General features: G+C 41.6%; 1 protein-coding gene and 1 long non-coding RNA gene across 3 annotated transcripts; one reads left to right on the plus strand and one right to left on the minus strand.

The window, feature by feature from the left end:
* Nucleotides 1-1,862: 1,862 nt before the first annotated feature.
* HIVEP1 (HIVEP zinc finger 1) lies at nucleotides 1,863-111,999 on the minus strand. 2 transcript variants are annotated; one of them, XM_042870049.1, is made up of 9 exons: nucleotides 111,928-111,999; nucleotides 109,597-109,743; nucleotides 49,286-49,339; nucleotides 26,196-32,128; nucleotides 19,817-19,950; nucleotides 18,344-18,519; nucleotides 15,823-15,927; nucleotides 6,325-6,842; nucleotides 1,863-3,586 (listed from the first exon to the last, which is right to left on the minus strand). In XM_042870049.1, the coding sequence occupies exons 2-9, from the start codon at nucleotides 109,634-109,636 to the stop codon at nucleotides 2,417-2,419; spliced, it is 8,130 nt and encodes a 2,709-aa protein (XP_042725983.1). In that variant the 5' UTR covers nucleotides 109,637-109,743; nucleotides 111,928-111,999; the 3' UTR covers nucleotides 1,863-2,416. The 2 variants fall into 2 exon arrangements, with proteins under 2 accessions (XP_042725983.1, XP_042725982.1); XM_042870048.1 differs by lacking the exon at nucleotides 111,928-111,999 and adding an exon at nucleotides 111,196-111,243.
* A 21,385-nt stretch (nucleotides 112,000-133,384) lies between these two features.
* LOC122179344 lies at nucleotides 133,385-135,108 on the plus strand. Its single transcript, XR_006178658.1, has 3 exons — nucleotides 133,385-133,425; nucleotides 133,616-133,727; nucleotides 134,181-135,108. It is a non-coding gene; the product is annotated as an uncharacterized LOC122179344 (long non-coding RNA).
* The last annotated feature ends 9,071 nt before the right edge of the window (nucleotides 135,109-144,179 follow it).

Raw genomic sequence — 144,179 nt, forward strand, 5'->3', positions numbered from 1 at the left:
ATCAGAACTTCAGGGCATGTGGAACAGCTACTTCTTAATGCTTCCTGATAAAATTCAGAGAAATACTAATCCTTGCAATAGCAATCAAAATGTTGGTGATAGGCTCACATTGCTGTAAACCTGTGTGATCCAGTTATCTTTTTGTCACACTACAGGAAAATAGCCTCGAATTAATCAGCATAGTTCTAGTTTTCTGGTATATGCTCACTTTGAAGAAGTCAAAACTAATGCATAGGGTTGATTAACAACAAGCCTTCCCCTGGTTCCAGTAGCAAGGCTCTCAAATCATATGTAATGCAGCAATGGTTTTCTTTAACTTGGGCTGGTTGAGGTAATTTCACGTTCGGTATAAATGATAATGATGTTAGACACATCGACACCACCACACGCTTATAGAAAGAACATACAAAAGCACAGTGACACTTCACACAGCGGCTGCACACGAGACACTCACAACTTTGGAGTCCAATGCTGCGGAGCGCTGAGAACTCTTAACTCTCATTAACTCAATGTGAGTTGAGAGTTTGGCTTCGTGGTTTGGGTGCTCAGCCCTCAGCGGAGGCTCCACACAACCAGAAATGTCACGACCATTCACGTCTGACCCGACAGCAATTTCTCGTTTCTAGCATGTGCGTTTCTAATCGCTGGATTAGTAAAACTGGCAGATGATCACAGTGATATAAATGATTTTCTGGTCCTGAAGTGCTCTGAAAGTTAATAAAGCTCACTCAACATCGCCTACAGATTCACAACACACCTTAATGGAATAATGTAACGAGTACAACGCAAGTACAGTACGGAAGATGAAGAAGGGATCTTGAATATTGCCGTTCCTGAATACAAGCAGTACAAGGTGTGAATTACTTCTCTGAGCTGGATGCAGGAGTTGGTCTGTGAACTACACAGCTCAGCTCTCATTCAGCTTTGCTCCCGATGCTTTGCTTCCCACCCTTTTCCTCCAGCTGCTTTGTGTGCCCTCATCCTGGTTATTTTCATATAGGCAATCCTGCTTCAAATTGACATCTTAACAGTTTTCGACTGAAATTAGCTTGTTAAAACAGTTTTATAAACTTTTTATCACTGCAAGAATGTGATGGAAGGGCACAGCATAAAAAACAGTGCTTTGAAGATCACAGGTCAGCTTGAAACTTTCACAAGTGCGTTTCCTTAGAGCATGCGAGGCTTCTTTCCTCAAGTAGCTGAACATAGGAAAATTTTCACAGCACCCTTGAACTGTATTCACTGTGTGCAATCACAATTTTTATTCAGTTGCAGGACTCTGGGATCCATCCATGTCTTGTATGCCCACGAGTCTGTCAATGTAAGGGCACATGAATTGCATGTGTAAAACCTATTTCCTTTTCTTTTTTAAATCCTGAATGAATAAGGCAGTCAAATTTAGGGAACAATTAACTTTGTCCCGCTTTATCCACTGCTGGGCAGATTTTGCAATTAAAAACAGACATAGAACTATTCCTTTCTTGTTTAACAATATTTTAATTTCAATAAAAAGTGGCTTTATAGTTCAACATTACAAAAATATGTCACCTTGACCCTCTTCCCTCAGGGAAGCTTTCAAATTTAAGGTATGAAGAGGAAAAAAATTGGGCTGGTGGATGCTTACTGTAAAGAAAAAACTTGAGGGATTCCCTCCCTGCTTCATCATCACCAGATGTTTTGCAGAGGAAGCTTTTTTTCCCAAATGCCTACAGAAGGTACCCTTTCTCTTACAGCAGGTGAAACCATGTGGGCATATGCCATCGCCAAATCCTTTTAAGCTGAAAGCAATGGGAACGACACTAAAATGACTGAGTCGAGCACTTCTCCACCTTTGCATCAAGAAGGTACAACGTAAGCAATGATAAAGTCAGTAAACAAAATTTTACTGTAATATTTCATAACACAGATACTGTATTTCTCTTTGAAGTGTAAAGCTACCGTCTTACACAAGAAAGATGGACAGACCCTTTTCCAAGACTAATATGGATACAATAAATATGGAGTTTTACATACTAGATCTGTACACAGAAACTTTGTCCCACAGCCATAAAAATTTACATTTAACAGTGCAACATATAATTTAATCATTTATTTATCTGACATAAGATGTTTACTTACTAAACACAAGCAACTACCTGGGTTTAATATACATATTTTATATATATATATTTTATATATATATATTCAACAATCTGTACAGGTTTCTAAACATAAAACTCCAAAAAGGCACAATCGTCTATACAACATGTACAAAAATGGCTGGAGCTGACAAGAAACAACAATTATTGGTCAAGAGTTCATGATTGCACAAAGATTAGTAATGGGTTTGTGTCAGAAAAATGTGCTTTAAGGAAAGGAAGGTTTGCAAAGAAACCTGCAAGTGTTATAAAAAAATAAACACAATGGAAAACAAAAACTAGGTTGCTATTATGAGTCTATCCTCATCGTCACTGCTGCCATCACTAAACTGCACCGTGTTTTGCCTCCGGGGCAATGCTGCTGGCCTGTGTACCTGTCTATCCGGAGAGACAGTTCGATGGACCGGGGACTTGGTTAAAACGTCAGAATTCACCTTTGAGCGGGGCTGTACCGGGGAAGCCCTTTTGACCTGAACCGAAGAGACGTCGCACTTTGGCTTACTGTGGTCGGCGAGGTCAGTCTTTTCAGCATCACCTTTCCCCTGCCCATCGAGTCTTTCATAGTCGCTCGCAGGGGCAGGCTCCGCAAGGCTCTTCACGCTGTACCGCTGGCCACCGGCAACCACCTGAGGAGAAGCAGCCCTGGCCGCGTGGCCCACGTTGGGGAAGCTGGCAGGAGCTGGCTCTTGCTGGACGTCACCAGCTTTGCTGCCTGAAGCTGGTGGTTCAGAGGCTCCTTGCCCATCTGCGCTGACCGGGCTGATGGAGGGAATGAGGGTGGGCAAGGCAATGTTCAGTATCTGCAGGCCCGGGATGTGCGCCTGAGGGCTGGGCTTGCCCTGGGGAGTAGCGCTGGCAGTCAGGACCTGGAGGCCCACGGCATTCAGAGTGATTCCAGGCGGGCGCATCTGTGGGGCTATGTTCGTGTTTGTCAGGCCTAAGATGTTCACCGTCTCCATGCCCAGGGGTGGGAGAGGCTGCAAGCTGGGCGTGCTGAGACCCTGGATGCCTGGCACGTTGATCTGGCCAATAGGAATACATGGCACCACGCTGTTCACTTCGGCAACCCCGATGGGATTCGTGGCGGCAGCCGAGGCGGTGCAACCCACCTCGCCGAGGCCGCTCGTAGTTCTGTGGATGACGCCGACAGCGGGAATGGTGAGTTGCACCGGGCCAGCTTGAATGGGCACAAAGGTGGAGTAGGTGGCCAGGCCGGCAGGGACCACTTGAAGCCCCCCTACTGGCACCATGCCATAGGGCGCCTTGGCCTGCTGCTGAGAATGCAGCGGAAGGTGGCTGAAGAGGTGAGTCTGGCTCGGCCTCAGCTCGGCAGAGCGCAGTGGGGCGCCGGGCAGCTTCTCCTCCTGGATTTCGGTGTAGGGCGATGCCGTCGCGGTCCGCAGGCTCTGCTCCGCGGGCGAGGAGGGAGAGGTGGCAGAAGGCGTGCTCTGGGAGAGAACGAGAGGGACGTGTTAACAGGATGGCTGCTGCTGCCCCCAGGTTACATGGAATCTCGAGGCTGCTTGGCGTGCTGCCCACCCCCTCACACTTCGTTTTAGATGAAAACAACAACAGACTGGTTCACGGTAAATGCTGCCCAGCTTGAACAATGAACTGATTTCCTTCCTTTCTTTTTCCAACTCCTTCCTCTCCTACTAATTGAATTTTCCTCTCATGATTATCCTTGCTCGTTTCTCTTCAGCACAGGACTCAAAAACATTGCTGAATATCCTCTGTACGTGGCTGTTTTTTCTAAAGGAGGAAGGCAGCTTTGGAGAGCTGTTTATCGTGAAAATCACCTCAGGCAAAAATGTTAAATAAGCCAGCACTTCTGATACACCAGATTCACTTACCAGAGGCACTGCAGCCTCAGGAAGGCAGGGATAGCATCACAACCCATTTGCCCATTTATTACCCTAGCCCAGAAAATGGGTGACAAGAGAAGGATGATAACTGCAGCACCCACTGAGGCTGAGGTGATGGATGGACACTGGAATGAGGTGTGAGACCCACATCCCACAGCTGCCCCATCTTGCCTTGGTTTGGTGCACAGACCTGGACAAACAATTGTATTGTATACTCTCTTTTCCTCTTATGTAGACTCTTACTGGCCAAGGCTAGCAACTCCTTTCCTAAAAACACCTAAATCAAGAAATCTTAAACTGCAGTTGAAGTCAATTTTTAATGTTAGGCCTGCCTGTAATACAGAAAGAACAGCACAACTTTATTTGGTTTACAGAGTCCTAAACTGTAATTCAGTGGCTTTGACCAAATTCTCAAAAAATCTCTGGAGGAGGCACAAAAACAAATTACCAACAAAAGTCTTTGAAAACAGCTAGTAGGAAACGTACTGGTTAAAGGTGAACAGAATTTATTGACCGTGCAGTGTCATCTATTCTACATGGGAAGACGTGTCAGAAGGAAGTGAAAATCTTTCTCAGGACTAAGTGGTGTCTGACATTTCACTAGAAATCTTCATAAGCTGGTACAGATACTTTTGAAAGAACATACAGCCTTCCTAAACTTTCTCAATCCCTTGTCTCAACAGCAAGAAGTTGGATCCACAAACACGCATGATGGGAGCAGACTGCAGATTAAACATCAGAACCACAGCTACCACTTCCTCTGACTGGGAACAGAGGAGGCAGTCTGGTATGGAATGACTGCCTTTTATCACTTACATGCCTTTTTAATATTAATGTGGAGAATTGTTGGAGTTATATAAATTTAAGAACCTTTCACGATTTTATCTGTGTGAATATTTTCTTGATCCTTCAGTAGTTCTGTCTGATTAAGAGAGTATAATCAGTCAAATGCCTTCTTGGTATCTATGGATAACAACCGGACACACAACACAAATATTATGGTCCTACCTTTTGTGACAGATGTCTGCAGCGACCAGAGACCACTACATCTTATTCCCTGTCATACTACAAAACTGCTCCAACTCATACTTGCCACACGGCACTCACAGTTCTTACAAGCAGGAATGACGATACGTCAAACAATGAAACGCAGCAATAATTTTTACTGGCTTTCCTTGCCAACAGTTCATTATCTAACTCTTTTAAAAAACCAATTCAGCAGTAGAGATTTTCAAAGAACAAGTCACTGAGTACTTGAACTATCATCAAATCTTTACCTGCTGCTTATGATTTTGAACATTTCCTGACGCTTATTTTTCTGTAACTGCATGCATCTATGCTGAAGTCATCACAGACAGGGAGGTAATTACTCCTCTACTTAAAACTTTGCAATATTTTGCATCGTATTTTTCTGGGCATTACCCTGGGAAGCTTTACTGCCCTCGTGGTCACAGTAAGAATTCAAAACTTTCAAAAGATATCATTAGGGTCAATGAAGTATATGATTTATGCTGTCCCCATTAAACTCCATTAGAATACTGCTGAACTGTAAAATGCTTAACACCTGCTGGCCCCCTGTAGCTTTACAAGCACTGGTTGCAAATGTTACTGAATACACCTGCAGTCTTGCTCATCGACTGACTTCACCTTTCCACACGTCTGTCTGCCCAGAATAGTGATGGGCAAAAATGATCCTTTTCCTATCAAAATGCTCCTTCATCTGGAGAAAAACTGGGAGCAGTGGGAACTCAGGTCTCAGATCTGTGCTTCTCTCTCCTTTTGTTTTTCTGCAAAGGCAATCCCTAGATTCCTTGAACATATGGTGCTCATTCTAAATTTACTGTTAAACATATTTGGGGAGAGATAAGCAACTGCCCAATTTTTTGTACAGCAATAAGGCAAAAACCTTTGGGACTAGATTAGTCTTCCCTGGGAGTTACCAATGATTCCACTGTCGTATTTCAGAGTAAAGTGACTTCTGAATTACATCACTTTCCACTGAAAACTTCATGACCCCCACCATACATTCATTCTACATATCTGTAATATCCAATCTCATTTGCAATACATTCTACTAGCTCCAAACTTCATCTGAAATGACCACATTACAATTAATCCTTTCAGAAACGATGCAGACAGAAAAAGTAGTGCCAGTGCCACTACGACACTGCTGTCTCTACAGGCTACACATTTGTGCTTCAGCTATTTTTCAACTCTTTTAAAGCATGAGCCAACAACTCTAAGAATGAAGGGCAAGACCTGTGAAAAATCACCAACATGATCTTTAAATAACACTCTGACCCCCAGAACTGGACTCCTACCTTTGTAAGGATTGTGGTTGCTACCGAGGAGTGGGCCACAGTTGTTTCTGGATCGGGGTAATCCACAGACATATGGCGACCTGGAGAAGCAGGAGCAGAGTCCACCAGTGCAGTACCCGCACTGTGGGGACCAGCTCCTCTCTCCTGGGCTTTGTCCTCGTTTTCTTCCTGGTGGGTAAACTCTGCTGGTGACCTGGAGGTCCTGCTAACTGACTGCGCTGCGCTAAGGACAGTCATCTTGGTGAGCAGTGCTTTTGGGAGACCATCCATGGAGTCTGTGTGAATCCCACCAAAGCAATCTGGCAGTCTGCTGTCCTCATCAGCGCTTGTGGCATCCTGCAGGCCGTGCCGAGAGGGGTGATGCTGGGGGCTGGCCGTCACCGAGGGGGTTGTGGATAGGACTGACTCAGCTTGGCTGTCTTCATCATCATCTTCATTGTCATTTTCATCTTCATCCGCACCATCGGATTCCTCCGCATCAAACCCTGACCGATCACAGCCCAATCTTTGCTTCTCACCTGCAAAAGCAAGCATTGGAAGTTAAGCCAACGAAGGTTCCAGATTGATTAGGAAAGAGGTAGGAGGGAGTGATTAGAAATGCCAAAAAAATGCATGCCATGTGCATCTTTCAACTTCTTCCCACGTCATCAAAACAACAAGGAAGATTTTCACTTTTGTTTTTCAGCACACATATTAAGTTATGCAGTTACATAATCTTTCATCTCCCGTTTCCTGTTGCTTTCCACCTTCTGGGTTTGGTTGTTCTTTTAAGCCATTTATAGCCTTTTGCTCAAAGTCACCCTTCGCTCTTTTGCTGGGGGAGAAGTGAGCAGATTCCTGCTTCATTAAGTTCCTAGTGACGACACGCGAAGCTCGTCTGCCAACCTTCACAGTGGGATACTCTCTAGCTGGTTCTGACTCATAAGTGGGTGTCCTTGTACCCAGTGTGAATCACTGCTGCAAAGGGTTTTGAAAGATACAAACAGAAAGACTGGAGGCTGTTAGTCAGGAATCTGTCTCGTTAGCAGGCAAAAGAGACCAAATTAGACCTTACCAGATTTCTCACTTTGTTCACGTTTTGAAAGAATTATGAGCAAGTCACCCGAGATGTCCTAGGAGACAAGAAAGCCCTAATCCTATAAAAACTTACTTATGCATGAAATTTTACTCCTAAGAAGAAGCCTTCCTGACTTCAACTCTTAAAGTCAAACTGGTACAGACACTTTGTGCTGCCTGTAGGTAAATTTTTCTACGTAACGCAGTTCTACTGCAGCTTTTCTCCTTCTTTTATACCACAACTTGGAAAGAAAAAATCTTCTTTAGTAAAGAGACAAAATCCCATCTGCTGTATCTGATTCCAAGCCAGACTGTCTGGGATCACATTTTATAAAAAGACAAAATGCTTTGGATGCGCTAATATTTCATACTTGATTAAAGGTCTGTCTGCTGAGCTCCCAAAAAAATATCAGCATAAAAATCATTTGGCTCTGCAAAAGGAGGGATGGCTGGTTAGCCAAAAATCTAGAGATTCTGTTCTGGGGAAATCTGCACAGCAACTTACTATCAAAATGAACGACTCTGGAAAAAAAAAGAAACCTTTTCAAGAAGTAGAATGCATTACAAACACATTACGCTGCTAAGTTACCAAAACGAAAATAAGCATCTTGAGCTGTAGGTAAAATAAATGGGTTTAATTGAGCTACCTCTCAACAAGCTACCTACCATTATAAGCCTTTATGGTTTCAAATGAGCAGTGCAATTAGGAACAAGACTAATAGCTTCTTTGAAAAAATCCCTCTGTAATGATTTTGCCCCTCTCTTGCCTACACAGTAATTTGTACATTAACTAAATATGGAAAATATAGATTTTCTACATTTTCTACAGCAGGCATGAAACCAAAATGTTATTAAAAAATACGTTAAACCCTGCAGATCATTGGAATAATGCTAACAAAAATATGGTTTAGGATTTTATCCAGTCTTCATTTATAATTGTCATCTACAAAATCATTCAAAGAAGAAAATACATAATTTGTTCAGCAGCATTTTGTCTTCATTTCTGTCATTTCCATTCCTCATTTCTTGCTGTTTAATACTTCTTGATAATTAATATGCAAAGCAGAACAATCTATGAAGCTAGAATGCTCACATATGTTTGAGTTCTGAATGGAAATAAATTCCCTCAATGCCTCTGTGACAGATGTCACAAATTGCTCTGTGTTTTACATCTAAAGGGTGACCTATGCATTTCTTCCATCTTTTTAAATACTGCACGGGGCATTGCAAAGTCTTGGGTTTCATGCTGTAGTTTTTATTGGATCTCTTTGTAGGTTACTCTTCTCCTTACTAACAACACACATCTATCTCCTCTCAGAAACTGTACTGCTTCTTTTCTTTTTTCTCCTTCTCTCTAAACGAATCACCTTTTCTATCAAGTTGGATGGCCATCACAAATGACTGTTTCCACTGGCAAAAGAAACTACTTGAAGTAATTAGACTGACACCACATTTTTAAAGCAGGCAAAATATATGCCTGAACATGCCCTGATTTAAAGTAAGAAATCTAATTTTCAAATCAGCATTTAGAAACACTACAAGATTTACTATAAAACCCTGCTTATGCAGAGCATTTTCTGCATTCTAGAGGCCTTCTGGAAGGAAAACATGGAAAAGGAGAAGGGGAACTATGCGTGGGACACAGACTCCTTAAATGCAGTGCTCTGTGGGATATAATTTCCCTCTATTGTTTCTCTGTTTACCTCCACCCCTTATGAGTTTGCCAGCTTCTATTTAAAAGTGGTTACCTGGGGCCAGAGCCTGCAATGTAGGCGAGGTGACAGCAGTGAATACAGCTCCCTTACTCCCACACTGCTCTGAAACATCAGATGTGAAAAACAAAGCATTCCTGACTTGCTTGCTCTGGCAATGTGAAAAGGACAGCTTTGCCTTCTACACTTTTGTGTGCATCCACTGAAACAAGAGGTGCCCAAGCTTTTGTAGTCAGTCATCCCTTTAAGCATCACTGTACACCAGTGGAGTTGTTAGTGAGTTGTTAGAGGACCTGAATCTGCAATTTAAGGAGGTGGCAAAACCAGGCATGGTCTACTTGAAAGTGGTATCAAGGCTATGACCACGCACGGTGACAGATTCTTCCTAAGTACCATCTTAGGATAACCTAGGAGTGCTGGCCCAGCTCCATTTTGATGATTCCACTCTGCCTACAAGTTACCTTGTTTTAATTAGGCTTTAATTTTTTTTTTTTTTTTTTTTTTAATTAGGCTTTTAATTTTAAGTTTTTATTAGGAAAAAAAATAATTCTTTGCTTCCTATATGATTATGTAGCTGAAATATACAACTAGAACTCAGTTTCCAAATGGAACTACTGTTCCATTTGTGTTCAACTTTGTACGAGGCTGTGGGATATGTCATGAATTCAAGGGCCACCAGCACGTGAGGAAATGGCTTTTGGTGTGAAAAGTCTCAGATTTTTCTGAAAACAAAACCAAACAGCAATAGCAACAATAATTAAAAACAGGAAAAAAAAAAAATAAAAATGTAGGAAGAACACTTAGTAAGGAAGAATGCTTTTCTTTCCTTCAATGCATGCCTGATCCAAAGCCTCTTCAAGTCATTCTACACATACCCTTCAGCACGGACAAAGTAGTTGCCATCAGCAAAGCACGCTCCCAGTGGGGCTCCCAAAGCACTTTCCTGGCTGTGCTGACTTCTCTCATTCCTATCCTTTACTTTGAGAGCCTGCAAACATTACTGAAAATGCATATCCATGCATATCCTACGTGATCTGAACCTGTAATCCCATGTCTCAAGAACAGCCAAAAGCTGTTATGCTTTCTGAAGGCTACTTCTCTTTCAAATCTTAGCATTTAAACAGAAAAACCATTCAAGACAGCCTCAATCTTTGATAAAGAGTGTTTCTGAAAAAAGAGGGAACGTCTCCCATCCTCAGTCAGCTGCAATCTTTTCTTTTAAACCTTTAGAAAGACTTCTTCTAGGGCTTCACAGGAGAATTTGGAGAGATCTGCAAGAACACTTATATACTGATATTTTACCCCAAAGCAAGAAAGAAAAATGTTGAAGTTCCTTAGCACAATAGCATTAGTTGGAATTATCAGCATCCTAACATGTCCATTAGCAAACTGCTTTTTAAGTCCATGCACTGCTTTTCCTGTGACGCTATTAGGTAACTGATACAGGGATCTCTATACAATTTAAAGTTGTTTTTTTTTCCTACAGGAATCGTTAGTGCACATGCTTTTACCAACAGTCATCTTGTCACTGCTATACCACAAAGGACCAGACCAAAGTATCAGACAGGTCTTCAGAATCTAAACTTACAGCTTGTAATTGTAATAGAGAGAAAGATTCATATATTAGTCCATCACATGACCTGACTCATCAGGCCCTACAGACGAGCCATTTCTGCACTGGTTACAATGACATTAAGTTCAATGGCTTTTAACTTGATCATAATCAGGTAGATTTTCTGAAGAAAAGTAAAATGTGCATTCTAGTTCTTTCACTGCCAGGAAGACCTGGAAACACACGTCCAGATTGCTTAAGTTTTACAAGTATACGAGTAAATGGAAAAATGTATATAGACTAAATGTAGGTATCACTATTAGCTCTGTTTACACAGATTAAAGATATATCTTATTAAGTATCTGTTTGTTTGTCCACTAGCTAGTTCCATAATTGATTATGCTAAATTTGATGGCTTTTAGCACCAGAGTAATTCAAAGCAGGACTTACCAGATCAAACTGTGTAGTTATCTTCAGTTAGGGATTAATACAAAATTGATATACTCTGTGAGCATATACAGTATCTAGTAATGCATGCATTTGTTCTCTTTCTATGTATGTTCTTCATCAGATGTAACTATATATATACACTAGGGCAATGAAGGCAGACATATTTTGAGTATGGCATCATATTATTGTGAACTTGAAAATAAGGTCTGTATGTCATCAACACGCACTCTGTTTTGCTAAAGAAATACAAGCTCAGACTTGCCTTTTGCCTATCGTATTAGTCTGACAGTGGACAGTTTCACAACCATTCCAACAAATTTAAAAAGAAGTGAGGGTAAACAAAGTACTGTTGGGTGAAACAACATTAGCACCCACATCCAAACTCTCCGTCTCCTTGACTTTTCAACTGTGCTCCCTGGTTTTCATTGACTGATTTCAGTCTTGCTTCAGCTACTGTTTGTCCAGTGCTCATCATCACCACGCAGGACTCACAGTGACATCTACTGGGTTAAACTCAGACTGGTAATAGCCACTGCTTCTCAGAGAAGAGGAAAAAAAAAAAAGTGGGCTTTTGACTTTCACCCCTATGAGTGTGGAAAATAACTAGGCAAAACTAAACAAAAAAAATAAGAGCAATCTCTGTTGCTTAAAGAGATTATTTATCCCTGAATCCTCCTGGGTATCCTATATATTGTAAAGCCACCCTAGCATTAGCTAGTCTACTCACAGGCTGTAGGTGTAAGGCTCCAGCATACTTAACGTATATCTAGTTGAAGATAAGGCAGTGCTATTAAAAATTAAAAAAAAAATATATAATTAGTCATGTGAGCTACACAGACCCAGCCTCCCATTCTACTTGCAAAAGGAGAATATCACTGTAAGAATTTCCATTTATTTTTACTTCTTATACGCAGGTGCAGTGAAAACACAGACTGAGTCATGATTAAGCTAATGAACAGCCATGGAAACTAATTTAATATCTGCTGTGATAAGTAAGGTATAGCTAATTAACTTAGAAACACTGTGTCTTTAGAAGGGTCTATTTAATACTGCAGAAAATGAAAGTTTAAATATGTATGTAGTTGTATATATGTAATATATATATGCATACATATATGATACCCATCTGAAACTTAAAATTGGGATTTTTTACAGGTAATGCACTGATCATTTCTAGATAACTTTTTTTTCCACAGAGACCACTTAAACAAATTCTCCACATCTAAAGATTTCCTTGATAAATAACTCTACTATTTACATTTATTCAGGCATACTCTACCATTCACTTATCAACTTACATGTGAAACATAATGGGTTCAAGCTTAATAACTGTTTTAATTCGAAGACAAATTGTTGTTTTTAAGACTGAATAGCAAGACGTCCAGTCACCATGGCAGAAGAGGATATCCCCAGTTGCAGTCCGTCACACTAAATGGTTCACCTCACCTGACAATTTAATTCAGATATTAACATTCCTTACATTGTAACCCTGTATTTTGGTGACAAGAACATTCCACAGAGCAGAAGATGAAAGATAAATGGATGAGGGAATGGTTTTGAATACAAAAACCCAGGCCAGGAAGTATTTACTAATACCCAAATGATGACAAGTCCAAACACAAAGAATGCTATGTTAAAAGCTCTGATCACATATATTGTCAGACAGCTAGAGAGCATCTCTTTATTTTTCCTTCAATGTGACAGCACAACCAAATTTCAGCTTCTCAAGTTACTGAAAAAGCAGGCTCTGTGTTTACATGCCCGTGTTCAGGATCGTGCACTATTCTGCACTCCTTACTCAATATGCTGATGTTATTAATCTGAATTACAATCAGGTCAAAGCTATCTTCTGATGTCAATCTGAAAAATGATATATTCCAATCATGACAGCTTGTGCTTAAAAATCATGTGCAAAATACTTGCAGAATTGCCAAATTCCTTAGTAAACAAAAGGCTGACGGCTTTGTTAAATTTATGGCCAACTCTCCAAAATTAATTCTTTAATTCCATGTCTGATAGAAGAAATACAACTTAGTAATTTGAAGGAAAGTTGTATATACTGCTATTGCCATCAGAGAATAATCAGCATTTGGGTAAAAAAAAAATAGTGACAGACAGACATTCTGTGGGTCAGGAAACCAGACAAACATGCACAGCTTATGGGAAAGATGAAATTTTATTTCTGAGGTCAGAATTATTTCCTACTACATTTTCTGACATTCCTGCACACCATCTCCCGTTGCCTTTCAATGAGGAAAAGCCATCAGATCCAGCTGACTCTGGCTGCCAAGGGCAAGCTCCTTTCCCAAGGCCAGCCCTGCTGCCAGAGTGGGGCTGCCTGGGTAAGGGGACCGAGGGATGGTGCAAGGAGACCACCTACACACCTCAAAAAAGCCCCCCACTCACTTGTGTTCAAATGTGGCCAAAAAATTAGTATTTCAGAGAGCACAGCAGAACCACCTACATTTACAAAGCTCACATGGAAATAATTTACACTTTTTTCCCTCCTCTTTGCCTTAAAGATGGGCCAACAAGCAAGTTTCTGAGTTACCCAGAGAAGCACCCTACAGCATGGCTAGGTGAGGTGAAAGACTCAATCACAGTTTTTAAATGTTGAGCTACTCATTGAATGTCTATGGATAATTGTAAATGCACTGTGCTCTGTGGTAACTGGAAAGGCTGGACTGGTCTAGCTGGGACAGATGTGTTTACCATAGGCTTAATTACCCTGCCTCTTGAATGGGACTTTCAGTGAGTGCCGAGCTTTGTCCTCAACAGCTGGTTTTCCTGTGGGGTTGGACTCGATGATCCCTGGAGGTCCCTACCAACCCCTACAATTCTGTGATTCTGTGGGTATCCGAGTCGGATCATTTAGAGAAGACAGGGACTTTATCACTAAGTTGTTTTTTGTTTCTGAGCTCTCAGTTACAAACAAGAGACAAAAAAGGAAGTGTTACCTGTTTTGCTCTGAAAAAAAATGTACTGCAGCCTTACAATTCAATATCTGGAAGAACTTCGTGGATTTACATGGCAAATCCTAGTGACTGTTTGCCTTGCTCTGTGGCTTTTGTTTATTTCGCTCCAAAAGATTCTAACTTATTAATTACTGAAACAAAAATTATATATCAGGGAATGTAGTTTATTTATAGGATAGTTGCACACACCTGTAATAAACCATTACATTGCATGTAAGGACTCTGTCTTTCAGTTATGTAGTCTTAGAGCCAAAGAAAAGCAGACTTTCAACAACTGCTTGAAATGGCTTATTTCTATAGGGTATTACTGATAATTTGTTAACATTTGGAGTGTTTACCATTATACTAAACTTATGTCAATTGTAAATATCAACGCATCGATCAATAACATGGTTTCATTGCCTAGGAAAAAGATCAAGCTGGTGTTAGTTAAAACCAAACCAAACACAGCTACAGAACGGTGCTTACAGGAGTCGCGACAATTTTTCCGTCATGTGAAGGCTGAAAAGGTTTATGAACACTGTTTGTGTTTGAGGGAAGGATCACAAGCTGCTTACTGTTGCTTATCTTCTGTGTTATTCTTTCTGGTACCTCAATTGCAAAGGAGGACATGTTTTTAGCTTACCAAAAATGAACATATCTAACAATGCTAAAAAAGGAAAAGGCAGATTTCTTGGTACCTAGTGCACTACTGAATCACACTAGTTGAGTCATATTCCCAGAATTATTTAGAATTAGATTCAAGCCAATTCACTTATTCTGCTAGCAGTTGTCATATGGGAGCAAGTGCATTCATCTTTCTTGCCCTTTATTGTTTAAATGAAGATCGCCACAGCTTTCTTTTCTCAAAACCTCATCTGCAATCTAATAAACTATTCCACTTCAAGAAGAAAAACACAACGCAAAGCTCACACTGCTGCTGAAAAGCAGGAGCACGTAGAAAATGCCACTGCTGCACCAAGACATGTCAAGACTCCCAAACAGAGTGTTAGCATGCAGCCCTGTCATACAGCTCACTGCATCTGGTACAGATACACATTTCTTAACATGCTGAGCAGAATCCACGTGAACCCAGTGTGGCCCTCCTCAACTCTCCTCAATCTCACCTCCATTTCAGTAGAGCTGTTCTGGTATGTTGGACATACAGAATTTCAACTACTAGCAAATAATTTTGATAACACTAAGAACATCAATGGAAGAGTAGAATAGATCCAGATGAAAATCTTTTGTTTCTACTCACTGATTTACTCCCATTCATATTTGTGAAGAAGGTCAGCACTCTACATCAGGAGATCATCAGCCTCCCTGAAAAGCCTATGCAAAGCACTCAGCAAATATTTATAGTTCTGGGTGGTGAGTCAGTAATACAATTTACAAAACATGTATTCAAAAATTTGACAATTTTATGCAAAGCTATTTTAAAAAAAATCCTACATTTTACTATTTTTTTCCCAGCCAAACAGCTGTTTTTCTGGTATTTTCAATCTTCTCAGATTTGTCTGTGAAACTGATAAAGTTAAACTGCATAACACTTTGTGAAAAATTCAGCAGCAACATATCTTTAGCATATGCTCATCATTTCTTTTGGTGAAGGTTTTTCCACTATTTCTTGCTCCCTTTCAGTACCTTCTAAGATTTTCCTCCCTGTATCTTTTTCCTGTACATTAATTTAAAAACTTTGGAAAAAAGGGTAATAAAGGGTGACAATAAAATAAATCTAACAATGCAGCAAAGAAAAGATTTAAATTCTTACCAAATTCTTCTTCTCCATCCTGGTCATCTATTAAGCCTACTGAGACTCCCAAATCCATGCACTTCTTGCTATGTGCCTTTGACTTCATATGTTTTGTCAAATTTCCTTAAGAAACAAACAAAAGCAAAAATGAACTGCTCTTTGACTACACAAATGTATGGTGATATTAACACAGCATGTCCATATCTCATTCAGCTACATTTACAACCACATACACAATTTGATTTCACATCTGGCAGAGCCTTGCCCTTCAATGTAAGTTGACAAGGGCTACAGCAGGTTCATCATCCTGAATGCTACCAGCCTCTGGCTCAGCTCTTCACCAAGATAAAATAGAATAAAATGGAAATCATGGAAGATTATGCATTTTGCATATGTGTAAAAAAGTCATTTGTTTCTGGCAAATATGAAAGACTAATTCAGTCTTCATATTAATATTGACAGAAAACGACTATGTGGAACTAAAGTTCATATCTTGCAATTCTTTTCGTATTTTATGGATTCTATTTCAGTGCAATTATTTCCATTGCCAACTTAGACAAATACATTAATTTTATTCAAAATATGAGCCTGAAAATGTTTGCTCTGAATTTCAGACGTGAACGCATAACTCTTGGGAAGCTTCATGTGCTGCCATTCCCTTTAGAAAGGAAGTATGGCAAATATCATCACAGAAGAGTTAAAAGTAGATCACAGTTTTAAATGATGAGTATGTGAAATGTATGAGGGCCACTCCAAACGTAACTCCTCCTTTTTTATTCTGTTGGCCCACAGCATCCCAGACAGATATTGGTAGTATGGCAGTAGAATGTGAACCAGAATTCCCACCGATATCCCATTGCATTTTCCTGCCACGTGACAGATGGCAGCAAAGGGGCAGCCTGACAAAATGACAGCTGACATGGAAGTGCAGGTGAAGCAAAGGTGTGTCAATGAATTCCTCCATGAGGAAGAAATGGCATCCGCTGACATTCTTCAATGCTTGGTGAACCTTTATGGAGATGAAATGGTGATGTGTCTCAGCAGCGGTGACAGAGATTGTTACAAGTGCAAAATGCAGGCTCCTGCTGGTTGCTGGCAAAAATGCATAGCTAATAGTGATGACTGTTGAAAAATAGTGTTTTGTAGCTGAGAATCTTCTCTACCAAATAATGTGGCTGTGCTCTTTGTATCTGTTGTAATTTCCATGGAAATGAATAGGAGGCATTACTTTCAGGGCAATCTATGTATATTATTGTAACTAACAGTCGATTTCAGACTTCACATTATCTTACAAAATCCAGTTTCTTTGAGGTATGCAAATGGAAGAAATTATAGTGGGTGAAATGCTTCCATAGCTGTGGAATATTTAATTCCTACTTTGAAAGAAGACTAGGATTTCACTCCAAATTTTGAAATGATTGTTATGAAGCCATGTGGTATTGCTATAAGCTCACAAATAGCAAAATTCTTGGCCTTACATGCTGTGAAATTACTGCCTACACTGGCTTTTCATGTGGGGTAGTTTAACAAACTTCAGGCATCCAGTCCTAGGCCCAACTTTGCTAGCAGTGGCAACACTCATGGTTAGCAACTGCAGAACATTAAACAAGTACAAGTACCTTTCACAACTGAAGCATAAGAGAATTTTAAATGGGCAGAGCTTAATCAACGGAACTGGGCCAGCAAGCCTACTATGCAAAAATCCTCATCAGTATTTATTGGGTTCACAATCCAGCATTTAATTTTAAAGATGGTGCAACAAAGCAACATGGTGCCCTAAGGTGTAAGGAGGCAGTGTTAGTTCATCACACACCTGAAGACTATCAATCCTATTTTTGCAGTCCTGTGAAGTTTTCCTCCTAATTGCAGAGTAGTCTCAAACCCTCTGCAGGTACAAATGTTCCTGAGGTTACAGTTGGGGAGATTACACCTGAATGATGCTCAAAGCTGGCAACAGTGTGACTGCTTAGAACCTTTCACTAGAAGTCTTTTGACTGTGAACTTACCCTAGCTCTTCTACTTATTACAAGTCCTGGATCTACCATTGTTTAATATACATATTTAAATTTGGATGTGTTTAAATACTGTTGTAAACAGACTTTAAACACCCTCTTTGGGTTACAAGATTAAGGAGAAAAATGAACTCCATTCTTCCAGGGTCTAAGAACCATTTTTGATACAGTTATTTGTTGAGTGCTAACAGCAGCACAAAATATGTCCATGTCATATGTCCAAATAATCAGTGGGGACTTAAAACTGTGTTCCTATCTTTGCTTAGGATGAGACCTAGCTTTCATCATATTCCTATATTTTCCTTTTCCATTTCAGTTTCTAACCTAGATGAGATGCCACAGTTTGTTCATATAAATGCATGATTGTCTGAACAAGCAGACAGAAAGGACTGCAAACACTGGAAAACATTAGACAGTCAAACTCTGCAGCAAGGTAACTTCTTTAGCATATGGCAGCCAGATTTGAGAACTGTGCTTTAATACAGAAGGAAAAGAGGGAAAAAATGTATGCGGAGAAGTGCCTCTACCTTTAGTTTTGAAAGAGAAGTTGCAGTAATTGCAGTGGTAAGGACGGACATCTGTATGTGTGCGAATGTGCTTCTTCAGCATACTGGGTTTCTTGCAACGTATTCCACATTCTTCACAGATATATTTCCCTCTTCCTCTCCCCCGGACATACACATAGTCTTCATTTGATTTGTACCTAGTAGCAGCACCATAAGAATAAGGCAATTGTAGTAGGGGAAAAAAAAAACTAGTTAGAAATCATGATCTATCAAATTTAAAAAAAGCATAAAAAACATAAAAACAACTTGTGCGTTTATTTGTTAAACTTACAGTCATGAACATGCTTAGAATCAATGGTGTATCTTTTAAAATAAAGGTACCATTGGAGACTAACCATTTCAAGACTTCAAATTTCATCTTCACAACACAGGATCATACTTTAAAGAGTCAGCTGTTGGAAGTAAGTTTGAGGACCACCAGAGAGCTCTAAAGGAGCATCTTTGAGGCTTCATGATGGATACAGAGAAGGAACAACAGTTAAGACAGTGGGAAAGTCTTTCAAAAGCTCTGTTAATGTGCTTCATGCTCAGCCTACTGGGACTGCCTCTTGATGGAAAAAGTCCCTGATGCAATCCCAGCATTCATCTCTCTGCTCATGGATGCCAAATGTTTAGCTTTTGCAACTTGCTCCCTGTAACATTTGGGGCTGTGCAGAGGCATATAGCAGTGCTCTACCAGAGTGGCTGGCAATAGCCTACCTGCTGGCCAGGACTGGGCTCAAACTATAAACCTGCAAATGGAAAGCCTACAGACTGTTAACAATTACTAGAACAATAAAATATGCACCATTTGTGCCCAAGCTTTTACAAGTGTTATTGGCAGATTCTTCTACTATAAATCCTGTTTTATAAGACGCTGTACACGGCACAACGATGTGGCTAAAGCTAAAGCAACTGTTATTCAGATCAGGCAACTGATTTAAAACTATTGCAGTGCATGGACTAGGACTCAGTAAATATTTCCATGGCACTTTTCAAATCAGGACTTCTGCAGCCGGCATATACCCCAGCAAACTGCCAGATAGCAACTGAACTGCAGTCTGTTGCTGAGCCCTGGACTGTGTCCTCTCTGGCTACAATTACACTAGCTTACTGTAGAATACACATTATTTATCACAGAAGAGAAATACAGGAAAAGAATTTACATCTATGGCAGTATCTAGCTGCCTTCACTGCTGATTAATGTTTGCCCTTTGGAAAAAAATGAATCACGCTGCCTATTGTTCTCTACTTCATTACTCTCTCCCAACTCTCATGGCTCCGTGCTTCTGATGAATTTCCATTTTTCACAGAAGCATAAACCAACTTTCACAGACCACAGAATGGGAACTGTTGTTTAAAATAAATCTAACAGGAAGCAACATCTCTGCAAGGTCTAAAATCAAGATAAAATATCTTCCCAGCAATATCTAATACATAAAGCACAATACTTGCCCTCCATCAAAGATTTTCACCCTTCTTGGTTCGCTTTTGATAAAGGAATTTTCTTTATCATGCTCAGTGCTCGATTCGGAGCTTTCCTTATTGCTGAATTCAGATGCAGTTATTTTTTTCCTATTTAACGCTCGCTGAAAGAAAATGAGATATTCATACGTTTATCATTAAAATTAGTATCTTTCATAACCATTCAAATATGTAAAGCATTAGGAATAAATGCATGACTCCTTTCACAAATCACCATTATAATAACTGATTATTTTAACATATTTTAAGATACGAGAATCAAAAAATATCTTTAACTAAATTTCTCTTCTACTAATGCTGACTATTAATGGAGTGGCAAATCTATATGGAAGTTCAGCCAGAAAACTGAAATGCTTTGAATCTACAGCAGTTGCCTCTTCCATCCTTTGGGAAGGTACAGGTGACCTTTATTAGCTCACAGCCAATTAGTGATGCTTTCTCTTCAAGGCTCAAGTCCCACGACATCTCAGTAGCACCCTCCCAGCTCCAGCTTCCCAGTGCCTACGAGGGACATGGATAGAGAAGGAAGTCCATCACTGAGAAACTCATTTCTTGTGGCCCAGCAAAGAAGGAAAAGGGAAAAATAATGGCAGGTACTAACTAGTAACATATGCTTTCTAGTATTTTTCACAATATATTCCTGTTGTGGTGTAGGTACTGTCTGTTCTGTTTGGCAAGGTAATAATGGACAACCAGAACCCTTCCAGAGCAGGACTCCATGGCTAATCCTCACTGCCAGGCCAAATTGTAAGAGAAAGTGTAACAGTGGTCTAGCAGAACAAAAACATGTTTCTCAATTACTAATGAACTTTTTCCCCCTCAAATATAAAAAAAAAATTAAAATTGCCAAATAACATCTATTCCTTCCAGAGTCTAGGATATTTATAAAATGGGCAACAATGAAGGAAAGATCCAATTAGCCAGCAATTATTACTGCTGTATTTATAAACTGTTCTACCCACATAGTTGGCATACTCACCACATTTGCTCATATTGATAAGTGAATAAAATGATGGGAGAAAAAAGACTGGCCTTATGTTTTCTACTCATTATAAAATCTAATGCTGCAAGCTTGAGAATTCTTGCCAAGAGGAATGGCTTTGCTGGCTGACTTGAAAGGACTGATGCATTACGAGCACTGAAGGGTGACGCTGTTCTGGGACCCGGTCCCTGCTCACCATCCACCCCAAGATCTCAGCATCCGTCTTCCCTTCTGAGGTGGACCATGGCTGATGAGGAATTAACACAAATCAGAGGAAAAGTGACTGCCTATCAGATTCAAAGACCTGGGAATATGCACAGGCTTGCATGTACAGCTCCAAGCCATATGCGTTCATGTGGTTCTGACATTGATTTGGGCTGGATTTTCAAGCATATGAGGAGCCCTACCAAAGCATAAATGACAACCAGGCCTGACTGTAGGAAGAAAGAAATTTCACCCTACGTGTTTTAACAGTATTCATACAAAGTGGAGGGTGGTGATGTATAGGATAGGAAATATCAGGAGATGAGCTTACTCTACCAGTTGCAACTCAACTATGTAATAGTTCCTGTAACACTATCTAGCACATGAATTGCTTTTGTTTCCACTGCAAACAAAGAGTAACCAGGTGACATTTGTAATTTAACAAGGAAAAGAGTAGTGTAAAAAAACCAGAACATATGCAATAAATCCAATACCACATACATATCCTCTGCAGCTGGAATAACACAATCATTAAGTAACTGATCAAGGATAAATACTAAATATTTTTTCCACATTTCAATTTCAATAATAAAAAAAGAAAAAAAGAAAAAAGATTCCAAATGTATTGGGTCCGTGTCATTATATAAACTATGGTGAAATGCTGCTATAATATATAATATATTCACAAAAGTACTTAGAGAGTGCAAAAGCTAACACCAGGCTAAATACCTCTGGGATTTTCCCCTCCTCTCCACCCACTTTTTTTTTTTTTTTTTTTTAATACACACAATTATGTACAGAGATAAGACAAGCTAACATGTTCAAATTACTATCTACCTCCCACTGATGTACTTTAATTTACTGGTTATATGCTACTTTTAGCAGCTGTTTCAATGTCTTTAACATGCAAAATACTGCCTTTCCAGAAATGCTCCGATAGAAACACTGAGTTTGCCAAAGAAATCTAGAGAGGTGCTCACAGGTAATGAAGAAAACTGCTTAATTTTTATGAACATTTCCACGCTGAAGAAGATTTGGCTCCCCTGTAAATCTCTATGTGCAATCAGTTTCTAAGCTGCATGGGCTTCCTGCATGAAAATTCTTTACCATACCTCACCTAAAACCTAAGAACTCCCCACACATGCCAGTGGGAAGGGCAGAAAAATGGCCATGTTGTAAAATGTTCCTCTCCTCTCCACAATTGCTTACAGCTTCCATTTCTAGCAGTTTTCTCTCTCCTGCCATAGAGACAAAGACCATGATTCATTTCCACTTTATTCGTTTTGATCCAATTTCACCCCACAGTCTCCAATTACTGGTATAAAGCTGGAAAAAACCTGCTGTTAGGGCTGCCCAGAGACCAAGTTCAATAGATACTTCTGGTACTTTAAAACATAACTTGGAAAAAAAAATAACAACAACAAAAAAACCCAAGCATGCTTGGAGCCTGAATCATTGAAGTTATAAATTTCAGATTATAGTATTTACTAAACATTTTTCCCACTGGCACGAAGCCACTAGAGAGAAATGTTTTTAATATCTTTAAACGTTTACTAGTTCACACATAAAAATCTTCCGCATTTAACTACTTTCCAGCGGTGAGCTGGACTGTTGTGGCTCATTATCCAAGAAAGGAAACCTCTGCAGTCAGTAGAAGCTGTCCATTCTTCAGCCTATTTACACTGGGAGATCTTCACGTTGGCATACTCCAAACTTGACTGACTCATTTCAGAGAGGGAAGCCAAGATCAGTGCAGAGAATAGAGAAAGAGCCCCTGATGCAACACCAATGAGTTCAGGCAACAAAACCATTCAGAAAAGAGGAAAAAAAAACAAACAAAGAAGGAGATGAAACAAGCCTTTTGCATACAGGTGAGCCCCACGTTACATTTTAACATGCTGCATTCATTCCAGAAACTTCTTCCACAGAACCATTTTGTGCTTTGTTCTTCGAACCACTGGAACGTGGCAACTTTACCTATTGCCTCTGAGCAGTGAACTGTGAAGAGCAAACAACGTGCTGGGGTTCCTCCTTGTTCGCATTTTGCTCACGTGTCTCTTTGTTTCCCACTGCTAAAGAACTGCCTTCTTGGCTATGATTAGCAGTGGTCAGCAACGTGAGCTCTCATTAAACACAACCAGGTTCTGGGGGCAAAACCAGGGGTTGCTCATGAAGTCGCTTTGTCTTTGTAAGATTTGCAGACACAGCCACCCCAGCAGAATGCTACACTTTGCTCCAAGGAGAGTTGTGACTGTGTGAGATGAGGTGAGGGATAACAGCACCACTTTTCTGCTATTACTTATAAACTGCACTGTGATAATACTTGAAGCTGCCTGTCTGGTCAGGGTTAAAATTGCAAGCCATCTGATAAAACATCTTCTGAACGATTGTCACAAACCCCAGAAAACTGGCAGCCCAAACTGTGGTTCTCCAAGGATCTTGGTGCCCTGCCAAGCTTTTAAGCAAGAAATCCATCACATTTTTCTTTCTTCCTTTTCTTTCTTTCTTTCTTTCTTTCTTTTTTTTTTTTTTTTTTTGAGATAACAAGAGAATTACTTTGTTAATTTGTTTTCTTTTCCAATTTTCGTTTAAAATGGAATAATAACTTCCCAAAGGACTGTCGATGTTCTCTACTAGAAAAGCCACTGAGAGAATTAATGGGCATGAACAGGATGGGGAAGTTACTTTTTGTTTTCATCCAGGACAGCTTCTAAGATGACACTAACTAGACTCTTCCTTGAGGGCACCAGCCATTCCATTACCAGGTCAAACTGGAGATCAGTAATACAGAGCTGTCTTCTGACAGCATCCTCATCATCCTGAAAATGGCTGAAATGCTACTGCCTGAGTCACTGAAATAAAATGAGGCAAACTCTGGAGGTCTTAGGTCACAGTACCTATCAAGCCTTTCATTTCTTTTTTCCTGCCTTCTAAACCTTGCTCGTACAATCTAAGATGCCATTTAAACTTTAATTGGTCATTTCTCACTGTACGCTCTTCCTATGTAACAACCCTGAGGGAAACCTATAAATCAGCCCCAAGCAGAGCTTCAAAACTCTTCATCTTCCCTGCGCCAGCACGCTTCATTCAAAACGTCACCAAGAAAGAATGAAGAAAAATTGATAACTATGGTTCTTTTGTGGAAGAAGCAGTATAAATGTACCTGACAGCTGCCTATTACAGCATTTAAGAACTCCTAAAGTGTTTAAAAGAGTGCTGTCAAAATATTTTTCAGAATATTGTTACCTATTACTTATATTCTAAACAGAATTTGTTTGTTGATAAGATTTATTCTTCATGAAGCACACAACAGCTTTGTAATCAGAGCATTTCTACTAATAGGCCATTCTTTAAAAATAAAACAAATATGAGTCAATTACAAAACTAAAGAGAGACTTGACTTGCCTTCCTTAGAACAAAATGCTCAACTAGACACGATTCTTTTTAATAATTAAGCACTATTTAAGTACATCTCATAGAACACATGAGGAAGCAGGCTGAAAAAGTTAGTATGAGTTCAAGTAAAAGGAGGCATGCTAATATGGAACCAGTACTTGAGTTACTTACAGCACTAGCACCAAGTCAGCAGTCTATTTATCTGTAATATGTTATACAGAAAATACAGTTTTGACCTCCAAAATGAACGTTAGTGAAATCTCTCACTGATATCAAGATGTCCCAGATTTAACTCTAATGCTCTTTGGGCTGCAAGGGTTTCTGGATATCATCTCAAATCTTCCTGTAATTCCGAAACTATTTCTTCTTCTTACACAGTTTCTCATCTTGCAGCTCTTTTCCCCACTGTCAACTCTGTATTTTAGCAAAAACATTTAGCAAACACAGGAACATCCTGCTGTGATCTTTAACAGCATTGGTCTTCATCACTCAACATCACCAGGACTACACATCTTTTCCCAAGGCTTTGGTATGCTTCCTCTAGAGTGACTACATGCCCTATAGGTCTTGATTCCCAGCCTGAAGCCCAGAAAGATTTTCTGAGAGCAGACTGCAAGATTAGGGCAAGCAATAATTGTAATTACTCTTACCTCCCAAATGGTTTATACATGGTTTATATGAAATAGGCAGCCTTTGAGTGATTCTGGATGAACATTGCTCCACGGCCTCCAATTTTTGCAGGTTCAGAAGAGAAGCATAGAAACAATCATACCCAATGCATGACAGAGGAGAAAGAAGAGCACAAAACCACACTGTAGACCAAGGCTCTCCTTAGTGAGCTTTATGGCTTCCATCGGTGAGCCACTGCAGGCTGGCACTTGATCCATTAGACACAGACACCCACTGCCATACTACAGGGCCAAGTGTTGCATTTACCAATTCACAGAGGCATATCAATTATGCAGGAAAGTCAAATTCAACACAAATCACCATATGGTCCAGTAATGAAATCCTGCTGGTATCTATGCAGCCCTAAGGTGGTTAATGAAATAAACTGCATCTGACTCTGGAATTACATAGTGTTTTATGTACATCACAAACATCACCCTGAATATATTCCATTGCACAAGATTTAATAGCATTTTTGGATTCATACTGATCTAAGAAGTTGTCAGTATTTAAATGGAAGCTGCAATTCTGTTTTAAACTTCATTATTTTTGGCATTATTTCACACTGTCAACTAACCTATGTGGGAGAAAGGGAAGTGGTACACTGTTCCTCCCACACTAAATGATCAGCAGTGGTGAAAAATATCTTTACTACGTATCCATGGACACCTGTTCACTCTAAGCACACTCTTATAACAGAAAATACCAGCAGATTTTTAAGGCAAAATATGCAATTATGATCTGAAATTGACCTGTTTTAAGTTGTGAGTGTTTAAAAAAATACTTATACCAGAACTACTTCTGTCATATCGTTTGTACTTAAAAAATAGCCAAACGCATTTCTGCCATAATAAATACTTCAAATACAGATTTAAATCCAGGAACTAATTTCCATGAAAAGAGATAAATGTTTATGAAGAGGTTTCTTAATGGAATTAGTTTGGATCTCTTTAGCGGTTTGATCCAGCGTAACAGAAATAAATAAGCACATATATTATACATGTCAGGCATATTGCATTCTCCAAACTACGAAGCAGCATGATTTCCAAAGCAAATCCTCTGTAAATGATAAATATACATCAGGCATAGATTAAGTACCTTGGTTAAGCTGTTCTTCCACTTGCTTGAATAGACCAGTATATCCGACCTGGGATGAGTAGTTCTTGCTTGGGTGTACAGCGGTTTTTCCACTTTCTGTTTTGAGTTGAGGAGAGAAAGAGCTACCTTTGTTGACAAACCTAGTGGATTGGGATTGCTGGGACTAATGGTCCACGTAGAATAGGCTGAAATCTTCTGATCATTTTGCAGCAGGTGTAGTGGTTTCCTCTTCAAGAGATAACACCAGGTAAAACTCGTTGAGGTCTTGAGGCTTGGAAATGACAACCTCTGCATTTCTCCTGCATTCATCACAGCTAGTGTAGTCAGTAGCTTTGCTTGGCCCTGGCTATTAATTAGCTCACTCTCATGACTATTACCTGGGGACCTTCTTTCTTGACTGCTGCTTACTGCCTTTCCAGCAGAACTCTGACTACTCACTGGAGATGGTTCAGATGGTTTTCTAACTACAAACACCGGTGATGCTGAAGACTTAAGGTCTTCTGATTCTGAAGATTCCTTCGGAGTTTCTGAAACACCAGTTTCAGATGAATGACGGTTAGGCAACAGCAGGTCTGAAGTACTGGCTTTGCTGCTTTTTTCATGCTGTGCAACACCATCAGGATCTAAGAGGTGATTTTCCAGAGGTTCTGTGGTGCAAACCTGTCTCACCAAAACAGGTTTCTTTTGCTTACCAATAGGGTCATTAGATCGAACATTCAGTGGATGCAGGGGCCCAGCTTCTGTCATGCATGCAGCTCCACTTTCATCTTTAACACGTTTCTGCTGTTTTTCCATGGCAATATCTAAACTGTTGGCCGGGGAAAGCATTCGTTTACTTGAAGCCGTAGCTTCTTGTTGAGGGAAGAGTCCACTCACTGGCACTTTCTGAATAATATTCAAAGAGCTTGACAAAGGTGAGTTTCTGGTTCCACTTTCTGGTAGCGGATTTTCAAATTCAAATGAATTTGGCAAAGTCCTCTTATGATCTTTGTGAGATTTTGGCAGCTGAGCTTTGCCTTCAAGTGTTGGCAATGTCACAGCATTTGTTTTGCAAGCGGATTGGCTTACCTGATCCTGAGTCACTAAAATGTGAGGAAGGGGTGTAACAGTTGCAAAGCCATATGATGGCATGCTACTGTGAATACGGACAGGAACTACAAAAGGAGGCATCTGATGTAACTGACTGCTGCAGTTGTTAGGGATAATCTGTTTGAGAGGAGGCACAGAGTATGGGTTAGACATACTGTCGGATAGTTTAGCCTGCAGCTCAAAAGAGGGCATGTTCTGGTCCACCCCAACGTGACTTGAGACGGACTGACTTGATAGATTATTTTTCAGCAATTTTGAAGAGTATGGATGACTTATATGTAATGTTTTAACTTGGAGTTGATATTTTGGAGCAAAGCAATCTCTCTTCTCATCAGGATGACAAGACAGTGTGTTCGTATTCACTTGTCCCCCTTGGGCTGATTTTTTGGTAGAGGTCTGGGAAAGCTGATGCATTGAAGATGTTTGTCCTTGATTATTCAAAACATGATCTAGAGGCTGCTGAACCAAAGACATATTACCTGGATTGCAATTTTGAATTGCTGAGTGAGGCCTTGAGTGTGTTTGCGAATGCTGAGTACTTGAAGGAAACTTCACCAAGGATTTGCTGGAGGTCTGCAGCCTGTGAAATGGCACATCAGTAGCATGGGCTGTCTGAAAAGAAGAAGTTGATTTAACTGGATGATTTTCTGGAGCAATATTTAAAGATATCTGTCTTACAAATGGCCCCCTCCTTCTTTCTAGCAGAGGCACATGTCCAGTAACCCCATTTCCAGATGACAGTTTTGGAGCAGCTGTCTCTGTGAGTGAGGCAGGTTTTGATGGAGATATGTTTCCACAATCAAAAGACTTACTCCTGTAGTCTACCTCCATTGAGGGCTGTGTGCAGCTGATCTGCTCTGATGCAGCGCGCCTCATTTCCCTATAATGAGGGCCAGGCACGCCCAGAATGTGAGAGCCAGCAGGAATCATAAGGAATTCTGCTGACTTATTAGCAAGCTCTGTTTTGGAAGGATTGTCCACCTTTGAAATTTCATCTTTATCGAGTGAAGCTGAAAAACTGGAAGCATGAGACAAACTACTTTCTCGACTCAGACTTCTCGAAAGTGTGGAGTCAACACTGGATTCAGCAGATGAATGCTCCATTTCAGCCAAGCGAATTCTTTTCTTCTTTGGTGGGAGTTTTTCTGTTGGCAATTTAGACAGTGTTTCACTGCGCTGTGGCCAGTTAAATCTTTCTGTCTTTTCTTGATCGCTGCATTGGTTTTCTTGGTCCCTGTCTGGTTCTTCTGTGACCAGTATTTCAGGAACCTGGATGTTATGCTGGCGAACGAGTCTCGATGGCTGCACTGGGATGCTTCTCTCATTAGAAACTATTTGGCTTCCCTGCACTTCCCCTCTACCTGCTTCCGATGACAGTGGCTGATGATGCTGGGAAGTAGTCAGATGCGAGTGTCTATCCTCTTGGACTGCAAGTGCGTTCAAAGAGAGGTGTTTTGCAACCTTGTTGGGCTCTTGAAATGAAACCGGTGATACTCTTTCAAAGGATTCAGATTTCTCGAACGAGCTATTTCTGCTCAGTGAATTGGTGTGCTGTATTACTGAAATGCCAGTCCCTTGCCTTTTCAATTCCACCTTTTCTTGCATAACTGAACTTGTCTGCTTTTCAGCGAGGGGAGACATCTTTGTCTCGGCAGTCAGATCTGTGCCTTGAGCCACAAGCTGAATCTGTGAACTCTGAAGTAAAAGGTTACTTGGTTGTTGCGAACCTAGTACTGTTGCACTGTGTTTTGACAGACTGGAAGAATTTGCTGGCTTACTTTGGCTTTCAGCATTCTTTGATGGCATACTTGTGTCATTCTGCTGTGGGTCATCATCATCTCCAACACTTTTCATTTTTCTTCTTTTCCTTATTTGGGGCGTCTGTTCCCAGACACCAGTTGAAGTAGTGACTCTGTAGTGCAGAATTTGAGGCTGTGTACTATTAGGAACAGTTTTATGCTCAGGCTCTCGAATTGCAGCTTTCGTTTTAGGTCCGTGCAACTCTGAGCAGTAAAATTTCTTGTGGTTTTCAAAATTTTCCAGTTTTCTATACCTGTTTCTGCAGGTTTCACACTCAAACATTGTTCCTCGTACCTGAGGGGTCTTCTTTGTTTTTTCTAAACTTGGTGCCTGCGCCAGGGACTTGCTTCTCTGCAATAAAGAGTCGTTTGATAAATTACATCCCAGATAACCTTCTTCTACAGATCGCGCTGGTCCAAGAACTTGGCTTTCACCAGTAGAAGAATCTTCTATTGCTGCCTGTCTAACAAGAGTCCGAGGATGTCCACCCTGGTTCAGTGGAGCAGCAGGTCCAGATACAAAAACATCATCGTATAAAGAACCAATTTTATCATCAAATGACTGACTTCCTCGAAGTGGATGAGATGGTGGTATTACATTTGGAGGTACTGCTGAATAACTGGTAGTAGGCATGGAATTACTCCGTGTAATAGGCAAACAGTCAAGAGATGGTACAGAGAGAAGAAAAACTTGCTTCGATTTTTCAGTGGGTGTGAAAGGAGACTTTGGTATATCAGAGCTTGAACTAGTTCTTCTTCCCATGGGCTTTAAATCAAACTGGAAAGAATCCTTAAATATGTAGGATTTCGGTGAATCTATACTTCCTCTTCTTGAAAGAGACGTTCTTCTTGGTTTCACGCTATCTAACTGTTTGTCATCCACAACGGCTTCATTATCAGAAATCAACTTTGAGATACGCTCCTCGAGGGTTTTTGTTGCCATGGGAGGTCGCATTTGGCCAGAAAGAATCAAATTTTTCTCAGCACAAACAGTTTGCACCACTGATGCCACCACTCCACTTGTTCGTGGCGCAGAAGGCAAACTCTTATTTGAGTCCTTCTCAGAGGTCAGCAGTCCTCTTACGAAAGGAGCTGGTGGGCTCATTGTTTGATCAGCACTTTCAGAACGAGAGAAATAACCAGAATCAGTACTACCTAAACTTCTAGGGCTCAAAAGACATTTTCCTTGCTGGTCTTGGGAACAATCTGTTGCCTGCTGTCTCTGAAGCTGAGCATGCACTGCTCCTACTGCAGATCCCAGCTGCTCCTCTAATGAGCCCATTTCTGTTTTCTGATGTTGCTTTATGTGACTGTCTTTGAGTGATGCTGTATGTGTTAAATTTGACTGAAGATCTGTTGCTTTAAAATCTCCTTTTCTCTGTGTTGCTGCAAGCTCAGGTGTTGGGTCTTTTACTTTGGGGCTGTCAGCCCTTAATGGAGAAACACTTACAGGGTGAACTACTACTTTTGGCAAAGCTGCCCTTACTTGTGGTTCTGTATCATGTAATGAAGAATCACCTGGTATGCAGTCTGGATTGCTTAGTGGAATAGGGCTTTCTTTCTGTAACGTTTCTGCACTTGAAATGACTTTTACTATTTGTGCAGGTTCCAGTTCCTGATCGTCTTGTCTTTCATCAGCAGTACCTTCATCTTCACTTTCACCACTTTCTTCTACGTCTGAATTAACGCTAAGTGCTTTGTCTGAGTCATGGGATAAGAAGAGACCAGCAGATTCTGGTTGTAGGACAAGTCCAAGCTTGATAGCATGTGCATGAGATTTTTTGTGCTTGTACAGATTGCTTTTGGTTTTAAATGAAAATCCACATGTCACACAAGGATAAGGTCGTTCTCCAGTATGGGATCGGATGTGCTTTTGGAGAACACTGGGCTTGGCACAGGCCCGATTGCAATACTCACAGACATACTTCCCTAGCTTTTTAGGCTTCTGGTCTTTCAGGAGGTTACATATTTGTTCTACACCATGGTTTACAACTGATGCTATCTGGGCTGAATTATACACGGGACCTATAGACAAATGTGTTGAACTAGATGTGTTAATTGACAAAGGTGAAGATGAACTTGTTACTAACTGGTTTTGAGGAAAAACCTGAGTTACTGTGGAAGATGAAGTGTGAATGCCAGACGAAGTTACTGCTATGCTGTATATCTGCTGGAGCTTGGGGTTTTCTTGGCTCTGCTGTTGCACCACAGATCCAGTGAAACTTGGACACACAACAACCTGGTGATTTTGTTGACTGGTTTTAGTAACAAGATCCTGCGAAGGAGAAATGGTCTGGACCTGTGCTTGTCCGCTCTTGGCTGCTGTTGCTACATGCATGTTGTTTAATGTACATGGGAAATAACGAGGTCCAGCAGCAAACTCATTCTGTGACAAAGCGGACTGATTCTGGATGCTCACCGTATTGGACACGAGACTAGCAGAGGTGCTTACAGTTTTATTTGGTCTCAGTTTCTCTACCTGCATTCCATAAGGGGGACACTCTTGTGCTAAGGTGTTCAGTTCAGGCTCCATAGCTTTTAATAAGACATCAAAAGCAGTACGTGTACATGGGGATGATGTACTACCATCAGCAAAAGTAATACATTCATTACTGTCAGTCTTTGTTTTACTTGATAAGGACTTGGAGAGAGACTTCTTCTCTGGCAAGCTTAGCTGGTTCACATCAGAATCCTCCACTGCCTTCTTATTCAAGTCTAAGGACTGATGTGTTGATGAAAGCTTTGTCCGCATTGGTATCTCAGATTTGGTTTCAGTGCTTATCTCGCTACTAAGCACTCCCCCATTTTGTTTGGTACACTGATTTCCATTTTGCACAGGTAAGTGATCTTGTGCTGTGGCATGTTCTGAGGCATCCTGAAGAACTTTCAGAGGTGAAGGGTCTATATTTTGTTTAACCTTGGCTTCCGTAGGGTTTCTCAAAGGTGATTTTGGTATTTTTTTTAGATGGTTTTCAGTCACAATTTTTTTTCTTTTCACACCCTTAATTGTATCTTGGTTTCCTCTAGTACCAGAATCTGTGATTTCTGTTAAAACACAAAGAGAGTAAGAAAGAATATTAAAATGGAATAATGCAGTTATATTTTTATTTATACCATTTTATTATCTCTAAACTTTAACTGTAAGAGCAGTTCACAGAGAAAGCCCTGGGGCAACAGGACTGTCCAAATATCCTGCCTCCAATATTTCTGTAATTGTAAATGTATCTTACCAAAGGTCCATTTTGTTTTCATCTAGCAAGTGTAATGTTTATTGATGTTACAAGACATTACAAAAGTAATTCACTATAGGATAGGCTTCAAAAATATATATACAAGAAAGGCTACTGAAAGAATATTTTCGTATTCATAGCAATTCTTTTTCAGATGAAGTAAAAAGAAATCTCTCTTCTGCACTTGCTCAAAAATTGAACCCACTGCAGAAGGAAAATGAAGAACCAAGACACAGATCCATTTTCATGTTGTATTTGTCACCTTTTCTGTCTATATGTCGCACTACTCAAGGACTGCAGACATCTTCCTCGTGGTTATATTTGTAAGTAGATTTATCATGGAAATGACACAAACCACCCACACCATCTGTCAGATACTGTATTTCAGACCTCCAGTTACTGAACTTCCAATAGCATTTCAGATGAGCAACTACGGCAGATAAATAAAATCAGTCACACTTCAATGATTTTCTGTTTGTGCATCATGAAACAAAATAAACTAAATTTGAATTATTTCATTACTTGCTACACTTGTTGCTGATCTTAAGCAGGTATGCACAAGGGGCGTAAGGAATGTAGCCAAGAGCAAACAGTTTGAAATATTATTCAGCAGAATGATTTGTAGCTAGTAGATGTACTTCTAAAGAGCCCAACCTCCCTGTAACAAAAAATACACTTAGACTCAATTTCAGAGTTGATTTTTATGAACTTATTTTTCACTAGCTACCTGGCATTACAATATACCTCTAAGTATGATGCTGCTAAGATAAACAATCTGTCAGTTGATTATGTTTAACCTACTTCCCAGCATACAAACACTTCATCAGAGCCACTGTCTTAGCTAGCATCACTGGCAGCTACTGCAGAAAAAGCTAAATATTAAATGGGTGCAAATCCATTTTATCCAACTTTTGTAACTGGTTGTTAGCTGAAAAACATATTTGTCTGATTGCCAGAGTTCAATGCAAAGTAAGGATCTGATGTGACAAGAAGTCTGATACCTCTGAAATATTCAGCTGCACACACACTTTGGGAAGCAGTACTAGCTGCATGTAGCATGGTTACCTGCACACGGAGGTACTCAGGTACAGAGGTTTACGTACACTCCTAGGTAAGAAAAGCCTTGTGACTACATACAAGTGGACAGATTCTCAGTTAACTTCTCAAGCAGATTCATGAAGAAAACTCAAATTTCCCAGTACCAATCCACCCTACAACTCCCCTTCAGTGGCACAGAGTATCCTGTATCCTCTAGCAGAAACACCAGCTGGCTTCAATACGTGGTGGGAGGAAAGCCAACACACATTGTGCATCTGACAAGAGATACTGGTGCTGATGAATCCAGCATGAAATTCCAGCTCCATTTAAAGAAAATTCAGGCAATGTCTAAAGCCTGTCTAGGAATGAGAAAAGAAAGTGACCAGTGAGAAAAGAAGGATAAGAAGATGACATGACTACTTGGTGCAAAAACATAACCCGACTGGACTGTGTGCTAAGGCCAGGGCTTGAGAAGCCCAAAATCTTGTTTTCAACTCATTGCCAACTTAACATACACATACATTCAGGTAGAGCAAATGGCTATTGAGACGATTTCCCAGCAAACAGAATGATTAATGAATAAACATCATAAGTAATGCAATGCACATGTGAAAGTCCTGTGGAACCTGACCTGCTGCTCTCCCAGCCCTACCAGAGGAAATTTAACCGCGAAGAGTCAGACAGGGCTTTGTCACATTGTGCCATCATGGAACAGAGGTGCTAGAATCCCTCTCTAGAAATACTACCTCTGAAATTCCAGCTGTGAGGAATTCATGCTCATCTTGTGCACACAGGAAGAAATTTCTGCACCGACTGCTCATTTAACCACTAAATGAACTTTGCAGTTATTGCTTTAGCACCAGAACTTATGCGTATTAGTCTGGATTTAGCAAATTCAAAGCACAGCTGTCTTCCATCACAATGTTTTGTACTTTCCACCACTTCCCAACTAAATGTGTGTCTTACACTAATATTATTAGTGGCAATTTCTTTAAAATTGGTGAGAGTCTACTGCATCTGTTTTTACAATAACAACAAAACCAATTTCACATGAATCAGAGAGAAAGCATCAAGATAATTATATAAAAAGGTGCTTTTAGCCATGGCTTGGTGATCTCTTAGAAGCATGACCGCATGAATTGACTGTAAGTAAATTGGTTCCTTTTATGCACACGCTGCAGCTTTTTATCCTGTCACACTCACGCCCCCACAGCCATCATCACACTGCTGGTGGTGGTGCTGGTCTGAGCACTTGGGGAAAAGCTGGGTGGATTACATATGACTAGGAAGACAAAAGTGCCGCCGACAGCAAGCATCCAAGCAGACATACGCAGAGATACCAAGGTGTTTTATAATGAAATAACTGAACAATCAAATGATGTGCTTCTCAATGCCTCAGGCTGTTAAATAGCTATCATGCCTGGGCTTCAGTGCTACAGTGCAGAGGAAAAAGCACACTTTACAAGCACCACAACGGAGACTGGAAGCCAACAGCATGGCTGAACGATGTGGTGTGGCTTGAAAAAGCCTTAAAAACAGTATTAAAAAACAAAATTAAGCAATTAAAAACATGAGTCATTATGAAAATAACACCAGCATTTTCTATAATCTATTTACTGCTTTACTTTAAAAAAAAAAAAAAAGTATCATTCAATCATGCAAACTCATAAAAATTATTCAAAAAAGAAACAAAAAAAAATACAGGAAAAGGCAAGTTATGCATTACATATAGTAATATTCACTTATTTTAGTCTTCATAAATTCATAACTGTGCTCTGTCTAGCACTGTCAAATTCCAGTCTACGGAAATGATGAGAATTAGTTTCTTATTTCTACATCTTTTGCAATTCTAGAGATGGGGTCTCATCTTTACCTCATTATGTCTGTCCATAAAATCCTGTTAAATATACTTTCTTTACAATGGCTTTGCAAAGCTTAATGATAATACAAGCACTGTGCTGAACTTTACTCCTTGATAGCTTAGAAATACTTACTGTTAAAGGAAATACTCTCTTCATGTTTGCTAGCAATCAAATTTCTAGCATATTAAAAAAAAAAAAAAACACAAAAGGAACACCTGACAACATATTTTCACCTATTTTTAACATTTTGCTCCTTGTAAGCCTTCTTTTTGTATTTCCCATTTAAGCTGAAGACATTCCATTATGCACTTGTTAACCTGCAGCGAGATGGCTGCAGAAAGGTCAGCTGCATCAGTATTTGTACAGGAGATAAAAGGAGTGGCACAAAGCACGGGTCCCAGAATGCTGACCCTTCCTGTGCCTTTGGGAGCCACAGGAGGCTGATACCTTGCCAGGGTCACAAACCAACAAGGTGAAACTCAACAAAGGGAATGCAAAACAACCCGATGCGAAAGGGGGTTGAGGGGAAGCGGATTTCCTTTTCTTACTCTTTCCCACTCCACTCTGCTCGCCTCCCTGTGCACTCACAAAGCCCTTCACCTGGTGGTGAAGCTGCTACAGCAATTCTTCTTTTTAGGTGGTGAAGTGGTTTTGTTGCCAAGTGCTGCCACTTCAGTCAGATGTCTGAAATGCATCTTATTCATGTCATCAAATAGGATCAGGTCACCCAGTCTAAGAGGAGAGGTAACAATGCCATTATGCATAACATATCACTTTTCAGATACCAGAGCATCTCTTTCTTGCGCTATCTGGTTCTGCTTTGTTCTGCTTTGCTCTCAGGACTCTCTTAATTATTTTGCTTCAATATCACTTCTGCGCTCAAAATATTCCACATTTCTAAACATGACTTTGTTCATCTATAATTTTTTACTGAACCTTGCTCTGTGCACAGGAAATACAGCAAAAGAACACAAGCGTGATGGTGTTGATAGCAATTTAGAGAAGTAACTCATGCAGCAAATAAAGGAGGGGTATAATAAAGATCTGAGTTTTTCTTCTCTAGCATTCGCTGGTGAAGTAGGCATTGTCTTGACAAAATGATCTCAATGGATTTGTTTAAGCAGCTTTCAAAACTGCCTGTCTCAAAGCCTGTAAGTTATTATAACACCCACTCTCTTTCTTTCCCTTCCAGTAGAGTTCTGTGCTTGTACTTAAAGAACTGAAGCAAACCACCAAACTCGCTTTTTTCCCCACCAGAATGCTGTGAAGCATTTAGCCAGCAACCACTACATATCCCTACAGTCCAATGAATGGCACAATTTCCATCCCCTTTTGTGTTTACTTAATATTGCAGAATTCTTCAAATCACTGCATACAAAGATTTTCAACGTATGTACCTAAATCTCAGAGCCTAAACCTGAACTTCAGCTCCCGAAAGCAAAATCAACATCTTCAGAATGTGTTTCAGTATTAATGAATTAATATTGTATCTTAAACACACAGCCAAAAGGTTACAGACAATTAATAACAGTAGACATTCAAAGATGGAAGGCTCTTCAAAAGAGAGAGGCTGTAACTGAGGATCTTATTCTGATTAAAGCTAAGCTTCCCAGTGCTTTAAAATATTCAAAGTATTCTTGTATTTGACATCTGATGCTTATTTAATTTTGATTTCAGTGAAACTATTGCAAAGCAGCCATAAATCACCCCACTGGGCCTGTTTCCATGAATAAGTAAAAGAACATGATTATGAGATAAAGAAATAAGTCTAACCAGCAAATTTAAGGCCACCAGAACTTACATTAAACGCAGCAGGGCATAACTAAGCTTTCATTATTATTTTTTCTTATTATTATTAAATGACCTCTTTAGCTTCATGCAAGCTTAGTACTGCCACAAGTATTTTTCCTGAAATTACAGTTTGTCCAAAGTGTTTAAAAAAAACACCCCAAAACATAACGTGATTACATATACTGCACACATAACTATAAAAACATTCTCAGTCAACAGTAAAACATGAACAAGCCTGGCACAATGCTTAATTTTAAGCACTGAGAGGATCTTAGAGTCAAGTTTAAGATGGATCACAGTTGTACTTCAGGTACACTTCATACTTTTGGGGACAGTCACAGGGAAGTTACCATTTTAGAGGGCAGGGTGCAAGTCAATGAACTTGGTGCACTCAACAGTGACATCTGCAAATCTGCCAGTAGGTTTAACATATGATAAAGTGCTTTTATGGCTGGGAACATCAGTTCAAGCATATACAGAGCAGAGTCTCATTTATTCTGTATGTAAATCATAATTTGACATTAATTCATTTTTAAAAAGAGGGAGGAGAGCTGACATTCAAACACTAAAGTAGTCTGATAGGGACTGGATCAAAGGTTAATCCATGCTGATGGCTGTCCTTTTGTTCACATCAGCAAATACTGGATCATTCCATACAGGGCAGATAGGTAAAAGTGAGTTTACAGTTATATAAACTATAACTGATTCTTCTAATACATGATTCTTTTTCCTGATATTTTTAAGAGACAACACTAAGCTCTGGGTTGAATTGTGGCCCACCAAAGGTATTACACTGGCTCTCAGCAAGGAAAAGGTTTCCCAGTCTTCTTTTAAAAGCCATTTCAATCCATGCAGAAGTAAGTCTTTCATTATCATATTTTTCCTTTGTTAACTGAAATAGTGAACATCCTGCCAACGTAAGATTCAAGGAAGATGCAGCTATGCTAATATGGCATCAGCAGTCATTGGAATGGTTCCCTTAAGCACAGTGACAGTATTAATTTCTGCAAAGTCAAATTAAATTTTACTGCTCCTTTCCATCACAGACTGATGAACTTACAATATTTGTATCTCAAGTTACACCAAGAAACCTCGTGCCTCTACCACTAAAATTTCCTCAAAATTACAAGCTAGTATTTCAGAAGATAATTCAGGTGGGAAGGGACCTCAACAGGTCCAACTTCTCGCTCAAAGCAAGGCCAGCTCTAGGAGCCAGCTGGGTTATCAGGGCTTTGTCCAGCTGGATCCTGGAAATCTCCAAGGACAGAGTTAGCACAACATCTGAGAGTCACCTTCAATTGCTTGGGAGAAAAAGTCAATCATTTTCCATGAAACACTCACAGTGTTGGCTACCAAAAGTAGGCAATAGTTAAGAACAGGAAAATATTGTTCAACAATGTTTAGCATAAACTGTAGCATTTCAACTATCCAATCTACTGTTCCCAATAATCCCATATTAATATACAACATTAATATAGAATACTAACTATATTAATATTTAATATCAACACATGATCAATTATGTTAACACAGAATTAATTATATATTAATATAATATAATAAGCAAATTGTAACTTTGAAGATAACATTAGAGAAAGGGAGACCCTTTTCTCACCTTGGAGTAACATCTTCCTGAAATACAAGGCCTGCAACACTTTAAAATTCCATGAAGGATAAAAGAGCTGCAGTGGGAGTGATGAAAGAACTGACCAAATCTAAGCTATGGAGACACAAACGTTCCACTGGGTAACCAAAAACACAAGCATTTCTCCCATGAAAATCAAGAACACATACCAACTGAGCAAAGTAAAGTGAGTGACAGGTTTAAACGTGCAGCCACAGAGGAAGGTGTACTGTGGGCTGCTCTGCACACACTAAATGAAACACTGTGCAACCATTAGCAAGTGCAGAGTGGATTAGGTTTAGGCATTGAGCAATAATAACTCAGCACAAAGAAAGCAAGACACCTTTGCCTCAGGCACACAACTTGGACTTATCAGGAAGCTCTGCTGTGATATAGTTTCATCCAGCCTGAGAGCCTGCCAACTTTTTTTTTTTTCCCCCCCTTGGGATAGGTAGAGAGTAAATGACATGCTGCAATCCAGGGCTGCCTGTATGACAGCATCTTTTCAAGTCCTGTGGCTACTCACATCAAGTAAGGCTTGACAGAGGCTGATCTCAGGGGTAAGGACTCCATACTAATGACACCAAGATCATCTTTAGAACTTTTGTGCAATTAACTTCTTGGCTTGGGTGAAGAAAATTAACAACCAGTATATATGCTGGATATTAGGAAAGAACAAACAGTAATACATTTGAATAGGCTGCCCAGGGAGGTGGTCACCATCCCTGGGAGTGTTTGAGAAACATGTGAATGGGGCCCTGAGGGGCACAGGTCAGTGGTCGTGATAGTGATAGGTTGACAGTTGGACTAGATGATCTGAGTGGTCTTTTCCAACCTTAATGATTCTGTAATACTGAAAAGAGTCCAGCAAAGGGTCACCAAGGTGACGAAGGGACCGGAGCACCTCTCCTAAGAGGAAAACCATCAAGAACAAATAGAAATAAACATCTGATCACTAAGGCAACACAAGAGCTTCAGCTGAGAAAGGCCAACATCCATACGGGAACAGGAATGAAATGTATCAGTGCATCTGCACTGACCCAACTGACCAGTCACCAAAGTGAAAGCACATCATTTTTTTTCCTTAAGAAAGTTAATTTCCTGCCCAGCATGAAACACAGTACATTAAACCTGGTATCAGTTGAGATTTCCCAACATTATACGTGTTAAGGGAAAAAAAAGACAAAGAGCAGAGACTGAATCACTGTGAAATTTCACAAGACTCCAGCACTTCTTTGAAAGACAAACAAAAAGCAACACAGGAACAGCAATTGCCTACCATACAACCAATGTTTACCGTGTAGCTATGCACACAAAATGTCAACACATGAACACTCAAGAAAGGCATGCACTAGTTTTCATTTAAACGTGCTGAAATTAAAATAAATAAATAAATAAATAGTTGCTATATTTCTAGCCCTATGGAGTTTACATACTGCTCTACATTTCAGCCATTTGGCAACTGGACTAAGCTTCCTAAACAGAAGCCTTAATTAACACTAAACTATGAAAACCAATCACCACTTAAATGCTGCTAAGGTAAAGCATATTAACTGCTAGCAGGTGAAGAGGCAATATTGTGATAGCTAATGTTACCTACAATCCCAGTCTGAGAAGTTCTTTGCTGGATAATCCGAAGACATGAAAAAAGGTAGTATACCTCCCCCCATAGGCAAGTGAATGGGCTCTCAGACAAAGCCTAAGCAGAAGCCAGTTTCACCCACTTATCCACAGAATAAAGATGTTTAAATATAACTAGCTGGAGAAAGTGTGTTAGAAATGGCTAGGGGATAGGTATATACTGGGGGAATATGGAATTTCCTGAGGGACATACAAGAATCTTCTTAGAACATGATTCAATGTTATGAACAGCTTTACAAATAAATTATGTTAGCAATTTAAGGATTATCAGTTATTACTGATAAGATAGGTTTGGCTAATAAATCATTAGAGCAACTTCTACCCTAGCACATTAAGGCCGTTAACATAGAATTACAGAGCAGCTCATGAAACGACGACCAACGTATGGGTTATCAGCAAGCAGCCACAGTTAGCTGGTCAGATGAGATACTGAATATAAACTCCCCAAACATGAGTCAGAAGGGGAAAACACAGAAATGAAAGGAGCAAGATGTTAACTACACTGTCTTTGCGCACAATGATGTTCAAACAGAAAAATCTTCTTAGTCATATTCTATGCATTTCTTTGACATCATCTTCCATTTGAAAAACAGGGATCAAATGAAGAAATTTCCATATTGCCTATAGCAAATAAAGCGCAACAGAGAGCAGCAAAGAGCACAAATCTGACAACAGTACTATCTAAAAATACAGAAAAGAATAAGAGCTCTGGCAAAGTGAGTAGAAAAAACCTTACATAATGGACCCTTCTTCTAGTTAAATGGTGTTGTGCACTTGACAAAAAAAAAAACAAACAGGAATAGTTGATCTGCTGGAAATGTGGAAACCAGGAATGTCCCAACCATGGAAGCTCATTCTTCTGTGCCAAAAGTGGGATGATCTTTGCTTCCGAGGTCTTCAATGGTCAACTGAATTGCTCACAGTTCTTTCCCCATCCTGTCTTGTCCTTTTCCACAGATGTGAGAGGGTATAAAGAAAATATGCACATGTACACACACTTCTAGGAGATACCTATGAAAGACTCCTATATCAAGTCAGCCTATAGCATACAGCTACCAAAAAGGGATATACTGTATCTAATTCAGTATTCATTTATATGTTGTATTTTTCCTTTAGAAGAAGACCAAAGGAAATTATCAACTCCGTGAACTGAAGGATTATCTGGAAAGTACCAAAAACACAGTCATTACTCATACATTAGAAAGACTACAAGGAAGCTAACAAGCAAAAAATTTTGCATTTCCACAGCTGGCTTGCTCCCAGTTCACACCAACTAAAATTAGCAACCCTAGAGCTAACAACACACACGTAGGTATGCCAAGGTTGGCCAGGCCGACCTAAAGATGGTAACGGTGTCTGTGTACACAGCTATTAATTTAACAGTATGCTGTACCTACGCTGGAAAAGCCTCTTCTCATTTTCTATCAGGAAGATTCTCTTTCGACGATTGTTTTTGAGTGATAATTTCTATAATGCCCCTTTGAAAATGATACTTGCAGGATGGAATTTCTCTTGCTGAAATATCACTCAAGAGATGTGCTACATTTGTGATGAAGAGTCAAAATACTATTACTTCAACATCACGTTAACGTTTTAACACCCTGCAGCCTGCAAAGGATGAAAAGTTCAGTTTAAAACAGTAAGTCTGTTTGTCTGCCTGTCAAAACAATACCAGTTCTTGCTGCGTCTAGCACCAGCAGTGGACTTAACTGTGTAGATTTCAGCTGCTAGTAGTCTAAACTAAAAGTACTAACAAAACAAAGAATGAGAAATAACAGATAGACATTGACTCACAACCCAGGAGGATTACAGAAGCCAGCAAACTCATTGGGTTAAGCTCATATTCTCATAATGTTTCTTAGCGTAAAGAACACGTAGACATCTCCATTTTTATCAGTTTTCCTGCACAGGCACCATGGGGACATTAGAATGTATTTAACTATTGAACACAGAGAGAAATGGGGATAAATGATATCAGAGACTACTTCTGCTCCCACAGAACTCAGCAGAGTTTTCTCACTGTCCTTCCTGGGCACAAAACCATGCACTGAATGTGCCTGAAAGAACCTTTGAAGCCATCCTTGTTACTATCAGCAGAATACAATATTCCCTTAATTTGCAACCATCAGAGATTTTAGGAATAGGTGGGACTTCATGAAAATGTGAGATCTTGTATTACCTAAGTTACAGACATCAAGAGTTCCCCCATTTAGCCAATCACTGCTGTCTGAGCTGCTGTAAATATTTAAGGAAGATAAATTCAGTCTTGATTTAAGACTTTACAGTTCAACGTACACAAAACAATTTAAATAAATTGCCTCTCAGATACATGTATTGACATATTTTAATGGAGATATAAACACTATGAAATCAGACATCAAGTAAATGCACAACTGAATTGCATGAAATAGCACTGTTAGCTGTCATTTCGAACACTTGGAAAGTAAAAGGCAGGTATGTAGGTAGCTCTGGTGTGCATCAACAGAAAAATAAAAAGGCCAGCAAAATCCTCTCACCAGCATTAAGCAGCAAACAGGACAGTGCTGTAACCTGCAACTTCTGAAGATAATGTGCTTCCATTTAGAGTAACGACATTTCTAGCCTGTGTGGTTGTTGAAGATAAGGACAGAAAGATGAAAAGAATAAATGTAACTTTGGATCTCAGTTATATTTCTTGTCCAAAATGTAAGGCTCAGTTTCGTACAAATACAAAATGGAAAGAAAATATGTGGGGCTAATGATAGTACAATGGTAGAAAAGAAGAAAAATTAAATAAAAAAAATCAGAAGTCTCACATGCTTACAAATAAACATGAAAAATTCCGAGAAACATCTGTGGAGGATGAGAGCACTCTAAGACACTAAATCAAAACGCTTGTTTACTGCCCCACTTCCAGATTTTATTATTTTTTTACCCTATCCCCTTTTTATTCCTGTGCCTGGTCCTGTATTGGATATGGAGGTTGGCGGCTCTGCCTGAAATGGAGGGGTTGGAGCTTGATGATCCTTCAGGTCCCTTCCAACCCAAGCCATTCTACGATTCTGTCATTTCCCACTTCCCTGAATACTGGGATGAAAGAATACAACCCTGACCACAGCTGATAAACTGTGAGGCAGGGTACATCACTAGCATGCAGTGTTCCCACCTGCCTTTTGGCAGGGAGTGCGGCAGTGGCAGGAAGCAGGATAAGGAGTGCCTGCGGGGATGGGAGAGGAGGGAAGGGACCTGGCTGCTCCTTTGAGGCCAGATGGTAGGCCAATAAGAGTCAGCTGTAAGCTGGGACATGGCTACATAAAAAAGGCACTCAATCTTAAGATGTATGCAGCATTTTGATTAACTAGAGAGAACGCTGGTATATTTTTTAATCCTGTATTTGAAAGTCCCCTTGTAACTTTGTCAGTAACACATCCATTTAACAAGAGGGATAAGGAAGGGTTTTGAAGGACTCAGAACATACAAAAATATGACTACAGTCCATCAGCAGCAGAACTTGCATTTCCAAACTAATCTCTCCTGCTTCTATTTACAATACCTCCCATAAATCTCCGTGCAGTACAATTTACTAGAGAAAAAAAAAAAAAACATTCTAGTTAAAAAAAAAAAAAGCAGATGGGCAAACAAGGTAAAGGGCATTTGATTTCAGTTGCCTCTCCTCCATGCCAATATGCTACTTTGAAGGGGCTGTAAGTGTGGGAGGAGAACATATGTGCAAGTAGATTGTGCATCTCAGAGAATGCTTGCTGCTGCTAAGCAATCTTTCTTTATCCTTTCCTTCCGTGGTAGTTCAAACGTACATTTGCACCATGAGTGGTTTCACACTCTAAGTGCGGTCATAAGCCAGTAATTGGTGAATTTCGTAGTCCTGTAAGCTGCTACTGAGTAAAGAACTGCTACACCAAATGCCAAGTCAGCCTGTTAAGGCTTGAGACTGACTAGCACCTATAAAAAGAGTGGACAGAGGCCTTGGGTACCTTCAAGACAGAAGCTGAAGTATAGGATTTTCTGTTTGGTTGTTTTTGTTTTTTTTTTTCCCAACATCACCACAGAAATGGCTTGGACTTTGCTGGAGTCCAAACCATGGCTTTGGATGGTTATATCTTGGTAGCTTCTCAGCAAATATAGGTAAAACCCTGCTGCCACACAAGCACTGATCAAAATTAAACAAAACTCTTGATCTGTCAAGAATGTTTCTATGTCTAAGGATGCAAGTGAAGAGGGTACTACTAACACTGAAGCACGAGGCCCCAGAAAGAGAACTGATTTGGGTAAAATTCCAAAACAACCTTAGGGAGAAAGTTGTGGTGACTCTGGAAGGGAACACTATAATCAAGACAGATCTGCCACAACAGTTTGAACTTGGAATGTGGCAAGGGCAACCTCACAGACCAACCAGTGAATAGCAATGCCAAGTATCTGAAAGGGAGGATTCATGAGAATATACAGCATCGTGTTCAAATTACACTATGAAGCATCTCCAGCAGAAGTAAAAAAACTGGAGAAGTTCTCTGAGAAACCTGAAAGTGATCAAGTGTGAAAGTAGAGAAATGTGGCTGACTGCTGGTAAAATAGATTGAAAAGCGCCTTTTCCTTGAAGCTAGACAGAGACATACCTACCAGTACTGGGAAGAGATCAGGAGAGGAGTCTGGCAGACATCTGCATGCCATTAGAGGGACTGGAAGTCTGAGTCCAGGATGGGTTTGTTACATTGCACACAGCTTGCAGTGCGAGTTAACAAACTGTTTACAACTTCATCTGAATTCAGCTGAAGAAACTGGTACTTGAGCTCTATCCATGTCAGAAGAAAGTAAAAAACATGAGTAGAGATTCAAACAAGAACAATAGCTTATTTAAAGGGATGAATTCACACCTGACAAACAACCAGCCTGCAAGTCTAAACTGCAATGAAGCCAAAGAACACACACACATTTCCAGATCATCCCGTATCACCTTTGCCCTTACATACTTTAAGATACAGCCATCACCACAATGGAGACGCAGAGTAAGACCACCTATCTTCCCTGTGACATTGCCATTTATCACTGCTTCTTTTTTTCAGAAGAAGTAGCTATCCAAAATAATACAACTAAGAGTCAGAGAGAGCTTGTGGGACAAGTGGGTTCTGTGGAGTCTATGCTAGGCCACATCACCATATCAACGCTGTTGAGTTCCAGAGTGCTGAGTGTCTGTACAGGATCTGCAACCCCTCTTCATGGCAAATCTTGGTGTTGCTGGAGTTTGTCACCAAACTTTAGTTCCCTGAAAAGTTTCAGAAGCAGAATGAGAGATTCAACAGCCTTAGCATCACTGGTGTCAAGTATCAAGATAACAAGGGTAAGTGCCACTAGCCTTAAACTAAAATCCTATGACAATGCTCGTGGAACTGGTGCCCCTAGGATGCAGCCTGTTGTGATAAGCAGAGAACTGCTGCAACGGATAAAGAAGAAAACAAATGCTTACAGTGCTTCATAATGAACTTCAGTGGCTGAACTGGTTCAGAGGATGATCAAAACAGAAGCCTCTGTGGTAACCACAAGGATCTGAGAGGACTTGACTTTATCAGTCTGGAAGGGAGAAGACAGAGAGACTTTCTTGGGATGGATTTCTTAGGAGGATGCCAGCAGCAGATCAAAGCCAAAGCAGATTCAGCTAACTGCTCTCCAGACCGCGATACCCAAATGGGTACCATCAGGGAAAGCTTTCATTGCCTTCACAAGGAGAAAGTTTTGGTTTTTGAAGACCACCATCCCTTCCAGCTTTTAAAGGACAACACACAGACCACTCATGAGAAACAAGACTTTCTCTGTTATGTCAACAACAATCAAAGTTGAAGAGATGCTAAGGTTCTCCTACTAAAAATTCATACTGGCAACTGAGCAATTACAAGAAGATGACATGATGAAAGAATTATCCACCTTACGCAGCTGATGAGCAGGAGAAGAGTGGAGCTGGTCCCTAAAGAACACATTTCTGGTCTCAACTTGCAGGTTACCTATCTGCAACCTGAATGTATTTGTGGACTATCACTCAAAACATATGTGTATCTTCCAGTTGCAAATTCATACTAAGTAACTGAATTCTGCTAACTTCAACACAATGTCTGTTTCTTTACTGCCTTTGTGTTCAATAGAGATCTATTTCAATTTGCACTTAATTGGATTATTACAGCTAATGGCAAAATGCGATGCATAATATACATATCTTTTTGTAGTCAATTAAATTCACCTTAAATCCCACACATGTATAAAGTTTTGACTGACCAGTGTACAATACCGGTCAGCAAAGAACCCAGTATGATTGAACTTATGAAGAATTCCTCCCCACAAACACACTACATCCTCTAACAGCTCCAGTACTGACAGGGCAGTATTTAATTTGCAATAAAAATATACAGCCATCTGAAGGTGAATCTGTATACACTGCATTGTGATTAAAATACCTTATGTGAGCATGTTCACATTTTGTTTACTTGTTTAGCTCAAAATACACTTTCCTTTTTCTCAGGCCTTCAAACAAACATTTAATTTACTTCATATTACAAAAAATAATGAAAAAAAAATAGACACTTAAGAAAGTGATAAAAATGGCAAAGGATATTTCTTAGTTGAAAAGGTACAAAGTCACTGTATTATCCCAATCATTTCTGTATCAATTTTATATATAATTTTTTTTTCAACAACTAGCCCTACAAATTTAGATTAGGACACAAAAATTAAGCCATTATCTTTCTGCCTCCTGAACCCCCTGACAGGCGTGTGCTATCATCATGCAAATCTTTGCAGCCCAATCCCTTTCAGAGCACAGTGGAGAAAGTTTCTTCCTTTGTGTGGAATCACAAAGATTGTATTGGTGCACAGCTGAGAAGAAAATCCTGAAAATAGAGGTCAGTTCATCTTCAGCTTAACAAGTCTATCCAAAAATAAATAAATCAACCCAGAGCAATGTTACTTCTTTAGGACCAACATCAACAAGAGCAGACAGTAATACTTTACACACTGAGCTTTTATGTTTGGATGGCAATGCTGCTTTCCTATGGTACGCTAAACAAAATACATCACAAGTCTATTCAGTTGAAGGCCTAGCTTGTTGGAAAGTCTCTGTAAATGTTTAGAAGGCTTCTTTTATCCCCCAGCCACATATTTTTTTCTCCTTCACCTTTTTTACAAAGGCATAAAGCGACATCATAGTGTTAGTCCTCATTCAAGGCAGCCTGTATCAAATCTTCTTTCGAAAAATTAACTCAATCATGAGTCTGGAGACAACAAAGCTGAGTGGGATATGGACAAGGTTTACGAAATCTCAAAAGCAGCTGGTAAGATGAATGTTGAGCTTTTATTTAACAAATCAGACAATGCTCGAACCAAAGGACACCTGTTAAAACTAGTAGGAAGTTGGGAGAAAAAAAAAGATACAATAATGTACTTTCTTAATGTGATTGGTAGTGAACTTCTGCAATTCATTGCCAGAGAATGCTGAAGGCAAACAACACTGAAAGAAAAGGATTGATGGTAACAGGTCCTAAAAGGACCCAAGGACAGCCTTGGGAGGAAGGAAACAGATTGCACAAAGTGGCCAAGCCGAGGTGTTGTCCTCAATCTGTATGTCCTGAGCATAATGATGGGTCAGACGGGCCCCGCTGGGATCCACCCCCGCTGGGATTCTTCTGTTCTGTAATGTTCAGCAAGTTTTTAAATTCATTGTTTGAAAAGGTAAAATGCTTTGAGTCCAGGAGTGAGTATCAACAGTTTACAATGCTGTTCACAGATGTGTCAGAGCTCCGAAGGACAGGTCACTAACATGAGTGCAATGAGTATCTACCCAGAGCAAGACAAACCAGTGAAATGTGGTACTGACAGATGAAAGTACAGCATTCTGGACCCACCAGACTTAGAAAGGTGATGCTGTTGCTCCATGACACCAGGTCCGATCATCAGTGAAGCTGAAAATGCACTCTCAGTAGACACAAACACAAAGAACACACACATGCACCACATTCATATACATACACAGAATCACAGAATGGCCCAGGTTGGAATCATGATTCAAGGATCATGAATCTCCAACCCCCTGCCACAGGCAGCGCCACCTCCCCATTTAATACTAGACCATTTGCCCAGGGTCCCATCCAACCTGGCCTTGACACACAGATTTGAGCCCCTGAGTTGCTTCCCTACATCCTCTCATGCGTCCCCTTTCAAGTACTACACTTTCAGTCCAAAAGGTGAGCTACTCCCTATGGCTCATGGTGATGGGTTTCACATCTGGATGCTAGGGCTGTGGCTCTGCTGCAATGGCCCTGGGAGGGTACTGCACAGAGTCTGCTTTCTTCAAGTCTTTCACTGGGGTCCTCACCTGCCCTCATACCCCTGTGCTCCTCTGGGCTTGTGGAGATGAGTCTTCCATGGCTCTGCCCAGGGGAGCCTAGCCAGGGATTATTTGGTCTCTCCCTCCCCATGCTGCTTCTCTGCACTCGTTTGTGGGTGCACAGATGAGCTTTATCACATAAAACCTAACAGGTATTCCTGCATTCAGCCAGCCTTGAAATACAATGACTTTTCACCAGCTTTCTAAACCCTAACACACAGGCTTAATCTGTCACAGGTCAACTATTTCTTAAAATAGCCTATGAGGATCAATCTCCTTTCAGCATCTGTTAGAAATCATCACATATTGCTTGTCATAAACCAAATATGGTTATTAACGATTAGGTAAATCATATTATGAACCAAACTGTTAGTACAAGGCTTTAGTCAATAAACTGTGCAGTTTCCAGTGCTATAGCTTCAGCAGCCTTATCTAGGTCAATACAGTTACTCAAGTGGTTAGAACAAAGCTTTTGTGTCTGCACAAAATTGGGGTGTTACAGATCGCAGCATCTGATCAGCAATACACATACCCTGGGCTTCATCCAATGCCCACAGCCCAGTGGAGCCCAGTTTCACTGACGCAGGAAAGCTTTACATCAGCCTGTAGAATCACAATGTGCTTTTTCTATTTCATTTTGATTTTGTTTATTACCTCTTTGTTGGTCTTCTTTTCCATTAAGTTGTTTTTGTGCTTCTTCAATTTTGTCTGCAAGAAAAAGAAGTAATTATTAAAATATATTAGAAATGAAGCAAGTTTTGAGAAAGTCATTTACCAAAGTCTGTCTCAAACTAGCTGTTTATATTTAGGAATGACACCATTCACACGTAAATACGCAGTACATTATGAGTAATACTGTCATATAAAATTTCATCATGTTTTACCAGCAAGGCTATTGACATGTTAAATTACACGGAACTGCAGAGAGAAAAGCAATGGCATCAGATCTGCAGTCAACAGCTAATCCCTCTGTAGTTTCATGCCATCTGTAAGAATTTATGCAGACAGGGGACTCTTTGGAATAGGTATTATCATGCATTACAGAGTATGTTAATATGCACACGGAGTATTTTAATACGATTGTGAGAAATGCTGTTAGAACAAGACAATGCAGCATTAAGCATGGTGATATAAACAGCAAATGGGATTTGATACACGAAGTGGCCACATGGGAGTGGTGGGGGGATGAGCAGCAGCCCAGCACTCATTCCTCTGCGAAACCACCCATCGTTCACGCGCACGCAGCAGGAGCAAAAAGCAGCCTCGAGCCTTTATGCTCACTGTTCTCAGCAAAACGCCTGCTGCCCCCAAACTCATCAGTGCAGGAGAAGGAATTGTGTTTCTGCTGTTGCCGCACAGCAGATCCTGCTGGGAGGAGCAGCGTCATACTGTGTATGCCTGTGCTTCTATGCGCAGAGAAAGAAGCAAGGAAAAGTGCAGCTGGGACGAGTGAAAAATTGGAGATCCATTTCTTCTTGGTAGCACACCGCCCTCTGAGAAGCATCAGGAAAAAGAGGTCACGTCGATGAGGATGAGGAGCAGCAGCACTACGGTGTGACAGACCAGGACCTGAGCTTGGAACGCGGCTTTCACACATCACTGATATCTCCCAAAATGCCTGTGAAATATTTTTTTTGGGGGGGGGTTCCAGTTTTTATGAAATTAAGTGGAAAGAACAGAAGAGGACTGCAACCATCCTGAACTTCTCTGACAGTACTGCTCCAGTTCAGGAAACACTGGGCTTCCTGGCTGCCATAACCAAGAGATCAGGATGGCTCCGCACAGGCCTCACCTCTCTTCACCAGTGGGAGGGCTGCTATGAGATCGGTCCATTTACTCACCATTCCTACATAATGCAAGGTTACAGCCCTTTCTTCGACAGACTTGAAATAAGTGGTTTTAAATGACTTCTCCAATATTTATGAGCTGAACCACTAAAGGAAGTTCGAACCACTTGTTTTCAGTTAAAGCCCCAAATTGTTTTCCCATTATATTATAAGCAGATCTAAAAAAAAAAATGTAACTAAAACAAACCCTTCTCAGAGGTTTTAAGACTGAGTTCAGCATGCTTCAGTTCCTCGTTTCTGCCTTTTAAATCTAGCTCCAGGTTCTTTTTCTCACTGAAGCTCAGCAACTTAACAAATTGACCCACACAAATGGCTACAGGGCAGACTCCCACAGCTATGAGCGAGCTGAGCTGCTGATAAGAAAGAAACCTCCACAATTTTAAAAGCTAAACCTCTTCCTTCCAGAGCAAGCAAAATGTACATACATAAAGCACAGCTTCTCCTATACACAGCTTCTGCTATACACTGGCCTATACCTATACACTGGCCACTGAACACAAACACAAGCAACTCAAGAAGAAAACAACCTTCTTCTGGCTCATTATCAACCTGGTTACACAGATATGCTTTAACCAATGAAGACTTCATGTTTAAGGGCTTCCTGGATTAAAGAACAGCTAAAATACCGTATGAATCTATAATTTTATTATTTTACGTAGGCTGCTTCAGAAGTAATGCCTCCTATTCATTTCCATGGGAACTACAACAGAATACAAGGAGCACAATAACACTATTTGATAGAAGTTCTCTGTTACAATAGTTTTCACCAGCTTGATAGTCACCAGCATGAGCTATGCATTTTCAGCAGTGATGAACAAGAGCTGCATACCGTGTTCTGGTATCTGAACCAGTGGAGATGACCCACTGCCTCCACTGCTGAAACACACCACCCACTGCCTCACATTGCTCACATCCACTGTTTGGTCTCCATAACATTCACCAAGTACTGATAAAACAAACAAAGCATCTTTTATATATGTATGCCACTAACGCTTTACCAAAAAAAAACAAACAAAATGTGCAGACTGGTTATGGTTATCAAACTCATTTCCCCTGTTTAGAAATGTATGTAATGCACTAGGGAGCGCCCAGCTCTTGAGAAGACGTAAAAGATTTGTCACAAAACTTTATATGCAGCTACAAAGACAAATGCAATTTCATTATTAAAAGTATTATCAAGCATACCTCACATAAACAGTACCATAAATCCATGTGTTTAAATTCATAATCATTCTATTTTATACAGATAAAATTATTTACGTATTTTGGAAGCGTGCTACATATATTAGATTGCCAGGAAGATAAAGTACTTTGAACTCCCAAAATGAATTATCTCTTATTTCAAAAAAGATGAAAAAAAGAGAAAGAGTTTGTATCAGAACTGCCGATAGCTTCTCTGTCAGATTCATTCCAAACAAAGAACCACAGATAACTGAAACAATAACTAGGTAACCACATACTCTGTATCTGGCCAAAAAATCTCCTATACTTTGTGCATCTCCTCAAATGCCTTCCTCAATGAGTGACATCTATTGCATAGATGTTTTCCTACCTGTAGAAGCATCTTTGTGCAGCCATTACCTGCAAACAGCACTACATCCTTGACAGCCATCTGATAAGGGTCATGACCTTTCTTACCAAGGCACTGAGGCATGTTTCACAACTCAGCACTAAATTTATGTTGCAACCCACTACATCTTACAGCTCCAGACGCCATACTGGCGGCCGTCTCCTCAATGTGTGAGGGTTTAAGCTGAAAGAACTTACTTACCCTGAAACACCAAGGAACTGGAAGAAAAGCGCGCAGGTGAGCTAAATGAACTTCATTTGCTTTTTGCTAGGACAACAGAAAATAATACAACTAAGGGAAATTCTTGCTATGCTGCAGTTGCAGCTCCCTCTTTATTGCCCATACAATGACAGAACATCCCTGGAGGTGTTTGAGGCCAGGTTGGATGGGGCCCTGGGCAGCATCATCTGGTGGGTGGCAGCCCTGCCCATGGCAGGGGGCTGGAACTGGGTGATCTCTAAGGTCCCTTCCAATCCAGTCTATTCTGTGATCCTATGAACAGTGCTTCAGTGGACTGTGGGTTCTTGTAAGATACGTTCTAGTGCTGCCAGTAGATGTTCTGCTGGAGTGGCACACATCTAAAGCAAATGATGAGCGTGTGACACACAAACTCTTATTTAAGGGAGAAGACACTTCTCAAGTGCTCACTAGAGAGGAACGATAATGAAATCATCGTGCATTCGTGATGTGAAGGGATCAAAGATGCCACATCACATAACAATCATGGAGTCAGCTCTTGATTATCAGAGACAGGTGCATACCACAAAATAGTAAGCTGTAGGTAAAACAGCATAACAGCAATATATATAAAATACAATGACACAACATGAGTACAAAGGGGAGAAAAGAAAAGCCAGTGAGCACCTATGAGATGTAGCAATTCCCACTTAAGCCTGGCTGTAGCTGCAGGTGTCCAAGAACTGCAGCACCACACCAACACCCACTCCAGCTGTCTGTCTGTCTGTCTGTCCTGGCTGCATTCAGTCCTTTCCCCTGCAGCAAGATAGTTCAAGTATCTGCACCAGCAGTACTATATTGCAGTTCAGTTGCCTGAGCTATGAATGCAACTTGCTCAGGACCATCACAGTGCCACCACCATCACGCTCCATCCAAACAAGAAGACTTGTACTTCTCTACAGCATTTGCAGCAAAGGAATGGTTTTTCTTTCGCTAGTTTTAAAGGCTTTCATGCTACTGTCCAACACATCCAACAGCAGATTTCTGCTGCACAGAATAAACAGTTAATTCCTTGGGGTTTTAAATATATGTAACCATATATAATGTAACCATGCTTTCTAGGAACGTGAGCAAGGAGGCTTACACACAGGAAAAGATGGTTGCTGATTTGTATGTCTCCTGCTATGGAAGATCCTTAAGAGGATACCAATAGAGTGAGTTTGAGATGGTAGGGCTGTGATGGATGAAAAATAAAAGCAAAAATGAAAGAAAACTTTCACCAGCTTTACGTTCTCTACTTCCAGTATTCACCGAGGACATAACCACATGGATTTAAATACATCACAAACAGAATATAGTTTAAAAAGACTTTCAGATTTTTTCAAGACATCAACACCTACAAATACAAATGTGATTACACGTATTAAAATCTTCATTTCACACATGAAAAACTTTAAAGGCATTGTGACCAGCGAAGAAAAATAAAGAAAGGTTTGATAAATAAAGGTTTAGAAATTTCAGCAAGTAAAGCGAAACTACTGAAAAGCGTGAGGTTTGCAGAATACGAAACCAGCAACTTCTGTCAACAATTGAAGATGAAGCAAGTGCAATCTTTCATTTGTGGGTTTGATTATGGCTTTAGTTTTGTTGTTTTTAAACAAACAAACAAAGGAAACAATCCTACTTTTAAGCCACCAGGACATTTGACAAGGGAGTAGGAGGTGGTAAATATTCACTGGCATTCACATAACCTACTTCTCTATGGGTAACTGGAGAATTAGCACTTAATATGGTGCAAATCCGTACCAGAACTTAAAAATAAAAAAAAACCTTTTTTGCCCAAAAGGTTGGTTTTTTTTATTCAAATATTTAACCAGAACAGCTGGAAGGAAAATGTCAGCATTTTTTTTCCCCCTTCAGTTTAATGCAAGAAGAACTCTCAGACCTTACGCCTGAGTCATCCTAAAAATACCTCCAGCAAAACAACTTCAGATGACAAGTGGCTTCGTGCGACTTTCTAAAGAAAACCCACTCTCTCTTACCTTTCTCCATCAGATGACATTTGAAACATAATGTTAAAAAACGCTTTGCATGTTTTTCAGTGGACACCACGGAAGATACAAAATCTAGTTTTTCTCTGCTGGATCACTGGGAGAGAAGAAAGCTGCTAAGACCAAATATTCTTCTGTTAAAGTGCACGCATGTAATCATGCTGTGTGCATTGGGAAGTATTGCTGAAATCAGAACGTTAAGTGGGATTTTTGTGGTTTTTAGCAGGGGGAGACACAGCTTGAGAGCAGTGAGATGAGGTTGAGACACTGCAGAAATCTCCATCTTCCAATTATTGAAACCCATCAGACTAAAACCACTATGCCAGTGCTCTGTATTTGAGTGCACAAGAATTGCTTCTGTAAGCATTAAGAATACTACCAGGTTTAAAAAAAAGATATTACAGTAAAATAAAATACCCAGCTCTGCGTGAACCATGCATACTGGCACTGAGAACAGCTGTGACTTTCCATGGAGTGACCACAACCTACTTCCACACTCATGCGGAGCAACTGTCCACCTCTCTCAAAGAAAACCCTTGTGCTTCAGGAGTTTGTGTTCTAAAGCTCATCCATGGATGCAGGAGTTGATGTTGAGCTTGGACTGTTGCCCTGGGTGATGATTTCACCCTGCTCCAGCAGGCCACAGCAGGATGCAGGGGATACCCATGAGCTCTTCCCTCAGCACTGCAGGCATCATTCAGTCCAAACATTAAGTAGATGAATCCTAACTGAGATCAATCCTAAGACTCCCCTGCAGCTAATTGAAAAAAAAAAAAGGAAAATAAAAAGAACAAAGAAAGTGTACTAAAGCGAACACAGCAGCAGGCTATAATGGTAGGATGAAGGATGGACAAAAAGGACAGAGAAAATAGAAGCCTTCTGGTTTTCCTTCAGCTCAGAGGTGCCTGCCAACACCGAAGAAGCCTGCCCTTCACTGAGGGTGAGGTGGCAGCAGCAGTGCTGGTGCAGGATGAGCTCATCCCTGAGCAAGCAAAGGTGGGAGACCTGGCAGAACCCGATGCCAGTTGTGCCAAAGACTTCTTTGATGGCCCTAAATTCCCACCGTCGCCTTTCTGCTGCAAAATTAAATCCTGCGAAGTTGGCAAACAGCAGCAAAAAGACATTTTGCAAAGCCTATATGACATTCAAATTTAAATCTGCTTCTAATTAAAAACCATTCTTCTGTCCCCAAACGTTTCACTTCCCTCATTTAATGAGGAACGTTCAAGATTAAAAGGAAAGATCAGATGAAGCAAAAGCAGTCTCTGAATCTTCTCTTTAATTTTACAGTGTGGGAACCTGACATCTTCTGGCACTTGCTTTGGTTTCTCCTTTCCACCTTGGGGGCTTGGAGAGTCAAAGCCCGGGGGTTAGAAACACTGGTATGAGCCTGACAGCTGCTAGCAAGGCTGATCCCAGCCCACCATACATGCAAGGTGAAACAGATTACATCTCTGTCAATCAGCAATAGGTTTGAAGGTTCCTCATGCAGCTGTAAGGTAGGGGAAATAAAAAAATCTCCCTAAAAATTAGGAAATGCGAATTTAACACTCTCAGTAACTAGCATGCAGATGCAGGAGCAGTTATCTTTTTCTTTTTTTTGAATACATTTCAAATGAGATTTAAAACATGCTCTTCTAGTTGTGATCATAACCTTGACTGATGACCTATTTGATCAGTTTTTCAGGAAAACCTTATGCATTTTCATTCTAATGTCAACTTTAACTGCTCATCATGCTCCCTGCCGTATATAATTATTTGCATCTAAAAATGAAAAACCGATGACAGATACTTTACGTAACTCCCTTAAAAATAGAATATAAAAATCCCTATTTTTCATTTAACAACAACAAAAAAAAGCTTGCTTGCATACTTGAAGACGCAATCTGTACTCTAGAGATTAGACTAGTATCAGTAATGTATGGTTATACTGCATATACAATAAAACAGTCAATGCAGAGGTTGTACATAAATTATGTATATAACAGCTCTATCCTTGCCATCACATAACATATTACTTAAGCACAGCAATGACTCCTGATGAGACTGACATGGTGTATGTGCATAAATTACGTATACACTTTGCATATGAACCCAAGCTCAGTCTCTCTCATAGATGCTTTGGATACAACTGCTATTTGTTTTGTTTTTTTATCATGTAGCATTCAGACTTATGAAAAGCTGAGCATACGAGGGTTGCAGGGAAAGATTTTTGGATGCCTCCTTCCAGGGCCAGTGGAGGAATGCAGTGCACAGTGAGGCACCTGTGGGCAGAGGCTGGGTAACCATCTAGCACAAGAACTGACATGCAGGTGAGGCTCTTCCTCAGAATGAGCTCCTGCTCGGCATCTTTCCACAGGCATCTCTTCACCTCTGGAAGCAGCTATGCTTCTGAAGGCCAGTCCTTGCTCCTGCGTTTACTCCCAAGAGAGACATGAGCCTGACACAAGAGATAATTCATTTACACATTGTTTCAAACAAAGCAGGAACACAGGTACTGATTGCATTTACATTTGCATGGCTTCTAATCAGCCATCTAGTAAAGTAATTACAGCATTGCTATGCTGATGTTTAGAGCACTGTCAGCCAGGTTCTACCGGTGTGATTGCTATCACTGCATTTTGCTTAATAATTATTTAAGAGCCTCTTAAAACATTCACTACTCCAGGCTTCATTCTGGCTTTATGATTTTTTCTATACTTACCCCAGTATCAAGTTAAACATCTAAAGTTGCCCTTAGCTCACTGCCTTCTCTAGGCTGCTGCCACGAGCACCTGCACACCTCCTGTGCTGTCCCAGGGTCCCCTCTCCTTCCTCTACACTGCTCTATTTGCTGTCTTTTGATCTTATGCCCCAAAACTGGAAAGAAATGTGTTTTTCATTCATTTATTTAACGACTGACACAGAAATTAAATAACAATAGATGAAGTCCAAAAGAGTAATTTCTATAATACTGTCTCAAACACTGACTCTATGCCAAGGAGCCAAAGCAGCCACTCCCCAGCCAAACACGGAACAACTTCCATTAATCTTTCTGGTACTCCAAAAGCACTTGGACTTGACTTCAAGTCTGCTGCAGGAAGGCTCACCAAACCCAGCAAGTACCAGAACTGGATCTGCAAGCAGAGCAACATCAAGAGCCTGCGTTTCATCACCTGAGACAACAGGTTGGAGACTTTCTTCAAGTTCTCTGATGAGTCAAACTGCTCTTTAATTTCTCCTTCTATTTCTGGAGTTCCTCAAGCGTAAGGAGTTTATGAGGCAGAAACCATGCAAGCAGATAAACTCAGCATTCAGGAACCTAAAGCACCAGCAATGCTATTGAAAACATCTTAATTTTCTTAAGATTGGCACATTTGAGCAGTGATCTCTTTACTGAGATCCCAAAATTTTGACTGATACAAATGGTTGAAATAATTAAATCTTCAGTAGGATGTTAGATACTGAAGTTGTTCTAATGATCAGATATTAAGTAAATAAGTGGTATTACTAGCTATGAAAATGACCAAAACGCAATTTTGATGAGACTCAAAAAGTAAATAATAAGTACAAAGAAGTCCCCTACGATTAAAGCCCAAAGTCCAGTCCAGTATCTTGCTTCCAGCAGCTGCCAAGAGCTGGAGTCAAGGGAAAAAAACAGCTGAGCAAGTGTAAGTCTTGGAATCAGTAAGGCTGGAAAAGACCCCGCGATCATTCAGTCCAACCATCCACCCAGCAACGACATTTCTCCACTAAACCATGCCCCTTACTACAGCATCTAAACATTTCTGAACATCTCCAGGGACTGTGACTCCACCACCTTCCTGGGCAGCCTGTTCCATTGCCTGATCACTCTTTCGGAGAAGATTGCCTGACATCCAACCTAAACCTCCCCTGGTGCAACTTGAGGCCATTTCCCCTCATCTTGCTGCTGTTATCCAAGAGAAGAGGCAGGCCCCCACCTCACCACAACCTCCCTTCAGGTGGCTGCAGAGAGCAATATGGCCTCTCCTGAGCCTCCTCTTCTCCAGAGTAAGCAATCCCTCTTCCCTCAGCCGCTCCTAAGACTTGCACTCCAGATGCCTCACAGCAATGAACATCTTCTAAACAACAGTCCTGGACTACAGAAATGTAGCTGTGCTGCAAGCCACAGAAGCTGTATTTGCATACAACAGGTAATTCTTATGTTAATTTTCCCCACTTGCTCTTGGCTAGGAGCTCCACAGCTAGGTTCCTGCCACACAGGACTGCCTTTCGGGGTTGGCCTCATCCTGCCACCTCCCACTCCAGAACACCTTTACCTCCAGTGCCTTCGCACAGCTCTGCCATGGCCTGAACCTCCTACCCTTCTTCTGCCCATCATCTCTTCTCCAGACTACAGAGCTGCATCTACTTCATCATCCCTTATGCAAAGGCCGTTCAGTAGCCTTTTGTGTGACCAACAGCTTCTGCAGTACTATTTCATGCTCTTTGTAGGTGCAAATGAGGAAGAAGAGAATTAGGAGAAAGATGTCAGAATCAATCCCACTATTCAAGATGAAGGCGCATCACAGATGCATACTGTGACAGATACGTTTTTCCTCTATTTTTCCTCTACAGTTGCCATAAACATTGCTAATGTTTTATTTGCTTTTTGACAGCTACTGAGTATACAGTTGACACCTCCACACAAATACATGACCTAGGGATCTCATGCCTGATTGTTAACTAGCAATTCAATTCATATGAAAAGTTGGAATATTTTTTTTCCCCATGGACATCACTTTGCATTTATCTGCACTGAATTTCATTTGTCATTTTATAACACGGTTGCACAGCAACCTAATTGCATTTTGAAATCCTCTGCATTTCATTTTGCATCTTCATCTTTACTACCATGGCTAAGTGCATCAAATCAGCAACACTGTCACCTCACTAATGCTGCTCTGCCCCGAATCACTCGGAAGAACTGAAATTGACAGATGCACATTTTTATTAACTGCAAAATGACAGGCAGTGTTTGCCTGCTAAGGAACAGGTATTAACTGCAAAATGTGTAAATATCAGCCACGTGATAATTTTTTCTTTTAGGGGTATGAGCATAGGGAGAGCTCACTCAATACTCCATCTGCTTTCAAAATCATGCTCCATCAAGAGAAAAGTGGCCAGCAGGTTGAGGGAGGTGATTCGACCCCTCCACTCTGCGCTGGTGAGACCTCACCTGAAGTACTGCATCCAGATGTGGAGTCCTCAGTATGGGAGGACCACCAAAATCATCCAGGGCATGGAACTCCCTTATGAGGACAGGCTGAGAGAGCTGGGGCTGTTCAGCCTGGAAAAGAGAAGGGTCTGCGGAAATCTCAGAGTGGCTTTTCAGTATCTAAAGTGAGGCTACAAAAAAGGGACTGACTCTGGAGCAGGATAAGATAGGACAATTAGACATAAGAAAAAAACTTTTCACAGTAAAGGGTGGTGAGGCACTGGAACAGGTTGCCCAGAGAGGTGGTGGAAGCCCCATTTTTGAAGACATTCAAGGTCAAGATGAATAGGGCTCTGGGCAACCTAATGTAGCTGTAGGTGTCCCCATTCATCGCAGGAGAGTTGGACTAGATGACCGTTAGGTGTCTGCTCCAACTCAGTCCCCTCATCCCCAGTCACACACACAACATTCTTCTCACCAGCTCTTACTAGAATCACAGCATCTGCATTAATTGGCCTTATAACTGGGCCCACTCTAACACAGTCTGAGGTCTTTCCTAGAAGAATGTTCAGTTGTTTCTGCTTCACCCTCTTTTTCTTCCTGCCTGACCTCTATACCAATTGAAACACAACATGTCAATACTTGCTTCTCCAAAAAATACCTCATTTTTAAATTCTACGCTGTTCAGTAAATCCACTTGGAACATTGCTACACAATCACATGTATCACATTTATCTTTAAATTCAATCCCTCTTTAGTAAGCTATATTCTAAATGCAAATTTAAAGCTTTCCATTATTCAAACTAATGCACCTCATTTTTTGTTTGCTTCTTTTTCCAAGCATTTAACAGGTTACCTGCTCAAGTGTGCGAATAAACCATCGTATGACCCTCAGAATGGCATCAGTCAGTCTTACTGCCATAGAAAACCAAAATCTCACACCCAAGGTCTTACACTAGATCTTTTTCTGTGGACTTTTCAAGTTTATCTTTATAAAGTAATCTCTTCTTTTCCTCATCTACCTTTTCTTTAATTAAATGTTATGGGTTGTCACTTTCTAGAAAAACAGAGAACAGATACTGGATTGACAGAAAGCAAAATACTTTGAAAAACTGTTGAGGCTACAGTGTGATGTAGGAGCAGGAGCACCTGAAACACAAAACTTAAGCAGAGGCACAATGGAGTGATGTTCTTGTCAGCTGGGTGCTCCAGCCATGAACGTGGGATCAGCCATTCAAAGGGACTTGCAAACACCTCTGATGTAAGGAGACATTTGCTTCTCTGGGTAAACAGTTAAAATGCAGATGGGAATTTTGAGCATGAAAAAGTGATAGTCTGTTTAGGAATATTGTGAGCAGCCTGGGTGTAGGAACACAGACAACGAAGAGCCAGGGGCAATATGGAAGTCTGGGCATGGGAACTCCTGCAGACTTGTGGGAAGGATGTGAGGAGCCCACGGTGTCCTCCAGTGCTCTCTGGCAATGCATTTCTAGGGATAAAACGGCTCCTAGGGGAAAAGTACAACACAGGTAGGAGAAAGATGAGGGAATTAATTGTAGAAAATTAAAATCAGCAGGAAAGTCGTGGGCAGATTGGCTTAAATTGTGCAACTCTACCAGACACTTCCCAAGCTGCTACTCTGAGAAGAAGGGGGCAATTTAGCAGACATGCAGACATGAAATCAGACATATCAGGGAGGAGTTCGCTGTGGCCTGATTCAAAGCAGAAAGGAATTAAGAAAGGATTAGATTGTACATTCACCAATACGTTCCCAGCAAACCAGGATGATCTGAAATTACAAGCAATGCTGCAGCATTTTGTTTCACTACCTTGTAGAGCTTTTAGGAATGAGTTCTAATGTTACAAAGCCACTAACCACCAATGAAAGCAGAAACTGCACTCTAGCCTTGCAGAGAGCCCAAAACAGATAGCAACAGGTCCTTCACCATGACCTGGAGGTGCCTTTGTGTGTGGGGCTTCAGAAGGCATTGTTGGTAATACATATATATATGTGTATAAAAGAAAATCCTCTATATCCTCGATTCTAATCAGCACCAAATCTGAAGGGAAAAAAAACCCCAAAACTTCCAAAAAACAAAACAAACCAGAAACTGCTTCCTCTACTTCTCTCCCCAAGAAAAAAAAAAAGGAAGTAGGCTGAGGAATCTTCTCAGCATTCCTTCTTTGATGATCTCAAAGATATCCCTGAATAACAAACAAGCACTCAGGGAAAAACATCCTGGAACACTGACACTGCAAATTTAGTTCATTAATCTTTTTCTTTTCTTTTTTTTTTTAGTACAAAAAGCTACTCACTACAAGAAACCGGTCTTACCTAGTAAAAGAGGAGGAAAAAAATGTAGTCATATGCAGTATTTGCATACATTATTAACACACTATTTCAAATAGAGATCTCTTTTGAAAAATAAAGCTACAATTCTACAAAACTGCTTGCGTTTTGTATCTCCTTCACCATTTTATAGATCACCCCATACAAAGAACACTTCCTGCTCCCATGGAACAACAAACTGCTACGATTTCTTACAAAACAAGAAAAACGTGAACTGAAACAAAAGCTTACTCCTTTCCCAAGCACGCTGCTGAAATTTTCTTTATCTGCTTGCAAGTTTGGAAAGGTAATTAACTCGCTGCTTCTCAGACGCCTACAAACCGATGGCACTCCGCAATCCGAACACCACCCCATGTGTTTTTGCCTTTCTTATTTAGAATTCACGCTCCGTTTTGCGTTGTCTGGTTGAAGATGAGGGGGCGGTGAGGAACACGTGGCAGAAAGCCATAGCAAGCTGCCACACACCCAACTCCAAGTCGCATGGGGAAGAGAACAACTAAGCCTGCAGGGAGCTCGCTCCATGAGCCCCATGCCAAAGTGTGCGGCCAGGGATGCAAGCCCTCGAGAGCTTTGTCCTCCAGCAAGAAGATTTCACCCATGTAAACCCTGTGCCACAACAAAGTAGAAAGACTCGCACCCAACTTCATTAACTCATTTATGGTAAGAATTGTTGTTTTTGGAATGATGGCTTCTAAAAAATACGGTGAGTGGGAAGAGGAATTAGAATGCGTCGCTTGACTGAAATAATGAAAATTCAAAACCAGTATAATGGCCTGGAACTACTTTCTGTGTACGTTTTTAATATGCCTGTTCAGACATTTCCACGGTAGCACTAAAATTAATCCCTTAAGAAACAGCCTTAAACACATAATACTATTAAGCTTTTAAATAGCCTTCTTCCCATATATATCCCAATCTGTTAATTTCAGGTTTAAATTCGAGACATCTTACCTATTTCACAGAACTTTTATTTTTCTTTTCTTTTTTTTTTTTTTTTAAACAGCTCAGATAAAACAAATGTCTGCTCAAACATTTCACATTTCCAGTCAGAGGAAGGGCGGTTGAAACAAAAATTTGGCAATGTAAATAGGAAGAAAAATAACATCCCAAACTTCACATACATGAAGAACAGAAGGGTGAGAGAGGGAGGCCAACCAGACAACACTGTGCTTTTTAATTTCTCCAAGAAGAATCACACCTGCCAATAAGCAACTGGCTCACCCAAGGTTCCCTGACCTGGAGCTGCTCATTTGACCAGAATGGCTCAGGCAACCCCTTCCCTCACTCGGTGGCAGGGCTGGACCCAATGCACCCCAGGGTATGGCTGTCCCCTTGGGCATGCTGTTTTAACCAAACCTAAGAAGCATGACACCTGGAGAAAGCGAAAAGGTGTTAGGTGAGAAGAAAAAACAGTCCATAGTTGTCAGTTTGCCATTGTGGTGATGAAAGACAGAGGTGCATCACTTTCCACTGACGCATGCAGCTGGCCCGGTGGGAGATCTCACTGGAGATGCCTTCTGGCCCTACTGTATGGGTGTTATTCTCCTGCATTTTCTCAAAAAACCATTAATAATCACCTGCCAAGGACCAAGTCCTGTTTCCCTAATAATTAGTTGTCTCCAAATAATCTTCTCCCTCATACTTGTATCTTCCCCAAATTTGTTCCTGTAAGTCCACCACACACTGCAGTAGGCCAGAAGCTTCTGCTGTCTCTCACATGATACGTGGAGGAGGACCTCGGTTCCTTTTTGTGTTTTCTTTAAACAGCAGGGCAAACACTGCTCTGTATTGAAACAGGTGAGGGAAAAGGAGAAAAAACAAAAGCGGGAAAAGAGACAGAAATTCAAAGCTGGTTAAGTGTAGTCTACACAGCAGAAATCACAACTTTTGCCTCCTCGTAAGAAGACCATAGATCAGCATACACTTTCAGGTCTCTGCTTAGGAAAAGATACAGAAAATAACCACATGATTTCCCTTGGAAATAACCATTGGACACTATTTTACTGGCAAGCAGTAGTTAACCTGAAGATACACTCTCACAATGGATGCCCTGATGATTTCACACCTTTGGCAGTTATTCTGTCCAACTTCTCAATATCTGTAATTACAATTCATAATCACAAACTTAATCAAACTTAATTGCTTATTACATGACTCAAGACTAAGCAGTTTCATATGTAGACAGGTATTTCGCTTCTGGCCTCACACTGTAGAATGAATTTTAAGCATCTAATACCTTTCCTCCAAAAATAACCAAATCAAACAATAACAGTACCCCCAAATCAGATCAGTTTATGGTTTGTTTAAATATTATTATTGTTAAATAGTTCTCAGCTGGGTTATCCCATTTAGTGGTTGCTTCCAACTAGACTAAACTGTTTTCTTCTTAACCTCCAGAATATTCATTATGAACTCAAGCCAGAATTCAGTAACAGAATCTGACCTTAATTGCTAATTACCAGCTGGATAAAATTTACACCTTCACACTCCTAAGCAGATAATTTTGAAGATTTTGGTGACTGCAATTTCATTAGCTTACACGTTATGGTAAACAACTGGATATTGTTACTCCAAATGTAGCACAAAAGCAGAGGCAAACCCAACTGCACTCATTAAAAAGCCTTTAAAAAGCAAGGCTGAAATACGGAAAAATAGATACAATTTTCAAATTATTAACAGAATATAGTTCTCAGTATGCAAATAATTTAAGTACCTAACTTAATCCACAATTTAAATACAGTCTATTACATGACACCACAGGAGTCACCTCCTTATAAGACAGCATGAGCAATGCAACCCAACCAGTACATCAGAAGCCTAAATTGTGAATTATAGAAAAATGCTTTTATCTGGAAGGTTGTCTTAAAATTATGCAAAGGGATTTAAAAAAAAAAATAAAAGATGAAAGCACTGAAATAGAGAAGGAAATGAAGACAACAAATCCCTGATCTGTTTCAACTACTCACATAATTAATTTATAACCTGTTGGTGTATGGCACTGAAAAACTGACCCACAGTTCTTGCCAACTCTCTGAAAACAGCCATTTAATGCACAAGCTTTGTTGTTGTTTTTACTGGTTTTTATTAATTTTGGGGGTGTATTAGGAAAAAAATACTGGCAATAGTAACAGTAATCCAACTACTGCAGTGCTGTGAGCAAGGACCATGTTCTATGCTGACTGCCTCATCTTGAAAGGAAAGTACCAGAAACAGAAGAAGTTCAAAGGGCAATAAAATTACTTAGGAGATGGCTGAAGAGTCTGTATGAGAAAAGTCCAAAAGAGCACAGCAGTTTAATTTACAGAGAGGTGGAAAATATTTGACTTAATACAAGTATCTAAAATAATAAATGTCTTAGGGAAGGTCAAGCTGAGCACTACTGGAAAAAAAAAAGACCAAATCAAAAACTCATAAATCTTATTTGTAATATCAAGATGTAAGCCTTAGCAGCTGAACTTCCCACAGGCTTTGTTTAACCAATTTATCTCAAATCTCATTTTCCTCCCTGCTATCAGGCAAATATTTATAACGTATGTGCTTTAGATGTAGCTTTCCTACCACAAATGAATTCATTGATCAATTCTGTCCACTGACATTGAAAAGAAATCCTTTTGAGCACAACAAGGTATAGGCTCTTGGGTTTTTGTCACACAATCCTGAAGGTACGTACAGGAGAATCTTGATGCTCCTATTAATAAAAACAGACCCTGGGAAAGGCAAACAGACAGTGTTCTTGACAGAGATCAAATGTGATTTTCAGAACACCAACCAGCTACTAATTGCATGGCATGGAAAGCTAAAAAACAGCAACAGCAAAACAGAAAACAAAACACTCATGGTCCACAGCTGTTTCTTGCAAAGCTGCCCACTGAAACACTTGGCGTTCTCCCTCAGAAACACTCTGCTTGTCACTGTTACAACAGGGATAAATCAGTCCCGTTTTGCTTTGAAGAAACAAGGATAGAGTTAAAAATTATTCTGGCTGCCTTAGACACTGAAATCCTTTGTTTTGCTTCAGATGAAATAACATTACATGCGTGCAATACAGTTTAGACTTGCCACTATTCCAACAACAACTAAAGCTATTCTGAGAAGCTACCACCCAAAAAGAGGTCACTGCAGATTTACAGTAAGTTTGCTGTAGCAAAGTTAGGAGTATGCTCTCTCAATATTACCAAAAATGCTCAGCTGCATCTGCTTTGGAGTGGACCTGACTGCAAGCATCAAAATATAACTCATAGCCCACTGAGTCAAACAATAAATCCACCGATCAAAATAGCAATGCAGGCTTTCCTATTTTCAGCAGCAACTTTTCTGTCTCTAGTGGTGGGCTTATCAGAGATGTGCAATATTTTAGTCTGTATAAACCCATTCACGAGACTGAGCTGAGCCAGCTCCTGCAATCTTCCAGGAGCCCCATGGACAGCAGATGGCTTGGAGGGAAAGAAAACTTACATGCTGCCACTCAGCCCTGCCCGTGTAAGCAGCGCTCAAGGGACCACACCAGGCAAAACAAGAGTAACTGGCAAAGCAATATACTGAGATAACTTGGTACAATGGCACTTCCTAACACCACTATACAGTAAATGATAACGACCTATGTTAGCTTGTCCCCTGACTTATGAGTTATAGTTATCTGAACATCCTGGAGACTGTCCTGACTCAAACTAAAACTAAAAGCAAAACAAAGCTCAACAGCTTGCAAGCTAAACTGCCATCTCTCCCTTTGTATACGTGTAGGAATGCACACATTTTGCATGATGTTGAATTAACAGTAAGAAAATAGTTCTCACGGACCAGAAAGCTGCAAGTTTGTTTGTTTTAACCAAAAGCTGAATCTCTCACTCCGTTTGCACAAATAAAGACACTGAAGTTGCTGACTTCTTACTGAGCAAGACCAGCTACCAAATGTAAATCAATTAAAGCAGTCAGAAATCTAGGGTTTTTTTTTAATTTCTTTCAGATTGCCTTTGTCATTTTGTCATTGCTTTTGTCTGTGGAAACAGGTAGTACACATACAGCAGTTTTTATTAAGGCCACTTAAAAGCAGGGGAAGAGTATGCAATGTTCAGATAGCATTGCAATGGTGATTTGGAGGAACCGAAACGGAGGAATGCGAAGGGGAGCTGGTCTCACTGTTTCCCTCCATGCTGATCAGAGGGCTCTAGATGGCCTTTTGCTGGGTTTTCTTTGGCTTTTTTGTTGCATTTTTGTTTGTTTGTTTGTTTGCTTCCAAATCTTGCTATGTGTTTACAGTCCTAAAGTGACTGGATTTGTGAGAGGCACTACAATCAGACAGATCTAAGATAAAAATAAGACTCATTATCTACAAGGTTGTTCTCAAAAGTCAGCTAACACACTGGCATCATAAGAAAATAATTCATCAGTATATGTCTGACAAGCACAGTGCTTTTCTCTGAAAGGTCATTTTTCTAAATTAAGCAAAGTATTAAATATCTTTGCTGTTCCACTGCACACCCCAAACTTAACTCATGAAGTGTTTTCACAGTCAAAGTAAATTACATTTGAAATAAACATAAGAAACACATGAAACAGTTCCATATTCATTTAAATCTGCCATATGTAGCACAAGCAACATAAGCAAACAGTTAGGCTCTGCTCATATGTTTCATAAACCACGATAACTGAAAATACTCATACCTCTTAATGTAGCATAGCCTGGAAAATACATATTCCTTTTTTGCCCCAAACCCTTCCTTCTTTTAAAACTCCTCTAAACCACACTGCTAAGAGTGTAATTTAGAGCTGGGTGTCACTGTCCTCTACTTAGAATTTGTGTGGGCTTTCCTTTCTGCCCTGGGAACTGATGCACAGTGCTGTCCCAAGCACTGCCCCTAAACCCGTCCTCGTCCTTCCCCTCTCCTTCTCAGGCAGCACCGGGAAGGCAGCCAGAGCTGCTGCCCAAAATTCCATCTCTAAGTACCACCCTGCATCCGGAAGGACCTTACCTGGGTTCTGGCAGCAGGAGACTGAGCTGAGCTGCAGAAAATGCCCACCTCTCCCCTTCCGCGATGGAGAAGGAGACAGAGCCTCACAACTCCAGCAAGAAGGAGCAGCTCCCCAGGCTAAAAACCGGGACTCCTCCAAAACCAAGCAGAGATGCCAAAGACAACAGCTCTCTCTGACGAAATGCAACACGAGTGCTGGAACTTCCCCATTTTCCAACCTACCAGAGTTCTTTGGCAATGAGTGAGTTTTCTGCTGTGTCTTCCTGCCAGGCTAGGGTTACAGGAGTGTCTTCACTTATGTAACTTCATTTCTTGTGTACACAATTACCCAACACACCCAAAGCACTCCAAGGCACTTTTTTTTTTTATTATTTTTTAAATTTTTAAAAAATATGGTTTGATTCCAGATGGAACTTCTTTTCAAACCTAGGTCTGAAAGCGATGTTACAGGAGTGCTCTGAACATGGTGTAACCGAAACCCTCAGTACCCCCTCAAATGTGTAAATTAGCTTATTGACAGTGCCTCGACACTCACAGGAACCTCCTCCATCTTCACCCATGCACCTTCTTACTCCTACAGCAGGTCATCAAAGTTTCGATGGAACATTCTTCTGGAAGCCATATAAAGCAGCAAGCTATGCCAGCAAGCCTCACCATCCCTCACCATCCAAAACAAAGGCCTCGTCTGCCATTTCACAGAGAGGAAAACCGCACCTTTCTGACCTATCCTATCTTAAATGAAAGCCTTTAACTCATTTTACAAGAGAAAGAAAGTGGCAAAGGGCAGGATACTAAAAAACCAATGGGACAGAAAGTTTGGGAGGCAGCAGCAGCCAAGACAACACAGAATATTCAGCTGTAGCAAGACGTAGAAAATTGCCTTACCACAGGGAACTACAGCTCCCCACAGCTTCCCTAAAATACATTCTCCCTTCTGAACAGGTTTTCAGCTGAAGGCCATGCAAAAACTATGGAAACCCTCAATTTGGGTAGATGTCCAGGAAAAACACAACACACTCTGTGAAGATACTTATCACATCCATCATCAACAGATGTATCACAGAATTGTAGGGGTTGGAAGGGACCTCTAGAGATCATCGAGACCAACCCCCATCTATGCCACGTAGCATCCAACCGATCTCTGATCACTTTTAAGTAGGAATGGGAGGTGGTGATCAGAGTATTTAAAAGTATGAAGGAACCCAAATCACCCCAATGCTGATGCACGATTATAATGGAACAGGTCTGGAGACCACAAACGGAAATTACTATTAGTAGCACAGCCTGCTAAGCATCAAGACCTTGTTTATCGAGCACAGCATCAGACAGTACAAAAGGGGGAGGGGGAACAAGTTAGCCCTTCTTCTCCCAAGAAGGTTAAATCAAACATGCTATCAAAAATAGTTACTATATTTCATAAGCATGCCATAATCCTGAAATCCACACCTGTGCTCAAGGTCCTACATACCACGACAAAATCATCGTGGCTGAGGTACCACTCATTCTTTCATCCAAAACACCATTTTTAGTCATCTTACCCAAAGGCAAATTTTATAAACATCTTTAAAAGTATTGTAAGGTTTCCTGACTTCATCTCTAAGGTTTCACAGCCAACAGGCCTGGCACAATAGGCACAGTACATCACTACATCACAGCCTGCTCCTTGCAGTACTCCTCAACCATTCCATGTTCTGCAGCAGAAGAACGACTTCATTTCCACAAATACTCAAGAACAGCCATCAGACTGTATGAGAGCTTACAGACCAGTAGAGGAGAAACTAAGAGGCTTCTACATAGGCTAAACACAAGCATAAGTGATTGTTCAGGGATCAGTAGCAAAGCACATCCTGATATTTTAATTATGTCTACCTCTTTCCTTCTTTCTAGCCCTGTGGCATGCTGTCCATCACCAGCTACAGCCAGGGCTGCTGCAGGGTTCCTCCTGGCCTCTGAGACACCAGTGGGACCAGCAGGTTGAAGAGACATTGACAAATATTTATTTTGTCTTTGGCACTGCTTCAAGTGGGAGAAAAACATTCAGCTGTCTGAGGGAAATCAAACATTTTTATAGGAAGGAGAGTAAACATGAAATTGTCAGGATTTAAAAATGCAAGCTCCAAAAAGCTGTTCATGTTTTGATCTACGTGACCAAGAAATATACAATAAAAATGAATGTGCTGTGTTTCTCTTCAATGCTGAACTTAAGATCTACAGAAAAAAAAAAAATAAAGAAAAAAAAAATTAAGTAACTCATTAGATTCTTGCTATACTACTGATGGCTGAAGACACAAAGTGAAACTGTAACTCTTTATTGCACCATTTAACAAGACTCAGGCAAAGCAAATACAAATTTTATTGGCAATACATTACTTCCTGTTCAGATTTGAGATGCCTGGCCACATTACATTTACAAAATTTTGCTTTATAAATATATCATGTCTGATTTACATTTTAGAAGTAAAACTTGAAACCAAACAGTCTAACAGTAAAGCTTAATGCCAAAAAAACCCCAGAAGGCTGCAGTAAAACGCACTAATAAACACATTTTGGGAGTACCCTGTAGATGCCAATAAGAATTTCTGCACAGGAGCTTTAAGTATTGTGCCACAAATCCCGTGTAACAAGAAATAGATGAAGCACATGAAACCATACACTGTCCTTTAAGATTCTTTTGTAAGAACTTGTTTTCAAAAAGGTCAGATTGATATCTTAGTATCGCAGAGTAAAATGCATTATATGGCACATTATCCCCAGAATTATCCCCAAATCAAGGAACACGTGTCCATAAAATGAATAGCAAAATAAATTGAAACACGTTATGGTACATGCACATCCTGCAACTGAGCATTAAGAACACAAGAGTCAATACTCATTTCAGGATTATGGTGTTTCAAAACCCTAAAATGAATTTAAATTTTACTGAGGGCACTGCTAGAACTGTCGAGTTGTAGCAGCTGGCCAATTTGCTATAGCTTAGGGAATGGCATAGGCTAGACTGAAGCCCTGCTTCCCCGGGAACACTGTAGGCTGTTATGCTGATGGGAAGATGCTGTTTTGAGGAAATCTATAAAGAAACACTTTCTATCAGAAAACACGTTACCAAAATCTAAACTGCTTGTGGGCTTCTGCAAGTCCTGCATTATGAAGCATTTTTCCAGAAAAGTTTTGTTGTTTCCCAGCTGAAGAAGAAAAAAAATGTGTCATCCAAAGCTTGCTTTCATTTGTTTGATTAACTTACGTGAAGAACAGCCAAGTGGAGTTCAAGAAGTGAGATTCAAGTCCAAGTGTTTAAAGTTTATAACAGTTAAATACTCTGCATTGATACTTCTTTCCATCACAAATTGCAGAAGCACGGAATGTTGTTTTCTTTCAAATGTGAAAAGCAAAACCACAGAAGTTGTAAAGAATAACAAAAGCACATTTCTAAAAGAAATGTCACCAGTGGACTGTGAACTTAATTCCAATGTATTTTAAGTGCAGATATATAAATAGACTCCAAGCCTCCTACTCCAATCATCTGATACTCATAAGGAACATTTTGGCACATACTTCGCAACTGTGGATTCAACACCTATTGTTCATTCAATTCGATTAACAGATACACTGATGTTCAGAGGATTCATTCTGAAAATACTTGGGTTTTAAGTGGTTTAATAGGGCTGTGTTTTGCTTTTTGCACAAACAGCACCGTACGCATTGCAAACCTACAAACTTGAAGAAAGATGCTGAAATTCTGAGCTTTTTCTTTGCTGTATATACATGTTCCATACACTTGTATGCAGGTAACTATGCTGCATGGAATAAATGAGGTGAAGCTGATGTCCCACCCTTAACTCACTTCTACACACTACTCCTCCGCCAAGATGTTACGGAGGACCGAGAACAGCGATCCCATGCTTGGAACTGGGGCATCTACAAAGCAGAGGGAATCCTGAGTATCAGAAAATTGTTAACTGTGCTCCTTCACTGAAATTCAGGCCGTGCTCAGGCCAGCTGCAACCCTCTGAACAATTTTAGCAGAATGAAGACTTCATCTCACAGTTTTATTAGGAAACCAAACTTCCTGGCACAGCTCCACAATATCCATCCATCTGTGGGAACTCCCTTGTTATTACTTCCATTCCCCTGTGGCAAGCGACTCTGTAAAGCAGCCAAATCTCACACAAAGGTTTGCTTCTTCACAGCTCCTCTGGAATCCCTAGGCATAGATGAAAGCAAGGACTTGGCTGCATTGGAAAGCATCCAGGAATGGAGCAATGAAAACAGGTAGCAATATGCCTACCAGCAGCACAGTGTTCCTTGTCAGATGAAGAACAGGGAAGAGGACGCTTGCTTTTGTGCAGTTCAGTGAGAGAAATGAAGAGAACACGCAGGATGAGGCTGGGGAGGTGCACAAGGGAATATTTATGGAGGGAAAATCCTAGTCTCAGAGTTAAGGAACTTGCCTTGGATCAGGCGGGTTCAGTGCTGGCGCCAACCCCAGCCTTCCCGTGCGTCTCGGCTCACAACAGCATTTCCATGCTGCCGTGATTTATTGTAATGATGAGTTATTGGATGTTTCTAAGGAACACATTTGCTGCAGAGATGAAGTCTCATAGAGATATTTAGACAGCTTATTGCCAAGAGCTCACATAAAACATTCTCTCAAGTTAACCCATTATACGCCCTCCTCAGCATCTTCTCATTTAGCGCATTTTAAAGGAAGCCTGAGTAGTTACTATTTCATCACATATGGCTGTTGTATCTAAAGTGGGGGCATGAACTCCTCCTGCCCTTAAAAACTCTGGCAGGGCTTGCTAAATAGTTGGGCCAAAGGCTTCCAAAGCAGCTGGTGACTGAAGGTAAGCAACCACAGTTCTCCTAAAACAGCTTGATTTTCAGCAAGGCGCGTTCTAAAAATCAGGCCCTATTAAATTGTTTTCAGTTGGACCCATGCAAAGTAAACTGTCAAAACCTCTTTTGCAAAAACACTTGGCTTCTGTGTGGGCCTCCTAAATACAGTGTAAGCTAATTATTGCATGCACAGCACAAAATTAGCATAGTTAGAAAACATTCTCTTCTTCTGACCTGCAGCAATTACTTCTACAGTCAAAACGCTTGAGTATCTTCAGAATCCTAGTGATGGGCTTTAACTAATTTTTCCAAGTTTTTACAACAGTAAAACACCAATTACAACAGCAATCATCCATCTCAACTTCAAGGAGCTCCTGATGGCTACACTCGTAACTTCCAGGCGTGGTTATAGTCTATTTCAATCTCTTTGAGAGCGATCTTTAAAGATAAAAGTTAATTATGAAGTAATAAAAAAGTGCCATTTCAACTCACAGTAGCAATAAAGACTTCACACATAAAGGCATGTTCAACCAGAATCAAATCTTACTGTGCTCAACGTGAGCTAGTTTGTGATCCAGAGAGTCAAGATCTAAACAGCTTGGTACACCCATAAGGAGTCTCAACTAGACAGCTGGACCACACCAAAAGAAGTGGGTGCACTGCTTTAAAGCCCAACCTCCACCAGCCCTGTTAGCAGAATGATTCTGGCAGAGAGAAAGTCCAAAAGACTTCTTTCTGCTTCTCAGTCTCCCTGTAGTAACCCATTTCCTAGATGAAAGCAAGCTTGTAGTTCATATTTGGTAAAACATGCCTCATGAACTTACCCATCAAACCTGATATTACAAAAAGATCTCCAAATACATTAATGGAAGATTTGAGCTTGGGTTTTCTTGTGGTTTCTCCCTTAAAATAAATCCCACTGTTGTACTGTAGGCGCCTTCTCAATGTCTTTTCACAATCTGAGCCAGGAACGGATGAGCTGATATTAATAGCTGACTCTCTACATCATACTGTGTCCTGTCATCTGTCATCTCCAGCACCATCAGCATGGCTGGGATTAATAATCAAATCATAATACATAACAGGCAAAGGAAAAAGAACTCTTCCTAATTTAAAATGTCATGAACTCCTGTATAATTATATTGACTGTACTAAACATCTGCTCTTTGTAAGTAATGCACAGACACTCGATTCACTATGATAAGCACACCTATACCAAGACTAAGACCCTGACACTAGCTATGCGCCATGGCCAGGCTGTTCAGACATTTGCACATCTATATGACTGTGCTGAAGGCTCTTTGTCAATCCTGGGAGCTTCAGAGAGGCTCCAGGAGGAAAGCAGATGACAGGGCAGGTGTCACTTCCTCCACGGAGGAAGTACATGGTGAAACACTATACTGTCAAAAGTAGCTGCCAAAACAGCAGCGACTCATTCCTTCAGCTGTGCGTGCCCAGCCTATCCAAAATAATATCAAAGCTTCATCCATCTTCATTTGTTTTTAGTTTTTGCCAAGGTAACTGCGATTAACTTACTGAGTTTCAGCCTGAACTGCTCTGGGGTCAGGGGAGGTGAGGGAAAGAAAGGTTAATGCAAAAGCATGTTTGCCTTACAAGCCTAAATAAATAGCTGCTGTGATGTGGACTAAATGCTGTCTTTTAAAATGATGTGTTAAATCCCTAGAGCTGAAACAACTGAAATGCGAGTTACTTCTCCTGAAAAGTAGTTGCCAATACTAATGAGCATCAGAGAAATGAAAAAGTTAATGAGTTAAATACAAAGCTGCTTTCTTATAGAGAAGCATCCTAAGGAGTGTCTTCAGTATCCCAAAAGAACAGCTGTATGCTATTCTACAGTCAGCCAAAAGCATGTAAATGCCAGCCAGCATTGGTTCTGCAGGCTTCTTCAACAGGTAGCGGGCCTGTTTCACCCACCAGACCACATCAGCTAGCTGCTTCCTGCTTTGAAACTTCAGACAGCTCTGATGGGGAGCAATGCTCACTTCCCAGCACAGCCCTGGGGCTGAAGCACCCACCTTACTTGTCACAGCACTTCAGCTTCCAGCTCAGTTCTCTCGTTGCACGGCCCAGAGCCTGCTGAACTCTTGCATCATACCGCAGCAATAAATGCAAGGCTGGGCTTCACCCTGCTGCTCGTGTGCTTATACCTTGGAAGATGTTACTCGGCTGGATGCACTGGCAAGCTCTGACATCACTGTCAGATGCCCATGCACACACCTTTAACACACAGGCAGCGCTTTGAAACAACAACACTGTTCCAAAATGTCTTTGTGCAACGCTCAAGCTTCCTGAAAATCGGTTTGCGGGGACTTTGCTTCACCCTCCCGCTTCAACCAGGGAAATAGAAACCATCCCAGCTGTAAAATCGAGTGCTAAAGCTGTGTTACAGCCCGAGGTCAGGCTTTCCCTATTTATACAGCTGCATTTTTGCTTTAATTCTTGAAAATTCTTCTAATCCATTTTTGTCTTTTTTCCTACAAATAATGTTTGCGACAAAGTACCTTTGCTCACGCACACCAACGGAGCCTTTTCCCCCAGTAATAGCCTAGGAGCTAATAACTATTTTTGAGCTGCTCCAGCGCAGCCAGATGCTGTTATTGGCTGTTTATGTAACAGGGAATTAACCCCCACCGACACCTTTCAGGAATCCATCCCCAGAGCACTGCACAAGAGCTCATTAATGCCATAAGCCCAAGACCGCCCGCTCTGGAGGGCTGTCTCAGAGCAAACACGCTCAACCCGCAGTTTCAGTCACGGAAGAAATTACTCCATTAATTGCAGACAACAAAAACAACAGGGTTATAACTAACGTACAGTAAATGCTCCGTGGGTGTAATGCAAGCTTATTTCCCAGTAGCATGCTCTCACATCCTAACGCCTTTCTCACCCCTCCGCTGGAAAACAGCTTCAGCAAGTTAAATCCACTTCGGTTTTCCCCCCTGCACGCGTTTGTTTTCTGGCAACGCGGCTCGACGCAACGGCGCTATTAAGCAGGGGAGGTTCGCTCTCCCGACACGCTTCTACAGCAGATCGCTCCACTTCTAGACGAGACATCGCCTTTTCCCAACTTACAGCCCGGCCGGGAGCGCGCCGAGCCGCCGCCCGTCCCCAGCTGCGGGAGGAAACGCAGCCGGCGGCGGCACCGAGCGGACTCACCGGAGCAGGCGCCGCCGTCCCCCTCCGCGACGCCCGCCATGCACGGTGCAGCCGTCCCACGCGGGACCTCGGCACGCGATGCCGTCGTGCGGCTCGCGGCGCGGCACCTACGCACGCAGCGCGCGGCTCCCAGAACCGGGCGCGCTCCTCAACGCGCCCGCCCGGCCCGGCGCGTCCTTTCCCCGAAGGCGGCCCCCACGCCGCCGAAGCCGCGGGGCCGCCGCCCGCTCCGGGCTCGGCGGCCACGGAGGCGGCGGTGAGGCCGCGGGCCGGCCGCGATCCCCGGGCCCTCCCCCGCCACTGCGCCATGGCAACCGCGGTGCGGCGCGGCCGGGCCCGCCTCTTACGCAAGAGGAGGGCGCAGGAACGCCGCCGCCGACAGGCCGCGGGCCGGTGCCGGGCCGCTCGGGTTGCCGCCGGAGCCCTCGGGAGCCGGCCAAGGAGTGCAGAAATCGATATGCCCAGCTGTAGCTCGGGAGACTTAGGTCTTCCTGCAGGAAAACACGTCGGCGTGTTCTTAAACCCACTGCTACTCAGGGCAGCCCGTAAGCGTGTGCTGAAGCGCAGCGTTCTCAAACGGCAGTCCTTAAGCACCGTGTTGACGAAGGTTTTTTCCCTAACTCTGTCCAAGCCCCTGTGAACCAACCGAATGAACTGCCCTCGTGTAATTTTAACACCCTCTCTGCCTTCTTTCAAATTAAACCAGAGAATGAAAACAGAAAAAAAGTTTCACTTTCCATTAAGAGGACAAACCCAACTTCATATTTTGTCCTTTTTTTTGGTTTGTTTGTTTTTTTAATCTGTAGGACCAACAGGCTGCATGCTGCCCCACGTCCCTACCAATGAGTACCTTTCAAAAGGAAGAAGCCTGAAGCCAGCAGAACCACCGGTGCCCATGACAAGCCCACACGGTTCCCTCACTGCGTAGCTGCAAGCCAGGAGGAATCACACAGAGCAATGCATGCATCTTCTTTATCCACTGATGATCCCTTCCAAAACCAACTTTAAAATGCTGCAGCCGGAACGTATTTTTGCCATTAACAGCCACAGATAAGACGGCTGCTTCTCAGTTCAAACGAGGTCACAGGCAAAGGCTGAGGTGTTTGCCGGTTGCACAAGTGACACCCAACCTGCTCTTGATGGCCCCAAAACTTCTGACAAATAGCACAGGGAATAAGTTCCGTACCTTACATACAAACATCACAGCTCATTAACGTTCACCAGTGAGGTAAAACGGCTGCAACTGTGTCAGTTTCTCTTTCACAACACACCACCAGCGCTCTCAGCTGCTGATTTCCTACAAAGAAATTGTATCCTCTGTTAGAGGAAGAGATCTTACTAAATAGTGAATCCATGTCTGTGGCTCTCCTTGCTGTCATTTATTAATATTGCGCCCCACGTACTAAGTTATTGCTTTATTTATGTTCTTCATACACGCAGAAAAAGGGACTTTGGGAAACAGTTTGCACCAGTTTTAGACTCAGCTCGTCGTAGTTTTGGATGAGTTTTATAATAGAGAGTTTTGAAGACAAACATTTCTATGCAGCTCTTCTGTTCCTTTTTGCCTCTGGGGGAAACAGCCTTGGGAGGAGAGCTTGTGGGAGGCAGAATGATCTACTGCAGGCCTTGAGACAGATGGCGAAGCACCCTGCCAGAAGATTACGTTAGGATCAAGGTATCTCCCATTCTTGCTAGCTATATCCAAATGCTATGGCACGCAGGAGCATCTTTATTACCCTCTTTACCTCTTCTCACCTGCAGTAATTAGCACTGTTCAATCCCAAGCTAAAGGCTACATTACCTTCCGGCAAACCTCACTGTCATAAATGGGTAGGGACAAATAAATGAGGAAGAATCTCAGGCATTTGTCCCTATTTGAGTCACCATCCCTGAATATGTTTAAAAAACATTTGAATGTGGTGCTCAGGGACATGATTTAGCAGGGGATTGGTTGTTAGGGTAGTATGGTTAGGTTGCAGTTGGACTTGATAATCTTTAAGGTCTTTTCCAACCTGAGCAATTGTATGATTCTATGATTTACCTTTCAGGAAATAATGGTTTCACCATGCTCTTGCAGTTACGCACGTGAACTGGACAGAAGAAATTAATCTGAAACCCTCATGGTGCAGCTGCCCCACCATACTTCTTTAGGCTCTTACAAAAGGGACTAAAGCCCAAAGAAGAAAGTTAACGATCTTGCACAAATAATTTTCTTTCATAAAACATTTCACAATGTTTCACCAAAGCATTTAAGAGAAGGCCACCATCACCCTGCAAAAAAAAAAAAAAAAAAAGAGAGCTTGTTCAGCAGCCTGTGGGTAGTAAAACTGCCCCAAGAATTTCAAAAAGAACCTCCTAGGCCAAATGTGGCAATGCTGCTGCTAAATCAGAAGAGTAATGCAAAAAGGGACAAAAAGGGACACAAGTTTAAATGTTCAAGGTTTTTCCCACTGTTCTCACAGTTTAAATACATACAGGCACTAAATCAACACAAGTAGCATGAAGAAATAAATGAGTAAATAGCTACAGCCATTGCTCTGAGGCAAAAACTAGAACACAGAAAGTTCCATACAATCATGAGGAAGAACTTCTTCCCTTCAAGGGTGACAGAGCAATGGAACAGGCTGCCCAGAGAGGTTGTGAAGTCTGCTTCTCCTGAGATATTCAAAACTCATCTGGACACTTTCCTGTGTGACCTGCTGTGGGGAACCTACTTTAGCAGGGGAGTTGGACTTGATGGTCTCCAGAGGTCCTTTCCGAACCCTACAATTCTGTGATCACTGCTGTGCAAAAACCCCTCAAAATTAACAAGAAAGAGATCATTCATACTGATCTAAGGTTGTAAAACAAGCCTAGGGGGGAAAAAAAAAACAAAGACACATGAGATGACAGTGGGGACCCAAATGGCTACTCTCTCCTGCGAAGGCAGAAAATTGCTTAACTAAGCGAGTTTTCACTCAGAAGCAGAACCATCAAGACACTGCTTCTAGTGCCACCAGATTCACAAATGGGGATTACCACGCAAGCTTCTCTCCCCTCCTCCAAGAACACCAAGGATGTCAGCTGTTTGCAGTCATTAGGCTCTAGGGACCACAGCACTGCTGTTTCTCTACCTCCTTCTTGGAGTAATGTTATGGCGTATTACAAAATGAACCAGTAATGAAACAGATTGCAAAGTGACAGTCTCCATTTTCTAGAGTTGAAAACCCAACCTATTCCACCAGAGTGAAAGTCCAGGTGATGAAATAAACCTTGAACTGTGTCCCACTGCTGATCTACTCATTGCTTTTCGAAACAAATGAGTGCCTCATCCCAGACAGTGCAATTTAAGCAATTTAATCCGTACACGTGTCCTGATGACAGATGTCATGAAGAGAGAGCTGAAAGCCTGCAGAGCAGCCAAACAAGAGTATCCCTGATCGATGTCACTGACTAGAATTGCAGTTGAAATCACAGGGGAAGCCGGAGCTTACTGGAAGAGCCCTGTAATGCAATTCCAGGCACAGCCAGCAGCAGCAGCTACAGGGAGGTGCTAGTCTCCCAGAGTGGGTCTCATGAATATCAAGCAGTCATCCAGATAGCAAGTGAGCAGAGTAATAAAGAGGAGGAGCTGTTTAGCATCTACTTGTCCAGCATAATTCTGCCTGACCTGCCTGACCATCTTCTTGGCTGTCCCAGTGGTTTCCAGTGGTGTATGAGCAGAGGAGATGACAGAGAGGAGTTCTGAACTGCAACTCACTGATAGGGAGAACAGGGGTGGGGAGGACCACAGTCCTTTTACCTTCTGAGTTTCCCCATACTAAACATAGCTATCTTTCATATACATTTTGGTTATTAGTCTCAGCTCAGTTACTTCATCTATTGCAGAATTCTGAATTCTACTTTCATTAAAAACTGAAACAAAATGTGTGCATTTCTGATGCGTAACATACAGCTGTCACAAGTGGCAACACTGCAGATACAGGAGGAGAGAGCTAGTTAACTCTTCTTTCCCATTTCTAAATCACAAATTCTGGAAATAAAAACTCGGTACGATACATAGTCTTCATCCTAACTCAGATAAGCAAGACATGGTAGAAAAACATGGTACTTTGTTGGAACTGCTGTAAAAATGATTGAATAAAAAGTTTTACCTGGCTTTGAAAAAAAATCTTGCATAGCCTATCCAGTGGTTTTGTCCCATTACGCTGTGATTTAAACCGGGTGTAATGCGATTTTGAACCATGCTCAAACTACCTCAGCAAGTTTAAACTATATTTAAACTGCAGTATTTTTACTACTAGAGAAACCTAACAGAGGAACAACATGCTTGGAACATCTGTCGCAGTGATTGAAAGAAGTCTATGACAGGAATAGCAAACACTTATTTTCTTTTCTGAGATGCTGTCAATCTGTTGAAGCTAAGTATCAGTAAAGTAGACTGTCTAAGAGCTAACTCACATTGGCCTGTCTCCTCCCAGACAAAGATGATTAAAATATTCCCCTGTTTTATAACCCTGTCTGGTTGCTTATTATTATCTGCCATCTCTGTCGGGGTGTGGGGGGGGAAATCTTTGTCAAAACTAGTATGCATGTTACAGTGTGCTGTGTAAAAAAGAATTCATGTGTCTACGTCTAATACCCTCACCTAATGAAATTCAGATTTTCAAGTGTGTCAATTATTATTTACATTTAAATAATCATCAGCATGACTCAACAGAATCCCGAAGATACAGCCCCCTAAGCAAGGCTGTCTGTCAGAAGGCATTCTGCAGAGCTGATCAAAGTCGCATGTATTTATTACACATCTTTTCAGCAGCTTCATGGGAGATGACAACAGAATGGCTGCTCACCCCATGCTGATGCTGGTTCTCCAAGAAGGACTTCTGTGGTGCTCATCCCTGAGGTGGCCAAAAATCTTTCAGGGTCTTGTATGGAGGTGTACAAAAGGTTCTTTTATACCACAACAGTGTCCTGCTGCACAAACTAACGACCGTGAGGTGCCTTGAGGAAGGGAAGAGCTGTGTTTGAGCTTTCCCTGAGCACAAAGGTAAAGGAAACAGATTCACCAAGCACGCAGCTAAGGTGAACACATATCTCTTGAGCTCTGGAAGAATAAGCCTTGAAGCTCAGGTGGAAGATGGGCCACTAGGTTGCTAGTAGGAAAAAAATGCCTGAAGTGACCAACAACAGTATTCACTGAAATGGGACAACACAGCCTTCAAAGGGCTAGACACCGATGCATGACCTGGGCAGTTTCACTGAGCTTTGCGATCAGCAAGGCTCAGGAGAGCTGACTGTTAACACTCTTGATGTTCTCAGACCAGCTCCTCACCAGGTCCCAGCACCACCACAGTGCTGCAGGCTACAGCACTGGGATGTTCAGCCAAAGATGGCAACATCACCAATTTTCTAGCTGAAACCGTGAGATGTGATTTAGGAAATGCTGTGATAAATGCTAAGAATGAGGTTTAAAAAACAAATGAACAGCAAAAAAGAAGAAGGAAATGAGCAGTTTCTGACAGTGAATATGGGTGTAAAAGCTTTCTGAGAAACTTCAGTACCTGACAGCTAAGATAGAACAAAAAGTATCAGCACTCAAGAGCTGAAATCACTGTGAGAAGGGCATGAAATACCAAAGCCTTAAAGTTGTCTGCTGACTACTTAGAAAACAAAAACAAAACAGGGCAGAATACTTGCATATTCAAATAAATAGTTCAAAATTCTATTTTTGTATGTAAAAATATGTAAATATTCATGTTAACTTATATTGTGCTATAAAAATTCAGACAACATCTATATACAAAACACAGACTTAAAAGCAGAACGCTTTCTTCTGTTTAATGTTTTCTTCTAGATACAGGGCTCTTTACTTCAAAAAGGATCACCATGCAAAGTAATCATTGCTAACTTTCAAGATCTGTACTGAAAGTACTTAGTACACAAATCCAAAACAGTTCACAATGAAGGTACAGTCTGCAGTTCGTATTAGGTTCTTTTGCAAACAACGTGGAAAACATAATTGTGCAACTTACCAAGTTGACACCCAATGCCCACCTTAATTTTTTGCATCCCACCTCCTACTTACACATGTGGTGCCCTTATTGAAACTGATGGATGCAGATCTCATCTTACTTTGATCAAAGCCTTGATCTCACCTCACATCCACTGGTCCTTTCCAAGTGGCCTCTGAACTCTCTGTGAGAATGCTATCTTTGTTCCTATTCTTTCTATCCCCTCTTAAACATCAACACAAGGACTTCAGCCATGCTATCTGAACTGCTCCTATAGAGACCTACAGATACATATCCAGTATGTTAAAAAGGTAGGGCAGAGTTTTCTCTGTAAGTAGCAGGCAGGCAGAGCTCCTCTTCAGCTAATTTATTTTAACGCTGCTGTGGTTTTGTTGTAGCATTAATTATGCAGTAGGGCACCCACAGCTTTGTATAAGCATCTTTTTGAATTATTTACAACAAAATAAAAGAGAATCAGTAGTTACTCAGCATCTCTGAGAAATGTGTAACTCTTGAAGTTCAGCACTGATCACAAAACATGCTAAAGAACTAATAATGTACTTAACAATATGCAGGCATTGCAAGGCATAGTAACAGGTCAGCGCTGCAACCAACACCTCTTGGCTACGTGGCCAATGGCACCATGTGCAAGCATTCAGAGCAGTACACTTATTCAAAAATAAAAGCAGAAGTTTTGGCTGAAAACGGCCCAAAGTGAAGTATCAATAGAGAAATTAAAGCTCTCAGATTCTTGCATTACCAGTTGGGTTTTCTCCCATCTGAAAGGCCGGAGTCAGTGAGGCAGCAAGTCTCAACCCACACCTTCCTCCATGGAGGTGGGTGTGTTGGGGAGCCTTCCCTTGTGTTCTTCCTAGGTCCCTGGCCTAGGACCAGCACCAGTCCCTACCCAGCACTACTCAGCTGGGAACTTTCACTGTGATGGAAGACGACGACTGGGCAGCAGGTTTCAGGAGAGCTCCTTCAAGGCTAATGAGGAAACATCAAAACAAACTACAGTGTGCTCATGGTTGCGTGCATCTCCGAAAGAAAGCATGTAGAGGCCGATTCATAAACAATGGGAGTGTGCCTGTCAGTATGAGCTTAAGGCCCATAATCAGAATCAGACACTATGTGAACCGCAGTGCTCACCACAGCAGTTGCTACACTTCTGTCCATTTTCCAACAACTTCTGCTGATTCAGTTGCAAAAATTGCTGACACCCCTCCCCACAGTGCTTATGCACCAAACAAACTCCCCACACACACATGCACACACAAAATAAATAACATAACCATGGAAGGAGGTTTGAAACAAGCAGTATATGTCAACTTCAAAATATACATATATATTCCTTGCTTTAGCCACCTCTCTTTTTTTGAAGTACTCATATTAAGTGCTACACTGAATGGAAGCAGCTGAGCAAACAATCTTCGGATTAGTGGAAAAAATACAGTGGTGAGACTTTGCAGGCTTTTAGCCCACTACAAAGACCCACAGTTTTTTGCCTAATCTGAAAGACAAATTGTTTCAATGAGTGAGGATTTCCCTCTTTTCAGAACGCAGAAACTCACTATGCATGTGTAACATAGCCTAAACAGCCAAGAACATCCTATTCTGCACAGGTACCCCCATGTACCCACCCCAGACCATAACGCAGCAGCGACACATTGGCATTCCAAATGCGAGACAAAAAAAAAAAAAAATCAGGAAAATTGTAATGTACCATTTCTTCAAACGTACCAAATTACTATTACTTTTCCAAAGAAGATATGCACAAATCAAACAAAGCCAGTTTCTCTAGCACTTCATATTAAAATTACTTCAGCGGAAATGTTTTTTGAACAAAGGGTATGGAAAGGTCAAGCTACTTGGGCTATGAAGTGACAGCATTCAGGCACACAACCAAGGAAATGTTAACATTCATACTTTTAACACTAATACCAATAATAGTACCGTCTTATACGTACAACAAAAACAGATTCTGTTGGCTATCTCCTAGTCTAAGTCAGATCGTATCATTTACACCCAAGCTAGACTGCAGCACATTTACTGCTGAAATCCTTTTGGCATCAAATTTAGTGACCATGGAAAACATATCCATGAAGTCTTCTAAGCTTTATCCATTGCAATATTTTTGCACTCTTTAGTCCAATAGTTTTCCTCCAACTAACGGAGAAATTGTTGTCCTTCCTCCCATTCCATGATCCCATTTCTAGTTTCACAACCAAATTTTCCACCTTTTATCAACCACTCCATCTCCACTCACAGCTAGAGAGAAGCTCTGAGAAAGAGAGCAGTGCACAATAAGAAATCCTTGCAAAAAAGCTAATATTGTGTTGGAATGCACAGACAGCAACAGAGGTCTGTGAGGAAAGCCTTCTGCTGTACCCAGCGTAACTGCTGTACTGAGGGACGTGGTTCACTGGAAAACAGGTGATAGGTGAACAGCTGGACTGAATATTCTTAAAGAGCTTTTGCAACCTTGGCAACTCTGTGATTCTATAACTGGGTGAAAGCAGAAGCATTTTGGTCAGCTGTTGTTGCTGCATTCAGAAAGGCACAGACAAATCACAAAATACTTCCAAAAGAGCAGAGAAAGGATAAATTACTTACCTAATCTAAACAAAAGAAAACTGAAGGGAGCCAAGGTAAAGAGTCTTCAATTGTGCAGAAGGATAACGCCAAGAGGAAAGAAACTTTTCCTTATCCATGGCCAGCAGAATAACAAATTACAGTACCAAAGACTGTACCAAAACAGTGGAAAATGTTTCTGACAAAGAAATGCACTTCAACAGAACATGTGTGTGTGATATTATATATCGTATGGGGTTGGGGGGGGGGCCCGGGGGGGGCAAAGAGAGCATCCATGTTGCTCATTTCATAAGTTATCTTCACCTTATATATATATATATATATATGTATGTATATATATATATATATATATGTATGTATACATACATATATATATGTATGTATGTATGTATGTATGATGAAGAATATACACGTATGTATGAAGATGCTAGATCCTGTCAGAAGTGATGAAGCCCTGGCCAGGTTTGTTTCAGGGCAAGCTGTTTAGATCATTTCTTGGGGATCTAGTTCAGCCCCTGTAACTCTGCATTTATGCAGACCTCTTCACTCTTTTCCCAGCAGCAAGTCCTCACCAAGAGAGGAGCAGTCCTTTAATTTCAAAATACAGAAAGAGGAGAGGCTTTGGTCTCAATGTCCCCAGTAATCCTGGGCGAAGGTCAGGTACACCCTGGCCCAGCAGTAAGCCTACAGCTGAACAGCAAACAGTGACGTAGCGATGTGAGTCCTGCAAGTCACCTGAACCAAGGAAAAAGCCAAAGTCCACATAACACGGTACAGAGAAAACAGAGTGGAGTAGTTCATAGTTAGATATCACAAGGTCTACATACAGATAACTGCAAAAATCTACTGGAACATCACCTCTGACTTCTCTACACTGTAGCAGCAAAGAATGCATATCGTTTGCTGAAATTAGCTTCTCTGCACATCTAAGTTAACAATACTGCTTTCCCCTCTCATAGGTGTATTTTGTCTACACAAACTACTAGCAGTTGGGGCTAAAAATTCACTTGCTTCTTTATATCATACCTAGCAAAAGAGAGATCTCTCTCTGTTGGACCGTAGAGATCCATCACCCATCAGATGTCCAAACAAATGAGTCATATCTCTCATCTCCCTGAGTTTAGTTTGGGTTTATCCTATAAAAAGTAGTCTTTTTTCCCCATTCCACAACTAAGCTTTCTTTTTGTATTTGTTATTATTTTAATTCTGTTTTCCCTTTATTTCTCTCTGCTCTCTCTTCTCCTTCCAACCTTTTCTGGTTTTCACTAGCTCCTCTTTTCAATTGCTGCTCCCAATTTCCCTATGCCACACAATAGGGGAGAGAAGAAAAATGTGAAGGGTCAAGCGAATTGAACTCCAATAAAAGAGGGACACTCCCAGTGCCTCCCTGCTCCAAACAAACATCTCCAGCCTTCAGTGATCCATAAAGACAACATCAAATTTCGTTCTTCTATCAAGGTTGAGTAAATTAAGAAATATTTCACGTAGAAAGAAAGGGTGGAAAAAGAAAGTAAGATTGAAGGAGTGATGGAAGATGCAGAACACTTAGTAAGACTAGGTAAGAAGACAGACATTGCAGCAAGGTCTTAAAAATTTGGGATACAAACTACTGTGCCTCTAAGGGACAAAGCACAGATCACAGAACAATGCAGGTGGCTTCAAAAACCATTCTGTGTTCTCCTGTCTCTGGACTGCTCCAAAGCTTGGGGGGGCCCTGCCATCACCTGGATGCCCGGAGCTCCATTTTATGGAGAATTTTGTTTACTAACCATCATGTCTTAAAGGCAAGAGTACTGTCACATACACGCTGTCTTTCACAGTATGGCTTCCAACACGAGTCCAGAGATGAAATATGTTCTCCAAGCATGGTAGATTACAAAGACCCTGCTAAAACTACTATAGCTTTATGAAAAATTTGTAGGGCTACAGCCTTAGTGAAGATCTCAGCCATAGTACTGACATGCTTTTCTGGCTCTTACTGGCAACACAGTGAGTGGAAGGGTTTTAAGAACTGTAGCCTTCCAAGGAAATAATTCAGACAGCACAGAACATCTCAGCACTTACAGTATTACCATACTTTTCATTTACCAAAGCCATGGCCACATACATCACCATCATTCTGGACTCGCATCTCATGCAAAGCAACTATTGAGTTTAGATACAGCAACTTTTGCCAATTTATTAGAATCACTGTTGGACACATACTTTTTGTTTTATAGTACAGACAGGCTCAACTGAAGGAGTTATTTCCTTTTGTCATTCCATGGAAGTAGATTAGGATTGTTGTAATACTGAGCTTTGCTTGATGGAAAGTTTCTATATCCCACACACGCACATATGCTCCAAAGCTCAAGAAAAATAAACAGTGTTAAGCTGTGGTAATACTTTTATTTATAACTGTCACATCAATCCTCATTTTTCTTGAAATAACCAAAACCTTAAACAAGCCCGTGGCAGATATGGCCTTTGGCTTCACAAGATGTACTTGACAGGGTAACAACAGCTGGTACTGAGTGAGATTTGTATTGGCTAGCTACATGAGATGTCATGATGTACTCACTTGGAAAGTACCTAGGAGCCATGCTTCAACTCATTTTGAAACAAGAAAGGCAAGCTCTTTCTGGTTGTATAAAGTTATATATCAGAAAACCACAGAAACTTCCCACATTAGTAACTACAGTTTTCCTACCTAAATAACACATGTATATACATTAGGGTACACATGCATATACAAAAAGCTGTTTTGTTACACACAAAATGGAAAAAAAACAAAAAGAACTCTGAAAGATGGGTAGATGTTTCACAGTAGCCACTGAATCAAAAGAGGCAGCTAATATGGAAGGTATCTTCTTTTCCTAAATGGAAATTGCACTAGTATCAACAAACTATTGAGAAACTAATGGCGAGGTGGGGGTGGGAAGGTGTGGTTCAGATCAGAAGTGCTGACCATCTCATCTTACAATTTCCACTTACCAGAACTGAGAATGCTTACACAAGCACCTAAAAGTTAATATGTATGTGTGATTACACATTATTCTACAACCAGTTTTTTTGTCTTCTACTTGGAGCATAAAGCAATTACAAAATGTATTCAATTCTTCAGTTATGTCATAAACCTTGGCAGCGTTTGATAATTTCTTAAGAGCTTTGACAGAGGAATCAAAAGGTTACAGAAGTCTCACATTTGCTTCTTAAGTTAACTTTCACAACAGTACATGGAAGAAGCAAATGTGAGAGTAACAGATGAAAGAAGGCAAATAAACACATCTCAGGTTCCTTCCTTCTGAAATTTCAAAAATCGTATAGTTTAAGCCAAGTTCAGAAAGCCTTAGCTCAAGACAGAGCCCCTGATGTTAAGAACGTGACTAAACACAAGTCCTTTGTAATCAAGTAATCAAAACCCCCTAATTTTGTGCTGTGTTCAAGTTAGCAGTTGCTAGCTGAATTAGCTCCCTAACTCAGTGCTACCAGGATGGGCAGCAAAGAACTGCAAGCAAGCTTGGCAATTTGTTGATGGAAGGAAAATTTGCTCTATCCCAGCACGCCCCTTTCCAGCTTAGGTCTGCTCCTCGTCTTTTCCAAGAGCATCCAGCAGTTGGTATGGGGAGCAGGGAATGTAGTGATAGCAGCTTGCAGTTCCCACCATACAAACATCTTGCCCTATCAAGGAAATACATGTGCAGCAACAAACAGGTTACTTCCCCAGATTTTTAGCAAAGTAAAGCCAAGAGGAGGAAGCAGAGTCAAGAAAAACTCAGAAGGGGATTTCTCCTGCAGCTTTTCTTATGCATGAAGTATATGTACGTACAGCAATATTCTTGTTTTAGTAGGTCTGATATTTGTTTTCCATTAGGCATTATGAAACTAACTTAAGAAAATATGTTTCGTGGGTTGTAATCCATAGCTTGTTAACCACTATATTCATTTAAGGACTACACATATGGTTTGTTTTTTTTTTTTTTTCCCCTCAAATATAGACATAAGGGGAAGTTAAAATCATGCCAGAGAGCATTGGTTAGTTCCCAGGAAAGATGGCATCTAGAATTTGGCAGCCTTCAGACATGGGATGAACACACACACATTCAGGCTCAACAGTTTCAAGTAGTTTGTGTGCACTGTTGCTTCTGTGTTGGTGAACCCAAGCACTTACTATGTTGCAAGCACAACTGGTGTCCATAGAAAGAATATTTTTATTATCACTCAAGAAAAAAAAAAAAATAGGTATTGATACTGACATTACAGGAAAATTCTCTGGAAAGCCTTCAAATATGTTAAAAACATTAAATCAAAATTAAGAGTTTATTCTGTAGGCAGTGATTGCATTGTAGAAGGGAAATAAAATTGTTCAATGTGCTTCCCTCAGGTTTAAGAACTTAAGTACTGTACAGATCACAATATTTAACTTGACTCCATTTCTGGAAAATAATTAGACACACAGAGGGACAAAATTTTGATCTAGTCTGCACAAATGCTATTTAAAAGAAATATTAGCTGATATACATTGCTGAATCCCTCTGCCAATGCTTGCTGATTATCCCAGCAGTCTTCCCTCCCATTGATGTGTGAAAGAAACAGTCAACTAATTCATTAAACAGGAGGTGCTGATTACATACATACTGTTATCAAATGCATAAACTACACTTTTTGCTTCCTTTCTCTCAGTTACAGCAATTTCAGGGGTTTGCATAACAAGCAAACTCAAAATATTCAGCCTGAAATCTGATAGTGAAATAATACTTGGATATTGCCTCTTTAGGAAGCCAAGCAAAACACACAAATTCCATACACAAAGCCTAGCTACTCACAGCTAGAAGCTATTCTTGATTAAATACTTCAAAAATGGGCAATGCTAAACATACACAGAGGCCTAGTTGGTCCCAGAATAAGCATGTCCATGAAGGTGGAGCACTCCCTGCGTTTTAGTCATGCCTCCTTTACATCCTAATTAGTCTCCAAACACCAGAACTCCTCATTCATTTATTTACGCATTCCCCACGTACAGAAAACTTGATTCAGCTGGGTATGTTCAATTTTACAGCCAAATGAAGAAGCCCCCAAAAACATCAAGATGACCTGAAATTTGTCACCAGCATTTCTATCCCTCTCCGTTTATGAATGCAAAAAACTGTACTGACATTGAAATTAGGTTCTCAAATGGTATTTATAATTCACCACTGCGATGGCCAGCCCCCAAAAGTGGCAAAATGTAGAACAGGCTACAGTTGAAGACAGTGTACAAATATGACCCTCTAAGGTCAAGTCTGTCATCGATTTAACGTGTCAGGTTTGGTCTTGAAGTAAAACTAACAGTGCATGTTAATGTCATATATAATCACTGTGAAGTGTGATAGCTCTAGAAAACAGCGGTACATGAATGTAGTGCCTAAGAGGTAAAGCACAGGAATTGTGAGCGTCCTCCTACTCATCATCAAGACTTGTTCCCAAATAAGCTTAAGGAATAACACACCACTGCTATCATGGTTGCCATGTAACTAAAGACAAGAAAACAGGAAAAAAAAGAAAACTCAAAAATATCAACAGAAACGTGATCCAAAATTCTCCACCTTTGAAAGTGAGCACTATAAAGAACACCCACACAGAGATGAACCCTCAGGTTTCTGTAAGTACCTCAGACAAAATCCTGAAGAAATAAGTGAAACACAATATGGCATTAATCGCCCAGTCTATGCTTGGTTGTTAATGCTGATTGGTTTTTGTTTGTGCTTACTCAGCAATGGACAAATTAACCCATCACTTGGCTGATAAAAATCTGCTTTCACTTAAAGTGTCTCCAGCATCTCCAGTCACTTCGCAAGATCACATTGAGGACCTGTGATAACAAATGCTAAGAAAAATAAACTTTTTTTTCTAGCAGAACACATCCAGTGCCTTCCTAGCAAAGTTCAGACATAACAAAGGCAATCAATGAGTCTGGGAAACGCCTGCTTGTATTTCTTTATTTCCCTTCAAAACACAATGCACAGACTCCTCACTTTAACTGAAGAGTCCTGCACAGCATTTTACTTCTCTGTTAAACAACATTCAGGATAACAAAGCAGTTTTTCCAGTATCGTCATTTGATGTATTTCAGGGGCTCTTTTTAACTTCTTAGCATTGCCTTCCCTTGCAGTCAAAACTATTCTACTTCATACTGTTTTGCATGCTCAGAATGCTAATTGCAAAAGGCAGGTGGATATACCTTCAGGACAAATGATGTCTAATGGCAGCAACTTTCCAGACCTCAGTGACAAAATTCTTGTTTGTTTTGTAGTTCCTACAGCTCCACTAAAACATAGCTGTTACACTATGAGGCTGGTAACTCACAGTACGTATTTTCAGGATAAACTTTCTCTTATTCCATCTATTCCACCTGACAAACCACCTGTGCTGGCAGTAGGTTCATGAAGGGTAGAACTCTATATATTTCTGCAAGTAGGTCATCGATTGCACTCACACATTATTTCTGTTAGCACTTGCCATATGATGCTACCAAGGGAACTGATCAAAGTATTTCAATTCAGCTAATGTTTGAAGGCCTATCCCAAAGTGCAACAGGGTATTTTTCCTCCAACTCAGCAGCACAACAGCCAGATATTCATGCCCAATATTATTCTGTGCGATGTCCCAAATTATACCACAAATGGCTTATGCAACAGAGGCACCATGCACAAAGCTAAAACAAACTACTCCGCAACAATGAATGGGGACTTTGTTATTTAGGTCTTTGCCAACTGCATGCATCATTGTTGGTTCTGCTAATGTTGAGTAAGGACAAAGGATATATTCTGTCCTTCAAGGCAGCACAACACAGTGATGATGCTATAAATTAAAGAAAGCACAACACGCTGACAACAGACTCGTTACTACTTTCTTACTCTCGGTTCCAATACATGAATGTAGGAGAATTCCTCACATTGTGCTGAAAATAATGGGAAACAGGGATAAAGATTGGACAGTCTTTCTGCAGCTAAACAATATAGATCCCGCTTCCTCCATCTGGATCCAGTTGTGTTGGGCTGTGTTTGTATTTTGTTGTTTGTCTTTGTTTTGGGGGGGAATTAGCTGGCTTTCATTTATTTAACTGTCTGCCCTTGGTTCTTAGCTTTTTAGTACATATTTTCAGATCTGCTGTTCAATCACACCAATAATTAAAAAAAATTTTCTTCAGAACAGGACAATCTGTACTCCATATTCTCTGGTAACATCATATCTCTCTCCACTACCTTTATTTCAAGCAAATACAAAATTCAGATTTGCAAAAGGCCTTTGGAACTTTCATTCATACACAGATGTGGACATTTCTCATACTGGGAAATAAACTACAGTGCTCCACAGACTGTTGTCATGCTCCTGCCCCCTTCTATCATTCCCACATGTAGATATGACCTGGGCTATCTTGCTTCTAGATATGACCTCAATTATGACTACAATACCAAAGATAACCTAGTGGGAGAGTTCAGAAAGCATACATCTAATAAAGCTGCTTTTCAGAGAATATTACAAGCCCAGAAGTATAGGTACGTGTAAGGAATAACTCAGAATGAACTCAATGCTGATGTCCCATGAGAAAACACTTGTGTCAACACTGTGTTTGCCTTAGGAATTTCTGTGTTCCTACCAACATCATTATCATATTTGGAAAGAAGATGATGTTAGCATGCACAAACCTCTGACTATTTTCAGTGAGTTTTAGCAGGACTGGCGTTAGCCACCACAATGATCAAAGGCTGGAAGGCACCTGACCATCCCCAGAGTAGCCATCAGTGCCTTTGACCCAAAAGCTGCTCTGCCCCTAGTCTAGACAGGGCATTGATGGAAGAATGAACCACAAAAACAAAACCCAACACCCTTCAACAGTGTCACTCATGAATGACAGCCTGACATCTCATGAAGACTATTACAAGCAGAAATGCAGATATGTTAGTTGATCTAATTTGTAAGAGTGAAAAAAGCTCGCTTTCCCAACAAGCAAAGAGAAAATTTACAGGTGGTAGAAGCACCTATACCATCATTTTTATCACTACAAACAGCTTCTCTACATCACCTATGGTCACTTGACCAGGATTTTCCAAAGGCGGCACAGTAGGGCAAAGCAAATAAATAAATTAGGGTTTTTAATGCAGCACAAATATGCTTATGCTACTACTTGACATAAACACCAACAAGTATCTGAACTCATAATCCCAACTATTTTCACGCTAAACTTTGTGTTCCAGATTAGCTGGCACCCAAATTTTTGCCATGTTAAAACCTGAAAACGAACCAATTCAGGTTCCCTTCTACAAGATTTTGTACTAGTTCAGAATTTTGCCTGGCCTGTGTTATTTAGTTTTATGTTTCTGTTGTAGCTCCCATGGAAATAAATAGCAAGCATTACTTTTGAAGCCCTAGACCATTCCTCTTTACTCAGTGTGACCCAGGTAAGCCAAAAGGTTGGACACCCATGCTTTAGCCCTATCTTCTGAATTTCCTTTTTAACTCCAGTCACATTACAGAAACACATAATTCACACACCGACCTTGAAAAGAAGTCTGACAACTTTTGTTTACGTGCCTTAACTCGCTCATTTGCATTCTGCAAAAATATTTTCAAGCCATTAGCTGGAAGATACCGTATCACATCTACGCCACGCAAAAATCTTCCATCCTGCAGCAAACAATCATTTCGTGTCACTAAGCTGCATGATTCAAATGCATCCGGATTTCTGGTAAAAAGCATATGACCAATAATAAAAACTATATATAAACAAGCTCAGCTTGGACTCCTGCATTCATTTGGGAAATTGTCAGTAGAAACTCTCTGCTTACTGTAGCTGTATTACTCAACATGCTGTGCACAGGAATTGTTTGTGGAAACATTCGGTATTTTTAGGCCTGGTCTCTCAATGGGAATTCCACACTTAGGAAAGGTATAATTTATACATTCAAACCAGTCCTTGTGTCTGAATTTACATACAGGGAATAGAAGGTGAATTGTTCTGTGATAAGCTGGAACTTACAAATGCGTTTAAGCACCTGCTGAAAACAAGCAGGAATTATGCTCTTGACATTAGTACATGCTTCCCTTTCCTGTGAAAGTAAAAGGGAAAAAGCAAACCAAAAAACTCAGGACAGCAGTACACATAAAAACAAATCGGTATCAAAGCCACACATCCACTTTCCTAATTTCCAGATTGCCATCTAAGGAATTACATAGCATTTCCATGGGCCTTAAGCAGAAATGGAAAGGGATAACTACTAAGAAGCAAGGATAACTCAGTTGGAATACTTACTCACCTCTTCCCCTTAGCAACATGCTCCAACATCAGCAGCTACAGACAGGTATGGGCAAAGCTGTGCTTCCGGAGTATGTTTATCTACCTAACCTCAAACAAATACTTGTTTTGTTACTGTACCAAGGGTGATGGGGTGAGTTCCAGAGCATTTCTTCACTTCCTCACCAGCACAGCAGCAGGGTTAGTATGAAGGGGGTGAAATGAACCCTAACTTGGGAAGGTAATACTGTATTAATGATCTCTGAGATGCAATTTCTGAAAAGAGAGAAAGGAGGTGGAAAGATTGGATGCATCTCTGGAAAAACACTCAGCTTTTTTCCAACGGGCTTTTCATGTGAAAGTCTGTGGTGTTGTTGCAATGATTGTTCGGTATGACTTACGACAGCTCCAAAAAAAGCAAAGCCAGTTGTTATCTATCAGAGATTTACCACGGGAGCAAAGGAATAACGCACCAGGAGAGGTTCAGCCCCCGTGTCCTCCTCACTAGAGGACTCCTGATTGGTTTGCTAACAGCTGTGCAGCACAAGGACACAAAAAGCCAGAGCATGGTTTCACTCAACCCATGCTGCAGCACCGTTAGCCCTGTACAGCTTCCAAGTGCAAAGCTAGCCGATATGCAATTCCCACGCTTGGATTTACATATGAAACAGGAATATATTTTAGAATTCATTTACAAAAGCAACCTTTTCTCACACAGGCACATTAAAAAAAAAAACCACCTCAACTCACAACAACCTTCACCGCATAGCCACACTAAGTTCCTTCACACACCTGGGCACAAAGATGGCAAAAGTGATGAAGAAAAGCCTTTCCCACCTTCACACAGCCAGAAGCCTGTTCCCTTTATCTTCTTCTGAGGATCTAATCCCCATGATTCATGTTCTGTGGTTCCTAGGCTAGGAGAGCACAGGTCCCCAGGCACGAAGCAGAGGCTGCAGCCAGATGGAAAAGCCACAGCCCGCGCTCCCAGCACTTGCTGCAGAAATTGAATGAAGAGCATAAGCCTGCTGTATGCAAGGTCCAGTACATCTACAGAGATACTTGCCATGTTTCTTGCCATAGACCCACTCAGCTGAAGAAACACTGATGTAGTTGCAGGGACACAGAGGAGAACCTGGGCACTACTGAAAGGAATTAATTCTCAGCAGGGAGACATCCAGCTGTTAATTACTTTTCAGCATGAGCTGAAGCCTAACTGTACCTTCAGGCACTTTATTTCAATAATTCATTCACCATGAAGAGCCTCCCTCAAACGAAAGGCAATATAACCCCACCATGGTCAGAACGAAGAGCATGTGAAATAGGTCTTAGAATGCACAGCACTTTCTGCCTGTTCATGCCCTATGCTCATGAGGCAAATAAAAAATAAAATTTATAAGGAGAGCCATGCAGCTCAAAGACTTTAGGAAAGGGTTCTGCTGGAAAACAACAAGTCAAGTGGGAATGCTGCTGCATGGGATAGCCAAGACTGACCCAGCTACAATCTCCAGCATGACCCCAAATGACCACTGCAGGGCCTGATCCAGCAAAGCCCTTGGCCACAGCAGCTCCTCAGGCTTTAGTGGCTAGGAGGTGTCCACACAGCTTGGTCAGAAACCCTCTCAACTCTTCTGCATCTCATCTTCTTGCCCTGGAGCGGACGCAGCAGAATCACCTTATTTTGCAGGGCCAGTTAAAAGAAGCAAAATAGAAGAACAGCAGAGCCCAAATGACAGATGGTGAAAAACGTTACTGTTCAATTGTTGCTGATTTTGGACCACTTTGAGGACAATAAGGAGAAAAATGACAGGATAAATGCATAAGTCAGTTCTGGTGATTTTCTTCATTGCTCTCTGGCAGAGACAAGAGAGCAGGCTGTATGAATGGTTCTGTACCAACAACAGTGTACCAACAGAGCACTGAGAAGTTTGGATATTGCATATGCAGAAAGATTGACAATTGCAAATTACTTATTTTTGGTACTGCTTATGTCTAACAGTTTTTAAAACATTTGAAGCAGAAGGGGAGGGGAAAAGAAAAGAAAATGCCTACAAAAAAAAGTTGGCAAGATCAGTTGCAGACTTGCTTGCTATGAAAGGCGATTGTTTTATTTGTTGCTCGCATGTGTTTTCCTTCTACTCCTTCTCAGTGCTCAAAACCACTGCCAGTTCACCACAAACAACAGAAGCCCTTCTGTGCAAACAGAAAGAAGCCTCTGCTCCCTAAGCCCAGGAAGAAGGTGGATTCCAAACCTTCCACAGTTTCAAAAGTAACCTAAGAAAAACATACCTGGGGACAGGTGGGAGCCTGAGTAGTCAGAAGGCACAGAAATAGAACCAAGCATGCTTTGGAAGGCTATACACATAAGCTACAACATTTGCTAAAGTAAAAATAATTAAAAGATTATTCTAACAGGACTTCTCTTTCTGATGTGTTAGTACAGCATGCTCTCTCTTTTTGGGTAGTTAGTGAGCAGAAAGGAAACCGTGTTTTTTTTTCCAGTGTGCCTCACCTCCCTGATGCTATCTCCATGTGAACATTTCCCTTCCAAGTTCAATCATTTTTTTGCCTCAAACTTTTTGAGAACTGTTCAGAATTTGATTCTTTAAAAATGAATCATTTAAGATGCAGAAGATGAGAAGCAAACAACGCAGAAAGCAAGGGAGGGAAGAAGCGAGGGAAAAGCCCTGGGTCTGCCTCTCTACAGGATTTGTTTTGATACAGTATCCCTGTTGCATGAATTTTCCATATGCTTTTGTCAGATCCCCTAAGTAAAGCCCCAGAGCTGCCCAAAGCTCATTTTTTACTGCATGCTTACGTGGCAGGCCAACCTCTGCTCAGTCAGTCTCCCCCAAAGCCAGCATCTGTAACCCAGAAAGATATACATGCAAAGTTGAGGCTTTTGGCCTTTTGGCCAAAGGATCAATGCAAGCGAGTCAGCAAAGCAAGCCACAATATTCTGGTACCAAAGAACTGTGCTTTCACAAGAAAGAATACAGCATTACCAACAACATAAGAGTAACTGTTCTGCATACACATCTGAAGCAAATATCACAATGAGAATGCACATCTAAATGAGCAGATGCTAAATAATCCAGAACATCTCTAGCTTTTGTACATGCTTGACTTTCTTTGGTGCTAAAGAGAAACCAAACACTAACAACAGCCTACCTACACACACACACACACACACACACACACACACACACACTTTCTTTTCCCCTTATCTGATTAGGAAACCCCATAACCCCATAGCTAACTGAAACTATCAGTCCCACAGATGTTGTGCCTAAGGACTGGTATGGAAGGCAGGTGCATCTCCTGCACATTTCTACCTCACATCTTCAGTCTTCACCATTCAATAGACTCCTTTTGTTCCCCCGAGCACCACATTCTGTTTATACAGAACTGCGTATTTAAATGCAGCATGCAGGCTAATCGAGACATTGAAGTCACTGAATGCAGATCTGTTAATCAAAACTGATTGCTAGCTTTCCTTCCATTTACTGAGGGTTCTTCTGTAAGACATCATCATAGCTACTGTCACCAAAAGTGCATCCAGAGCTTCATGGATTAAAAGCTGGTCAGTTATCTTACTGGCTTAAGAGAAGAGTTGTGTGTCAGCATTTGCTAGCAAAGCAACATTCACATTAACTTGCAGGTAGTAAGTACGTAACTGTGCACAAACATTAACCCCTTCTGGTAGCTCCAAAGCAGACTTCTCTGCCCTTTTTCTAAGCATTGGTAAATTTTAAAGCATTTCAAAGTTCTGCATGCCCTCACAGAATTAAGTGGTTAACCAGAAACTTTCAAGCTCAGGAAAACACTGACCACTACATGATTGTTGAGCCATTTTCTCCTGCCAAAAAGACATTAACTTTCAGACTCCTCCCTGCTCCTAAGGATTTTTAAATAGCTTTTTATAATTACCATATCCAGCTACAGAAGCCCAACATCACTGAGCTCAGACTATCCCAGCCCAACTGAAAACAGGAAATTTGCAAGCTGCATGCATAAGCTTTTAACATGTGGCCACAGACAGCATACTAAGGTTCTCTAGAAAATACCCAAACAGATTCAATACCTCTCTTGCCCTTGACGTTACAAACATACATGGAAAAAGAAGCTGTGAGGGGCACAGCAGCCTGCTCACCAAATGCTCCCCTTTTACTGAAGTTCTTTTGACAGTTCAAGGCAGCAAATTGGAGCTATTTAGCGTGCAAACCTGGGCAGCGCTTTACTGAAGCTCAGAGGCTGCTCATTCAGAAGGAAAGCTGCTCAAGTGTGGGCCTTCAGCTGAATGGAAAATCGAGAACTTTTACAGATGGAAGAAAAGCACAAAAAAAAAAAAAAAATCACTGTGCAGATTGGGAAAGTGTTTCAATATTCATGCACCTTTTGCACTCCTAGCAGTTCTAAGTGTGTTGATAGACTTTCCAGAAATATAACCATCCACACGGCCACTCTTTTATTTTGAGGAGACTGCAGAACTACCTCTTAAAATAATAGGGTCCATTTTGGGATATACTGATAACCCATTACTTGGCAATGCTTTCTGAGCATGTTACAGGCAGATATCACATGCTGCAAACCTCTGAGCCTTGGCTCTTAATGCACCATGTTTCTCTATAGAGAACTCCTTGTTCTGCTTTCTCACTGCACTATGAGATGTTGTTCCTGAGGAACACACCTGGTTAACTGAAAGAATTCAGTAATTTTAAAGCCTCCTCACATAAACTCAGGGTCACCTCCTCTTAAGCATCTTTCTATCTACAACTCTGGTCAGTGAGAAAACCAGAACGCGTAAGATGTCCGCAATATCAAAAGGTCTATAAAGTTTAAGAATAGGAAGAAAAGTAAGGAAGGAATAAAAAGACAGTGTGGTTTTTAAAGCTTTAAACTTGATTGCTAGGAGGCCATACGCAACAAAGCAGTATCTGTAGACAGTGAGAATTTGTTATGGAGAAACAGAATAAGAGAAGGAAAAAAGCAACTCACTTAAGAGCTGTTAAGTCAAAAAAGCTGAACAGGTAGTCTTAAAGAATTTTCTATTCACTTATTTTTGAAAAAGCATGGTAGAAGGCAGCCACATACTGAAAGAACATTCAAAATCAAAACCTCTTTTGTTTTGTGGCCATATCCTGCCTGTGAAAGCCTCCCAGGAGCTGGGACATGCCCAGCTCTGCCTGGGGTGCCCACCCACTCACTTGGGCAGACAGCATCCCTCAGGCAAAGGCCCCCAGAGGGAGATTCCTCATCCAGCCCACAATTTGAGAGTTTGCCTGGGGAGCCTTCCTGCATATGTTAATAGCATACTGAAGCAACAGAATGCTTCAGAAAAGGAGAAGCCTGCTTAAAGAGCGTGAAAGAGAGAAGATGGACCATTTGGGCAGGAAGCAGGTGTGTATGCAGCAGCCAACAACAAACAGCTCTTGCTGTCCTTGGGGTGATGGGTTTCTTGCCTGTGCAGAAAACTCTTTAAATGCTGTCATCTTGGTACAGAACTTTGCTGAAGAAGCTCTTAGGGCAGAAGTTACATCACTGTAGGCACATTATATTCCAAAATTATTAGAAAAAAAATGAAAAAATCCACAAAGAAACACTATTTTCAAACATACTGATGAACAATTATCTGGACATATTAAACCATTTTAAAGTGGATGATTTCACGTACACAGAAATACACTGTCTTTTATTTTTATTTTCTTCAAAGGAAAAATAACATAAGAAAACTGAAATGTTCCATGAATCAGTGCCACGAAAAAGAACACATCAACAAATGTGTGCAAGACAAATTCACTGTGTACACTGCGCAAAGATTTATTGGAAAATTATTAAGTCAGCCCTTTAATAAAGTTCTGTATTTTCACAGTTCCAAATCTGCCTCACAAAAGCATTGTCCTTGTACTGAAGGAGGCAATTCTCTTTTAAGATTCGATGCATTAAACTATCACAACATACATACTTAGCTCTGCCGCTTGACAACTGAGAATTACAGGAACATTTTGACATAGGATGTATTTTACTAATAAAAATTGCAGAGTAAAAATATTTTAAACACAATTATTACATACACACCACTGTGTTTCCTTGATAGAACCAGGACAGAAACACAAACACTTCTTGCTGCATGAAATCCTGAAGCAGGGAGTAAAAACTGCTTACATCTGCTCCTCTGAGATGTGCTCCTCTTCAAAAGGCACAACTGCTAGAGATTCCACAGAGGTAATGGAATAGCAAAACCATCAGAGAAACTATATTTTACGTGCCATTTCTAAACATTCCTTCCTTTTTCCTGGCTCGGTATCACAACTGCATCACAATCTTTAGAGTAAGAGCAAGCGTTTGATCTTCCATCTGATTTAGCAGCACTCAGTAGTTGAAAACAATATAGCTCAGCATTAACTTCTACTTCCTAGCCCCCAAAATTAGGTCAAAAAAAAATCAGAGGAAATCATGTGGCATGCTCTGGATATTCCATGACTACCACTGCTTGGCAGGGCTCGAGCCACATATTTCATAGGTAACTAGGAACACATACACAGTTGTTTTGTAGCTACGTTAGACCACAGGATCCTGCTCAACTACCACTTTTTCCTTTCCGCACCTCTTTCCAAACTTTGTGCAGTTTTGGCCCAACAGAAGGATTCACAAAGGGGACTGAGCACAAGTTTATCTTTTAAACACATAGGAATTTGGGGGAAAACGGTTCACAGGGCGTTTTAACGTATGGGTTCACGGTCCTCCTTATCACACATTCTCTGCTCACTGCTTCAGCTGTCAACCAAAGATGTTAAGTGCAGTTTATTACACTAACCAGATGCAATTATGAAGTATAGACAAAATCTGAAGTCAAAGATTAAAGCTACACACACACTCTGACTTTCTCAGCTTTAGTCTTCCACTAAAGGAAGACTTCACACCTGCAGGTCATTACAAAGCCATTTCTTTTTCAGTCACCAGAGGTCATAAGGGAATGCTATGTCAGCACATTCTCTGAGCCATCTCATTCTGGGAGAAACTTTACAGACATTTTATAAGTTATTGTACAAAAACAAACAGTCCCACCCAGCCCTACTAACGAGAGCTTCCCCACTCCCTCCACAAATGCATCACTGAAGGCACCAAGCATCTGCTATACTTTTTTTTTTTTACCCCCCTCCTCCTTCTTAATGTAAATATTCTGAGTTATGGTACCCTTAACAAGTGAAGGGAAAGACTGCACCTTGCACAACTTGGAAATGTAAAGCCCAGCTGATTCATCTCCTTTAAGAAAGGAAAGCCTTGCTTTTCCAAATGAGCAGAGAGCCTCAATTTCCCTCCTCATAATCTCAAAAGCCATTACTGAGCTAAAATTCTTGCTGCAGAAGGCCGACATACCAAAGAACGAGCAAGTCTAGGAAGCACATACTTGTATAACTAGCTCCTCGAAAATGCACAGCTCTGGAAAGTCTCATTTATGTTTCCTGGCATAAATATTTAGAGCAGTTTGCAATGAGAAATCAAATTGTCTGATCACAAGAAATTCAAGCGACATGCCTTCTGCACCAAAAGGGAACAATTTCAGGATTCAAACACAAACACAGCGGAAGCCCAAACCAGAGGACTACCCTTTTCAAGTCAGACTGCAAGGAGACTGTTCTGATGGTAACAAATGACTTGTGGCTAGAACAAGAGTTTTCACCCCTTCAGCAACTGAGCAAAGCGTTCTGTCAGACAGATGCTACTCCCCACCACCAGCCCTGCGTGCAGGCAGCAGAGGGAGGCCCAGCACACCTCCTCTCCTTCCTGCCAAGGAGGGAGAATGCATCCCAGAGCCCAGGGGTGCTTGCCTAGAGCAGCAAGCAAGCACTTCCCATACTATTCCTTCCAAGCACCATGAAGTAGGATCAAGGTACAGATGGAAGGAAACTGCTGCATATTCCTTTGTTACTTCCTACAGACAATTCATTGCAACTGTGTATTTTTAAGTGCTTACAATGTACTCGGAAAGCTTATTTTGCTAGATATAAAAGGAAATGTGGAATAGAGACTGATGTATAGAAGTTTTGAAAATACAGATGCAAGTGAAAACTTGTGAAGTTTTAGAGAAAAAATGTGAGACCCTAAGCCTGTCTGTCCTCTTTTGTAACAGATAATTCAGAGCGTCAGTGACCATAAAACTGTGAGGAGGCTCTGATAAATAAGCTCTTCTGGCCTACCCAGATTTTGTTATCTACCTGCTACTTTCTAAAGGTGACATCCTGAAAATAGCCATTACATTGTTGTTTGCGTGGGCAAGTTCACTGCCTACACAGGACATTAGAGCAGCTATGCTACATACACGTCCACTGCAAGCCAACATCTAGACTAAGCTGAGAGGATGATACAGGTTGGCAAAATTTTATTTGAAGTTCTATTCTTCTAAATGCTCACAAGAAAATGTCTCTCACAAAATGTTGTTTCAGAGTCCAAAAAATTGACTCAGTTTCACCCCAAAGCCAAATGCCTGCTTTAATACAAATATTTGAAAGAACTGTGGAAATCTTACTTTTTGTTTCTCTTTGCACAGCTACGATTACATCTTTTTTTTCCCCAAACCTTCTAAACACACTGGAGCTCGTGCTTCAGCAAATGCCCAGTCCTGTAGCATTTCATATGCTTTACTCAATTAATAATCAGCAAGATAGAGGATGCAAAGTTAAGACAATTATCTATCAGCATTGTTTCACTTCACTTTTATTCCTCAAATCTACCTTGCTGCTAAGGTATATTCAAGCCCCATTCTGTGGCCGCTTTTTAGTTTGTATGAATTATTTTTTTTTAACCTTTATTTTACTCTTCAATAATTTCTTCAAGCTTCATCATGATTCGAACTGCAATGATGAGATGTCCAGTCCACACAAAACAAACAATTTGTTCTTTTCTACCATCAAAAGAACAGAATTAAGCTGTTTCCTCCACTTTTTTTTTTCCTTTAAATCAACAGTCATCCTTGCACATGTGCCTCTGCAATCCTTTTACCTGGAACACCATTTCTTTATCCCTCTTTCTAATGTTATTTTTCTCCCTCTGAAAGCACCTATTTTTGCTACTGTCTGCATCCAGCAGGCTCGCTCTGCATTATTCCTTTTTTTGTGATATTTAGCACGTGCTACGCAACAATCTATATACAGAAATAATCAGGGTTGACAATTACAACTACATTTAAATGTGCTTGTGTTTTGATGGTTTACTTCCTTTAGTCATACTTTGTCCATTCTGCATGACAGTTGAATGTCAAGTTTTAGGAACAGGTATTTTTTCTTGTTAATATTTTCTTGTGTTTTTCATTAATGTGTAACTAGGAAAAATTCAGTTCCCTCTTGGTTGACCAGTATACTAAAATTCTTAGTCACTCCTTTAAGAACTTCCATTGCTTCTCAGTTTTGAGATTTGCCAGAAGAAGGAGGCTCTGCGGGGAAAAGCAAACAGCCCAGATGTAAGGAACAGATCTAATGTTATCCTGATAAAAATATATACTCATCTTTGGGCAATTTCAGACTCTCAAAAAGCCCGCTTATACATGGCAAATACATGTGTCCAGCATAGTTTCACAAGGAGTTCAAGTTGCAATTCAGCACACTGAAAGGAATAAGGGTAAAAAAAAAAAAAAAAAAAAAAATTAGTAATTCTACCTGCTCTGCTTCAGGCACTTTTTTTTCCCCTCTCCATTCCCCACTCTTAGACCAGCACAAACACTTGTAAGCCCAAGCAACATGGAACAAGGAGGGTTTTAGCTATGCCTGCCTTTGTGCAGTCTCTCCCTGGACACAGGGATGACTGTGGGACCAGGGGGGGCTGATCCAGCCTAAAAATTGCTCCCTGCCCTCGGTCTTAGCAGAACTAAAACAACCTCAGTACCACTTGGGAAGCTATGACCTTAATGACGTTCCTCTCTAAAGGCTCTCCCTGCACCCAGGGGCTTTCTCAGGGACATTATGCCAAGCACATGAAGTAGGCTAGTACAGAAAATGGTATAAACATTTTAAACCCATAAGCCTTATTCACTCCAAAGGCCCTAGCGGCTCTTAACACCAGCACCAATAGTCAAAAAGCTCACTCAGAGGACAGGTTTCCTCCTCCATCCCCAGTTCTGTTCCATGAGGGCGCAGCCTGCATGCTGAATGCCTGCCCTTGCCTCACAGGGTCCCAGCACCACACTGACTCATATGGGAAGCGCTGTGGTTAGATATGATGGAATTTCTTGGGGATTTCCTACTGTTTTCTTTTTTGTTCTTTTTTTTTGTTCTTTTTTCCACTATTTAGGCACTGAGTGCCTGCCTTACAATACTAACCACCTTATCCTCTAGGCCCTTAGCAACTGATGTGGTATCTCCAATTTACAGGCAGGAAACAGCGAATAAAAGATGCACCAAAAGAGTTGGCTAATCTCGGGTCTTCAACTTGAGTCACCTAGGTCCCAATTAATTCATTTTTTAGGGTGTTCTGCAAGACCATGGCTACAATTTGAACATAAAACACAAACCACAGTTACAAAAACTGAGAATTTATGCCGTGGCACCTCAGCTTTGGCAAAACACAGAACACAATTAGCAGCTGGCTGCAGAAGCTTGGTTTAACAGAATCACTCAACCTCACACAAGAAGCTTGAAGGCAGAGGCAAGAACAAAACGCAGCTCTCTTAAGGCAGTGCAGTCTTATCCATCCTGCCAGCCTTTCCTCTGTTGCAATCCACTCTCAGCAGACATTTGACCATCGCCTGTGGCCACTGACAGAAGGGGCCCAGCCGTCCTGAGCAGTGAACAGCATCAGACCCTGTCAAAAATGCTCACACAATCAGTTTTGGGGATGTATACCAGGTAAAAGATGGCAAACTATAGCTTTCAATTCAGACTTTCTTACACTGCAGAATATCTTAGTTTCTCAAATATAAAAATATATAGTATTCACATTACAATGGACTTTAACGGCTGCAGCCAAGCTCTGTTATTAACATGCAAGCTTACACTCACACTTCAAATACATAAAACAAAACCAAAAACAACAGAGAGAGAAATTCCATCATTCCACATCCAGGCTGAGAAATACAAGGCACAGAGAGACTGCTTCCATGGTCTACAGGAGATACGGACTGCGCATTGCATTGCAGGCAGGCCTGGCCAGCCAGCCGATACCTACAGGACCAAGTGATCCTTCCATCTTTATGAGGGAGATTTTAGTTTGAAGTGAAATTATTAGAAACAGTAATACACGAAAGCAACACTTGCTGCCAAATTGATGCATATCTCTAACAGAATCACCAAGACAAAGCTCCGACTTCTTGTTCTACCTGTGTCACACATGCTCCAGAAATTTCAGCAAGATACATATGTGAACTGCCCTGTCACGGTGCATTATTTTTATATCAGAAACAGTACTATGAGCTGAAAGTCAAGTGTTACACCTGCAAATTTCTCTTACATAGACCAAGCACAAGTTACAGATGTGAATCCCATAAAAAACTGCTTTTTTCCCCTTTTTTTTTTGAAATGCAAATCATGAGTTACAGCACAGCACAACGATCGATTCCCAAGTCTTACAGACTACATGACTAAGCACTAATGCAAAATATTAACCCGTCAGCTTCTAATGTCAACAGCCTTATTTCAATATTGAAAGCACATTATAATTTTCAACCAACTCTAAAAGCCTTTGCTAAATTACTCTTCAGACATCACAGACATCTCACTCTCCTGGAAATCAGACACAGAACGTAACTGCCTTCCCAGCAACTTTAGGCACACTTTTCAGATTACAACAAAGCTATCAAGCCATTGAACAAAACAGCTTGTATTATACTTGCACTTCCTTAACAAACACAAAGTGTTAAAAAGATTTAGACACAGTTCTTGAAGTTTATGGGCCCATCCACCATTTGTTTCAAATGGAAAAATTCGACTGAGAAGGAAAAAGAGAAACAGCAGAATTTGTATTTAAAAAAAAAAAAAAGCTTATCTAGGAAAAAGAACGAGTTCAAAATATTTGCAACAATTTCATATCAGTGCATCACAGTTCTGCTAAACAGAGTACAAAGAATAAATAACTTCTCAGTTTAATCTCTGCAATTGGGTACACCAAAGCAAACAAAAACATGAGCTGTTTTTCCTCCTATATCCTCACAACCATCTGACAACAAACCTAGCTCACTCTGTACTGTTAAAAGCATGATTCTCTAATGTAGCTGTACCTCCGGGAATACATTTCTGCTTCTGTGAAATGTTTGCTACATCCATGTATCCGTTGGCCATGTAAACATATAGTGTGACTGCACGCAAAGCAGTCTTCTACCAGCTGCCTAAAACATGACACAACAAAAAAGGTTAATTCTAAGAAAGACAATCCTCTGGATGTCTTGTAAGCAGTGAAGACTGCAACGATCCCACTGTTTCCAGCCCACCTCCTGAGCAAGACGGATGTTTTCCTCTTTGACAGCACACTCATTTTCTGGAGGATGACAACACTTTCGTTAGCAACGCGATATATGGCTGAAACATCCATCCAAGGGGCTGAGACAACATCAGGAATGTCTGCTTATGAAATCCATTCTGGTTGCGTGGCTGACAGGTAACTCAGATATCTGGTTAGCATTATGGTTTTGTCCCCCCCCCCCCCCCTTTCTTCATCTTAAGTCTGATACCACACGATTCCTCACCAAAGCAGTCCCCTGCTGATGCTAATGCTTTTAAACCTAAGGACCTATTTGCATTGAGAAGCAGGGAAGACTGACGTGACAAAACAAAATAACAAAACAAGCATAGCATAGCTGATGCCTCACTGACATAAGGCATCAGATACAACATGCTCGTTCAGCTGCAGTCAAGCATTAAAACCATGTCACTAGCACGTAATCACGAAAACAAACGGCTGACTTATTCTGTTGGTTTTATACACATATATACAGATAAATAAGTTTTAATTGCAAAATAATGCTTCCCATATCCTGCCCTTTTGACACAGGTTCTTTCCTGCTGTGAAAATCAGGTTAGTATGGCACTATATATTGACTCATCTATAAACAGAAGGTGGAAACCAAGACAGAGGAAGAGGGTACAGGACCTCATTACACTCCGAAATGAAAATCAAGCACAATAAATAAGTAAGCAAATCTGATCTTTACAGAGGCCATCCATGCTATTAAAAGCATACAAAATAAGTAAAATAGAGCCATGTCAAAAAAAGAAGAGCCTTCAGGTTTCTTGCCAAAACCTTAAATTTAGCTCTATACATTAAACAATGCAATTTCATTTTCCTCAGACAAAAACATTACTTACAGTAAACAAAGGCAACATTAGAACCTTCAGAACTTATTTCTATGCTGCAGAAGCCCACAAATTAACTTTTTTTTGGGGGGAGTAGGGGGATGGAAGGGGGAGAGGAGGAGGAGGTGAAGTTATGTGTTTGGTTGCTTTGGTTTTCTTTTGCTTCAGAATTTGTATACATATTTTAGGTTCTTGGGCTCGGTTGTTTATTCTTCAGGCTTACTTGGAAAGCAAGTGCAAACTCAGCAACTCATCCAACGCACAACAGAGCAGCCAAGGGTTGTTAGACAGCGCTCTCTCAGAAGAGTTAAACATTGATGAATCCCAGACAAGCCCAGGTAAAGCCACCGGCCATTCAATCACTATGGGGCAACCAGAGGGGTTGAGACAAGGAAGGAAGAAGCCAGGTGGGGGCACGGGGCATTCATAGCACATAGTGCAGGAGGTGGGGCATTCATAGCACATAGTGCAGGAGGTAATAATTAAGTTTAGACAATGTAAACATGCCTTTTATCCTCAGAACAAAAGCCACTTAATATCGCATCTTTATTTCATCTTAGATCACAGCCACACATTCTTTTTACAGATCTTGTTATTATCTGTACCAATAGCCATAAATTAAAACACCACAGCCATAGAACACATTCATTTGGTTGGTTGTTTTTATTTTTCATGGTTAAAGCTCTCAATTTGAGGCTGGTCCAACCTCCCATACACAAAAATAAGCTGTGGGAAAACAGAAATACAGAATCTTTCAGCCTCTTCCAATTCCATCAAAACCTGATGTTTACAGCAAGCATCTTCTGATACATTCTCAGAAACAAGTAAAATAAACTGAAATCCAGCTTTCCTCATTATCTAGACTAAAAATGGAAATAGGGCATAACTAATGAGAAGTAAACTGATTTTTCAAACCACTTCACCTCTAATAACCCATTTAGTAGCACTATATGCTCACAACATGGTTTGCAGAATCTGGGTAGCTTCAACAACCATTTCTATCTGTTAATGAAAGGTTTCGTTGTCCTTTCAAATTATGGGCTCATTCTCTACCTGTATTTCTTTTCCCAACATTTAACCCACCTTGATTTATTTGAAGCCTCCATTTGTTACGGAGAAATATAAATTGATGAAAATTTCTATAATAGGGGCAATAAAAGCTAAGTGACTGGGGAAGTTACACAAGGAAAAAAAAAAGCAATTATTTTCTTACACAATTAAGAACTTAATTAGATTATTTATTTTAAGCATTTACTGAAGTGAACACAAAGCTAGGAAACTTCACATCAGACTCAACTCCTTTTAGTTTGAAGCAATACAAGAGTAGATAACAGAACACTAAAAACCAATCACCAAACCAATATTTGATTGTAAAACATAACATCAGCTGTATCAGCAAGCTGTTAAGCAGCAGTATTAAAAACTAAGACCTAATTTATTGCTCAGAAGAGGAAGCAGCATCACCAAACATCAGCCACAGCTGAGTTGCCCACTGTTGCTTTTCCTTTCACAGGATCTGTGATGGAAGTTGATCCATCATGCTGAACAACACTACTCAGCACTTCCTGAATGAAGACACTGCTAAAATGTCTTCTACAGCAGAGCTGCCACGTGGTAGCAGTGACACAGGTCACAAATGCAATGCCTTTGGTACAGCTGCATACATCGGTGCTTAAAAGCCTCTCAACTGTACACTAAGTGAAACATATGCTTACATTTGTTGGGTGCTGCTGTTTAAAAAACAAAAACAAACAAACAAAAAAAACCAACCACCCATCAAAACAAAACGTAGCACAGAAACAAATGCTGTTCCTGCCTCTAAAACTTCATGTTGCTATTTGTGGTTTGTCACTGCTTTTATTTTCTAAGGGGATGTTTCCCTAATGCAGCTGTGAAGCTCACCTTAAAAGGGCTGATCACAGCCACATGTGAGGGTGCAGGTGGAAGCGTGTCTCCTGACTGCTGCTGATCAGAGCAGCAGTGGAAGAGTGCTTACTTTCTGCACACACGTCTGCTCTTCAACTAATCTGTATTTTCCCCCCTTATTTAATTCCTCCAGGGCCACTTTGACCAAGACAGCAACAAACAATCGCAGGATCAGATTGCTGGTGTTCATCTGCCACCCCTGGCTCTGCGCAGTGTGCTGGGATACTATTCAAGCAGATGCCCAGTTTGTGGGGAGGTCACTCACACTCCTGCTCCTCTCTGAGCTCTGCTGTATGTAAGGGAGTGCAGCAAGGAGACCAAGGTCAAACCCAGAGATTCCTGAGGCAGCACAGTGACAGAGGTGATAAATAGTGTGGGGGCATGCCTGGGAGAAAAGCCCCCAACAGCAAGGCACGCTGATTGCTATCAAGAAAAACAACCCCTGGCTGACAGCTCTCACACTGCCCCTACATTACACACTCAATTCCCATCTCCTGGTATATTTCAATTGTAAATTCTTTAGTAAGGAAACAATGCGTTTTCCAAGCTCAAGCTGGCTACTGCTTTAAGCAGAACGAGAGTGCTGTCATGCACACTGCAAGAATAAGAACAGATTCTGCTTATTTCTCTCAAAATTTGAGAAGCCTCCTGGGTTACTCCTAGAATTGCTGGCAAACAGTGCTCGGATCAAAGCAACCTCCTTAAGCACATATTCCTTCAGCCTCCCATAGCTGGAAGCACACCCAAGTTCCCCAAAAAGCCCTTTTTCCTTAGCTGACAGCAACATACCTCTGAGATTTCTGGGATGTATCTGCTTCGTCCGAGGCATTTTCCTCTAATCTCATACACTGCTTTCTCCTCCCAGAAATGAAAAGTACAGCAAGCAGAGAGGTGGCAGCTCCATAAACTTGTCAGAGGGGTCACTTAATCCATATGCTAATAGGAAAAAAAAAAGTTAAGAGATGTGTGAATTAATAAGGAAAAAAAAAAGAAGAAAAAAGATATCTGCCTAAATCAGCTATGGAAAAGAGAGAAGCACAAAATATTTCTGTACCTATCCTTTTATGGAACGGTGTGCTCAAATACGATAAGGAAATTAAAAAAGGGGGACACTGTTTTAGGGATTTCTCAGGAGGAATGAGAAAAACAAGATCCTTTATTTTCCACATTCATCAGCTGTTACCTAGCCTGAAAACGGCTTCCAACAACTTGTGTCCCACGCAAATAAATCCAGAAAACTAAACTAAACTTGACATCAGGCTTCAAGATAAGGGATGCTCATCTGCAGGGGGAAAGGCAGAACCAGCACACACAGGGAAACCCACAGTTCTGAAGTGCAGGTCTGGAGGAACTCCCAGGGAAGAATTATGCTTGCAGCAGGGAACAGAACACTCACAGCCCTTTCTCCCTTTTCTAATGTTCTGCTGCTATACTTCCAGCATGCTTCATTACCTGAAATCCCTTACAGACCTATGGCAAAGCACTTATAGAACTTATAGAGAGTATAAGTGGAGCTGTTGCACTGTTCCAGCTCAACTGAACAAAACGCCACTTATTTTTATAGTCATGCTACCTCGAGTTGAGACATTTTCTTAGTTAGCAGCAGGAAGAATTTACTTGAATTTATATAAACTCCAACACAGCTCTTAATACAGGCACAATGACTGCTGAGAAGAGAGAGCGTGTAGGGTTTTCAGCATTTTCAAGCCGGACAACAGACGCTTCGTTAAAAACCGAATTCAGAACCTCTACAAGCACTCCACTCAGAGCTCAGAGGAGCATTAATGTTTAACGCTGCTTTTGTCTGTGGCTGCAGCACGGACCCAACGAGGGGCAGGCACGGACACAAAGGGAGCAACAAGAGGGATCCGCGGGATCGGGGACGGAATACCGAGCGGGGGGCTGCTTTGTGCGAAGGACGGGGGAGGTGGCGGTAGGGAATGGGGGGGGAGGGAGGAGGGGAGCCGGGCGGCACCGCGGTAGGACAGAGGAGAGAGGGAAGGGAAAGGAGGAGGGAGGGGGGCGGAAAAAAAAACATGAATGAATGCAGAAGGCGGAGCCTGGGAAAACCCCTCCGCAACGCCGCGCCGAACAGCGAACAAAGCGCTGCGCGTGTACGCGTCGGGGGGGGGAGAGGGGGGGGGTAAAGGAGGGGACGGACGGCAGGGGGGCCGAAGGGGGGGGGGGGGGGGGGAGGGGGAAACACAAGGGAAAAGAAAAAATAAGAAAAAATAAGAACGAGATATTGAAAGAAAAAAAAATGAAATTTAAGAAATTAAAATCAGGTCTAGAGAAGCACTCGGTCCCTGTGGATAGGAAGGAAAAGCGCCCGCCTCCCCCCGGCTCCAGGGCAGCACCCCCCCTCCTACCCCCGGACCCACTACAAACCTGGCGGAGGTGCCGTGGCGGCGGCGGCCGATGGCGGCGCGCGGGGGGGCGGGCGGGCGGCAGCCTCCTTCCCCTGACAGCCTCCAACACAAACATGACCCAGCGCCGCCACCGCCGCCTCGCGCGGCCCCGGCCCTCCTCTTCTCCTCTCCTCCCCGCGCCGTGCCCCCCCCACCCCGCCGCTCCCGGGCCGGCCCAGGCTCCGCCCCCCCCGGCGCCGAGGGGCGGGGCGGGGCCGGGGGCGGGGCGGGAGGCCCCCGCCGGGCTCCCCTCGGGGAGAGCCGCGCCGTGACCGGGGCAGGGCGGGGAGGTGGGGCCGAGCGGGAGGGAGGGGGCGGGGGGGGGTGTTTTACCGTCCCTCACTTTCTATTGCAGGAAGCCGGGCCGGAGCAGTGACGTCACCGGGTCTCCCGGCCACGCCCCCACGCCCCGCCGCCGGCCCGAGCGGGAGGGGGTGGGGGAGGGGTCACCGAGGGGGTTTCCGTACCCCCCGGCGGGCCGTACCCGCGCTCCCTCTCCCTTAGCCCCGCTCCACTGCCGCCGGGCGCCGTGCGCGTCGCACTCCCCCCTGCCGCCGCCCGGCCCCCGGGGCACCGGCACGGCCACGCACACGCAGCGCCGCGGCTTGACGCGGAGATCCCGGAGGTTCCTCCCTCTCTTCCTTCCTCCCTCCCTCCCTTCGTCCGTCCCTCCCCGCCCGGGCTTCCCCGCGGCCCCGCCGGGGGAACTCACCGCCGCGCCGCGCATCCTGCGGCCGGGAACTTTTCATGCCGGGCGGCAGCCGGCGGCGGCAGCGAGCCCCTCCGCCGCTGGAAGTGGGCGGGGGAGGAAATACGAGGAGGAGGCGCGTCGAGCTCGCCGTCGCGGCGCCCCTTTTTTGGCCCGGGCCGCGGGGAGGTGGGAGGGGGCCGGGGGCTGCGCTGCGCCCATCAGCTGTGCGGGGCGGGCAGCTCGGGCTGGGAGGGGCTCCGGGCGTGTTTGGGGGGGGGGGGAGTAGGGAGAGATCCTCGGGGGTCTGCCCTGGGATTTGTGCTTCGCCTGGGTTGGGGACCACCGTCTGCAGAGGTGTTGAGTTTTGTAGAGGTCCCTTTATCTAATTTAATTGCACGAGGCTTTTGTGAGCGAGATGGGAGAAAGCGAGTTTGGAAGGTGCGGAGCAGCGGGCTGCAGAGCTGCGTGCAGGCGTGAGACCGGCCCTCGGCCACAGCCTCGGCCATCTTCCCTCTTGAGCTCGCTTAATCCGTACCTTGAAAACGCTCAGGGCTGACGAGACGCCTCGGTGGGCTCCCCGCCTCCTGCCCAGGAGCAGCGTTCCTTCCGCAGAAGACAAAAGCCCAGGGGGACAGCGCGCCTTTAAACCACCTGGAGGTGGTGTGCATCACCATTGCTAATGAGGGATTTATGGGAGGATCAGACCCTCAGGGAGCACCCCTAGGAGGAACGTTCCCCTGCTTCTCGTCAGACGAGATGAACTCCCCAGCAGGGGCTTTGTTCGTCTCCCTCTGGCTTTCAGATTTAGGGCTGCTGCTAAAGAACAGAGTTGCCACCACGCTGATCATATTAACGTGAATATGATCCAGCAGGTGCTGTTAGCTTAAACTAGTCATCCAGATCTGACTGGTTGCTAACCTGAGATCCAGTGACCTCTGAAATTATCTCCAGACTTTGACTTGTCCCGTTCAGCTGTCCTATTGAATCTGTCCCACTGGCCTTTGCAGCACGCTGCATTCTTCCCTTCCTACCCTCTCCCTGAAAGCTTTAGGTTGTCGTCGCCTTGCCTTAATAAGGGAAGAAGCACCAAATGCTGCCCTTCCTCATACAGTGCCTGAGAACAGGGACATAGTGCAGCTGCTGCTGGTGGCGAAGGAAGTCCCCTAGCCACATTGTCTTTGTGAGGTCCCCAGCAAGTTCAAAGCAGTGCTCCCATCTGCAAGACGGAATGGTGGACAACAGCAACCCCACTGGAGCCAGCAGGAAAGTGTTCTGCTGAAAGAAGTCACCCAGCAATGTGAAAACCCAGTTCTCTCAGCACACCATCATGTACAGGAGAGTGATAGGTGTCCTTCCTCTGCAAACAAGTGCAAACTACTGTCTTACAACTTAGTGAGGTGGCAGAGAGGAGACAGGTCCTTGATAGGGGAGAGGAGACAAAGAGGACAATGGGGTGATAGTCCTGTGTGGAGCCAGGAGTTGAAGTCCACAATCTTTATGAGTCCCTTCCAACTTGGGCTGTTCTGTGATTCCATATCAGATGGTGCCAGCTGATACACATTTCAACATGCAAACAGCCATCTGGAAGGCAGTTTGGGTCAAAGAACACAACGCCAAGACAAGAGTGTGGCCCCATGAGGTTTGTTCCCACCATGAGCCGAAGAAGCAGCTGGAGAGGCTCCTCAGCATGCACACCTCACATGGACAGGGGTAGGGGCCAAAGAGTGGGCTCCAGCTCATCTCCAGGGTGGCAGAAATTACAGTCCTGAGGGCAGCCCTGGGAAAGCTCCGAGAAGGCAGCCAGACAGGCTGTGTGTTCCCTGCCCATGTCCTCTGGGCACACCAGACCGCTTCATCCTTGTCTGTCTGTTTTTCCATCGTAGAAAGGAAGTGCATACCCACTCAGTACAGAACTTTGGGGAAAGTGCTATGTGTGCTTGCTTGTAGGAGGCACAGACTAATATCCTCCAACCTGCAAACGAGGGACGTTTTTTAAAAAGTTTTCAGCAACATCTGAAATGCCACACTGATGTGCACATTGAGAATATCTTCCATAGCAGAATTTAGGCACTTCTAAGAGTTTCACCTATGAGATTCCTTTCAAATGACTCTGTGTGTATCCGAATGGGGGAGATTAAGACTTTTTTCCTGCTAAAACGCCGCTGCATTTTCAGGAGGACACCTATTTTTAAACATCCTCTAGATTTACACTTGAAACCCCTACGCTCAGAAACCGGTGTTCTATAATGGCTCATAGGTATTTTATGTATAAGTATATACACACGCACACATTTGGCTCTCAGGAAACCATGATACATTAGGTACTCTTAAATAATTCATTGTTAAGCACCCCATGATAAATCTCTCATTGAACAGTGTGTGATTTTGCTGGAATTCTCGGTATATATTGAATGTGAAGCACTGTGGTAAATTTAACTGCGCTGAGCATCAAATGTAAAAATGTTATATTGTACATTACATCCTGGCACACAACAGAGAATCTTTATTATTAAGGCTTCGGGGAATTTTTTGAGGTAACTTCTGAAGTTCTGAAAAGGAAGGAGGGAAAAAAAAAAAAGACCGTGCACCATTTCTCTGTAAAAGCTGAAATCTTCTCAGAGAAGGGAAATTCTGTAAGTAGTCTGTACTGAATTAACATAGAGGCTCTGTCAAGGAAATTGCTATCTAATAGCTTGTGCTCTGGGGCTCCTCATTCAGTGCCATTCAACTGGAAGGATCTTGGTTTACCTGGTGCCAGCTGCTGCTCAGAGCACTTCCAGGGCTCACCACACTTGCAGCCGGGCTAGGACAGCATCTGCTCCCACTTTCCTCCAGCAGTAGCTGTCACCCCATATACTTACACCTCTCCCTTGTCAGCAGCAGCCAGGTGCTCTGCTGGAGGCAGGCAGGGACCTGGCAGCACCTGCTGCCCCAAGCACCAGCTGCTTAGCAACCTTCTGCATGGCACTGCCTTCTGTCTGTCCTCCCAGGGCATCCTGCAAACTGATTCACTTCTGATTCGGACAAACTGGCACTGTGTGCTGGAAAAATGCTTTACTGAGGAATTCCAGCCTTATTTTCTGCTTTTCCCAGGTACTGCAGCTGTATGTGGTGGCCACCAAGGAAAGTGTGAGTCCGTCCAGCTCCAGGTTAACAAAGTGATATGGGGTACAATTTACCAACAGATCTTCAAACTCTATTGCGTATTACTAACCAGAAATTCAACTGGACATTCAGTGAGCTTCACAGTCGCTGATGCCACATCTAGATAATTGTACCATGTTCATCATTAGTGTGGGAGTGCCTCAAACAAGTACCTGTGTTTATGATGCCATGCTAACATCTGTTTGGGTCAGGATTTGTCCTCTCTCCTCGGAAGAGCCCTTACAGCTGGGCCACTTCCTTACGTGTGTTCAGTGGAGAGCTTCCTGGTTGAATATTAGGAAAAATTTCTTTCCATAAAGAGTGATGAGGCACTGAAACAGGCTGCCCATAGAGGTGGTGGAGTCACCATTGCTGGAGGTGCTCAAGAACTGTGTGGATGTGGCACTGAGTGTCATGGTTTCTTGGCGTTGTGGGGATGGGTTGGCAGTTGGACTAGATGAGCTTAGTGGGCTTTCCAACCTTAACGATTCCGTGATTCCCAGCTGTAGCTCTTGTGGGCATGGGAAGAAATGCCCTCCTACCCAAACTGTCACCATGGCCTGGCATCAGTCCTCTTTCCTGTCAGCATAACAGGCCTCGTGTGTCCAGTCACAGCCACAGAGCAAAGCAGTTGCTGAGGAAGATACCTTCTAGTAGAGTCCCTGTGCCATCTCCTTTGGCACCACAGCTCTGTTGAGGCTGTAGCACCATGCCCAAGCCACACGCATAAAGTACATGAGACCAGTCCTCGTTGCAGAGGAAGGTGGCGAGGTCCAAGAGCCCCTCAGCACCCTGCAGGCTGGCTGCATGCCCTGCCTGGCCAAAGTCTCCATGACGGTGTGACAAAATCTAAGGGGAAAGAAAAGAAACAGAAATAGCAGCCAAGTTAAACCAGTAGCACTCTTTTCTCCAAAAGGCAGCCCTGATGCCTGGGGTAGGCTGCATCCGTGCTGCTGCTGAGCAGGCTGGACCACCTCAGACTCTGCACACCACACATCTAGCAGTTTTATGGGATGTGATGTTAAGCCTGTCTGGGAGGGAGCTGTTTCCAAGCAGAATTACGAGGAGGTCAGAGGAGGATCTGGGAGAAGGCAAAGGCTCATGTGCCATGCAGGGCATGATACCGTTGGGGTTATATTAAAGGGCTGAGCCAGTTCTGACTCCCTTCCTCTTCCCCAAGATGGAGCTCACCCAAGGCCCTGAGCACAGTCTTGTGTCCAAACATGAGGCAAGTTTGAGCTTGGGCTTGTGCTCTGAAGCTAGCATAGATGCATCCAAAAAAGCGAGTCCCAGAGCTTTAGGCTTTCCACTGAGTACTGCTTTTGTCTTTTCAGAAAGAATTTTATATCTGTAGCTTGGTAGATTCTGTATTTTGCACCATTTTACTTCCTTGCAGCCATGTAGTTTTACTTTCAACTGGGCTAGACAGGTTTCTTGCTACCTCTGAACTTTTTTGTAAAGTTGCTCACATTTTCCACTGTATCTCCCTGTGCCTCAGCTCGGAGGTTTGCTCTGATCTTTCTTTTTCAGCATCTTTAAGTTCTGAACAGTTCATTTAAATACAGCGTGGTTTGCCAGCTTTTTTTTTTTTTTCCAAAGCCTTTTATTTTATCTATTAAAGAAACAGAAGGCATATATGCACTTAACGCATATTCACCTTGCCAAGGTCTTTACAGTAGTATACTTTTTCTTCACATTTATCTATTCAAATTTTAATATTTGGCTAGTCAATGTCACTCTAGCATTATGTTTGCCACAGATGCGTTTGGCAGAGGTCTCTTTAAATACTGCATTTTGAAAACATAAAAATAGTTGAGCGGCTCAAAGGTTGCAGGATTAGTGATGTTTTAGTTACTTCCTGACTTTTTTCTCTGTATTTATTTTCCCTTCATACCCTTTCCAGTACATATATGAGTATAGGAAATCCACAAAGATTAAAAAATCCCTCTTCCATTGAAAAACTCAAGCTAAAATTTCTGATTACTGGGATGTTTACTTTGCCAGACATACTAGGAATCATTAGCTGCAGATCAACAACAAAGCTTCAAGTTCCTTTAGCCTTGTTTCCCTGACTGAAATGGCATTCAAGTAATACACAAAGTATTTGCAGTGGTGCTTCACAAGCCGGCCGTGTAGTATGTTTTATAAGCTATGGTATTTCCAATCATTTCAAGTTTTGCAGTCTCTTTTAAATCCAAAGGACTACAGCAATAACTAAATGACCTTGATGCCTTTTTGTTAATAACCTCGCTGTGCAATTTTTCTCTTTATGGGGTCTCCTGAGAAATCAGTTCCTCCAGCTGTGTTCAGTGAGTTTGTTAAGTCTTTATATATACACATTTTTTAAAGTAAGGCTAACAAGTGTCAGGCTCCAATGCTGAGGAGCACAGTTTCAAAACGTGCTTTAGCAAACAAATCCAAGTTAAAAACGTGGCACTTGCAGTCTTGCAGCTGTCCCAAAATTTCACAAGGCTGAGGGAGTAAAAGCCATGGGTCTCATTCTCCAAAATCCTATCAGAGCAGCATGACTGCATCGTATACCAATTTTCACACATGGATGAACAATTACCTATGTAGCATAAAAGACCGGGAAATTAGGCAGAGAGAGCAAGAGTAATACAAATAGGGTACCTGGCTCAAGGCTGGCTTGTCACTCCAGTAAGCAGCACTAAAAGAGACATACTTCTTTTTTGTCTGGCACAGAACAGCCCTGCTGACTACGCCACTTTTGTCTGGGCTTCTTCAAGTCTGGTTACACCTTTCCAGGAGGTTGTGCCATGGGCTCGTTGCATCCTGGTGGCAAAGCTCCTTTTCTCTGAGAAGGGGCAAAACATTTCAGAACTGACTGTATCTTCTATTTAAACCATGCGATGTCTTAAAATGCAATATCAAAACATACTCTAGGGCACAATAGGAAGCCTCAAAATTGCTCATCTGTTGGCTTAAGTGGTACAGCAGAAAGGGCAACACTTCGTTTCCTTCAGAGGTGAATTGTTCCCCAGGTCCCTCTTTGCAGCCAGTGTAGAGGCCTCTCCTATGTCACGAAAATATGGCATATATTGTATTTTGACTGAACAGTGGAATAACCATACCTGTGAATTGAACGTGTGTGTGTTTGTGGAGCACAATTAGCCTTGCAGATATGCTCACAGCCAATCAAGGAGAAATTAAGACGTCAGATTCTCCATGGGTTTTAATTGGCACAGCTCCACTGAGATATGTAAATTGTATCATTGCTATCAAGGTCCTATTGGAGGTGGTAGAGCGCCTGGCTAGTCTGTGAAATCCCAAACATGACCTGCAGGCACCTTGTAACAGCATGGAGGTTGGCAGGGGTGCCAAAAGCCCAGGTGGGTACTTCTCCAGTAGGAGCTCAGCATGGAGGCCAGGCCTGCAGAGATAAGAAGACACAGCCACATGAGGCAGATGCTGGGCACAGATAAGAGAGGAGCTTGCATAGAGAAAACTCACTTCCACGAGGCTCTGGGCGCAGGGGTATGAGAGGTGGGGAGGGAGGCACAGCTCTGAACCCTTCTTGGGGAGATACATGCCTTGTGGAGTAATTCCTTCTGTGTGTATCATCAGAAAGAGCGTGTGTGCCTGTTAAGTCCCACCAATGCCAGCAAGTTTGCTCTGAGGAAGAGAGAGCATATGCTTAAGTGCTCCTTGTATCAGATTTTACAGGCATTATTTGAACACATGAGTTATCCCATTGGCTTAGTGGGACCACTCAAGCATAACATCTCTGACAGTGTTACTGTGGCCTCAGCAGTAAACTTGGTATGGAAACAAAAAAAACCCCATAGGAATATTACCAAATCCAGAAAGCTCAGAGAACTGAAACATAACTGACAACCCCGCCACCATTTCAGGGTCTATTTTGTGATCCAATCCTGCAAACAGCTTGCACAATATGACTGAGATCACGGCTAACCAACCAGAGGTTGTGTCATTTTTTTTCTTTTTTTCTTTTTTTCTTTTTCTTTTTTTTTTTTTTTTTTTGAGTCACAAGCATTGTGTGAAAAAATTAAGAGCTTGTTCTGCAATGCTTGCTATGCATGATCTTATTATCAAGACTGTACTGCCATTCTGGTATAATGCTTTAGCAATCCTTTCCAAGTAAAAAACACAACTGTGCACTACTTTTGTTGTCTCTTAAATAAAAATACACAAAGCTGTAAAATCCCTTCTAATTATGTTACAAACCAATCGCATTAAAACCAAAGCTGATGCCAAGAACATTTTAATCACACAAGTCAAGAGATGTGGAATCGCTTCCCTGCATTGCTATGGACTGTAGAATGAAGTAAATGAGATAGTTGCAGTTAGGTTTATGGAGGCCAAACTCGTGGTACCCACCTTTCCATTTCTTCTCCCTTCCCACAAGCTGCCAATAAGATTTTGTTATTTTAAGCATCCTTTTTTCATGCATTTTAATTACTACTTCATTCCCCACTCCCATTCCCAGGGCTCATCGTGCTACTGTTTTGTCTCTTTATCCGTTCCTCACCATACTACTTTTCTCCCAGACACCTTTTCCTTACCCAGGTCAAATGAGGAGACATTGTATGTTATACTTTATTTCCTCCCAGACTGGATGCATCTTTTGAGAAGTTGTAGGTTAGGAGGAAGAAGGAAGCTTCCTTCATCCACTTTTCTATCTTCCTACCCTGTTGGCTGACCATCTGGTACATGCCTCTTAAGCAGCTCCCTATGGGAGCACAATTTAAATGCTAAGCTCTTGAAACACTCACATGAACTATATTGGTAAATGTTTCTTACCTAGACAAGCAATGCTTTGCAGGCTCAAGCCCGTGAGGTATAACACTGAATATAGGATTATCTTTAATTGTGGTCAAAGTCCTCTAGCCAAAACTGAGCCACAGATCTTCACACCTGAAAATAAAAGTATCATCTAGATTTTGTGTGTGTTGGAACAGCAGTGTTACTGAACATTTCAGTTCCTTACCTATGCCATTGTTCATTTCTTTGCTTCCTGTGTAGGGGAAGAGAGGTCAGTTAGAGACAACTCGTTCATTAGATGTAAAGGTGACTTCAGTTGGCAAGCTTCTGCACAAGGGACAGGAGTTACCATCTGCTATAATTTTGGTACCAGTGTCCACACTAGCTCATCCCTACACACCCACATGTGTATTTCAAGACAGTGTCAGGGAGCACCAAGAACAGTTTTTCTCCTTTAGAGAAGAGGAGACCAGGAGCTGAGGTGATGCCATGGCCTGCTCACAGCACCAAGCTGCACAGACCCAGAGATGATTGCCTGGTCCAACAAGCTCAGAGCATAGTGACAGAGCAGGGCTGAGGTCAAACCAGTCCATAGGTCGCACCCAGTGAACTCCAGGAGGGAACGTGGTGGTGAGGCAAAGACAAGTTCAAGCTGTCAGGCCAAACCACATTGTAAACTCAAAAGAAAAAGAAGTCCATAGGCAGAGCTGAGCTGAAGACCACCACTCCTCCAAATAGCTCATGTTAAGCTTTAAATATTTTCTGAGAGCTTTTAAGACTGGTAGGGGCTTCAAGTGAATCTGGTCAGTACATTAAGACCTATGAGTGCCCCTCAGGGTGTGACCCAGAAAACAAGCAAAAGAGTTGGCAAACTGTATTTGTATTTGTATATGTACTGGTATATCTTTCTGTACAAATATATATAAAACACATAATGTCATCATGTTAAAGCTGTGTTTCTTAAACACCCTCTCTTCACTTCCAAACATCTGGCTTATGATTTTAGATTCTCTATGGCTTGGAGCAGTCTCAATTTCTAAAAATGTATCTAATACCACAAGGAAAGAAAAGACTGAAAAGTTAAAGAAACACACAGCTGCAATAAAAAGATTGCAAGTTTAAATTTAAATTCCAAGCTGCAAATAATCTTGACCTGCGCTTGGACTTATATCAAGGCTACATTAAAATCTCTTAAAGGACTTTTTATTTTGCCTTGCTACAAATTATTATAATTCCACAGAGATTCCTTCTGCACTTCCCGCATTCTGCCTATATTTTATTTGCATTATTGCTTTCTACTCCTGCTACTGCACTTTATGTTTACTTTTCAACTATTTTCCCCAAGCTGATTTTCCATTTAATATTCCCAGTCCACATGGGTAACCTTTCCAAGCTGCTCTTTCTACTTGCAGTATTCAGAGTTGTTGTCCAGGTTGTCACAAGCAGTGTACACAGAGATGTGCATGCACACACACAGTATCAGGCTTGCAACAGCTGTGTTTCCTGGGACGAGAATTAGATCCTAATGATCCTACAGCAAGACCTTCCAGGGCTGCTGGAAAAGTATATTAAATTAAAGCAATTGTTCTTATGACTAACTTCCTCTACCTCATGTCCCAGCTTAATTTGGTTTTCTCTGCATTTACATTCTGTTTAAAGCCATAATTATTCCTGGACAAATTATTTTTTTAAACATTTAATTTTACAAATGTTTTCATACAAATGTAAATCCTTTAACAGAGTTCAGATATTGCATTTATTCTTCCCTTTTCACTGCAAATTTGTGTAATTAGATTTTAATTTAGTTTGTGATGGAATTTGCTAATATTTAGAATCCCATCTGTGCCCTAGCATCACCTTTACCAATGGTGCAGGTGGAAGTCAACTGGTTGTCAAGGCTGTGTATAAATGTCTGCTACTGACTCTTCCTTTTCATATGCAGTTTTATTGTCCCACATGAAGATTACAAGTTGTATTCTACACAGAGGGTGGTGACACACTGGAACAGGTTGCCCAAGGAGGCTGTGGATGCCCCATCCCTGGAGGCATTCAAGGCCAGGCTGGATGTGGCTCTGGGCAGCCTGGTCTGCTGGTTGGCGACCCTGCACATAGCAGGGGGTTGGAACTGGATGAGCATTGTGGTCCTTTTCAACCCAGTCCATTCTATGATTCTATGATTCTGTGATTCTATGATTAAGGCAGCAGGAGAGGTTATGTGGATACTTCCCTAAGCTGCTTCACTACTTCTGGGGTGGTTCTGACTGCCTTCTTTAGTGGTTCTAGTTTAACAAGTTAATTTTGTAAAGCAGCAAATGGGATACATAAGCATATTTCCAGCTGCTGGCATATCAGTGGGAATGGTGACCTCTGGCGCAGGAACAATAATGAATACCTGGAGCGTCAATATCTTCAACCAGAAGAGATAACTGCAAAGTAGAGACATGTTCATGACCTAACTCAGTTAAAACCAGGAATGCAAAAATACCACAAGAGTAGGGTTAAGCTTTGGAAAGAGTGGTAAGGGTGGCAAAGAAGAACTGCACAGGGTATTACATATGAGCATTATAGAAGACAGCGAGCAATTACACAAGGCAATTCCCTCTCGGTTGTTTTGGAGCCAGTGCAAAGCAAACCCTCCCAGATTGCAGAGATGACTCAACAGAACTTCAGAACCATCTCCGCGTAAGAATTCACCCAGGGTGATTCGTGACCATTGGCAGAAGGGGATTATCTAGGGAGAGGAGAAGGGCAGTTTCACTTTCTGAAGCAACTTCAGAGAAAATGAACTAGATTCACAGTGAACTCAACCACCACGAGAGCCACCATGTTGTGAATTGTAGGAAAGCATGGGCACACCGTATTTAACCAGAAGTCTGAAATGCTTTAGAAACTACAGAGCGGCCTACTGGAGAGAAGCAGCAAGGGCTTTTCTCCACATTACACGAGCATGGTTGCATCGGGGGAGAGGTTTTATGTATAAGAAACTAAAGCTATGAAGAGCAAAAAAACAAAACCTAACTTGATGGAAAGTGCACTGTTCTGGTACATTTGCGTCCGGGCAGCTTCTTGCACCCTCATCCCTCTCCACTGTTAGGGAGAAGCTGCCAGGATCCAACCCTCAATAGAAGGCATTTGGTTTTGAACTGAAAACCACTGTTTAGTTGCTAATAGCGCAGATTAACTCTGCACATCAGTGTGGAGCAGGAAATGAAAAATGCCTTTTCTGACTATGTTATAATGGCAATTTTAGGTAGATGGAACATTCAGGGCAGATGCCAAGCTGGAAGCTAGCCACCCCACTGGGTTTTCAGCAGTAGTTTTGGTCTTTGGAAGCTTTTCACAGGCTGATAATGCTTCAGAAGTGTCTACTTTTGTCTGGGATTACAAAAATCAATTGCATACTTGTACATATCATAAATGCTTACCACATGGATAGCCTCTCCAGCTGACTGACACTTATTCCAGGTTATTCCTTCTTTTTTGAAGGACAACTGATTGTTTTTCTTCCAACAGATAAAATTAATTCCCTCAAGGAAGGTTTACATGCTGGTAATGTGCCCCAGACCCTCTTGGTCTTGCAAACCTGTGTCACCATAGTGTTGCACATTTTGCTGTTTTTTAAACTTAGACAAAATGAATCTCAAGTTGTAACTACCTTTCAATCTCTTTTGCACCAGTAAAGTCTTCTTAATCAAATCAAAAGCTTTGCACATGAAAATCACTCAAAGAACACCAGAGCAGCGGAGCAGGTTTGCTGATTCAGCTTGTGTACTTGCACTGCAGACTTTGGAAATAACAGTCACAACATGAAGCGGCCTAAAAGCCGTCCAGCTTCATGCTGGGGTCTTGGTACCATAAAGCTAACCATTTCTAGCTAACCATTTCTAAAGAACCATTTCTAGATCTGCATATCTTTGCTGAGGATGACATATGGTGTACAACTAGGACATCCCCACTGCCAGGCAGTGCTTCGTTGCTGCACTGAGCCCATTTGCTTTCTCTTTTCAAACTGTTCTTAGGTCACAAATCAAATAAGCCTTCAGACTCCAGTTTAGGTTGGGAAAACAGTTTTGCATCCATCCAGCCTGCAGACAAAGATTCAGAGTACAAGCACGGCTTAAAAAATTTCACTTTTCCACTTCCACCCCCAAGTTATGCCATGTGCTGATCTGCTGCTGTGAGACTTGGGACGCAACTCTTAGCAACTCCACGGTGAATCAGACATGTTACACAATGATTCGATTAAAGGAAGCATTCCTATTCAGCTGAGACACAGTTATGTCATGGGTCTGCACAGAACGCTTTCCAAACTATCATTCACCCAACAGTCCAGAGCAGCTGTTAATATTTAAGGAGTACCAGAAGTTACTAAGTGTCTTTCAAATACCTGTGGGATTGAAATGTTCCCTGTGAGGTCCATTCAATAGACTTATTGTGATTCTGGCCATGGTATAAGACGGATTAATTTGCGCCTTGAGTATTTTCAGGTAGATGGCAAAGAATGGACAGCAGAAAGATACAGCTTGTTGTGAAAAGTCAAACATATGCACAATAACATATACTTTACATAACATGTATACTTAGGGACAAAAACCTGTTCAGAAAGCATTATTCAGACTATAAAGTTCATCACTTAGTGGGTAAGAAGCCCAGCAAGGAAGGCTGCACATGCAACAACAGCGTGGTCCTCAGCAGTGGGCATTAAAGACCAACTTTGTGATACTTATCTCTGGGTGGAAACCCCACTGTGCACAGTGTGGCTGAGGATGGCCCTTCAGAGGAGCAGGGTCAGATGTGTTTTGATCACAGCTCATCCCAAGTTACAGTCCTACTGCCCTGGCTCTCCTGCCAGCTGCTCATCACCCCTTTTCTGCCAGGCATACAATCACACTTCCTGATCTGCCAGCACAGATCCATCTGTAGTCATTTCCCAACACAAATTCTGTCAAATGATCTGTGGTTTGTTGTTTCTTTTGTGGGGAGTGTATGTATTTTTAAAGGGCAAACAAAACAGTGCCCCTGCCGAGCCAGACCATTTTCACAAAACTGAGGAGCAGCCAGAAGTGCTGTTCTACTAGCAGATCTGAGAGGTCAGCAACCTATGAGCCAGGATCTGCTGCAGCGAGAACATTGTGTCTGATTGCACCATTAATGAGCTCCAGCTCAATATTTCTTTTTCACCATATTGCTCAAAGCATGGCACCGAAGCTGAAGTAATGGTATCTGTCAAACCCCGTGGTGAAGACAGAATTACTACTACCTACAACACCCGCCACTGTAGTATCACAAATACCCATTTGTTCATTAATTTTAAATGCCCAATTTGATTCTCTTTTTAAAAACTATTATTTGTAGAAGCTTCAACATTATACAGCACTTTAATTGATCACGGAACAACAGATGCTGACTTTTGCTACAAGCATAAGCATCTGAAGTTTGGAACATGGAATGTAAGAAATATACTTTTTAAAATAAGCTGTCAAGACCTTACTAGCATCATACAGGAATTAGTGCAGAACCATGGAGAGATTTTTATTTTTCAGGGCAAGACACAGCTCTGCCAAGCTCTAGTCTCCTTCCTTAATACTCATTTCATGTAATATATGTCTGCTGATTTCTATGTTATTAAAAAAAAAAAAAAAAGGAAAAATAGCCTGAATCCATCCCACATGAGATCCATCTTGCACTTTCAGCTACATTCCCCAGGAAAAAATAGTGTATGATCATCAAATTAAAGATGAAAATCTCATATGTGAGAGTATTTTGCTCCACAATCTTAATTTTTATATTATTATTATTAATAATAATAATAATTAATAATAAATAATATTGCCCATAGACAAGTACTTGATTTTTAAATGTTAATATAAAGAAAACAGAAAATGACATAATCATTATTTCCTTGTTTTATAAAAGCACACTGAAAGCCAGAAGTGTTGCTGTTGTTTCCGAACACTTCAGTCATTAGCACACAGAAACCTGCACAGTGGGTTGGAAGATGTCCACCACTTGAACTAAAGGACATCTTCCACCAGTGTTTGACCATTGCCCTGTCTATCAGCCAGGATGTCTGTGTGAACGTGACTGAGAGACAGAGGGAGATTTTCCCAGTGGGTTTCAGTGCTAGTAAGCACGTACCAAATAAATACGTGTTACAAGAAGCACATACTCTTCTGCTTTTCTTTCCCAATCTTGATTAACTTTGCCCCACCCCACTACGCCATTCCTGTTTTGATTATTCTCCATGGATGCACCCCTTCCTTCCTCCCTTCCTTCCTCCCTCCTATGGGCTGCATATCACCATCCCTGCCTCCTTGCCCAACCACTCTCCTCTTACTGAGTCCCTCCCTCCCTTCAGTCCTTCTTCTTTGCCAGCCTCCCCTTACTTTGTAGTCTCTCAGCTCCAGATGCATTCTCTTCCTTCGCTCTCCTTGCCCAGGCAGTCCTAGCTCTACCACCAAGTTCTCCTAAAAACTGTCTGAGCCCATTGGGATTCCCCAACACACGCTTCACCCAACCTTAGCCTTCTGTCTTGTCTCATCCTAATTCCTTCTCCTGTCCTATTGCTAGACCAACTTTCCAACCACATTGTTGGACCAAGGCTGACTCCTCTCTCCAGTCCTCATTCTAACCCTTCTTTCTATGGGCTCCATCTCCTCAACAAGCCTGTTACCTTACTTCCTCTTAGCTTTATGTATTCTCCTAAAACCCGTCTCCCAGTTTCCTCTTCCTCAACTTCTCCTCTCTCCAAACTGCTTGTCTACTGGTATATGGACAGATTATCAGAGATGGAGAGACGAGCCATCTGAAGACTTTGGTAATTTGCTCTGTCCAAAAAATTGCAGCAGGAACTGCAGACATAGACTGCTTTTGTCCCTTTCACCCAGGGCTGAGTGGGAGCTGTGTCCATGCACAGAGTGGGACTGTGTCCATACAGATATCTTAAACTGCTCTCAGACACCATGAGTACCTCAGCTTGTCAGATGCACAAATAAAAAGTACATAGCTTACATACAACTTAGATACAACAAGGTTTGAACTCTGGTTCTCTGGGAATGGCAGGCCAGACTTTGGGGTTAGAGACCTGGAGATTAAAAATAGCCAGATCAATCTTTGTCCTTCTAACCCTTAAACACTACTATAAAACACATATTGCGTATCAGCTATCTATTCATATTATATTAGACATAGAAGAATCTGGCCTAGAGGATGTACAATCTAATTAGATGTTAAGCCATTAATGGAAGTGCTACATCTCAGACTATTGCTTTAACATAAGTTTCTGCTCTTGGACATACTCAGTGAATGCTAATAGCTTGCTCTGCAAGGTCATTTACACAGTGCTCTGAAAATCCTCTGAGGTTCCCTTGTGAGCAGAAGCTGAGTAGCTGGGAGAAAGTAGTAATGAGGTCCCACCTGAACCAAAGGTTCTTAAAGGTGCTTAATTAGTGATGGAAAAACACCACTCATATTCCCTGTTTTCACCTTTCCTTTCACCAGATGAGCTAGGGGAATGGTTCAGGTAACGCAGGGTTTCCCAACCAGTGAGGTGTGCCCACAGTGCAGATGAGGCTCAGCAGAGTGCAGGAGTCCAGGCAAATAAGCTTTGCTGGTCTCTGCACTCTTGTTCCCAAAGCTGGCAGCAGGAAAAAGCAACAGGAATACAAGGAGCTGGGACATGGGACAGTAATCAGCAGAAAATCTCTGGGTGATGGGAGGCTAAAATGGGAACCTGTGGCAAACATGAAAGTTACCTACTAGGTACAAGGGTGGGGAGGAAAAAAAGTCAAGGTGCCAGTGCAAAAGTTTGCTCCGAAACTGCTGGCAACTGCTGGCCTAGAGACACTGGCAGCTTGGAGCAATTAATGTATTCCATTACCTCATGGCTTTATGCTTCAGATGCAGATTAATAACACTCATTCAAAGAAGGAATGATATCATCTGCATAAAATCCCTCCCAGTGCCGTAGAATATTCTCTGGCTTTCTGATCATTGCTGGTCCACTGGGTTAGTGACGATATTTCAATATTTATTTTCCTTTCTAATTTCAAATAAGAAGTGATTCCATCTTCCACTCAAATCTGCTTCACAATAACTCTCCTAGTGCAGCAGGAACACTGTGTCCAAACATTTTTTCTATCAACTCCATCTTTTCCTCGTGTCTCCTCCTCCTTTCATGTATTTATACGGTTCTGCCCAAGCTCGCTTTATAGCAGATCCTCCACTCTGCCTAACTATGCTGTTGATCAGTCATAAGGTGAGCATGTGCAGCTGCTGATGACGCAGTTCAGCTCAAGCACAGAGCCTTGACCAACTCTGTTATGTATACCCATCTCTCTTGCACTAGAGGCCATGATTTCATGTGGCCCAACATGGGCTTGCAATGAGGCCCAGCACAGCTTGCATTGCAGCTCAGTCCCTCTCCACATTTTAAAGGCTGTGGATCTTTGGGCACGCACCCATTGCTCAGCAACAGCCAAACCATCAGTAGGCTATTAGTGCTGTGCCCACTGAAAGCAGGGCGCAGGGAGGACGGTGCTGGCACAAGTGATGGCAGATATTGTATTCATTTTGACACACTGGCTAAGCACATGGCGAACAGTGAAGAATACACAGCATGCCTTCCATTTTGATAAAGGAATTTGAAAACAAAACCCATAGTCTCATAGAATCTTTATAGTTGGAAGAGACCTTTAAAGGTCATCTAGTCCAACTTCACTGCAATGAACAGGGATATCCCCAGCTTATTGAGCCCCATCCAGCCTGACCTTGAATGTCTCCAGGTATGGAGCTTCCACCACACAAATACAAGGTCAAATATCCCACAAGTTTTACGTTTTTGTTCCCAAATTCCTCCATTTGCAGAAAAAGATTGCACCCATTGACCGATGCTTGCTGAACATTTATGGAGACCAAACAGTGGATGTGAGCAGAGTGAGATGGTGCGTGGTGTGTTTCAGCTGTGGTGACAATTGGTCACCTCTGCTGGTGCAGATTTTTATGAGCACAGCATGCAGGCTCTTGTTCATTGCTGGTGAAAATGCAGAGCTTATGGTGGTTATTATGTTGAAAAACAGTGTTTTGTAGCTCAGATCAAACAGTGTTATTGTGCTCTTTTTATCTGTTGTAGTTCCCATGGAAATAAGTAGGATTACTTTTGGAGTGACCTACATATATGCAGCCCAAGACAATTTTTATTCACTAAATGCAGCCCAGGCACACCAAAAGGCTGGACACCCATGCCCTACAGCTTAATATCTTAAATAACCACCTGCCTGTCTCATTCCTATAGCAGACCATCTGTAGGGGGCCTGGGCATCTTCAGCCTTCATCCTACCCGTTATTATCTGGGGGCAAGCTGTGAGCTCATGGGACCTTTTCTTGAGAAAACCAGCCATTCAATTCCCATACAAAATTCTGCAGCACAATCTAGCCTTGTGCTTTTTGGTACCATGGTCTTAGTAAACATAATCAATCATCAGAGATACTAGAGAAAAAGAAATAAAACCGAATATTCTTTTGAAGAGAAAAAAAATTCTCTCATATACTCTTGTACAACCAGATATCAAAGCACCTCTTGAATTTTGGAGAAGAGGGTCATTTCTCATCTTTTTCACTAAGCTTCCATGAAAGACCAGTTGGGTTCTCACGTATGCAACAGAAGGAGAATATAACCAAGAGCAATTATAGACACTGAAACAAATTCTAAGAGTGAAACCAATTCTAAAGATTTTATTGTTTTGTCTTTTCATATTTTGATCCATTTCTAATCTGAAACGTGCAATTAAGAACATGTTGTGCTATCTGCAACAATAGGCAAGGTTTACATATAGCTGTTAATTATCACAGAAGGTGCTGGGAAACATTTTGTAAAGCTCTGTCTACACTATACAGAAAGAAAATCACAGCTGCAGCTAAGCAAGCAACATAATAATAATTACCCTGAAATCATCTGCTTGAATTTTCAAATGAATTCACCATGAGCAGGCTTAGGCTCAGATAGCATTCCTTTTCTGGCAGCTTTCTATCAGTTCAATAGCACAGGCTTCTTATAGGACCTTAGAGCTGGAAGGATTTCCTGGGTGTCTGATTTTCGCTCCCTGCTGTGGCTGGCAGACATAGTATATCTGAACCACTTACAAGTGATAAAGCTCTATCTTTAAAAGGAAGGGGATGGGCAATTCTGTCATTCCCCTTAAAAGTGTGCTTTCCATTTATAAGTGCCTTGTTTCCAGCTAGATCTTGTCTTAGGTGACGTTATCCATTAGCACCAATGATTTTTCCACTATTTACCAGGTATTTATACACCACTCTTGAGACTCAGGTTTTGATTTGTTAAACAAGCTAAGCTCTTCTGGTCTCCTATACAAAGTTTCTAGATGGTCAAACAAAAAAAGGAAAAAAGAAAACAAACTCAGATCTCTATCCAGACCTACATATGGAGATTTCCATCAAGTGTCTGCCACCATTCAAAAAAAAACATACAAATTCTTAGTACTAGTTTTGTATTGTTGCAAGAAAACAGATTGCCCCAAAGCTGCAGAAGGAGAGAAAAGACTGTGCTTCCTAAGCTCTTGGCTGAGCACCAACACAACCTAGTACATGCTAGGCCTACTTCCCAGAAATGTTAAGCACCAGCAACCCTCTTTGTGTTCAGGTGAAGCTGAAGATGCCCAGACTGAGCCCTTAGAAGTCTAATCTGGCTCTTGAAGTAGATGTAGAAGTGTGTCTACATTTGTCCAATATTATAACATGACTCCTAATATCCTTGGGCACATTTAAAATGGGGAATGGTGGCAACATTTCACATCCTTAGAAACCATTTTCCCTTTTGCAGTCACTTAACTCGGCATGTTCAGTCTCAAAGTGAATCACAAGTGCAACACTTAATGGTCCTCTGTGGTCAGAAGCTGTCTGAAGATGCTGACTCATCTACATCACATGCTCTGAAGATACACTGATTAGCAAATGTCCAGTTGTTGACTGCTACATGACCTCTCACATTTGGAGACCTCTCCTGGGGCTAATGCTTGAACAGTGGATGGATGAAGCCTGGATGTATATATGTGAAAGGAAAGTACGGGTCTACCTGAGGTAAGGGACTAAATGGGTCGCTGACATTTCCAATAGGTTTTGACAGTGTGAAAGGTGTGCTAAGGAAAACAGTGTCAAGTTCTGTCATTCTGACTGATGTTAATCCTGAAAGAAGGAGGAAGGCATAGGTAGAGCTCACTAAAGGAAAGGAAAGCTGCTGTGGTCCATGGTGTAGGGTCAGGCTCAGAAAGAAGATGCTCTGCGTTCCCAACAGCACAGCCCAGGAAAGTACTCAAGAATGTCCTGACATGGTGAGAAAACTGAGGCCCTCTATGGCACACAGACATTTTATTGTTTTGTCTAGATCTGTACTACTCTCATGCTGCCTAAAATAAATAGTGTCGAGGGGGCAGGAAGGGAGTGTGGGGATGTGGTTGGAAACCTTTTGCAAAGGCTGCTCTATATGTTGCAGCTATCATGTGTCCCTACAGAGGCAATCTGCCAGAATACCCACAGAGCTGTGCTCTGGGAAAGGGTTTGATTAAGCTGTCAAGGAGTCTCTGAGACCTGACACCACTCTTAGGGCCTGCATCAGTGACAGCAAATCACTACATGGAGGTCAAGTTCAGCTCTGACAAAGATTTGAGCTGGCACCAAAGACAAGTCAGCTACATGAATTTGGCACTGGATGCCAAAGCTCTTACAGAGCTGGGTGCCAAGTTCTTGGTTCTCAGAATGGGATGTTCACTTCAGGAATATGCCTGGAAACCCAAAGCCATGAAGCAAACACTCTACAGACTGGACCAACTCATGCATGGAGGAGGGAAGGCAGAGCTAGGCATACAGCGTAGAGTTCTCCAGGACTCACTATGCAAACTGCTGGGCTGAGGAACTGAATCACCAGCCCACAACCTCCCAGCTCTGCAGGAAGGTGGGAAACGCTGTGGTTTGCAGGCCCACTGCTCCTGGTCCTGCTATTCACATGTAAAGTGAGTTTCCAGCATCCTCCCTTCTCCAACAGCCTGCCAGAAACACAGTGACCCCAAGGGGTTTTCTTTTCATGGAAAATGTTGAAATTTAGGCTTCATTCCAATCTGGAAAGCAGGCAGATTTTGCAAGATCAAAATCCTCCACAAAATAAAATGACTTTTCACGGCACAGCTTTACAGATTGACGCAGACTGCATCCTACCAAAAGCAGCCTCCTGAATGAGTGTTGCAATCAGAATTTCCTGGTCTGTCACTTTCAAGAGCACAATTAGCTGCAAAACCAGTGCTCACAGTTTTGCAGAAAGGCACAGAGACTAAACAAATCAGACACAGCATCAGCAAAAGGGCACACAGGCTGCACCTCTCCTTCTCGTTGTGCCTAGTCTGATGGAACCACTGTGGAAGCCTATGTCACACCCTCCCTTGACACAAGCATTGGGAGCTGCTTCTCTCAGGCCTGAAGTGTTCATGCTGCAGCCAGCAACACTACAATTATTTCAGTTTGCATATGCTATGGCTGAGTTCAGAGTAGTTGAACTGCTTTGCACTTTCTTTTTGGGAAGTTTGCAACATTCTGCCTTGTGCTATCAGCCAGAAGGCTAGGAAGATGCTGGCAGGTTTGTTTCCAGTTTGCTCACTCACTTTGATCACCCTATTTTCCCCAATAGAAACATCCAATTTAAAATGGAGAAGAAACACGAACTGAGGATGAAGTACCTGAAGGAAGACTGCATCACCAGTTTTTGCACAACAATAACTTCTGCTTGTACCTTTAAACACATGTGCACAGCTCTAGATTTTACACAGTTGCCCAGCTTACCTACTGCATATAGAAGGTAGGACTGTGAGACAAGTTCAATTATAATTCTACTTTGCAGCTAGTTTGGTGACTTCATCTGGTGCTCTGATCTGAATGACGCAGTCGTATTAATATCCACAGGCACAGGAGAATGCTGCAAAGTAATATTTCTGAAACAGAAAAACTCTAAGACGTGATTAAGACAATACAACTTCTCCCTTGTTGTACAAAATGATTACTGTAAACTCCCTTTCCACTAAGTATCAAATGCTGGAGGCATAAGGAAAAGCTGAAAAGATGTATTTTTACTCGTTTTATTGGGAGAAGATTAAAGAGAATAAGCATAAACTTTAAATGATCTGTTTCAAATAATACAACTTACATAACAAGGAAATAGACTTATACGACTTTTTTCCTTATATTCACTTCTGGAAGAAATCTTAAGTTTAGCTACATGCCTATGCTGTCCTTTTTGGTACGGGTGTCGCTGGCTGGCTGTAATTTTCCTTATTTGTCTAAGTTATTCATTCACTCCCCACCCCATGGGGGGACCAAAGACCCCCAGCCCACTCCCAGTCAGAGCACTTTCTTTGTAAAGCATGCAAAACTCAAGTGCATGGCCGTAGCACGCTCCTCCTCTACCCAAACAGCACACTCCGTTATAGGAAAGCAGCAGTCATTAACACAGTGAGCTCATTCCAGAAACATCTCAAAAGTTTCTAGGAATAATTCCATTGACCTGCTCTTTCATACCAGACATCTTGTGTCCCCTCCCTCTCCAGGCAACGAGCTGTCCGTGAGTGCTTACATGTGAGTAGGAGTTTACACTGGAACTATATCAGTTATTTATCCTGGGATTTCTGGGTGTCTGCACAGAGTGAATGTTTGGGACCTATCCAAAGAGGGCTGGTTTCAGAACAGATCGATTTGCTGGAAACGGGTAGATTTTCTCCTCTCTCTCTCTCTCTTTTTTTAAATATCTTTTATTTTTTACCTTTAGTTTTACTTTTTGATCTTTACGTGGACAAACACCTCCCATAGACTTCTAAGAAGTGGAAGAAAAAACACGAAGGAATGAGAGAACAAACTCCAGAACTTTTTAAAAAAGAAAGGTAAATAACTTTCTCAGGTACGCTGGAGTAACACAGACGAAGTAACTCCACACGATGGAGTCAGTGTAAATTCAGTTCTGTGTTGCTGGGAAGGATCGATGAAGAGGACTGCACAGGCAGGAGTAAGGAGGATGGTGAGCAGACCTCATGCATAGCAGCATAAGAAGAAATTATAGAGAAGGGAATAAGCTGCCTTCTTGCATAGAGCTTCTGAAGAGTAAGCTCTCTTTATGTTACTACTGAGATTAAATGCTCAACATTGCCTTATGGGGTGTGCATGCCTGCAAAGTTCAAATATTTTATGTGGGACTTATCTGGCCTGGAGGGAAATTCCTGATGCCCCTATATTTAACTTCTAGCACAGCAGGCCAATAAAATTCTCTGTAGTTTTAACTCTCACAGCAACAACGTCCAAAATTAGCAGCCTTTTTTTTTCCCCTCCTCTCACAACAGCACAAAACTATCCAGAGGAATTTCACTAGATGAAGTAACAGTTATCCCGTGCTAAAGTGGGATGACCTTAACAAGGAGCTGCATCCGTTTCTGCTTTCTGTAAAGTGGGGAAGCCGCTTGCATCAGAGTTTTGACACTATTGCAGCTCACGGCTCTTGTGGAGCAGTGCCAGCCCCAGGAGCATAGCAGAAGCACCTCTGCCATCGGTGGTGAGGTTCTTGTCAGCCATTTCTCCAGCCTGTTGAAGTCCCTCTGCATGACAGCACAGCCCTCTTGTCCTGACAACCGCTCCTTCCAACAGCACTGTAGAGTGTGTGCCATATGCCATCCTCCAGATCATCAGTGAAGAGCCTGAACAGCATTGGCACATGTATCAGCCTCTGAGGCACATCGATTATACCACATTGTGTCATCAATCACATCAGGTCATGCCAGTGTACCTAGAGAAAGCCCTCCTGTCACCTTTTGATTCCCCCATGAGATTCAATTCCAGATGACTTTTGGCTTTTCTTAACCACTCCCTGCACACTCCAGCAATGCCCATATAATCCTTTTGAGTCACCTGCCCAGGTGGTGCCCACCTTTACACCTCTTGTATACTTTATTTTCCTTGTTCATCCATGCAGACCTCCTGACACCTTCTCTTATTTTCCTGCTCAGTGGGATGGACCATTCTTGAGACAGGAGCAGGTGATCCTTGAAAGTCAACCAGGTCTCCTGGACCCTTCTTGTTTCCAGGGCCATTTCCCATGGGATTCTTCCAAGCAGAGCCTGAAGAGGCCAAATCCTGCTCTCCTAAAGTCTCAGGTTGTAATCCTGCTTTTAGCCACGTTTTTCCCCTCAGGATCCTGAATTGTCCCACCACAAATACTGAAGAGCAGAAAGACGCCTTGTTCCCAGCTTGGGCTCTGGCACAAAACACATATGAAAAGCCAATTCTTCATGTGCTTGAGTGAGAAAAAATAGAGTATAAAAATAATAGAAATGATAGATCTTTCTTTGGAAATGTTGTCTGAAACATTTGTTTTTGTCTCTTTTTCCTTCCCAAATGGCTTACATGAGAATATTTCGTAGTGCTTTTACATAACATTTTATACTGTGTTAAATCACTGATCAGATTTCTTTGAAGGGAATCCTTGCGGGCCGTTTGCAATGCTAGAAAAAGAAGAGAAGAGAAAAGCATATTCTTTTCTTTCTTTCCAACTGGAAAAAGCCAAACCCAATCAACAGGGAAATGGTTTAATTTCAGACTCCTACAGCGATGTTATACCCATTGGCAAAGAGAAGAAAAAACATTTTTAAAGTACAACTGATACTTCATTTTTCTTTTTTGACTGTTTTGCATAGTTTTTTCTGTCTACTAATATGGTATAATCACTTTTCTTTTTTTAATTTTAAAGATGCAGATTTAAAATGTTCAGCTCAATCAGATCCATAGTCTTTTGCTAGCCAAGAAGCAAACGCCTTGCACTGTGTGGCACCATGGGTTCAGATCACCACCATTGCGCTGCTTTTTTACCACACCTGTTTGAAACAGAAAATTTTCCATTTCTTTCAGTGAGTGCTAAGAGTGAAATGCTGGTAATGCTGCTCATTCTTCAGGGCTTCTAAAATACAGACATCTAATCGCATGTCAGCCAACCTAGTCTTCGTGGAAAAGTTGTAGGTGTTCTGATGCTACCTGCACTACGTCTACCACAAACACTGATACAAAAGTCTGTAAAAGTATGTAAAGCAGGGAGTATGATTAAAAAGTCTATGGAAGCTTCTGGAAATCTGGCAATCTGTGGTGTTTTTGAATACAGAAACAATGAATGTAGGTTTTGTTCATTTGCTATGGTGAAACTTGCATGCTACGTATCCCTAGATGATTCTGCCTTTCTGTTCTGTACCATTGGGGAAAAAAATGTAGATACATAATAGAATACAATCTCTCTTTCCACACTAACTCACAATCCTGACGTGCAACTAGACCTCATGGGAATTGAGACTCCTTTAAACAGGGGATTTGTGTAATGCACTCTTTGGTTACCTATGGAGAATCAGCCTGCCATGCTCTGGCCTCCTGACCACGTGGTGCCCATTTGTATTCCCTTCCTCCCCACACTTCTGTGCAAACAATTTCCATTCTGGGGACAGGTTTTCAGGAAGATTTAGTACCAAACATCTCTCCTAAAATAAATGGCTGGATTTTCAAAAATGCTCAACATCTTCTCTATGGGTGAACTGCTGAGCAAAAGACTCCCTTCCTCCTGGTACCCTATTTTGACACCTTCACTTAAATATCCCCGCAGGCTGGGTATACCAGTCCCACACTCCTAACTGTCTGTCTTTGTAACAAATGTTTGAGGTTTGCAATAAAAACAACTATAACCCAAATCTTGCTGTAAATCTATTTATTTTATCTAGAGCTCCAAAGTTTGGAGGAAGAGTTGGCATTATTCACACTGTAAGTCACTGGAGCCGTACATTTCAGCACAGATAAATCAAATCTCTGCAGCACTGAACAGAGATAGCAAAACACAAAGAAGTCTACTTGCAAATCCAGGGAGATTTTCTTGCATAAAGGCAAAGCTGTTAAAGTTTTAACAGGATTGAAAATTGCAAGAATGTGCATTTACAACCAAGTATTGCATAAAACATAGTTTAAAATGATTCCACTTTTTAAGAATACTGGTACGTTATTAAAATATGAACTTGCTCATGTAGCTTTCAGATGCATCCCAGTAGAGTGTAAACTGAAAAGTCATTGCATTTCACTGCACAATAGTCAGAAGCAAAAGCAATGATGCGTTCTCAGCATTCATTAAATGTTGGAATATGTACTGAGGATGTAAGTGTTGACTAGACTCTCAGGGAACTGCATCATTTATATTCAAAACTAAGCTTCATAATAAATACCAAGCATCAAATCTCCTTGGACAGCATCTCTCAATAGATTTCTAAAAACGTACATTTATGGAGTAAATAGAATATTTAATGGCTGCTAGCAGTGTATCAGATTTGTTTTGCTTATGGGAGCTGTGGTCATCAAATATGCATGCGGATGGTTCTTACGCAATGCTGACATCTTTCTAACTTGTGAAATAAATAATGGGTCAGCGGGAACTGATGAGATAAGTAGATCGCTTTATCTGAGAGGGGTGACCAAGCCTTTCCTTGGCAGTAAGAAGAGAAAGAGTTGCATTCTCAGAGCAACAGGAAAAATGCAAAGGCATATTTCTTCAGCTAGCAAATCAGGCACATCTCTCAGTCTGGCTATGTATTATCTTATTTTCTCCTTTTGACTGTTCCTCCCAGTTCAGAGGATTTATTTGCTGGTGTCAGGGTCAAGCAATGCAAAAATGACTCATAAGTTTCTGCTACCAGACAAGCTGAGCTGAAGTACTTGATCATATCAGGTGAGGGGAGCTTGGTAACATGTACATAACCCAGCCCCATATTTCTTACACAGGCAGTTTTCCCTTAATCCTGTTCCAGCAAAAACAGAATTTTACCTCTTACAGAAACATGAAGACTTTTTCTTTCTTTTTTTTTCTTTCTTGCTTTTCAATGACCTACACACTTCAGCACTGGTACACCTTCGATGCATTCCCTTAACACTACTACTAAACCACGTACTTGTTTAAGAATTTGGCATCATTGCACCGGAAAAAATCTGCAAGTAAACCAATCATGCTGTGCTATAAGACAAGATCAGATGAGAGGACATTTCCTGCACAGTTGCTCTTCACTCTCTCAGAAGACCTTTGTATTATATGCAAGCATTGTGTTGTGCAGTGGTTACACATCCCTTTGTACAGCCTGATCACAGCACCTGGCCTTTCTCCCTCTAGTGCCTGGAATATCTTTGTACAAGTCAAGACAAGAAATACTTCCAGAGCAGCCTGGAGAAATACTGCATACCCAGCACTTTGTAACATCAGTGACTTACTCACCAGCTATGATTTTCTAGAATTAAAACACACAAATTGCCTTTAATTTCTTCATCAATATGAGCTTCCTCATTTGCAGCTCAACACTTGAAGTAATTTTTCGATCTCATGGATTTAACTTGTTAGTTGTTCTAAGTGGAAAATTACAGAATCTGCACAAAAGCTGCTCAAAAGTCTAAGTACAGAGTGATATGAGTTTAAGCAAAACTACAATCCAAATGTCCAGTTTTGAACCAGGAGATAAAATGCTTCAATAACATAATCTGATTCCAGTGCCCTTTTCAATAAAAACACAGGGCAAACTCATACTGAAATCACATGCAGCTATATCTGTACTCCCGAGAATGACTTGCCTTAAACAGAGATAACAGTGCGGGGGACCTTGGGTAAGTCTGACTTATTACTGTAGACCTTGAAAGATATGAATGTTAGCAAATGGCTGAAAGCCCCAAACTTCAGCCCTCACTTCAGACTTGTATGAGTATGAGTATGAGTATAAGTATGAGTAACTTGGAGTTTAATTTGCAAATTTAACCTGGGAAGAGTTGCACTATAGACTGAACAAGAAAAGAATGCAACCTGTATCTCTACATTTTGTCACACATCTTTCACTGCAGCATAAACTGTACTTCAGTGGGAACACGAGGTATGAAAAGCTTTCATCAAAATGAAATGATGAAAGTTGTGTCATCATGATACAAGTGGCGTGCACTAGAGACAAATTCTATGGAGGACAATTAAGGGATGGCTTCCTGCTACAGAAATTTCTTTCTAGTGCTCTGGCAGTTAGATGCTCCCCCAGAGAAGGAGGAAAATCTACATTCTGTCATTATTTTCTTCTTCTCTCCTTGAAATATATGTGCTATATATTTTTAGACAATACGTGGCTAAAATTCTATGTTGCAACACTGATGAAGGCATATCCATCAATCACATTATTCTAAAATTACTTTCAATTTCAAAATTTTTTTCTTACTACAGTACACTATTACAAACATTCAAGATAGAGAAAATCTGTAGTTTCTCCAAGTACAGATTTGATAAGGCAAACAATCAAAACAACAAAAGGCCACTCCCGTCCATCCTTTGAAGTCCTCTTGAGCTTTTTTTTTCACCCAATGCCAAATCCAAGGAAAGCCACCAATACAGTTTTGCTGTCTATGAAAGACACCGTAACTCTGTTCTAATTTTCTGCAACCTTTCTGCAAATAGTCCATCACTTCAACTCCATTTTCGTTTTTAACTTTCCCGCCCTAGGTCAACTGAGGACCTTTAATGGTTCCTTCCGACTCAAATTATTCTGAGGCCACACCTTTACTACTGTGTTCAGTTTTGGGCCCCTCACTAGAATAAAGACATTGAGGCCCTGGAGTGTGTGCAGAGAAGGGCAACGAAGCTGTGAGGGGTCTGGAGCACGAGTCTTATGGGGAGCAGCTGAGGGAACTGGGGTTGTTCAGTCTGGAGAACAGGAGGCTCAGGGGAGACCTTAATAGCTCTCTACAAATACCTGAAGGGAGGTTGTGGATGCGACAGTTGGCCTCTAACTAGCAACAGGATGAGAGGAGATGGCCTCAAGTTGCATCAAGGGAGGTTCAGGTTGGATATTAGGAAAAATTTCTTCTCCAAAAGAATGGTGAAGCACTGGAATGGGCTGCCCAGGAAGATGGTTGAGTCACCATCCTTGAAGACCTTAAGGTGTTCAAGAAACAGACAGATGTTATACTGACAGACATGGTTGAGTGGGGAAACATTGGTAGCAGGTGGATAGTTGAACAGGCTGATCTTGGGGGCCTTTTCCAACCTTGGTTATGATACCATTCTCCACCATTTAAACTATTTGCCTTTTACTACTATGATTTTCATGTCAATCACTTCTCAACATATCTCATTACTTGCTTATCATATTTTCCAATAATCAAATCTTCCAAATGCCCCAGATATTTAAGTTGATATTTAACTTGCCAGGCTTGCAAACAAACCTTTGTGGTTTGCAATTGTCTTGCCCCCCAGAAGAGACTTTCAAACATCAAGCACTCCTGACCCCTTTGAGTGCTCCAAGACAATGCCTGTTTTGACATCAGATAAATGCTTTCACTACTAACCAGCACTTTTGTCATTTTCAGGATTGGCCAAGCCTAAGAGCTCTGGAGATACTCTCCAGTTTGTCCCATTCTTTCAATACATTTTCTTTGAACCCATTTTCTTCTGTATAATTTTGAGTAGCGCCCCTAGACAACACTAGGAGAGAAAAATATCACTCTCGAGTTGGTGACTTCTCAATGCCTCAGTGATATCCATGTTTCTTAAGTGATCGTTCTGGCCATCTACAATCCAACTATTTTCCAAGTTCTGGCCTCCTGATTCTTCAAGGATTTCTTGTTACTCTTTTTGTTCTGTTTTGTTGGTGTTTTTTTAGTGGGGAATGAGGTGGGGGGTGTTGTGCTTTTTTTCCCTAACACAGCTGTAGCATTTGCCCATTCCATTTTAGCTCTTCCTATCTATTTCCTACTTTTTCTTTTTTTTTTGCATAATACAGTAAAATTTTCACTTTTTGATGGTTTGGTTAAAACCAGCCTCCTGGTTCTTGCCTGCTAGGTGCACTGGAGTTCATGCTCCATTTAAATTCAATGATATTTCTGCTTTCAAATGCTCTAATGTTTGTTGTTGTTTTTTTTTCTCCTCTTCTATTTTTATTTTTTTCTTTCTCCTCTCTCTCTATAGGATCTAAAAAATGATTGCATTTATTTCTTTTTTAAACAATCTTCCTAAAATACAATATTGGAGTAAGTTCTCCAAAGAGAATCTACTTCTCCAAAGATACAGAAAACAGTTAATTTACTGACCAGAAATTCTGCTGAAGCTACACTTATGCCATACATATGCCATAAGCAAATACTTGAATAGACTACGACTGAATTTTTATTTTATTTATTTATTTTCTTAAAGATATCTGAAAATTGTTCATTGTCTCCCATCTTCCATACAGTAGGCTGAGGCCATTTGTTGGCCATTTACCCTCACCTTCAATTTGAAAAATCTACATGGATGAAAGTTCAGCAGCTTCCAGATTAACTTGCACAGTGAGAACTGATAGTGGAAAGAGATTGTTTCTTCTTTGCACAGCAGCTGGTCAACGCACATACACCTTTTCCAAGGAGGTTTTGACTTTTTCCTTTAGATGGTACCAGGAGTTTATGTGGTAACTCATGCGTGAAAGTACTTGGATAGCAGTAAGAAATGAGGCTGAGTTCATTAATGTGAAACTTTGCTTCCCCAGCATCTAATTCACAGGTCTGTAATTATGGCTGTGAAAATGAGCAATAGCAGGGGGCCAGCTTCCCACACCAGGGTCCATTTTTTTACACCTGTGCTTAGCCTAAACATATAGAAGATTACTTTTCATAATCTTACACAGTATTTTTATTTCTTTTCCTAGAAATACTGAAGAAATTCACAAATATAATCACATAAACCAACTAAGGTTGGTTTATCATAGCCTATTAGAAGTCCTGCTTGACCGTATTAAATCCTTCTTGAACAAAAGTGCAGGGGAAGGAATGTTATAACAGGGACAAGAAAATAAATCTGACATAAGACAATGCAGGTCTGTTAGCATCTTTTGCAGTAATTAGATAGATTCTTTTCTCATTTAAATCAGCAGAAAAGCAAAGAAATTGTCCCATTCATGTCAGGGTGCCCCAGGATTGCCACCTGCATCCCAGCCAAGCAAAGAAAGCATGACACTGAAATTAAACACCACCTTTCTTAAGTCCTTGTCCCAGAGCTTTGGGCAACCACAGCAGAACCTGCAGTTGTGTGGTTGCACAGAGTGCTGCAACAATGCAAACGGCAATGGCCACATCCTGCTAGATGGAGGTAGCGTAGCCCTTCTGCCCCTCTGGATCAGAACAGATCAGGTCTAGCAAATCCAGCAGTTCCCCCCATAAACATGCATTCCCAGCTTTGTACAACTTTCATGTCTGCCATTTCCACCAGGGTTGAAGATATTTGCTGGGGCACATGGTGCTTTTGCAGGCTCATCGTGCCTTTTATCCCCTACAGGATTGCACACCAGCAGCATTCCCAGTTACTGCTACACTCCAGGCACTGTGTGTGACACCAGAAATAGGGTTGCTGAGGTATGACACTATGGAACTGTGCTTGCTAATTAGCTGATGCTAATTAACAGCGTATGGGCCCAGCCTTGAAGATGAGATGGAGGGAAAAGTCATGTCAGCTTGCTACCACAAGGACTGCCAGCATAACATTGCATTGTCTTCTTAACTGAAGATCAAAAAATGTTTGTACAGCCTTTAAGGCAGTGACTGCCTTTTTCTCCTCTCTGCTGAGTGGTTTGCACCCAGAGTTCTCCACAAAGGATGTCCCAGAGCTGATAAGATAGATACGAACAGCAATATAAAAATCCATACAAAGCTACGTGAAGGCTTTGGAATCAGTGTTAAGGTGAGCACTAATAATTGGGTGGCCCAGACCCTTAAAATAAGCAGCTGGCAACCTCTGAGATCTGCAGAAAGCAAACAGACAAACTAAAATAACTTGAATGCACAGCGATGTTCTGTAATGCTTCCCAAGAAACAGTCCTATTTGGCTAAGAGGAAAATGAATACAAATAAATCAGCTGAAGCACAATAGTGTAAGTGATTTCCAAGATTTAGAAGAGAATCTGAAATTGTTTTATAGTCGGAAGTATGGAACATGTGGAAGGGTAGGCCACACACAGCAACTCTCTTCTCTGGCTGTTGAATCATGCCCACCCCATCTTTTCATTTTATTCCTCTGTCTAAATGCATTAGGACAATGAGACTTCAGCAAGGAGAAATAAACCCTGAATTAATAGTCTACGAAAGAATTAACTGATCCATAATGCACACTCTCAATATGACTTCTCAGCATGATCATTCTGTCTTCGTCTGCCTTCTACATCTGTCTCCCTATCTTCAGTATTCGTTATTTCTCACTTTTATGACTCAATTCATTTTCAGATATGGCATGAAATAAATACCAGTTGAATATGTCTGAGTGACAATTACACCACTTACTAGGTCAAGCCTATATAAGCTATTGTGGCCACTGAATGCCTCCTCTCTGTGAGCACAGCATAGATGTACCTCAATGCATGGCCAATTGTTCATCTCTTTCTTCCCTTCACTCCACTGTTTACTGTTAGAATTTTTTCTTTTTTCTTCTGGCTGAAAATCATTTCTGGAGCATCTCGTCAGAAGGCAGTTACAGGAAAACCAGTCCTATGCATACCAGTTTCCAGCCAAAGATGGGAAACAGCCACTGTATCACAGAGAAGGCCCATGCTTCCAAGTGGATTTTAATATATTAACAAAAAGGCAAAGCTTTAGGTTTTCAATTATGACAACTCTTTCAAGTGGACATAGATCATAACCGAGTGAGCAAATTATTACAGCCTATTGAGGGAAAATGTGCGTAACCACACTGAAAGCTACAATCAATATTTCTTATGTCGGTATATTGATTCTGCAAAGCACTGAGCATAAGGCCTCTGAAATCCCAAAGCATGTTACGTGCATGGTTAAATGAGAGCCTGTGTCCAGTCCCATGGAGGTCGGTGATGGAAACTTGCAGAGAAAAGGGGCTGGGGAGGAACCTGGGCCTCGAGCTCTTCCCTGGGGTTTGGATGAAGGAGAGAAAACCCCAGACTCGTGGTGGCAGCCAGTTTTCCTGCCTCCTTCACAAAAGAACAGCCCCTTGCCTCGATAACACTGAAGGAGGCAGCAGCTTCTCCCTGCTTTCCCACCAAGCCATCTTCCCGAAGCAAGTGACAACCTGCCATCGCAGGGAAACGAGCAAGATGTCTGCCTGCAGCAATATCATCTTCAACTGTGAATTAATCAAATCTCAGAAGTTGAGCTTAGGTGTTACAGGCTTCTCTGGGGAGCTCAAATTTACCTGATAGAACTCAAAGAGTTTTAAACAAAATTATAGCTACAATTTAGCAAGGAAAATGTGTATAGCTACACTTCTTATCGCTGGAGTGCTGTAAAATTGAAGCAAATTTTCAAACTGATTAACT

The sequence above is a fragment of the Lagopus leucura genome, unplaced genomic scaffold (genome assembly GCF_019238085.1).
Source record: "Lagopus leucura isolate 7727_CA_CO unplaced genomic scaffold, USGS_WTPT01 Super-Scaffold_100002, whole genome shotgun sequence".
Lineage (NCBI taxonomy): Eukaryota > Metazoa > Chordata > Aves > Galliformes > Phasianidae > Lagopus > Lagopus leucura.

Excerpts from the sequence above, each read along its gene's own strand:
- HIVEP1 (XM_042870049.1), bottom strand. The coding sequence starts at position 109,636 with ATGCCTCGGACGAAGCAGATACATCCCAGAAATCTCAGAG. Across the intron at positions 32,129-49,285 it reads AAAAGAAGACCAACAAAGAG|AAATCACAGATTCTGGTACT; the intron begins GTAATAAACAAA and ends GTGTTTTAACAG. Across the intron at positions 19,951-26,195 it reads GGAAGAACAGCTTAACCAAG|CGAGCGTTAAATAGGAAAAA; the intron begins GTACTTAATCTA and ends ATTTTCTTTCAG.